General features: G+C 42.3%; 2 protein-coding genes and 1 non-coding gene across 20 annotated transcripts; 1 reads left to right on the plus strand and 2 right to left on the minus strand.

Annotated features, from left to right (window-relative positions):
* The first annotated feature begins 28,899 nt into the window (after positions 1 to 28,899).
* Positions 28,900 to 93,313, plus strand: picalma (phosphatidylinositol binding clathrin assembly protein a). 18 transcript variants are annotated; one of them, XM_030437135.1, is made up of 24 exons: positions 28,900 to 29,009; positions 29,185 to 29,417; positions 50,066 to 50,131; positions 61,687 to 61,829; positions 62,974 to 63,049; positions 63,167 to 63,269; positions 66,251 to 66,344; positions 66,486 to 66,597; positions 67,397 to 67,503; positions 67,620 to 67,661; positions 72,914 to 72,925; positions 73,100 to 73,185; positions 73,312 to 73,435; positions 73,799 to 73,932; positions 74,534 to 74,619; positions 75,920 to 76,072; positions 80,731 to 80,811; positions 81,801 to 81,911; positions 83,435 to 83,563; positions 83,690 to 83,720; positions 83,805 to 83,904; positions 87,396 to 87,455; positions 90,438 to 90,539; positions 91,883 to 93,313. In XM_030437135.1, exons 2-24 carry the CDS (start codon positions 29,288 to 29,290, stop codon positions 91,895 to 91,897), a joined length of 2,097 nt encoding a protein of 698 aa, XP_030292995.1. In that variant the 5' UTR covers positions 28,900 to 29,009; positions 29,185 to 29,287; the 3' UTR covers positions 91,898 to 93,313. The 18 variants fall into 18 exon arrangements, with proteins under 18 accessions (XP_030292995.1, XP_030292992.1, XP_030292994.1 ...); XM_030437132.1 differs by lacking the exon at positions 91,883 to 93,313 and having other exon boundaries at positions 83,444 to 83,563; positions 90,438 to 91,630; XM_030437134.1 differs by lacking the exon at positions 91,883 to 93,313 and having other exon boundaries at positions 83,465 to 83,563; positions 90,438 to 91,630.
* A 17,683-nt stretch (positions 93,314 to 110,996) lies between these two features.
* Positions 110,997 to 111,156, minus strand: LOC115594878 (U1 spliceosomal RNA). The gene has a single exon (XR_003986580.1). It is a non-coding gene; the product is annotated as a U1 spliceosomal RNA (small nuclear RNA).
* Positions 111,157 to 117,305: 6,149 nt separating this feature from the next.
* On the minus strand, positions 117,306 to 124,742 carry LOC115594481 (uncharacterized). Its single transcript, XM_030438582.1, has 13 exons — positions 124,358 to 124,742; positions 123,984 to 124,085; positions 123,502 to 123,734; positions 123,217 to 123,395; positions 122,604 to 122,697; positions 122,340 to 122,411; positions 121,734 to 121,851; positions 120,745 to 120,836; positions 120,480 to 120,594; positions 120,295 to 120,396; positions 119,821 to 119,988; positions 119,192 to 119,368; positions 117,306 to 117,762 (listed from the first exon to the last, which is right to left on the minus strand). Exons 1-13 carry the CDS (start codon positions 124,605 to 124,607, stop codon positions 117,560 to 117,562), a joined length of 1,905 nt encoding a protein of 634 aa, XP_030294442.1. The 5' UTR covers positions 124,608 to 124,742; the 3' UTR covers positions 117,306 to 117,559.
* Positions 124,743 to 144,179: the final 19,437 nt, after the last annotated feature.

Here is a 144,179-nt window from a genome sequence, read left to right on the forward strand (position 1 = left end):
ATTCCTTCTCTGCCTTTCACCGCAGTCAACACAGCCTCGATAAACAAGTGTTACGATGGCCTGTGCTGACTGTTCTGCAGTTACTGATAGGGTGTCTCTATTAGAGAGACGTGTCCGTGAGCTAGAGCAGCTTCTTTTAGCTAGAAACACGGGCACTGCAGATAGTGTTAGCCCCGGGCCTGATAGCAGGCCTGCTAGCCTTAGCACCAGCTCAGTCTCGTCGGCAGCTGCTGTGGAGTTTGTTCCTGCTCGGCCGAGGCGTAGGAGAGGGCGCAGGAGCAGGTCACCAGTTGCGTGGGGTGGTCAGCAGTCACCCCTCCTGACTGCTTACCAGTTTTCTGTCCTTGCTAGCCCAGTTGCTAGCACGGCTGGCTCGCGTGCCTCCCCAGCCCCGGCCGACGGGGCTAAACTCCACACGCTAGTGATAGGGGACTCCATTACCCGCCACGTTAAGCTAGCGTCGTCAGCCACTGTTTATTGTTTACCTGGGGCCAGAGCTTCCGACATAGAGGCTAATCTTAGGGTGCTGGCATCACGCAGGGCTAAACAGGGAACTCAGGCACACAGCACCACAAGCTACAGCAACATTGTAATTCATGCTGGCGCCAATAATATTCGTCAGAAGCAGTCTGAGATTACAAAAGATAGCCTAGCCAGGACTTTTCAGGCTGCAAGAAAGATGTGTCGGCATCGATTAATTGTCTCTGGTCCCTTACCCCAGCGGGGTAATGATGAGACGTACAGTAGGCTTACAGCTATGAACCGCTGGCTGGCGCGTCACTGTAGGGAGCAGGGATACAGGTTTGTGGATAACTGGCCCTCTTTCTGGGGTCGCCCCCACCTGCTGAGAGCAGACGGCCTTCATCCTACTGGAGTCGGCGCTGCTGTTTTGTCTAGCAATATAGACAGGTGTTTGAAGCAGGTTTGACACAAGGGATGTAACACTCAGCAGGTCGCAGGTCTCTAGAGAGCCTGCTAGTGTTATTGTTAGTGCTGGTATGGAGTCCACTAGCCTAGTTAACATGGTTGGTCAGGGACATAGCACAGAGTACCAGACTGATAGCTTAGTTCATAACTTTGAGACTGTCACCTTCCCTCGCCACTTTTCCATTGAATCATCCTTTAAATGTGTAAATCATAATAATCTAATCTTGATCTCCACCTCTGACAGTGGGGAAATGTCTCAGCAAGCACCTTACACAGTCTTACATAATAAAATACCAAAGCTAATCACTACTGCATCCCGTCATCCCTTCCTGCACAGGCAGCCAAAACCTACTACTACAAAAAGGTACCTTGTTCCAATTCCTAAATTATCTACCATAAGCTCCACCAAACGGCCGGTCACTGGAAACTGCTCCAATGAGCTTAGAACACTCAAATTTGGTTTTATCAATATTAGATCACTGTCAACCAAAGCCTTACTGATTAATAATTTGATCACTGAGCATAAGCTGGACATGATTGGTTTATGTGAAACATGGCTGAAACCTAATACCTTTCTGCCATTAAATGAAGCCTCTCCTCTTGACTATAACTACGCCCATGTTGCTCGGGCCTCTAAACAGGGGGGAGGTGTTGCTCTAATCTACAAATCTATTCTCAGCCTAAGCTCCAACCAGGATATTAAATTTACTTCATTTGAGGCTCTGGTTTTAAAACCATCCTCATCAAATAGTAACAGCCTTGTCCAGGGAACAGGCTTTCACCTGGTTGTACTGTACAGACCTCCAGGGCCTTACTCCCAGTTCCTAGAAGAATTTGGTGAATTTATTGCAGATCTTGTGACTCGTTCAGATAAAATCCTAATCATTGGGGATTTCAATATTCACTTAAATAAGCCCTCTGACCCTCTAGGGAAAGCTTTTTTGAGACTTCTTGATATTTCCAACTTTATTCAGCTTGTCCATGAACCCACTCATTTCAGTGGAAACACTCTGGATTTGATAATTTCCCATGGAATAGATGTGTCAGCCCTGAATGTCGCTTCTGTCTCCTCTGCTGTGTTGGACCACTATCTCATTACATTTGAAGCGTCATTAGCCTGTCCCTATGTCCATGACACAAATGTTGTTACTTCTCGTCGTATCAGCCCGGCAATCACAGCGACGCTCAGTGATAAAGTGCCCGGGGTCCTGGCTCCCTTTGCGACTGTGACAAAACCTGTGGAAAGCCTCACGAATGAAGTGAATTCCATACTTGTTTCGCTCCTCGATTCTGTGGCACCGGTCTCTACCAGGACAAGACGACCAAAGAAATCTACTCCCTGGTTTACTGACGAAACCCGAGATCTCAAGCAGGCCTGCAGAAAAATGGAATGAGCGTGGCGTAAATCCAAACTGGAGGTTTTTCATCTTGCCTGGCATGATAGTGTACTAAACTATAAGCGTGCTCTAAATACTGCTAGAACTGCATATTTCTCCAGCCTAATAAACAATAATAAACACAATCCTAGATTTCTCTTTAACACTGTGGCTAAACTTACTCAAAAACCACAGTCGGTGAGCTGTGCACCCTTTAATGCAAATGATTTCTTAGATTTCTTTTGCAATAAAATTGATGAGATCAGAATTAAAATTAACTCATCATCTCTGGCTTCCTCGTCAAACCTTGTCAAAAATTGTCCTGCTGCCGATTCTGAGTTAGTCTCAGCTCTAAACACTTTTGAAAATATCTCCCTTCAGATACTGTCTAAAATTGTCTCATCCTCTAAACCAACTACCTGCGTCCTGGACCCCTTTCCGGCAAAACTGTGTAAAGAACTATGGCCAGCACTGGGACCTACAATGTTAAATATTGTTAACTCATCTCTCATGACTGGTGTTGTCCCTTCTAGTTTTAAGTCTGCTGTGGTTAAGCCTCTACTTAAGAAACCACACCTCGACCCAGGATCACTAAACAACTATCGACCAGTATCCAACCTTCCCTTCTTCTCGAAAGTCTTAGAAAGAGTCGTGTCCCAACAACTTTCAGGCTACCTACTCAATAATAATCTCCTGGAACCTTTTCAGTCAGCGTTCAGAGCCTGTCACTCCACTGAAACCGCCCTTACTAAAGTGGTAAATGACATTCTACTTACCTTAGACTCTTAACTCGACCTCAGTGCTCATGTTACTGGATCTCAGCGCTGCATTTGATACTATAGATCATGGCATACTGTCAGACAGACTTGAAAGTCAATTTGGCATCTCTGGCCTGGCCCTAGCCTGGCTAAAATCGTACCTGTCCGAAAGAACACAATGTGTTTCCTACAATGGTACGTCATCAATTTTTACTGCTGTGAAGTATGGAGTTCCCCAGGGCTCTGTCTTGGGCCCTTTGCTCTTCTCTTTATATATTTCACCTCTCGGCCAAATTATTCGGAGCTATGGAATACATTTCCACTGCTATGCGGACGACACTCAGCTGTATGTGCCCTTAAAAGCTGATGACAAATCGCAAATCACGAAGCTAGAGGCCTGCCTATATGCAGTGAAGAAGTGGATGTCAGAAAACTTCCTGCTCCTAAATTCGGAACAAACTGAGATGCTGGTCATCGCCCCCGCCAGACAGAGACACCATGTTGACCAGGTGACCGTAACTCTCGACAACTGTGTTATTTCTCAAAGCTCAACCGTCAAGAATCTAGGTCTTACTTTTGATTCTACACTCTCCTTAGATCTGCACATCAAAGTAATTACCAAGATCGCCTTCTACCACCTGCGCAATATAGCTAAAATTAGGTCCTTCCTGTCCACCGCGGATGCAGAGATCCTGATTCATGCCTTTGTTTCGTCTAGGCTTGATTACTGCAATGCCTTATTTTCAGGTCTTCCACGCGAGAGCACCAAAAGTCTTCAAATGGTTCAGAATGCTGCAGCCAGAGTCTTAACACGTACAAGAAAATTTGATCATATTACACCAATCTTAGCATCTCTGCACTGGCTCCCAGTGCATCTAAGATCCGACTTTAAGGTGCTGCTGATGACATACAAAACTGTACACGGCCTTGCCCCGTTGTACATGTCAGATCTCATTAAACCATATATTCCAACTCGGGCATTACGCTCTCAAAATTCAGGGCTGCTGATGGTTCCCAGGATCAAAAAGAAGTCAGCTGGCTGCAGGGCTTTTTCCTATCAGGCTCCTTTCCTCTGACATCAGACAATCTGTCTCTGTTGACGCCTTTAAATCTAAACTCAAAACTCACTTCTTCGATTTAGCCTTTAATTAGCCCTGATATCAACTGTAAGCTTCTTCAGTGGGTCGGTGTCAGTCTCAATGAGTTCCTATACTACTAGAGTTACACTGTGCTGCCGACGAGAAACAATCTGTTTATTCTGATAAATACTGCATTTCTCTAACCTTTGTTTTTGTTTTCTGTTCCCACAAGCTGCAAGCTGTGTCACTCTCTATAGCTTTCTCCTCCCCTCCTCTTCTCTCTCCTCCTTCTCTTTCTCCTCCTCCCCTCTTTCTTTCAGGCTCCCTTCTGATGGACCACGGCCCCCTGGGACCATCCACCATTTCCGGGCTCCTGCTGCCTTGGAATACTGACTGATCTGGATCGTCACACCCCGGGCTCTGCTGGATCATTGCTCTCCTCTGCTTCACTATCTCCTCATATCTTTATTTCTGTAAATCTTGATGCCTCTCTCTGTCTATTACTAATTATGTTGTGTGGCCTGCCCTCTTCCAGGTCAACATGGTGGACAGGAGGTCGTCTGGCTCGGGCTTCACTTGGTGATGCCTCGTCCTGCTCAGTCGTCTCCTGGTTCCACTAACATTGCATAACTTGTATCAGATCTTCTGTTGATGTACCTTGTAAACTGTGAATTGTTGCTCTTTTCTGTACACGCAACATCTATTGCATGTCTGTCCGTCCTGGAAGAGGGATCCCTCCTCTGTGGCTCTTCCTGAGGTTTCTTCCATTGTTTTTTTTACCCTGTTAAAAGGTTTTTTTTTCCATCAACATGTGAAGTTTTTCCTCACTCTAATCAAGGGTCTAAGGACAGAGGATGTTGTTCACTGTACAGATTGTAAAGCCCACTGAGGCAATGTGATTGTGATTTTGGGCTATATAGATAAAATTGATTTGATTTGATTTGAAGTCTGGACTTCCCCATGACGAATCCAACGTGAACTTCTCCATCTTCTTGTACAGCCTTCAGGTATGCCACAGCACCAATGGCTTTGGTAGATGCATCAGCAAACACACAGAGCTCTACATGCACTGCCTTGGCTAAAGAAGCTGCTGTGTATGCACGTGGTACATGAAGGTGTCTCAGGTCCTGAAGTGAGTCTTGCCAGGCTTCCCACTTACCGAGCTTGTCTTCTGGTAGTGGCGTGTCCCAGTCAGACAGCTCAGCTGTGAGTTCCCGGAGGAGGGCTCTCCCTTGGATTGTGACTGGGGCCAGAAAACCCAAGGGGTTGAAAACACTATTCACTGTGGAGAAGACACCACGACGAGTAAATGGCTTGATGTCATTTGCCACGGAGAAGGTGAACGTGTCACTTGCTATCTCCCACAGGAGACCTAGGCTGCGTTGAATAGGTGCAGCCTCTCCACTGAAGTCCACATCCTTCACAAATGACGCACAGTCTTCGGGTGAGAAAGCTTCCAAGACTTCTTGGCTGTTGGAAGCAAACTTGTGAAGCCTGAGGTTCGATTCAGCAAGTGAAGTCTGCGTTCTGCGTAACAAATCAATGGCTTCAGCATTAGTTGGCACTGAACAGAGGCCATCGTCCACATAGAAGTGGCGCTCCGCAAAGTTGACTGTGTCAGTTCCATGTTCTTGTGCTCCCTCTCTGATAGCTCTTCTGAGTCCATGGATAGCTACAGCAGGGGAAGGGCTGTTGCCAAAAACATGAACCTTCATCCTGTAGTCTATGATTTCTTTTGTCCCATCATTGTCTTTGTACCATAGGAATCTTAGATAGTTCCTGTGGTCCCTTCGCACCAAGAAGCAGTGAAACATCTGCTGTATATCTGCCAGGATAGCAACCTTTTCCTTCCGGAACCGCATCAGAACTCCAAGAAGCGTATTATTGAGATCAGTGCCTGTGAGTAGCACATCATTGAGAGAAACCCCGAGGTATTTAGCACTTGAGTCGAACACCACCCTGATTTGGTCTGGTTTTTGTGGGTGAAACACCCCAAAAGTTGGTAGGTACCAGCATTCTTCACTCTCCCCTAACGATGGTGCTACCTCCGCATGGTCGTTCTCCAATATTTTTCCCATGAAGGCCACATATTGCTGTTGCAACTCTGGTCTCTTATTTAAACTATGTTGGAGTGATGCAAAGCGTTTGACTGCTTGTTCTCGGTTATTAGGCAAGTGTTGTCTTGGTTGCCTAAATGGGAGTGGGGCAACCCAACTATTAGACTCGATTCTGTAGACTTCTTCGTCCATCAGTTTCAAAAAGATGCCATCTTCAATTGAAGATGCCAGCTTGTTGTCTTGATCAGTGTGATTGAAAACAGTTTGTCCCAACAATTCTTCTGCAGCTTTACTAGTCTCTGAGAACCCACCTCTTGTCCCTGTGCCATGATTAATCTTTTCTTTGATGTGCAAGAAGTTTGCGCAGGGTTGGAGGAGTGAGGGTCGGCCATTGTCAAGCACGGTCGTTTTAAAGGTGTTGACTATTGGCTTGTGTGCACTCCCTAAGCAGACTTCTCCAACTAGCACCCATCCTAGGTCCAGGCATTGCGCAAAAGGGGCATTGTGAGGCCCGTTGACTTGTTCCCTAACTTTGTGCACTCTTATTATATCTCTGCCAAGCAACAGGAGGATCTCAGCAGTAGGGTCGACCTCTGGAATATGCTCAGCTACCTTGAAAAGATGAGAATGATGTCGAGCTGCATTTGGAGTTGGGATTTCGGACCAACTGTCCAGTATATCGTTGCACTCAATGAGTGGTGGGAGAGGGATTGTGGCCCTTCCATCGAGTGACTCGACCACAAAGTCTTCAGCTCTACGCCCAGATGTTTCCACTGTCCCAGAACATGTCTTTAGATAGTATGGGTAGGGTTTGCACTCTATGTTAAATAACTCGAACAAACTGGACCTTGCTAGCGACCGATTGCTTTGGTCATCCAGGATGATGTAGGCCTTGATAGCTTTGTCTGTTTGACCTTTGGGATATACTTTTGCAAGGCAAATCTTGGAGCATGACCGGCCGACTTGTCCTGTGCCACAAACCTCAGTGCAATTTGAGTTAACAACCGCTTTGAGGCTGTTACTCTCTTCTTCCTCCCCACCATTATGTGGTGAAGTTGAAGACACCTTAACTTGAGGTGCATGGCCAGGATGCATGGCAGAGTCATGATAGGTGCTATCACACTCCATACACTTGACTGCATTTGGACAGACCTTAGCAAGGTGAGTAGTTGAGGCACAACACTTAAAGCAGATTCCTCTTTCTTTGAGAAAGGTCTTTCTTTCCTCCAGATTCTTGGCTCTAAAAGCTTTGCACTGTTTGAGAGGATGTGGCTTCCCATGTATTGGACAGCTTTTGTTATGGTCACTGACACCTTTCACAAGACTGTTTGCACTTGAGCCAGTTGAGGTGACATCCATCTTGTGGACCGAAATAGGGTTCTTCGTGCCTCTAAAGGCTTTTTCGAGCTTTGTAGATGAGCTGCTAGCACTTGGGACAGCAAAGCTCAGGTCATTTCTCTTTCGTGCCTCATAGCATATGAAACTGCTGAAGAACTCAAATGGTGGAAATCATCCTCCATTTTCTTCCTTGTGTTTCGAACCAGCTGAAATCTATTTTTCTTGAAGCCCATAGGGCAATTTTGCAACTATGGGTTCAATGCCGCGTGCAGTGTCCAGGTAGGAGAGAGCTGGGAGGTAGCCGTCCTCCTTGGCACACTGTACCTCCATTAGCAAGTCTGCTAGTTCCCGGAGCTTTGTGTGTTCTTTGCCTGAAACTCTTGGGAAATTGTCAAGCCGGTCGAAAAGAGACTTTTCGATTATTTCAGGTGCTGCATAACATTCCTGGAGACGTTCCCAGGCCTTTCTGAGTGCTAGGACTGGGTTTGTGTTCTTAGCATATGGTGTTTCTTCTGGAATAACAGGAGTGTGAAATCCTGGAATAAAAGGATTGCGAGGGCTAAATAATGTCTCATTTGCTGGGGGCTGATTTGTTGACAGGCGAGCTTTAATGGCCGCTTGAGCTGGGAAGTCAGTTGACGGATGCCTCTTATGTGCGTGTGGGTCAAAGTGAGAAGTAATGTTATCACTTGTCCGCTCCATTTTATCTTCCTCTGATGGGCCTGCTTCATCCAATAGCAAACAATTTTCCATAGCATCAGCTGCTTCCCACTCAGCTGCTTCAGCTTCTGCCGCTGCTGCCTCTCCACGTATAGCAAGCGCTTCTATCTCAGCATCCCTTTTTGCTTTTTCCAGGTGGTATACGGCGTCTCTATCAGCCTTCACTTTTTGGTATTCAGCTTCTCTGTCAGCTTTCTCTTTCTGCTGCTCAGCCTCCTTAGCTGCTCTCTCTATTTTAGCTTTAGCTTCTTGTTCAGCAAATGCAAGGCGTGCTTTAGAATAGAATAGAATAGAATAGAATAGAATTACTTTAATGATCCCAGACTGGGAAATTATTTTGTTACAGCAGTAGTGGGTCAGCAAATAAAACACTTAAAACACATAAATAGAATCTAATATATACATAGTGTATATATACAGTGCACAGTGTGCTATAAACAATAATAATATATCCAACAAAACAAAATATGCAAAATATACTATAACAATAATAATATATACAACAAAACAGTAGAGAGACCAGAGTTCTCTGTCAGGCAGAGGTGAGAGAGTTATTATATAAAGTGATGGATTGTGGCAGGAAAGATTTCCTGTATCTGTTGCTTCGACAGCGAAGCTGAAGCAGTCTTCCGGAGAAGGTGCTCCGCTGTCTGACCAGTGTGAGTTGGAGAGGGTGGAGAGGATTATCCATGATGGATAACAGTTTTTTCAGTGTCCTCCTCTCCACCACAGCCTCCAGAGTGTCCTGTTTGCAGCCAATCACAGAGCCAGCCTTCCTGATCAGTTTGTTGAGTCTGTTGGTGTCGCTGGCTCCAATGCTGCTTCCCCAACAAACCACAGCAAAGAAAAGTACACTGGCCACCACAGACTGATAAAAGATCTCCAACATCTTGCTGCACACGTTGAAGGATCTCAGCTTCCTCAGGAAGTAAAGTCTGCTCATCCCCTTCTTGTAAACAGCTTCAGTGTTAGATCTCCAGTCCAGTCTGTGGTTGATGGTAACACCCAGGTACTTGTAATCCTCCACCGCCTCCACATCCTTTCCCAGAATGCACAGAGGTTGGAAAGCCGTCTTCCTCTTCTTCCTGAAATCTATCACCATCTCTCTGGTCTTGCTGATGTTCAGCCGCAGGTGATTCTGTCCAGTCCACTCCACAAAGTTGTCTACCAGTGCTCTGTACTCCTCCTCCTGTCCCTCACTTATACACCCAACAACAGCCGAGTCGTCAGATTACTTTTGCAGGTGACACGACCCGGTGTTGTACTGAAAGTCAGTGGTGTATAAGGTGAACAGGAAAGGAGACAGTACAGTCCCCTGTGGAGCTCCTGTATCACTAACCACCGCATCAGACAGAACACTGCCCATACGGACAAACTGTGGCCTGCCTGTCAGGTAGTCAGTAATCCAGGAGATCATTGTGTCGTCTACACCCATCAGCCGCGTCCGCTTTAGCACGTGCGTGTATTAATGAGCCACATGACAATGGAGATGACCGTGAACTTCTTCGACTAGCCACTGAAATCTTGTCACTTTGTTTTGCTTCCATCTTACTGTAGTGGTATGAGGCACCACTGCCTTATTAGACTTAGTTTGGCTGCACCACGGCCCCTCTGGCTTATTAGCCAATCACTGCTCTTCCCAAGGGGGTAAAAGTAGGCCGTGTCCCCCCTCCTGACCTCTCGCTTCCTGCCTTTTCGGCCCGCCTACTTCCGGGTCGTCGTATGTGCCGCTAGCGCCCGAGCACAGGTAAGCGCACATTGCCGTGCTGTTTTGTGTATATTCGTCCGTGTTTCATTTAATAAAAACCGTCGTTCCCTAATAGACTTGGCGTCTTCACCGTGGTCGAGCCAACCGGTCAGGGGCTGTTTATTGCTGCAACCAGAGCATTGGTGAGTGATGACATGCTTCTGCCATTTATTGCTGTAGCCAGGTGCTAAGCCCCTCTTCCGCTCCTCTCCCTCTAACAGTCTGCTGGTTGTGTGCTGCATGGTGGCTGTCTTCCCTGCTACGTTTGGTTTCTTCACCCCTCTCCCTCTTTGGAAGGGATGCCAATGCACTCTGACTTATAGCTGGAACTGTAACGCTAACGCTAAAGCTAATGCTAACATTAGCTGCGAGCACAGCTGATCAATCACGGCTTTTACCGCTGCTACCTTGGGCTCCCTTCTTCTTTCTGTTGCTTCGTGTGTGTGTGTGTGTGTGTGTGTGTGGCTGTCACTCGTACTGGATGCGACGAGTTTGCCAGAACTCTCAGCCACTGACTAAAACTGTTAATTCTGCGTGCGTTTATGTGTGTGTGTTTTAAGTGCAATCTGGCAAGGTTTGGTTTAATTGTTTATTTATTTATTCTCTGTTTAATGGTTGAATTTCTGTTGTTAATTTGATCAATTTGAGTTAAAACTGGTTAATTGTTGAGTTGATATCTCTGGCCAGAGACTCGTTTCTTTTGTTTGTTTGGTTGATTTATTAATCTAATTTAACACTTTTCAGTTTATTAATTGATCATTTACATTTGTGGGCACGCATTATAAAAGATTGTTTGGTCCTTAAATTTGAGCCCTTTTAATCGTGTTTTCCTCTCCCCTTTAGTACTGAAGGCTGACGGAGGTGGTGGTGGTTCTCCTGGGTGGTGGTGGTCCCCTGTGTGCTGTGTGATCCCTTTTCAAGATTTTCTTTGTTTACACGTCACTTTTTGCTGTGTGCATGGGGTGTTCTCCTTTTTTCTTTTGGATGTCACTTCCCCTACCAAACCCCTCTTCCAGCCGGTAAGCCTCAGCCTATGTCCCCCTTTTTGGTTGGGCTCCCTTCTTCTTTCTGTTGCATTGCCAATCTTGTGCTTATCTTTTAATAATAAAGTATTGTATATGATCATTGAACGCCGTCTCTCTCCCTCCCTGAGTGAACGAACCTGAGTGTCCTTTTCGTTTTGAAGGTAATAATTGACCTGTAGTACGGGTCCTTGGGCCCTAACCCAAGGTGGCGTTGTTGGTATCTGGTGTATAACGTAGTAATAGCCCTCGTGTCGCCACAAACCTGGCGTTGTTGGCAGGATACACTCAGTGGAGGTAGAGACGTGTGTTCCATGTTTTCTTTTTGCCTGTTGATTTTCAGATTGCCTTGTGTGTGTGAATGAATGGCAGCTTGACGAACCAGCGGTGAGTCTATCGTTTTTCTTTTTGTAGCCGTGGCTCTAGCGTTCAGTTTAGCTATAACTCTATCAAAATGGAGGGAGAGCTACAAGAGTTGAGGGATTTGGTGGCACAGTTGAGGGCGGAGAATGACAGATTGCAGCAGGAGCAGGCTGCGCCCGTGCCTGGTCCTAGTGCTGCACCTGCCATTCCTGCTGAACCTCTCCCCACACCGTCCACTTCTATCGCTCCTGTAACAGAGCGACTGGTCCTTGTACCCAGAGATAGAAAGTGCCCAGCGTTTCGGGGTAGATCAGATATAGGGCTAGAGGAGTGGATTGAGGAAGCTCAGGCTTGCATGAGGGCTCGCCACCTGTCCACATTTGATCAAGCGTTCTTTCTTTTTGACCATCTAGAGGGAGAGGCGCGTGAAGAAATAAAATATCGCTCGACCGCTGATAGAAGTGACCCAGCCCAAATTATCGCGGTATTGCGAGAGCTGTATGGTTGTGCCGACTTGTACGTTGCCTTACAGGAGGCGTTTTTCTCGAGGCGACAAAAAGATTGGGAGACTCTGCAAGAGTTCTCCCTCGCGTTAATGAGTTTGATGTCTGCGGTGAAACAAAGTGCTCCAAGCGAGATGCTAAATGCAGATGTTTTGCTGCGCGATCAGTTTATAGAAAATGTCATTGATGGTTCCCTTCGTCGAGAATTAAAACAATTAGTACGCAGGTAGCCTACCGTCTCTCTGCTGGATGCTAGGGCAGAGGCAATTAGGTGGGAGCGAGAGGGATTGCCAGGGGGTGTGCGCGGCCGAAGCCACTCAGTTCCTTCGTTGATGGGCTTGCAGTGTGGCGTCCAGACTGCTTCTTCAGTGGCTAGTCCACCCCAGGCTTCAGAGCTGCAGGAGGTGAAACAAATGTTGAAGCTCCAACAGGAACAGCTTAAACATCTCACAGAAACTCTTGCTCAGCTGCAGATCAATCAGCAGCGTAACCATTCTTACCGTGGTCCGGTCATCTGCCGGCGATGTCAGCAGCCAGGCCACTTTGCCAGGGAGTGCAGAGGAGAGCGTGCCCCTCCTCAACAGTCAGTGTCTGCTTCCTCGCGGCCAGTCTCCCAGCTGGATCCAGCTCAGCCTTCGGGAAACTAGCGCCCGTCGAACTGCGGAGCCAAAGTTCGAGGGGAGTTGCTGCTGGCTCACCTGTCATGTGGGGGGATCGGAGAGAAGCTAAGCTAATCAGCACTTGTCCACACATGGATGTGGTTATGGGGGGAGTAACAGTTCCTTGTTTAGTGGACACTGGGTCCATGGTGTCCACAGTCAGAGAAAGCTTCTTCCGGCAACACTTTGAGACTTGGGACCAAGAGAAACTTAAGTCTTGCCATTGGCTTCAGCTTCAAGCCGCCAATGGACTGCCTATCCCATACCTTGGCTACTTGGAACTCGAAGTCAAGCTCTGTGGTCGGACTTTGCCAGGGTGTGGGCTACTGGTGGTCAAGGACCCTCCAGCTGATGCATCTCTTCCTGCCCCGGGTGTCTTGGGGATGAACATTTTACGAAGGTGCTACAGCACCTTGTTTGGGCAACATGGCTCTGCCCTGTTTAAGCTACCCACCGTCACTGAAGCACCAAAGTCTGTGGTGCAGGCATTGCAGAGATGCCATCAAGCCTCTCTGACTTCCTCTTTGGATGCCGTTGGTAAGGTTAAGCTGCGAGGCAAGAAAGCTTGCCGTATCTTTGGTGGCACTATGCAGCTTGTTCCAGCTACCTGTTCTGCACAGCATTCTGGGACTACTGTGCTCTTTGAGCCCTTGGATCGGGGTCTCCCTGCTGGACTGCTTGCGTCTCCAGCACTGGTTCGAGTTGAGGGAGGTACTGTGTATATACCTGTCGTGAATGTTGGAACATCTGACCCTAACCCTACCCTCGTACAGAGGTCGGTGCATTGCGTGAGGTTTGTGTGGTGAGCTTACCCTCCAGTGTTAAAGAGGTTCCATCTTATCTGGCCACCATTGCATCCCAGGCTGTGGTTCCTACGCTGCAAGACCAAATAGATGTGGTTGATCTATCTGCTTTGTCAGCTGAAGAACAGAAGGAAGCCAGACTCCTTCTTTGGAAATATGCTTCTGTCTTTTCCACTCACGACAGCGACCTGGGGTGCACCAACCTGATCGCACATGAAATCCCGCTTCTTGACGACACTCCCATCCGTCAACGCTATCGACGTATTCCTGCTTTAGAATACGAAGTAGTCAAGGAGCACATTAACCAGCTGCTGGGTGCACAGGTCATCAGGGAAAGCTGCAGTCCGTTTGCTTCACCGATCGTGCTGGTTAAAAAGAAGGATGGTAGTCTGCGCTTGTGCGTAGACTATCGGCAGCTTAACCACAGGACCCGAAAAGACGCATTTCCTCTTCCTCGGATTGAGGAGTCGCTGGATGCACTCACCGGAGCCCGCTGGTTTTCCACTATGGATTTAGCCAGTGGGTACAATCAGGTCCCGGTGGCGGAGGCCGACCGACCCAAGACGGCGTTTTGCACTCCTTTCGGACTTTTTGAGTGGAATCGCATGCCCTTCGGGTTGTGTAATGCACCCAGCACTTTCCAGCGACTTATGCAGCGTGTTTTTGGAGATCAGCAATGTCAGTCGCTGCTCTTGTACCTGGATGACATTGTGGTTTTTTCATCTACCTTTCAACAACATCTTGAGAGACTGGAAGTGGTACTGCAGCGATTACAACACGAGGGCCTGAAGGCCAAGTTGTCAAAGTGCTCCTTTTTTCAACAGGAGGTGCGTTACTTGGGCCACATTATTTCAGCCGAAGGCGTTTCCACCGACCCGAGCAAGCTTGAGGTGGTAGCCAACTGGCAGCCTCCCACCACCATCTTGGCGCTGCGGTCCTTTCTCGGATTCGCAAGCTACTATCGTCGCTTTGTGGAAGGCTTTGCCAAGTTGGCTGCCCCTCTACATCGCCTTGTAGCTGAACTTGTGGGGTCCAAGTCCAGACGGTCTGAACCAGTTGTGGGAAAATGGACAGGAGAACATCAGCGGAGCGTTGAGGCTCAAAAATCTAAGCTTACCACCGCACCCGTGCTGGCATACGCTGACTTCTCCCTTCCTTTCATCTTGGAGGTCGACGCAAGTCACGGGGGCCTGGGCACAGTGCTCTCCCAAGAGCAAGAAGGAAAAGTGCGGCCCATTGCCTTCGCCAGTCGTAGCTTAAGGCCGACTGAACGCAACCCTGTCAATTATAGCTCTATGAAGCTGGAGTTTCTGGCGCTAAAATGGGCTATGACTGATAAATTTCGTGAATACTTGCTTGGCCACAAATGTCTTGTCTTCACAGACAATAATCCGCTTAGCCATCTATCATCAGCTAAGCTTGGAGCCCTGGAGCAGCGTTGGGCAGCCCAACTTGCGTCATTTGACTTTGAGATCCGTTACCGCTCTGGCAAGAGTAACACAAATGCGGATGCTCTGTCGCGCTTGCATCCTCCCAGAACCACGGACCTTGAGATCATTGTCTCCGGCACATCACTTCCTCAGCCCTTGCAACAGGCTCTCCAGGCCAGTGGGCCTACAGCCTGTCAGGCTGCTGTTCAGGCCCTGCCTCAGCATCTGCCTGCAGACATTGGAGAACTTCAGCGAGCTGATCCTGTGACCCAGGAAGTCCTTGTGTTTTGGCAGCAGAAACAATACCCGAATCATGACGATCGTAAGCGGTTATCTCCACCAGCCTTGGTGCTTCTCAAGCAATGGGAGCGATTGATTGAACGGGCCGGAGTGGTGTACCGGCAAGTCTCTCGCTCTGACGGGGGAGAACTAGTTCTCCAGGTGCTTTTGCCAGCTGCTCTGAGGGACAAAGTCCTTATGGAGGTCAATCAAAACCATGGGCACCAGGGGGTGGGCAGGACTCTCCAAGTTTGGTGTTCCAGCGCGCATTCATTCTGACCAGGGTCGCAACTTTGAAAGTGCACTCATTCGACAGCTGTGCGGTCTCTATAACATCGAAAAATCCCGCACCACACCGTACCATCCGGCAGGTAATGGTCAGTGTGAGCGTTTTAATCGCACTCTTCATGACTTGCTGCGCACTTTGCCTCCCTCTAGGAAGCGTGACTGGCACTCCTGTCTACCTCAGATACTGTACGCCTATAACACCACACCGCATCAGTCCAATGGGGAATCGCCGTTTTTCCTCATGTTTGGTCGTGAGGCAAGGCTCCCGGTTGACTTCTTGCTGGGAAGAGTGCAGGATCCTGTTGATGGGACGGTGAATGACTGGGTCTGGGAGCATCAGACTCGGTTAAATGTGGCTTTTGACGGCGTCCGAGACCGACTGAAGGAGGCAGCCCAACGCCGGAAGGAAAACCATAACCAGTCTGTCCAGTCAGAACCACTGGTGGTGGGCCAGTCAGTGATTTTAAAGGAGTTTGGTTGGAAGGGTCGTCATAAGATCCAGGATAAGTGGAATCCTGTGGTGCATCGAGTGATCAAAGCTCCCCCTGGCAATGGGGCGGTGTATACAGTTGCACCAGAGGACGACCCTGCCAAAGTCAAACGGGTACACCGAACACTGCTTAAAGCCATAGTTGGGATGGCTGCTTCAGGCGACAACCCTGCTCCTCTTCCCATCACACTTGGCCGGCGGGCAGTGTCTGAGAGCTCATCTGACGATGAGGACTTGATGGCTGTGGTAAGGGACCCCCTTTTCCCACCAGCTGATCACTCTGCTGGAGAAGCCCAACTGGCTCCTGCATCAGCGACACCCGTTGCTTCGACAGTCCCATTGCACCCTGCTCTTTTGGCCTCTTCGGTCTCTCCCTCTTCTGGGAGCAGCGACACCGCTGCGCTACGTGCAGTAACCTTACCCTCAGCACTTCCTGTCCACTCGACGGCACGGTCCCCTTCTCTAAGCACCGCCCCCTTGGCAGTCCCTCAATCAGGGAATGATGAAGCTGTCAGGCGACGCACAACCCAATCTACCGCTGGACACCACTCAAACCTTCATCGCTTACCCAGGCCTGCCAGTGAGGTTGCTCAGGCGGGGCCCTCAGCCGTTCAGTCAAGTGCTGTGTCTGCTTTCTTTAGACCATGGTCTTAGAGTTGAGCTCCTTAAGTGCATCGTCGGGTCGACGATGAAAATGGGGGTGGTGGATTGTAGTGGTATGAGGCACCACTGCCTTATTAGACTTAGTTTGGCTGCACCACGGCCCCTCTGGCTTATTAGCCAATCACTGCTCTTCCCAAGGGGATAAAAGTAGGCCGTGTCCCCCCTCCTGACCTCTCGCTTTCTGCCTTTTCGGCCCGTCTACTTCCGGGTCGTCGTATGTGCCGCTAGCGCCCGAGCACAGGTAAGCGCACATTGCCGTGCTGTTTTGTGTATATTCGTCCGTGTTTCATTTAATTAAAACCGTCGTTCCCTAATAGACTTGGCGTCTTCACCGCGGTCGAGCCAACCAGTCAGGGGCTGTTTATTTCTGCAACCAGAGCATTGGTGAGTGATGACATGCTTCTGCCATTTATTGCTGTAGCCAGGTGCTAAGCCCCTCTTCCGCTCCTCTCCCTCTAACAGTCTGCTGGTTGTGTGCTGCATGGTGGCTGTCTTCCCTGCTACGTTACGTTTCTTCACCCCTCTCCCTCTTTGGAAGGGATGCCAATGCACCCTGACTTATAGCTGGAACTGTAACGCTAACGCTAAAGCTAATGCTAACGTTAGCTGCAAGCACAGCTGATCAATCACGGCTTTTACCGCTGCTACCTTGCTACCGCTGCTTCGCCGCTGTCTGCCGCTGTCCTGCTGCTTCGCCGCTGTTCTGCTGCTGCTGCTTTGCTGCTGCTGCTGCTGCTGCTGCTGCTGCTGCTGCTGCGACGGCCTGGCTCTGGTCCGGTCAGCCGCCAGTGGTCAGCCTGTTTCCTGCTGCTAAGTGCGGTGCTGCTTCGTGTGTGTGTGTGTGTGTGTGTGTGGCTGTCATTCGTACTGGATGCGACGAGTTTGCCAGAACTCTCAGCCACTCACTAAAACTGTTAATTCTGCGTGCGTTTATGTGTGTGTGTTTTAAGTGCAATCTGGCAAGGTTTGGTTTAATTGTTTATTTATTTATTCTCTGTTTAATGGTTGAATTTCTGTTGTTAATTTGATCAATTTGAGTTAAAACTGTTAAAACTGGTTAATTGTTGAGTTGATATCTCTGGCCAGAGACTCGTTTCTTTTGTTTGTTTGGTTGATTTATTAATCTAATTTAACACTTTTCAGTTTATTAATTGATCATTTACATTTGTGGGCACGCATTATAAAAGATTGTTTGGTCCTTAAATTTGAGCCCTTTTAATCGTGTTCTCCTCTCCCCTTTAGTGCTGAAGGCTGACGGTGGTGGTGGTGGTTCTCCTGGGTGGTGGTGGTCCCCTGTGTGCTGTGTGATCCCTTTTCAAGATTTTCTTTGTTTACACGTCACTTTTCGCTGTGTGCGTGGGGTGTTCTCCTTTTTTCTTTTGGATGTCACTTCCCCTACCAAACCCCTCTTCCAGCCGGTAAGCCTCAGCCTATGTCCCCCTTTTTGGTTGGGCTCCCTTCTTCTTTCTGTTGCATTGCCAATCTTGTGCTTATCTTTTAATAATAAAGTATTGTATATGATCATTGAACGCCGTCTCTCTCCCTCCCTGAGTGAACGAACCTGAGTGTCCTTTTCGTTTTGAAGGTAATAATTGACCTGTAGTACGGGTCCTTGGGCCCTAACCCAAGGTGACGTTGTTGGTATCTGGTGTATAACGTAGTAATAGCCCTCGTGTCGCCACATTACCACGATGTACAACACCAGCCTTTCACTGTCTTTTCACTATGTTGTCCTCACTGCAGTGTAGGAACTGCAGCTATGCAACTAGCTAAACTCTTCCATGCAAATGATGACTTGAGTCGTAGTGAGCTTTTGTTGCTATTTACTGTGGCTCTTCTACATCAATTTACACAGACAGAGTGAAAACTGTAACGAGTAAATACAAAAATCACCATTTCACTCTGCAAAATGTGCCTTTCCTCAATGTAAATAGATATAAATGAAATATTTTTAATATTTTTAAACACATCAAATCCCTTTTCATGCAAATAATATTTTCTAACATTAATTTATGCATCAAACTATTAAATGATTTACTTACGACATTGCCTCTGTGGCGTTTACAGTGTAGATTACACGAGATGAACACAGAAAACACAGGCGTGCAGATTTAGCTGGTTCCCTGAACTACTAACAGGAAATAAACTGTGAGCCTGTAACTTCTTATGCAAGATTAACCCATTTCAAAATAAAAGATATTTCAAAATAAAAGCACATTCAAATGTATGCCTTAAAGGCAACACATATGGCACTGAGAGACTGCTGTACCATCCCCTGATGCAAATACAGTGCCACTGGGCTGGTTTGACGAGAATCTGTATGTCAGTCTGGGGATCGGTATATACCACTCCGAGAATCTGTATGTCAGTCTGGGGATCGGTATATACCACTCAGAGACTGTATGTCAGTCTGGGGATCGGTATATACCACTCAGAGAATCTGTATGTCAGTCTGGGGATCGGTATATGCCGCTGAGCAGCAATCGACATACCTTCAGCTACTTTTGGATCTTGGCGTCCCTCGAAATAAAAAATGTAGGTAATAAATGAAGAAAGTTGTTTGTGGTCCTTTTGTTGTCTTACAGTCAGACCGACACATTTTAAGTCACTGCTGAATCAGAAAACAAACTAGATGTAAAACTTGATGGTGACACACAACCGTTGTCTTAATTTGTATGAAACTCTGGTCTGTTGTGACCTATCAGATCAGTCTGATCCTGCAGCATCCAATCAATAACTAAGGGGGCATTCTCAAAGTGAGAGCATTGGGTCAGCCTACAAGATAGCGGAGAGGAACAACTTCCGGTTCAAGCGAAGAGTGAGGAAATTACCAATAAGAGAAATAGGCGCAAGTTGAACTCCTGCTGACTGCCTGCAGCAGCGAGATCTGCTGGTGACTTGCCAGAAGTGCCACTGTTTGCCGGAAGTGCCAGTGCTTGTGCCACTGTTTGCAGAGAGGTGCCAGTGCTTGTGCCGCTACCGGTGACATCTGCCGGGAGGTGCCACTGTTTGTGCCACTGTTTGCCGGGAGGTGCCAGTGCTTGTGCCACTGCTTGTGCTGCTACCCGTGACATCTGCCGTGGCATCTAGGAGTGCCAGCAGGGATGTCGCGGCACATGCCGCTGTTTGGGTGAGATGTCGCGGCAGATGCCGCTGTTTGGTGGAGGTGCCACTGCTTGTGCCGCTACCCGTGACATCTGCCGTGGCATCTAGGAGTGCCAGCAGGGATGTCGTGGCAGATGCCGCTGTTGGGGGGGGATGTCACTGCTTATGCCGCTGTTTAGGCGAGACAAGAGGGTCTGGCAGCAGGCCTCCAGCGTGGGGCCGCTTCCCGTACAGACTCCGCTCTTGGACCGCATCCATGTCAGGACGCTCAGAACAGGAAACTATGCGCAAAAAACTTTATAAAAAGTTTATTTTTATTTTCATTAATTTCTTAAATATGTTGGGTGGATTATCACCTGCAACTTAATTGACTAAAACTATAGAACAATTTGCAACTTATTTTGCTGTGTACTTTCTTGTATGATTATCACAGCCTTTATCAAGAGTGGGTTACAACTGCCAGAGATGCCAAGGCAGATGTAGCAAACCACTTTTTGGTTTTATGTATTGCTGTTACTCATTTTGGCCACAAGAGGGCAGCCTTGTATTGCTAAAATGGTTAAATAAGTTAAAATCTTTAAAAACTAATAGTTAAGTTACTTTAAATGCATTGTGACATGATTTTGTTACATATGTATATTGTCCGTTTTGAAGTTTATATTTGTAATGAGCTTTTATTTTGAAGAGATCGCTAACATACCTTGCTACTTCCTGGCGGTATTGTGTCTTCCGGTATAAACAAAGGAACGGTATGAGTGAGCTGACGGTAAAAGTAAAAGGTTTTAAGGCAAACTAAGGAAAATAAGGCGATAAAGCAACGGTAACTCAAGAATAAAACACCAAAGACTGTATTAGCTACCCCCCGAGGAGGCATAAGGTCAGTGTGTGTGTTACGGTCATATTTACAATTTACGTTACTATGCTAAAGCTAAGCTAATTCTCGCTCACCTGCAATGAAGCTACGGTGTATTGTACAGTGCGGAGTGGAAACATGAATGTAATTGTACTTTTTGTGTTTCTTCAGTTCTCACGTTGGTTTTCTACAAGTTGGTTTTCATGGAGCTGGTTTATGGAGCTGTTTGTGAAAATAAAGACAGTTTTGAGAAAATCATCAGTCGGGTCCACAATGTGTCGGAGGGCATGCTACAGCAGATGTCACTGTTTGGGAAGTCTGCTATTGAGATGCTGAGGTTTAGTTTATGAATGTTAACAATTGTCAAAGTTGAATTAGACTAGCTACAGGTAGCATTTCCATGACACATATTTTGCATTAACTTGATTAATCTCTCAATATTTCGGATTGATTCATATCACCGTTTGTTCATTCATTTCATTGCCAATTATGATTTTATTTCGAACATGTAAATAAGATTACATGAACAAAAGTAGGCCTTCATAAATAATATGTTATGTTGCAATGCTGGTAAAAGAAAGAAAATGAATAGCTTACATTTAGGTTATTATCTTTCTTTATATTAAAAATGCTGTGTTACAGGTTTTCCATCTTCACATTGTTTTTTTTTCCAAAGGAATACGAAGTCTTTACTGCTTCCACTGTCTGACTATACTGTATATTTTCTTGTACTGTTTATCTTAAATATCTTTCAGTTATGCACTTGCACACCCCAGACTTTGATATGCTGACAGAATATCTTGAAGACGTAGGCTACTTCTCATAATGTCAATACATCGGACCAACTTGGAACCCACCTTCTGTGTTTTTTTGGAAACTGATTAATACAGGATATTCCCTCTGGATCTGAAGACAGAAACATATGAAGCTTTTAATCACTGGTTTGCAACTCAACAGATTAAGACTTTTAACCTATATTTTATTTGTTGCCTCTGCACACTTCCAATTGGCATTTTCGTTCAAGTTTTAATGGACAAAGTAAGAAGAAAAAAAACCCATCACCTTTCAAACAACACAAAACAATGTAGCCTATGTTTTAGTCACTGATGAGGATTCAAATACCCAAAGTGACAGGAAAAACCTGTCCCTTTGCATGTAGTTTCCTGTTCTGAGCGCCCTGACACTGGATGCGGTCCGAGAGCGGAGTCTGTACGGGAAGCAGCCCCACGCTGGAGGCCTGCAGCCAGACCCTCTTGTCTCGCCTAAACAGCGGCACAAGCAGTGGCACCTCCACCAAACAGCGGCATCTGCCGCAACATCTCGCCCAAACAGCACCATTTGCCGCAACATGTGCCGCGACATCCCTGCTGGCACTCCTAGATGCCACGGCAGATGTCACGGGTAGCGGCACAAGCAGTGGCACAAGCACTGGCACCTCCCAGCAGATGTCACGGGTAGCGGCACAAGCAGTGGCACCTCCCGGCAGATGTCACCGGTAGTGGCACAAGCACTGGTACCTCTCGGCAAACAGTGGCACAAGCACTGGCATTTCCGGCAAACAGTGGCACAAACAGTGGCACTTCCGGCAAACAGCGGCACAAGCACTGGCACTTCCGGCAAACAGCGGCATCTGCCACGACTGCTAGCGGCACCTAGCTGCGGCATCTGGGGGTGCCACCAGAGATGCCGCAGCTAGGTGCCACTGCCACAAATTGAGCTTGCTGTCTCTCCTGCTATGAAGTCGGACACTCTCTCTTCCTGTAGACATGACAAGACTTGGCTGAGCTTGCGGTGTTTGCCTTCTTCGTCTGTGAAGAAGTGGAGGAAATTGAAATTCCATTCATGTTTAAGGAAAATCAACAACGACGGCGATCAGTTTTCTTACCTGATGCTATGGGAACTTTGCTGGCCTTTTTCTCATATTAGTCCCCTTCGGAAATAATTCAATCTGAGACGTTCAAAATAGTAGGCCATCAAAACTTGTGGGCTGAGGGAATAGAGCAGTGGAACTGCTGCCGTGTTGCACACAGACGACCAGGCATCAAGACCCGTATCAACTGTGTCTTTTGCAGAGGGTGTATTTATCTGATTAGTTATATATATATATTAGGGCTGTCAAAGTTAACGCGTTAATAACGAGTTAACGCAACATCCTCTTTTTTTTAAAAAAAGAAATGCGCATTGTATGATTTACGGCCGTCGGTAGTCTTGATCCAGACGTGGCAGAAGAAAAAGAAAGGGAATCAGAAGAAGAAGCAGGGTTGGTGGTTCGGGAAAAACACGGTGGACTGAAAAGCGAAAGCAAAAGGAAATGGAGAAAGGACTTATGAACGGCAAATTCACTTTCAAAACACTGCCAGATGGTTCAGTCGATAGGACAAAACTTATCTGCACGTACTGCCGACATGAAGTGAGTTACCATTGAAGTACGTCAAGTCTCAAATATCATTTGCAAGCCAACGTAAGCTCATCCCTACATGAGACCAAAGTCACCATGCCAACAACAGATAAGCTGAAGAGGTTGGCGACAGTCCTGGAGAGAGAGAGGGTGATTGTGTGTGTGTGACAGAGAGTGTGTGTGTGTGTGTGTGTGTGTGTGTGTGTGTGTGTGAGAGAGAGAGAGAGAGAGAGAGACAGACAGACAGAATCAGGTTCCTAACTGAAGTACTTTTTCACTTGTATTACAGGTACATAAGTAAACTTCTGGGAGGAGAGAAGTTTCTTAAAAGTATTAAGAACATGAAAAAAATACATTAATATATTTAGAACAGAAAAAAGTGTGCCAAAAAATTGCGATTAATCACAAGTTAACTATGGACAAAATGTGATTAATCGCGATTAAAACAATTAATCGTTTGACAGCCCTAATAAATATATATGTATGTATATATATATATATATATATATATATATATATATATATATATATATATATATATATATATATATATATATATATATATATATATATATATATATATATATAATATACATATATATATATAGAGAGATATATATATATATATATATAGATATATACACAGTTCATATTTAGAGACAACAGAAAGTGACAGCTTTGTCACAATAACAACTTCAAATTTGGATATTTTGTAACTGCTTCACTTCAAAACGGTCACACAGTGGCACATTAATGGTCCAGGTTTTCCTTGTAATGTCACCATTAAATAAATTTGTCTAACTTTGTCTATCTGGTACATTATAGTGATTATTATAATTATAATTATTATGATGACAACAGTGCTTAGGTGCATGATTATATCACAGCTGAGGGGAATTTGCTGACTACATTTAACCAATATGCATAACTATAGACACATAAGATGATGCATTTTCTTTTAGCAACATTATTCACAATGACTGAAATACATTTGATGGTACAGATAACACTTGACACAGCAGTTAACCACTTCTCCATCATTACCACAAGTAGGGTGACAGAACTGAGCAATTTATTGACCACATCTTTTAGGGTTGTTGCGTTACATGAAGGATTTTATAGGTATATTCATGGTGACTGTCCCATAGGTGCAGCCACACGGCTGCGACTTATCTGAAAGCAGTGGCGTCGCTAGGAGTGCAAAACATCCGGGGCTTTAGCCCCGCGCAGTGTTGCCTCAGTTACCTTGAAAAAGTAATCTGATTACTGATTACTGATTACTCCTTAAAACTCATTCAAAGCTTGATAGTATTTTGTCGCCAGCAGAGTGAACAACGAACCTTAATATTCTCATCTTAAGCTGAGAGGAACTCAAAATAATGACTGTATTTCCAGCTAGAAAACGCGCATCTCTCTCCTCCCTCCAATGTGACTTGTCGCAAACGATCACTCCCAGAGACAAGAAGAAAGCAAAAATATACATTTTTACTAAGGAAAATGACAAAAACAATGATAAGTAACTTTAATCTGATTACTGGTTTGTAAATATTGACGTGTTAGATTACTCGTTACTGAAAAAAGTGGTCAGATACCGGCATCACTGCGCAGATAGTCTTTTTTCAACGGGGTCCGGGGAAATTTCGAAAATTTCGAAAATTGGGCTGTTTAAAGATGCAATTTCAACATAGTTTGAGAAGGAAAGGAAGGCCAATCGCTGGGGTCCTCATCGTCATGTTTTAATCACAAATAGAGCTAATTTTCCCTCACTAGGCCTATATTTACATTAAAGATATTATAGCCTATAATAAGACCTGTGCTGTGTGCATAGGCTGTAAGAGCAGGCAGAACATTCCCTAATTTCTTGACTTTATTGTCTATCTGCATCAGGCCTACAGGAGGATTTGTAGGGTATTAAGAGAAAAACGTCGTCATTTAACATTGTCAATAAACCCAAAAATGTAATGCAAATCTGCAGCATTTAATGTAATAAACCTACAAATGTAATCCATTTTCCACAAGAGCCGCTGCCTAACTACAAACGTAACAAACGATTTCCCACACATGTAATAACTATTACGTTTGCAGGGATTTCTTTGTGGGGACGTGAACATCTTTATTGTAATAACTTCCCACAAATGTAATAATACAATGAATAATGGTCATGGTGGTTGTTGTTTGTTTCCTTGCCCATACACCTACTAATACTACTGACCGTGGGTGCAAAATCCAGCTGCTGACTCTCCGCTGTCACACAACGGATCCCCCGTGACCAAAGTGTCAGCTGGACTTCAGAAGAGCCGGAATTCAACACTACTAGAACTGCCATAAGCGGTCATTTGGACCGCTAGATTTAAACTCTATAATCTGTCATGTAAATAACCGACTGAGTGATGAATGCATTCATTGTCATATTTAAAAAAAAAAAAAATAACGAAATAACGAATTAACACCAAAGTGTACATTTAAATAAGTTAAATTATAATTAAAATTATTAAAATGTACACTTTGGTGTTATTTCGTTTTTTAAATGTATATATTTATCAATATTCATATCATCGCACATATAGTAAACTGTAATTATTGTAGTATATTTACACACGATTTTAATAGAGAAAACTCAGAACAAGAAAATTAACTATTGAATGTAACTTATTTGATAATGAAACATTTTATTTTAACACTTAATAATATATCATAAATTAATAATAATAATCGAAAAAGCTGGAAACGAAGTGATCTAAAACAAAGACAAACAAAGAGTCGTTGTGATCACTGGTCACAGTCTACAGATTACCTCCGCTCTCCTCACAGTAACCAAACACTGGCTTGTGGCATTTCAAGTGTCCGACGTTTGCAGCTCTTTTGGACCGGCACTGCCTCGGTGTCTGTGTCAGCGAAGATGTCCAGTGGTGGTCTTCTATAACATCCTCGACCTGGCTAGGATCAATGCCTGCATCTTATTCAAGAAGCACCAGCAGCAGGAGAGCCTGGAGGAAAGTCCTGCAGCAGCTGGCAGAGGAGCTGAGGGCAGAATACATGGAGGGCAAAGCGGCCGCGGCAGTCGACACATGGTGGGCAGAAGCGGAAACAACCACCGCAGCAGCAGCAGCAGCAGACACGGAGACGGAGGCAGTGCTGGTCCAGAGAGCGGCAAACAGAACCAAACCTCGGACACTTGAAATGCCACAAGCCCGTGCGTGATAACTGCAAGGAGGGCGGAGGTAATCTGTGAACAGTGATCACAACGGCTTTTTTTTGTTTTAGATCAGCTCGTTTCCAGCTTTTTCGATTATTATTATTATTATTATATTATATATTATTAAGTGCTAAAATAAAATGTTTCATAATCAAAAAAGTTACTTTTAATAGTTAATTGTCTTGTTCTGAGTTTTCTCTATTAAAATCGTGTGTAAATATGCAATAATTACGGTTTACTATGTGCGATGATATGAATATTGATAAATGTATAATTAAACTTATTAAAATGTACACTTTGGTGTTATTTCGTTTTTGTTTTTTTTAAATATCATGACACAATTAATGCATTCATCGCTCAGTTGGGTATTTACATGAGAGATTATAGAGTTTAAATCCAGCGGTCCAAATGACCGCTTACGGCAGTTCTATGTTGAATTCCGGCTCCTCTGAAGTCCAACTGACACTTTGGTCCAATCAAAAACATATAATTTGTCCGGATCTAACTCTAGGGTTGTGGAAAGCGCGTTGTTATGCCCTAACCAAGATATCGATCATTAAGATTAATTGAATCAGATCTGACTGAACCCGCCACAGTGGTAAACTGATTTAGTTCACCCGCCAGCACACAAACTCACCCGCATTTGGCGGGTGGCGGGTTTAATTTCCATCCCTGTTATAAACACTGCAGTATTACTGAACAGTAGGCTAATAGACGGCTATGGTCATATCAGTGGCGCATGGAGGGGGAAAGAATAACACTGATGTTGAATTTGCAACAATTATTCGGACTCTGGTAACAATGTTGCATTTGAGGCTGCTGGCTGTTCGACATGCAGCCACATAAAAACCTTTCACTATTAGACAATTATATTTGATTTTTTCTTTTTTTTTTTTTCAAAGCATGAGATCCGGGGCTATTCCCAAAACATCCGGGGCTATAGCTCCGAATGCCCAGGTCTAACGACGCGCCTGTCTGAAAGTATGTGATACTTGAGTAGAAAAGAGGCACAGAAGCTTATGGATATGGAAATTCATCGAAACACACGTCATATACGTCAGCGTAGATGAGAGCCAATTAGGGCAAAGTCCTGACGTCATGAAGGTGGGTCTAGGCTCGCGCAGTACCTGGAGAGCAACTGCGCAACTGCTCTGCAGCCGCCTAGCTCCCGCGATAAATTAAGGTCATGTGACATCGAATGCGGAGCAGAAACCACTCCCATCCAGGTCATCGTGGACACATTTTAACCACCATGCATCACGATTTAGGCAGCGCTGCGTGATCTTGAACTCGCCTATTTTAACCAGCATGCATCACGAATTAGGCAGCGCAGCGCTGCGTGATCTTGAACTCGCCTAATAAGATGCACCTTTGATCGGTAATCTGACTGGATCGAGGGGGCTGCAGGATTTGGAGCCAGGAGCTGTAGTTGCTCTACACGACTGCAAACACCTCGCTGTCACCTGATCTAACAGCTGGTTTAGATGTTGTCTTAACAACATGTTGTTTTCTAGAAACTTTGTATTTTGCTGAGAGATTTGGATCTTATTTGTCTTATTTTGAAGGTTCTGTTAACAGAAGTCATGCTGTGTGGCCGGTTTGGAGATAAAATAGCCCACATGCATATTATAAACTGCACACAATAAATAATTGTTAACATTTCATTTGTTCCAATCGGCCTGTAAAATATTTAACAATACTTAACCCTGTGATAAGTGGGGTGTGAGCATTTAGATCAATCATTTCATAAATAAATAAATAAATAAATATTGTCTTCTACTTCTTTTCTTTGCCCATGAATGTTTTCCATTTGTTAATCTAGGGGAACAGGTCTGCTCAGATAATTTATAAACAGCACCAAACTGACATGAAGCTGATTTACATGAAAATGTATACATTGAGGTTGATCTATGAACAGAAACCACAGAGTTTTAATATGCTGCAATGTCATAATTAAGAACTAAAGACTGTGCAAACTAATACATTTGTCTGATAATATTTAACTCCATCGGTCTCAGAACGGGATGTGGGTGTTTCTGTAAAGTGTAAACTTCTGTCAAGACTGAAGTCTGATGGAAAACTGCCTTTGGATTTGAAATGACCACTCATTACATCATCAAACTTAACCACAATCATCTGTCACTGAAGTCAATAAGTATTCAGCAGGCTATCTTGTCAAAGGCACACGTTATTTGAGTCTAGGAATAGGTAAATGGGAGATGTGGTCCATAACAAACCTCACAGCAGGGATATGGTCCGTATGCACTTATGGTGCATTATGTGCTAAACTTATGAGTAGTCAGGACTGGCCAAGAAACAGGCCCGCCATTTTCCTTCAAAACACTCGGTCCATTTAAGCGACCATTTAAACCCAGCGGGGGGAGGCGCTGTAGAAAAGAAATTGGACGGAGTTCAGCGTAGGAGCCAAAGAAAGCGAGACCGAGCCGTTAAAGTTAAACACAATCAAACACGATAATACCGGAAGTGATTTAATAGACTCCAAAATAAAGGGTCGATCATAATTATCCCACAGTTACTCGTTGATAGGTGTTAAAACCAAATAAGATGACAAGATGGAAAACACAAATGAAGGGTTGACCATCTTGAAGCGTTTCTGGAGACTCTGAATTTGTAGCAGCCTAACAACATCATGCTTGTGAAAACAAACCTAATACAGCGGTGTTTACTCATTGTAGCACTTTCTAAAAGTGAAATGTACCTGACCTTTAATATATGAAAATAACAAAGTCGGGTTGACTGGGAAGGGGCGTCCATGTTAATATTTCACTGTCAGTTCTTGCTTCTCTTAAATGTCACGCAAGTGTAGCTTTTATTGTGAAAAATTGTTTCCGGAAGCAACATGTATTTTTGACGTTGTGTAGCCACGGTATGTGAGAAAGACTTACGGGAGGAGGAGAAGATATTGTAGACGTGAGGGATCGATTCAAAGACCAGGTTCGTAATGTTACAGTCTCGAAATGTAGATGGTTCGTGTTGCTGGTCCAGTTGGTGTCTTTTACCGAAGTTGTGTGGGTGACTTTATCTCCATTGGTTACAAGCTAGCAGACTACAAACGCTTGCCGTCGTGTCATTATTTATTGTGTCTCTGTCTTGTCTCCACTATTGCCAGGTGGCACAGAGCCTTTGAAGACACCGTCCACTTACCCACAGGCTGTTCCGCTGGATTTGGAAACGTTTCCCAGAGTGTAACCGCATATTTGACCCGATACAGGATGTCTGGGCAGAGCATTACAGACAGGATAACCGCCGCTCAGCACAGTGTCACCGGGTCGGCGATTTCGAAAACTGTGTGCAAGGCGACCACGCATGAAATAATGGGGCCAAAAAAGAAACACTTGGATTGTAAGTATCACATTTATTGGTGATTGATATAGCTGTATATTTGAACTTATCTCGGCTTCTTCGTTAACATAGGAATCCGAATACTGTGGTTTAGGCTACGAGGCCTGCACCTATATCTATCATTAACGTTATGGTATCTTGGACAAACTGGGGTATAGCCCTCTGTTACAACCAATATACGCGTTTCAATAGGAATTCAATCGCCCATTTCGCTCAGAAGCCTAACCCTTCTTACAACTGACAAGCATTGTGCCAACTGCATGGGCTCAGGTACAACGTCTCTGAATCGTTTTTACATGTTGGCTTTAACACTTTTCTCCTATTAAGATGTTTAATTACTTTCTCTATACATCTTCATTAATTACTTGGACATTTACATCCTTAAATAGTTTAATCAGAGTAGGAAACAAGAAAGCACTGGAGAGAGTGGCTCCATTTGCAGCTATTAGTTAAAGCAGCTGTGAGTGAAAAATACATCTATGTGTTCCAACAGTAATCACTGTTAAAGAATGTTTGGTCAGTTACCCATGTTTCGGCTCATTCAGTAAAAAAGCAAAGACGTTAATTAGGACAGAACATTTTATAAAGTGGTGGTCCCGTCTGTTTGTGAATGTGCAGAAAGCAGGATCCTCCTGTTTGCTGTTAAATCTGGCAATAACCGCTCTGCAGTCATGTGGTGAGCAACTGCTAAAGAGACAAGATGCTAGCTACAATGGCAAAAACACATATAGCAGCTTTAATTTGGATAGCTGGAATGGCTGACTTGTATAGCCTGTGAAATTATTAGGTAGCTATTTAAAGTTAGGTTCCAACAAAAATACAATAGCCAGTATTGCCCGGATATTATTCTGCTACAGTTGATCAGGTAACCATGATTCCAAAACTAGGCTGTGATTGCCAGAATTGAACTACATTTATTTTAAAATAAGTATTAACTATAGCTCTAGCTTATTTGAGCCATCTGCCTTTGACTCCAAATGATATAGCCTATTTAAATTGTTTTAATGACACATACTGAGGCTACACATAATTGAGCTGTGTTTGTATTAGAAGGTGTATGATACAAAAGTACACAACATAAAGCTAAGGTCAATGTTCTGTCTGGGCCAGCATTTTTAGTGCCTGTTGAGTCTGCTCTTATTTCAGGAAGTGGATGTGGTTTTGTGGACTCTGTCATAACGTTTTATCAGGAGCACACAAGAAAATTAGTATTCAGCAGGGTCGCAATGTTGCCACCTGTCAGAATATAGTTATTTCTTTATTGGACTGTTGTTAATATAGGTATCTATCAAGCTACATTGACTTTAACAGTCAGTCAGTGCGTTTACATGCACAGCTTAGTCGGACTGCGGGAGAGTAGACACAACCTTGCTGACCCTTGAGTCATGTTTGAGTTTCTGAGTCTATCCTATACCTCCATGGTGCTGTCAGGTCAGTAAAGAATCACCATAAGATGGTGAGGAACAGTATGTGGCAGTGGAAGAGGGGTGACATACTGTTTCCAGGTCCCATATGCTGGTCCAACTGAAGCCACACACCACTGATAGAAGTGGCATTCCAGTAGGATCAACCTATGTGACCAGTGACGTTTCGATCTCAGCACTTGAAAATGTGTAGAACCCCTGAGTATAATGTGTTGATAATTACCCAATTGCTGAATACAATTTGAACATTAAAAAAACTAGTGCGCTTTTATAGAATATTGAAGTTATATTATTGTATACACAACTACATTTTCTCCTTGGCGGGAAAAAAGCAAGAATCAAGCCCTGCACTAACCAAAAATAGTGCTGCTGAATGCAGTCACAGTTTTGGTAAAGTGGGTTTATCTGGTCTTTGCTGATTTGACTTTGAAAGGACTCATCTACCTGTGTTTTTACAGGTAGAGGAAATGCCACATAAAATGACTGCATGATCCAGTCACAGACTTTACAGATATAAATTTATAGAGCACAATAAAGGACAAGTTCAAGGATGGATGTGTGGACCGAGCAAGGGCGGTGGAAGTAGTGGGCTAAGAAGTTGAGAAGAGTCCAACTTCCCCACTTTAAACCCATGACCCTGACCATATTTATTTAAAGTCCCAGTTTCAATCATTGCTGTCCACTCTAAGACAGCAGGTAGAACTAGAGACCTTTGACACACCAGCTGTGACACCAAGTCAGTGTGTATGGTGCAGGTGACCATTCTAAAGTTCTCCCTATTTTAACCCTGTGATCCAATAACATTTGTGCGAGCTCATTAGCCAGATGTACCTATCAGTTGACTATTAAAAATTATATGTGCATGGTTTTTCTTTATTGAAAAGAGAAAACAAGATACCAAGATGGTTAAAAGATGTTGCCGGGCAACCTTTAAAAGTCTCAAAGACATTTTATAATTCTTTTTCCATGCAGTTGTTTTTCGTCATGCAGTGGTGTACTGGCTATCTGGTACACCAGGACAAATCCCAGTGGGCTGTGCATTATTGGACCTATCAGACGCTCTTGCTTACACCGGCCCGTCTTTTCTCTTCACCAGACCTACCTTTCTATCATTCATTAACATTAACAGACTGGGTTGCATGTTCCAAATGTATCAACCTCTAGCATGAACGTCAACCTACCAGCTTTATATAACACTTTCCCTGGTCGGTGTTAATCTGTTACTTCACTATTAAGGTTGGTTTTGAGTTGCAACCTATTGTTTTTAAATCTATTTTTATTTTTTTCCTTAGGCAATAGGAATGTGCAAAAACTTTTATTACAAAAAAAAACAAAAAAAATGATGTATAGGCTTAAATCCATGTATCATTCATTATTTTAATATTCAATTGTGTTTATTTTGTCATTTGATTATAAATCTGATGCCAAAAACAAATCACAGGTTGTTTTTTCATGCCTCTATTTTATGCTCAGATAAAATAAAGGGAAACAGAACAACGGGCCGCTGGCCACTTGAAGATCATGATGGCGGACCTGTTTTTTTTTTGTATTTGGAAACCTGAGCCTCTGATGCCTGCTTCCTTTTCTTTTTAAGCTTTTCAGCTCCTCTCTTTACTTTTTGACATTTTCATTTGATCTCACTTTCATCTTGATCTAGGGCTGCTCGATTATGGCAAAAATCATAATCACGATTATTTTGATTGATATTGTAATCACGATTATTAAAGACGATTATTCATTGATTTGAGAACAAGCACTTATTGAACTTTGAACTCTGGTATTTCTTTTAACACAATAAGTTTGACCTGAAAAACAAGAAAAATGCAAATAAATAAGAGAAAAATAAATCAATAAAATTAATTAAATAATATGTAAAAATAAAAAATAAACACTATCCCGGTGCGGCTCGACCATAGGTCCGTTGTGGTGGCAAAATATAATGCTGTTGACACTTCTCTTGCAACTTTTCTGCGACATTCGTCATAAAGGGCAGGCAGCGCAATTCTGCTGATATGGTGACGTGATGGTAGCACATACTGCTTGTCCAATGTGTTAATCAGTTTATTGAACACCGGGTCGCTAACGGTGTTGATAGGGCACGTGTCTTTGGCAATCATGTATGTGACGGCATCCGTTATTTCTTTATGCCTGTGGGAGCTGGGTGGATATGCGGTGGTATTGTAAAGTGTGTCCTTAATTGAGGACTGTGTGGCGCTGGCAGGAGTCGAGGAGCTTTTAATTTTTTTGTTTTTTCGTTCCTTCACTATTTTTGTCATGTATTACTCTGTGTGTGGACTTTAAATGGTTAATAAATTGGTTGTGTTCCCTTGAGGTGCAGACACGGTCATGTGACATATCTTGCACAATATCTTTGTTCCGAGTCAGACTCCTCGAAACCGAAGTGTTTCCACATCACAGAATTCGCTTTACCTTTCTTCCCGACCAAAGGCTGCATTTCTGCCATCTTCTACCGTCTTCTTCTACACGTATTTTTCAAAACACGCACTGGCAATACGCACCGGCATGGCTGAAAGCGAAAATTTTCAGGTGGGGCGGAGTGCACAGTTGGAGATGGAAGGGTTCGCTGCATTTACCACACAAGACACGGCGTGCAGCAGAATGATCGTTTTATTACGTTTATCTTGTTTTCATGATCGAAGGAAGCCGAAATCGAAATTGAAATTCAATTAATTGCCCAGCCCTATCTTGATCTGTAGATTGTTAACGCAACAGGGGGCAAGCAAGGTCATTGGTCAAACAAATTTCCCAGCAAGCCTCTATTCGTAAGTTTTGGGAAGAAGACAACCAGATTACGTAAATGTTGGATAGCCTATGTCAATCTCAGAAAATTATTTTTGATATTTAGTTTAGTTTGGCCGATTTTGTTACCTATGGAATTAAGACGAACCACCATGTAATTCACACAGAAAGCTGCGCTGCCGCGCCTAAACAGACCTGATGGTACACGTCATGATGTTGACGTCAGGGTGTTTCCCATGTGTCCCCCCAGTCAATCTAAACCTGCGGACTGTTTATAATATGGAGTGATTGAGAACCCGGCCCCCTGAACATCCTGTAGGATGAAAGAGTTACGTTTTTCGCGCTAAATTACATTATTACATAATCGCCATCAGTAAACAGGTCGCTGCGTGACTCTGTCACTTGCGGGGACAGAGGCTGTTTTCTGGGGGAAAGTTCACTGAATTCTCGGTCGGGAGGGCTGACCATCTCGGTGATTTCTATCAACCCAACTACTTGAGTGAGTTAAAGGTTTTTGCCGTTGACAGACGCTGTTTTTCGGGCAGAAATGTGACGAAGAGTTGGTAGGAAAGGCGGGAGGACAGACGCTGCTCCGCCTACAACTGCGGTATTTTTTTCCTCATAAGTTACCAACGACAGTTACAGTTACTACGTTACTTTTGTTTGGTCATGTAACGTTAAATTAATCGTTAGATTAGTCGACTAATTGAAAAAATAATCGTTTGGGACAGCTCTAATATCTATATCTATCTCTCTATCTATCTATCTAGATATATCATCAACATGATAATAAACTGTGGTTCTACATTAAATCATATCAATTTTGATTCATATAGCCCACAATCACATTGCATTAGTGGGTAGTGAAACAATATCCTCTGTCCTTTGACCCTCGATTCAAGTGAGGAAAAACTTGCCATATTCAGATGCATTGTAATGTTAAATAGAATAAACAGGTTGATTCTCGTAGGCAGGACAGAGTGAATTCTTATACTACAGGTACCTCATTGAGACTGAGCGCGACCCACTGACCCACATTAAATGTTGTATGTTGTAAATCTATAATGAGTACATCTGTAGTCTGCCTATATTATTCTTGTTTAGTACATGATAAGACAGGGTTAGGACATCTTTAGGATTAATGGGATCTGTAATTTTACAACCATAATTTGTCAGTGTTATTTACCTAAAGATAACTTTCAGATTTTGAGATGCCTCTGTCTGATTTGCATATGAAATAACACACAGCCTTTTCTGTGTAGAATCCACATTTATATACTTTGTATTAGAGGTGGGAAAAAAAATCGATAATGCAATATATTGTTGTGCTCTCTGTCGCAATAAATAATTGATACACTGGCGGCAAATATCAATATTTTATTACAACACACATTGTGGATTTACCCCGTTGTCAGCGTCAGTACTTAATCTCTCCTGTCCTTTTTGTGGGGGCGCTAATCACGTAAATGAGGGTAGGTAGGCGTAAGCAGCGGCCGGTGAAGAAGACGAGTTAACAACAAAAGAAGAACAGATTCAAGAATGGTGGAAAATACGAACAACGAAAAACAAATCAAAGACCCACCCGCAAGTTTCCACTCTAAAGTGTGGACCCACTTTGGCTTTTATGAGACAGATGACGGGAGAACACTGGCAAAAGAATATGCAATATGCAAGAACTGTTTTGTGAAGGTAAAAGAGAGACGCTCATCACCGTCAGCCGGAGGACGGACGGACGGACGCTCGTCACCATCAGCCGGGGGGCGCTTCTTTAACGAGAAGAACGCGGCAGCCCACAAACACCCGCTATAAAGCAGCTAACATTGAAAATGAGTATAGTGGCGCTGAGCTAGCAGTATAGCGGCGCAGCGGCGCTGTTCCACCGTCTGGGGAGAACCCTGCCATGTCTTATGTAAACCAGGACAGTGCTTTCTGATACTGAAAAGTCAGTAGCAACTTGTTTTATGTAAACTTGGGCCCGTTTTAGTTTAACAATAGCTAAACAAGATAAGAATTACATAAAAATTAAATGAAATATTGGGCACATTTCAGTATGCAACCAATTATGTGCAGAGTTATGTTCACCCATCCAGTACCTGGGAAGTAGGAACATTAACCTGTTCACACCCACCCATTTTCAGTAATTTCGCCTATTTAGCATACCCAAATGGAAAAGCTGATAACACAAGAACTACAAGTCCGAGATGGATGTATGATACGCCATTTGAAAGCTGACAACCTCTAGTTTCTGTGAATTTCTGTTTATTTAGCATTTACCATACACACAACCAAAATGACATCAGTTCAAACATGGCTCTAAAACATTTTTTTTGTCTTCGAAAATAATAGGTCATATTTGAATAACAATAACTAGGATGTGCTTTATGTAAGGCATATGGCAATATAGCACATACCTTCCTCATCTTGTCAACTACACCTGGGTTTAGACTTCTAGGCCTACCCTTATGGGAGTTATGGAGGTTTTAGTTTGTGGTGTCACTGGCGTCCACGAACCTCTCCAAAACGTCTCCAAATGGCCAAATTGTGCCAAATGCTTTTACTCACTTCTGTGACACTGGAAACATTACTGAAGCATTTTGGTGACTATAAAACCTTTCTCCATGATTCAAAACATAATTTATTCACACATTCATTTGATGGGTGGTTGGAGGGGTTTCCACACGCTTCTAGGTGGCCATATTGAGATATTGTCATGTGACAAGACACTACAGAATAGTTACCATTATACAAAAATGACAGACTATACTGAACTGAATTTCAAACAAGGATTGTATTATCTATCAATACACTATTACTGTATGTATAACTGTGCCAATATCAACAAACGCTTGTCAACGTCAGTCCGGGGGGAAGACACGGACGGACGGACAGACGGTCATCAACTCCGTCAGCCGGGGGACGGACGGACGCTCATCGGCGTCAACCGGGGGACGGACGGACGGACGGACGGACGGACGGACGGACGCTCGGACGCTCGTCACCGTCACGCGCGGAGTATAGCGGCGCAGCGCCGCTGTTCCACCGTCTGGGGAGAACCCTGCAAAAGTAGTGGAAAATGTATAAAAAAACAAAATAATCTACAAAAATGAAGTATATACAACTGTACATGGGCATAACTGACGTAAGTGGACATTGTGGGCCATTCTACATCCCATGTTTTGTGTGCCACTCATTGTAACAGTCCCTTGTGGCAACAAAACACAAGGGAACACCACATGTAGAACAGCCAACGGGTGTTTTTTTGTGGCAGAGCGTGCAAAGGCGTCTGCCGACACTGCCTGCATCCCGCATCCCGCTTAGCCACATTTTGCCTCTCTTTGAAATAATGCGGCTTGTGGGATGCTGCTGGGTTTGGGGGTGCAGTGTAACTTGAGGTGGATGGCTGGGACGTTGACGCAGGTCCTTGGTCTGCAAGCTCCTCAATAAGGGCCTGGCGGAACTCTTTCTGCGTCATGGACTGCCCCCTCTGACACTGCTGGTACAGGATGTGAGCGTTCACAACCGCAATGTCCAAAAAGTGATAGAACAATGTCTTGTACCATTTCATTGTCTTGTGTGTGGCGCTGTAGTACCCAATGAGTGCATCCGACAGGTCAACCCCCCCCATGTGCTGGTTATAGTCCTTGACTGGTGCTGGAATGGGGACATCGATCGCCGCCCACTGTCCAGCTGTCTTCACTCTCCTTCGGGTTGTATCACCAGTGAATGCCTTGTGAATGGTGGAACACATGACAACCTCTCTAGTGTCCATCCATTTCACAAAAAGGAGTTCGCTGTCCCTGATCCACTTGATTGTCCCCCGAGGAGTGCCCCTGGTGAAGTCATTGATGGTGGTCTTGGGGAAACCAACCCGGTTTGTGCGGATGATACCACAAGCCCCTGTCTTCTTCGTTAGCAGGTCCAGAAAAAGTTGGGAGCTTGTGTAAAAGTTATCAACATAAAGCTGATAACCTGTACCAAAGGAATCGAAGACCATGAGGTACATGACAGAGTCATAGCTCAGTCCCTTTCCAGTGCTAGGTGACTTCCCCTCATAAACAAAAAAATTCCACGTGTAGCCAGTGCCAGAATCTGCCAAAACAAACAGTTTGTATCCCCACTTAGTGGGCTTGTTCCTGATGTACTGCTTTATGGAGATTCTGGCCTTTGATGCAACCATCCTTTCATCAATTGCGATGTGTTGCTCTGGCTGGAAGTGGGCTTTGCAGGCTTTGACAATCTGGCTGTAAAGGGGCTTGATCTTGCCCAGGTGGTCATAAGCTGGTGTCCCCCTCTTAGCTGTATTCTCCTCATCTGCTGTGATGTCACTCATGTGGAGAGCACGAGAAATCCTGAGGAATTTATTTCGGGACATCACAGAGGGGGGGAATGGAAGGCTATAGAGGCGGGACCCTTTCCAGTAATCCACCAGCGTAGGGCACTTGACCATCCCCATGTATATTACCATGGCAAGGTAAGAAAAAATGTCATCTACGCCAATGTTATGCCAGACCTCTTTTTTCCCTTCATGCCTCTTTGCTCCATAGGCATTAGTGTTTGCCATCAAAGTCCCAAGCACTGCGTCGGTGAAAAACAGTCTGAAAAACTGCAGTGGACTGGTTGCCACTCTGGTCTCCTGCTGTGGTCCGGGCTGTCTCACCGGCATGAAGGCAACTTGAGCAGGCTCAACGTCGTCATCCCCCACATCATGCCACTGTTGTTCCTCCGTGTGGGAGCTAGGTGCTCTGGAGGATCCTCCTCTTCTGCCCCTCCCCCGGGCACGTCTGGCAGCACGGGAACGTCCAGCAGTTGGTGTAGAAGCTGCAGCGCCCCCTGAGCCAGAGGGGGCAGTGAAAGATGCAGCGGGGGAGGTAGCACTGGTGGATGCAGAGGAGGATCGTTGCCGCTTCTGCCGACCACCTTCAACAGGAGATGGGGTTTGGCGTCTGAGTGTCCTACTTTGAGGCTCCCAATCCACGTCACTGTCAGACTGTGACCTACAAAACACAATGCAATGCACAAATGTTACCAAATATAATGAAAAAATATATAAATTCATTTCAATGGGGTGTTATTTACATAGGAAACAAATAAACACGGATATGATATTATATATTACACAAAAACATCATGGAAATAACTGTACATAAACAGAATAATTGAATTGGGGGAATATTCCCAGTGTCTGGTCAGTGAAAAAGATCTAGTTCAATTTGTTTACAAGCTTGATAAAAAAAAAATCTAAATAAAAGGGAATTAGAGGCTCAAAATGAATTACATTCAGGGTTCTCCCCAGAAATTTTTAGTGTTGCGGCGAACCGTCTGTCCGGGGGGGGGGGAGGGGTGCGCGAACGCTCGTCAACGTCAGTCCGGGGGGGAGACACGGACAGACGGTCACCAACTCCGTCAGCCGGGGGACGGACGGACGGACGGACGGACGGACGGACGGACGCACGCACGCACGCACGCTCGCTCGCTCGCTCGCTCGTCACCGTCACGCGCGGAGTATAGCGCCGCTGACCTAGCGGTATAGCGGCGTAGCGCCGCTGTTCCACCGTCTGGGGAGAACCCTGCTTAGGCGGGAGGCAAAAACGCTTGGGCGCCGCGCCTAAGCCGTATAATGGCAGGGAAAACCCTGCCATTATAGAATAGGATTACAAGGATTACATAACTGTAGTTGAGTAGCTAGCTAGCTAGCTAGGCTTAACAAGGTTAATTAGGCCCTGGGGCACTAACCATTTAGCATCATTTATGACATGCTAATGTATACTGTACTGTTCACTGTAATCATAAAAAAAAACCCCACCCACTAACTTTCATTCAAATTTCACTCATGGCTAAATAAATAAATAAAACATGATCAAAGATAACGTTACTCACCGATCTAAGATGTCGTCAAGTCCCTGAGCGAACATCTCCTCTCTCTCAGAGTCATACTGACTGTCTTGACTCTCATCAGATGATGCTATAGTCCATTCCTGGTCATCTTCTCGGATATATTTGGATTTCTTCCTGGCTTTCGCCATTGTAAACTATGAAAATGCCTACGAAGAAATGTAAATGTTTGCTGCGTCTCTTCACCATGCGACTGGCGACTTGTGGGCGGACTTTACGCAGCAGACGCATGGTGAAGAGACGCAGCAAACATTTACATTTCTACGGAAACCCCTCGGCGCATAAATACCTGACCTGGGCACGCCTGCCCTCATTAGAAAGGTAAAATAATTGGCTAGAAGCCTGAGTGATTGACATGTCGATAGCCAATACGCTATTCCTATACTAAGGCAGCGAAAAACAGTAAACAAAGTCTATTGGTCTTTCAATCAGGCAGCGCTCGATCTAATTCAGGGGCTCTGCTGGGGTGAAAACTGAACAGAAAAAGATGGGGACACTTTTATTTTATAGCCAGCAAAGTGATGAAAACAAGCATACCCAACATCACCATACAGGAACTAGAAAACATTTCGGTGCGGCCGGTAAAGTATGGACTTTATTTGCCGGACAAAGTTGGCAGACGGTAAACAAATGGACTTTACAGGACGATATTCACAAGCTGGAATAATTTTATGAAAAACCATTTTGATGCTTTTGATCAGTGGATTCTTACGGACAACTGGAATATAGATAATTGAGGAATGGACACATATTACGGCTTTATGGCCGCTTCAAAGGTAGGGAGTCGCCGTGTGTTTCTTGTGTCTCACGTTTACCATGCTGGTGAATATCAATGATTTATGGTTTGGTGCTCATGATTTCTGCAAAATCAACTGGATGAATGAATTGCGGAGATTCTCCCCTTTCTAACGACGTATAGTATGTCCATATTGATGAAAGTTGAAGCGGGATACGTCACTGCGCAGTGTAGACATACAGTCATTTATCTGAAATCGCCCGTCGGCGGGCGGGTGGGTGCGGAGAGGTTAAGGTGCTTTGGGTCAACCTGGACACATCAAGGCATATTAAATTTATAGGAAAGAAAATGAAATAAATAGAATAAATGCATAAGACGTTTTCCTTTTAATGGGTATTTTTTTCTTTTTCAGTCACATATTGAATGAAAATTGAATGATGAAATTTCTTGCAATATATCGAATATTGCAGATATCGTGTATCGTGATATTGTCATTATCGTCGGCCAAATATCGTCACAGTATCGAATCGTGAGTTACCCGTATCGTCCCACCCCTACTTTGTATTTGTGGATCCAGTTGAGCAAAGACCTCTTTGTTTGGGGTTGTAACATGTAAGGTTTGGAAAAACCACACCTTCCAGCTGATGGAGCATGTAGTAGTGAGGTCATGTCCCAGTGACCTCCCTGAATCAAGACAATTGGGTGATATGTGGCTCCACTGTGGAGCTGCTGAACTGAAGCCTCTTTCTGAAGTTATCTAGAGACCCACTGCCCAGCAAGAATCTTGCTTAGGTTTGAGATAAGTAAAGAGTGCTGATGGGTGCACTAGATATAGCCAAAGTGTATCAAGCAGCCTTGTATCTTTGTCCCTCCTGCCTGAACTGCAAGTAAGATATAGCCCTCTGTCCTCTCCGTTCAGTTTGGGCTGCAGTTAACATTCTCTCACATTGGCATGCCAGATTAACTCCCATTATATAGCTTTAAAGAGACTCCACCAGCCAGTGTGAACAAATCAACTTCTGCTACAAGCTCCACCTAATTTACTTGTGTTTTTTTTTTTAAGCAGTGGCTATCTACCTTTTTTGGCCCCCTATCTATTATCATTATCCCTTACCATCACTAATTAATTACAGTGAAGTAATGAATGATGATAATAATTTTGTTAAAATGTCATTATTACTCTTGCTATTGTTGATATTATTTATTCTATTCAAAGTATTTTTTCATTATTATATTTAGTTTTTATTTAATTCCATTTGTACATAGTTATGTTAAATAACATACGTGTTATTTCATCAGAAAGCATTACAAAGCATGTAATGGAATGCCAAAAAAAAGATTTGATTTAACAGGACATATGGAATATTATTTATATTAGTTTCCATGGAGTAAAAGCGCAAGGGGAATATAAATTATATTTGTGAGTGTTTACCAAATGTATCAGTTAGAATTTTATTAGGCATCCAGAACAGCAGGCAATCAGATATGCTGAATCAGAAGCATTCTTATAAATTGTTCCAATGGAAAACAAAACCTTAGACGCTAGATGTCAAGTTGCTTTCAGTCCGTCAGCGGAATATTTCACTTGTTAATTTGTAGCTACAGTGATTAGTGTCGACAGTGTATCACCTGGAAAAAATCTCGTAATTTTCTCGACAGCGAATCCCATGGAAGAATTAACTCTCTTAAGTCCATATTGGTGAAATGTAATTGTTGATCCTGTGACGTCTTGTTCCTGTGAAGGCAGCAAGAAGCTACATTGCAGGAAACACTGAAGTAAAGAGTTGCTTTGTTATGAAAGGATACACTGTCTCCTCTCATCACAGCGGTGTTAAGTTGTATGCTTTATAAATGTTACCACATTCTTGCAACTCTATGCAAGTTTCAACTGGTCATGTGGTAGGTTTTGGGGAAAAATTGTCCCCCGAGTAAGCGTGGACATCTGGGAAATTTTGCACACCAAGTTGGTTTAGTGCAGTTTACAGTGCAGAGCATTGTGTGTCAAACTACAGATTTTTGATCATGTGGTCTTTGTAGCTCCACAGTTATGTAATGTATGGTATTTCCTCGACTGTGAATTGCTGTTGAATTGTAGCAGGCCCACGTGCATGGCAGCAATCTTTTTGTCCAGTTTAATTGCCATTATGTAAAGTTCATTATGCACTGCTCTTAAACTGCTCCAAGGTCTCTCAGGACGTGATGAATACATGAAATCAGCAGTTGACCTTTGGCATTTGCACATCTTGCAACAACATCTTGACTCAAGGATATTTTCTTATAAATGGGCCCTATGATGTCCTTTGGTCTGTTACATTATATAAGAAGCTGTAGGTACCCATTTATCTGGGTTCTATCTAAGTTGTGGGATTGGAGAAACTGCCTCCATTTGTTTTGTTTTTTTTCCCCCAGTGGCTGGTGTGTTATCGTCACAGAGTTTAGATTGTCTTTCACTCCTGCCTCCCATCCTAGTCCAGTCCAAATATTCAGTCATTTGTTATCAGTTTTTAAAAAAAATTATTTTTTCCAACAGGAAAGTGAGGGTAAAACTGTGTGCTGGTTTACTGATTAATAATGTTATTCTTGATCCCACTTTTTTTCTTGGCAAGACACGCCCTACTCTGCCTGAATGCCTTACCCCGGTATCTTAGGGCATGGCCACACATATGTGAATAGGGAAAATTACCATGGCCTGCCGGTGCTGAATGTGGGCAGTGCGGGATGTGAGACACATGGAACTCTGTGTGCGGGGTTTAAGAACTTTGGCAATTTAATTGCGTTTAAGTAACTATATCAAGTAATGCCTTATCACCCGACCTTGTCACCTGGGATTGTGTTGTCTCATCAAAATATGTCATAGGATATACTAAATAGCTCCAATTGGCTGTGATGAGAACACAACACCCTGGTGAACATGCTCTTTTTCTTGGGCTGAAGTAAAATCTGCTTGCTCTTAAATACTTTTCCATTCATCTATGTTCAAACAGCGCTCAGTTTGAAAGAGAGGGGTTCATGATGGGAGGTTTTTTACTGGTTGTACACCTCCAGCAAGATATTTGCACCACTTCCTGTTACAGAGTGCAGAGGGCTGGCAAGCATTGTGCTCTGCTGATATATTTTTTAAGGACATTATTTATTATTGGGGTTAGGGTTATTGTATAGCTATTGAATACATTGTATGCATTCAAAATAAGGGGGATGTTAATGATTGAGACGACAATCAAGTAAGTAAAGGGCGAAGTATGTCACCTAAACAGATCTGTTTCTGTGCAAAAACTTCCATACATTGACTGGCTGAACTTAACATAGGAAAGAGAACTTGTTAAAAGCAATAAGTATTGTGAAAGCCTCCCCACCTCTGTGGTTGATGGATTTCTTTGCTGTTTTCTCACCCACCTAAATGCATGAACCTAAATGCAAATCGGTATGGAATGAAACTGTAACTGTTTGAAAGATCTCACTCACCTGGCTGGGTTGTCGTTTGGCTTTACATGGTTCTCCGTTAACACCATGTAACTCTTGCAGACGGAAATTGTATGGCTTGTGTTTACATACAGGTTTAGTATGGGGTGGGGACTGTTCAAAATTTTCACCCCCAACAAATCTCCCTCGTCTTCTATTTTGGCCTTACAACATAGGTGAAGGTGTATTTTTCTCCCTTCCTTCTTTTAACTTTTTTTTTTTTTGCCACTTTTTTGGGCGTTTTCTAGAATATGGAGTGTTCTTCTAATATTATCGTGTGTTTGGCGACCTTTAATAAAACCGGTTTGATCTTCGTCGATCACATCTGGTATGAAGGCCTCAAGTCTTTTGCAAATAATTGATGTAAATAATTTGTAGTCTACATTTAAAAGGGAAATCGGCCTACAGTTTTTGCAGTCTTCTTTATCTTTGCCTTCTTTAGGTAGAACGGTAATAATCGCTTCCTTCCACGATGCCCCCCATTAAGGGTCCAGTTAAAACAGGACAGAAGCAAAGGTGTTAGCTCCTTCTGAAAGGTCTTATACAATTCCGAAGAGTACCCATCACTACCTGGTGATTTGCTAGTCTTTTACCTACTAATTGCAGCTTCTAGCTCCTTAGCAGTGAATTGTGACACAATAGTGTCATTCTGTGTCTCACCAATAGATGGCATGTCAAGCGTGTCAAGAAAACTTCTTATTGTTTTTTCATCAGCTGATAATGGTTTAGAATAGAGTTTCTTGTAGTATTCTTCAAATATTCTTCCTATTTTATCTGGTTCGTGTGATAATTTGTTGGTTTGAGGATTCCTTAGTTAATGAATTGTGTTAATGGCCTGCTGTTTCCGCAGTCGTCTAGCTAAGAGCCTTGTTGCTTTTGGGCCTGATTCATAATATGTCTGCTTTAGAAATCTTGCCCTCTTTTCTTTTATATCTGTCCTGAGTATTTCATTTATCTCTTCCCTTGCCTTCTTTATTTGTTGTAATACGGACTGATTTCTTCTTTTAACTTTTTAGCTGTGTACACAGTTAATCTGAAACATAATGGCATGCCTACTAATATTCATTCATACATTTGGGCCCTCCCAGAGGCCCCACCCCATCGCCTCACTCACACCACGATGCAGTTCTGCAACAAGGAGCATGTGACTGCAGTGGCATCAAGTGACTGCCCTTAAAAGGATTGCTGATGCCCTGTCCGCCAGCTGAGCTGATGGAAGCCCACTGTGACTCTGAAAGGCCTGAGGGATTCAATAGAACAACTCAAACTAGCTACCATGACATGCTTGTTCCTTTAATCCACCAGAGACCACAGTAATGTGGTAGACAAGTCTTTTCAACAAGTAACACTGGGTTGTCACCTGCTTCTTGGCAATCTGTGTTAAATTTAGCTATTTTGTACAGTATGTCTCTTGACAAAATCATTACCAGAAAGTACTATCACTACATGTCAGGAAAACAATGCAAAGGTAATCCTTGCCTTATTGCAGACACCTCTAGCCTGTCTCCTGCCAGCTCTCCAATCGATAATCACAAAATTCTTTCAATTTTGCACTGATGTGGGTAAAGATTCAGGGGCACCTCAACCCGCATCAGACATTTCCTGAAGCAGGAAGTGTTCTTCTTGTTCATAAGCTTTCCAGAGAGGAAACAGCCAACAGGAAGTCATTACATAAACCCACCCCTTCCCTGAGCACAGGGGAGTCAAACTGATCTAATGTGAGATTGGCTGAGATGGATTTCCTGGCAATTATACCTCTGATTACAAGAATGCATCCAGCGACAATATTTGGCCAATGGAATGCCCACAGCACCTCAGACATGTTATCATTTTGAACCAATTTTATTTGATGTTTTTATTTAATAAAGAAGACGGACATGAGACACAGAACAACATATTGTATTTGACTCTTAATGCTTTTATTGGATGTTAACAATTCATACAATAAAATGTAACTATAGAAATGTATTTGATAAAAAAGGCATAGAATCTTTTGTTTTGTCCTGCCACAAGAGATCAAAATCGCAAAAAAATGGAAAATTCAGCCGTTTATTGAGATGGAGAGGACATAATTGACTTATTTAATCTATTCATTCACTTCATAGCTCCTTCACCCACACCTGTTTGCCTCCAGTGGCTATTGTATTGTAGCACAGTATTTTATTTTTGAGACTGTTTCTAAGACTTTTATGACCTCTGCCAAGAAGGTTATGTTTCAACCCGCATCCATTTGTTGGTGGGTTTGTTTGTCAGCAGTATTTTTTAAAATATGTTTATATTTATTTTTTTTGCAGTGCGTTTTTCCATTATCATGTCAGACAGCTGTGTCATTTTTTATCATAGGCTTGCTAGAACTTATGTTGCCACAGCTGAATTACTGAATTACTGCCCCACAGAAACCCAAGTCAAATCCATTATAATGTGTCATGCAGAAACTCAGAACTGATGTACAGCTGAAACAAAGACAAGTGTTTCTGCAGTGTGAGTTAATTTACCCTATGATTACAGTTAAACCAGTGCACAGTAGCACTTCCCTTCTAAATCCATCTTGTTAAAGAGTGTACTTATCACCTCCTTTCTCATGTTCTGAGTAAACTGTCAGTCATGCTGTCAGTCAGCCATCCTTGACACTTGAGAAGCCTCCCCTTTTTGAAAATCCTCCATGGGCATGAACCTTCCCTGAAACTGTAAAACCAGCATCTTACAACTTGCATGTCGTTTTACGTTGTTTGACTTACTCAGTGCGTTTACATGACACTCAAGAAAACCGAATTACTGCGTTAGTCTGACTATGAACGGATTTTTAAGATGCATGTATACACCTTTGTCTGACTAAAATCGGACCGGATCGGATTTCTCATAGTCGAATTACACTACGTAGATTATTCGATTGAAAGTCGCATTACTCCTGCATGTATACATTTCCAGCGGATCGGATCGGATTTTGCGATCTGCGCAGGCGCAAGATTTTTCCCCGGGGCCGTGAGCCGGAAGTAGACGGACGGCGGCGGCGGTGGCTTTCCTCCGAAATCACGGCAAGAAAGAGCGCCAGAGTGCCCCTAGTTTGTGTAATTATCATGTACACCATATACGAAGTGTACAAAGATGTAGCTTCGTCTCGCTCTTCATACGCCATCTTTCTTGAATGCCGAGGCAGCTGGTGACGTAAAGAGGTCAGCCGGAGGTGCGCCGTTAACACTAGTTGAAATGGGTACAGCGCCACCTAGCGTACCGGGGTATGACGTGCTTTCGGCCAGTAATTCGATTTTCTCACTGGCATGTATACTCGGATAATTGCAGTTGTCCGACTGAGCAGCATAGTCGAACTATGGCTGTAATCTGACTAAGCTGTGCATGTAAACGCACTGACTGTTTCTACTTACCACTCCAAATGCAGCTTACATTAAGCTTTTCTTGCCATAAGGTGCTGCATTAAATGTGCTTGCACACAATTGTCATGATGTGTTTACTTCTCTGTGGTTTAAAGTCACCATTTTCATCACTCTATATTGAACTGTGAGCTGGATTGGGGTAAAAACATGAAGCCCAAATTTTGCATTCTGACAGTAAATTCACGTAGTAAGTGTATCTCCAATATATCTGTATATGGTATGATTGATATATTATTAATAATATTAATATTATGTATTAATATTTTTTATGGTTCAAACTTTGAAGGGGTGTAACCTGTGGAGTGGAGTGGGGGTAGATGCATAAAGCCCAATAGTTGAAAATAATGCAATAGTGCTTCTGAAAAAATATCAACCCAAATGGCCTTAACAAAATTTTGTGCCACTCTCCCCACACAGTTAGTCGCCTTCACTTGAAATTAGACACGCAAATCCGGCTCAGCGTGCTCTTAGATCATAAAACTCCACTGTGATGGATTTTTTTTTTTACTACACAAGTAAAAACTGTTGAACTACACATCAGTAACATGCATAGAACTTTTTGTATTTTGGCTTTATCAACACCAACATCAGGAATCACTTCCTGCCCTTAATCTGCAGTTTATACCATACACTGACATGTTTAAAGGGGAGACAGAGCGAGAGAGAGAGAAAAATGAGCCTGCTGGCTAGATAAATTGTATGCAAGCCATTTCAACTCACAGATTGTGTGTCTGTGAGCTACTTGTTACAATGCATTTAGTGACATTTTGTTATGTGGATATAGTGCCAAAACCAACATATAAAAAGACCATGAAATTATGTCCCTTAGTCTTATCCGGCACTGCGTGTCTCAAGAATTTTGCTGACAGAAGACTTAATGTAATATTTGCTAGGAGCCCTGACATTTTGCTTACTTTAAGTAGTTTTACTTCTGTTTCCGTAACAATACATTTTAGGGAAGTCAGTGGGGTTCTACCCAGTCAGCAACATTTAGTAGCAAACACAATTATGAGAGACGGGGGCAGAGGTAGAAGAGAAAAGCCACTGGTCTTAACACTTCAGTCACTGATGCAAAGTCGAGCTCTTCCTATGGGGAGTTGACTCTTGTTGAACTTGTGAATAACATGATAAAAAAATCTGCTTGTTTTGCTAAACATGTGTTTCAGTCATCAGACTTATGATTGAAACTAATTTGTTATGCTTGTTTTCACATACATTCAGTGGCTACTTATTTGGCACCTATACACTGTAATGCAGTCAAGTTATAATAAATCAACAGCTCTACCATAAACTTTTTTGAGCATAACGTGTTTGTTATTGACATTGTAGTATGCAGAGGTGTTCAACTGAATTCTGTTATGATGAGAGGTGTTTCTGATGTTTAATCCTGCCCCGAGTGGCAGATTATTAGGAACATCCCAGTACAGCACCAACACCTGTTATGGCTTTATAATAAACGTAACATAGAATTTTTACCTTTTGACAATGTTAACAAAAAGATGGTTTGTGAATGCTCTAAAAGTAGAATTTTTGGCAACACTGTTCCATTGGACTGCATTTCATTGTACAGCATTTAAATGTGCATTATGTGGAGGCCGGTAAGTGTACTGTATATTTCACTCAAGTGTTCTGTTTTAGATTATACAACAAGTAGTTCCGACCAAGCAATCTGATTGGTCAACAAAACATGTCATCAGCATGACAGCACGCCTGACTCATTACTCAAAATATTACTCTGCCAAGTCTGTGGCAATAGTGTATCCATCTCCATGGCAACATAGTAACTGTCAGAGCTGGAGTAAAAATAAAAAAAGTACGGCTTGAAATTAAAACTTTCTGTCGTAAAATATGCAGAGGAAAAGTCGGTAGAAGCAGCCGCTAGACGTTTCTCTGTCGACCCCAAGAGAGTGAGTATGGAGCCAGAACGGTGACTTTAAAATTTGGCATCCAAAAAAAAAAATTTAATTGCATTGAAAACAAAACCAGTACTGAAAAAAGAAACATTGTCATTGAAACAGTTGTATTGAAAACAGTTGTATTGGCATTGAAACAAGTATTGGCACTGTAAAAAGAAAGTAATTCAAATAATTCAAATCCGAAATTCTTATCATTTTATTTTATTGGGATTTTTTTGTATTTTTCAATGACAATCTTCAGATTTTTTCTTCATGTCACTTTTTTTTCACTGACAGAATTTTTTTACAATGTCAGTTTTTTTTACATATGTATATGTATATGTGTGTATATATATGTGTGTATATATATACACTACTCACAATAAGTTAGGGATATTGTTATTTACATGAGTGCTTTTCCTATTTGGTCTGAATTTTAATGAAATAAATAAAAGTTCCCTTTGATATTACTAATAATGAATGAGAGGAAACACCATTTTCATTAGTTTAACGCTTAACGCTGTGTGTATGTATGTGTGTGTGTATATATATATATATATATATATATATATATATATATATATATATATATATAGATATAGATATATATAGATATAGATATAGATATATATATAGATATATATATAGATATATATATATATATATAGATATATATATATATATAGATATATATATATAGATATAGATATATATATATATATAGATATATATATATATATAATATATATATATAGATATATATATATATATATATATATATATATATATATAGATATATATATATATATATATATATATATATATATATATATATATATAGATATATATATATATATAGATATATATATATATATATATATAGATATATATATAGATATATATATATAGATATATATATAGATATATATATATATAGATAGATATATATATATATAGATATATATATAGATATATAGATATATATATAGATATATAGATATATAGATATATATATAGATATATAGATATATATATATATAGATATATATTTATTCTCGGTGAATTCTCTGGCATCCTCCTGTAAGTGAAGTTGTTGCGGCGGAGGAAACGATTCAGCCAACCAGCACTCTCTGGAGGAGCATGAGTGAAGTTGGTGGTAAGTATGTACTCCCCACAGCCACTTCAGTTGCATCTGAAAAGGCTTTTGTTGTCACATGTGCATGTAAAAAGCAAAAAGCCTTTTGTGTGGGTTTAAACAATCGCTTAGGAGGATTCATGGACCTTAATGTATAACACAGCCACCTTCAACACAAAAGTGAATGTAAAATCCAATTTTCCAAATATGTGGTTAATTTGATTGATGTGGCTTCGTAAACTTCGTATGGTTGGAAATATTTTGTTGGTTATATTACTTAACAGCACATGATGTATTCAGAAAATCCTGTTTCAACTTTTACCTTTTTTATCTTTTAATTTTAATCTACAGTAAATTCCACTTGTGGAATCCAAAGGTTCTGGAAAGAATCTTTCAACCCCCCTCAAATATAACATTCACTTAAATATTTATATAGCCTATAAGCCTCTTGGCATCTGATTTGTATGAATATTGGATAACTGGGTTTGTCACATGATTTTCTGGAAGATGACAAAAAAAAGATGATCCTTTTGTGCCTCATCCAAATTTGATGATTTCAGATTACATTGTGCAACAACTGTCAGAATTTACTTCTAAGGACTTTTCGGGTTCATGTCTCTTAGTTTTGTTTGTTTGCCAAATGAACACGGCAGTCAGTTAAGCTCCCTATCCTTCCACTCCCACTAGCTGTATCCATGGCAATTTAAATAACCCAAAGTCTGAATACCTCATCCTAATCTAGAATATCAAACCATATACTTTATAAAACTACCAGGCATCCAAATGGTAGATATTTTCCTAGAAGAAGATGAATAATGTTCAAGTGCGAGATCTGCAGTCAAAAATGAGCACACAGCACTGAGAGATTGCTCTGTTTGTGTCAAGATATATGGGCTGTCTGATGAGTTCTGGTATTACTGATCAGTCCCATTACCTTCATGAAGGGAGCAACGCAGCCATGTTAAAGATGTATGCCCTGTCAGTCCACAAATCAGATGCACAGATGTCTGTAAGTAACATGCAATCAGTGTTTCCCACAGGATTTCATGAGGCTGTAGCCCTTTTCACACAGAGATTCTGCAGTATCGGGCACCGAAGGCTCGCAAACAGCGCTGCATAAAGCAGCTCCAGTGTGTAATTTCATACAGCATGCCAGCATTGCAGAATTAAATTGGCTTGATGGTACACATCATAACCATTTTTTATGTGTTTCCCCGCATTTTCCCCTGTAACTCTAAAAATGTCTCAATGCTCTAAATTACATCACATAATCACCATTAGTAGATAGAGGACCCTGTCTGGCTCTCACTTAAGAGGGATGCTGTTTTCCAGGGGAACATTTAATGAAGACTCAGTTGGGAGGGCAGAGCATCACGATCCCTTTTTCCTCATTAGTAGATTTTTTCTATAGAAATTGCCAGAGACAGTAACTACGACAAAACAATGACAAACACATTGTGAGTTAGTTTTTTTGTTGGTAGGACACACATGATGACAGGGACTTTTTTACTTCTGTCCCGTGCTGCTGGCTTATCCTTTCACACAAACCTCCCTCTTCTCACCTCTGTCGCTGCTGTGTTACTGCTTCCGCTGGCGGATCACAGTCCTCACAATTTACTCTACTACTAAGGCTCTAGCTGTACACTGTTAACACATGCCTATAATCTATAGTCAGTCAATATCAATCTAAAGCTTTTAATCTTGTAGTCTGTTAGTCCTGAAATGTATCTAAACCTTGACTGAGAGACCAGATAATCATGTCTTGTTTCAAAATTATAAGTGCCCATGAGTGCCATCTTAACTATATATTGTCTGGCCTGTGTGGTTAAGTGCCATCTTGGATATATACAGGGTTCCTGCGGGATCTTAAAAAGTCTAAATTTGACACACTCAATTTTAGGGCTTAAAAAGTCTTATACGTCCATATTTTGCATATAGGTCATACATTACATTTAGTTAGGTCTTAGAAATTTATGTTCATTTACCGCTTCCGTAGTCACCTTTTTTTTGTTTTGTTTTGGGGAAATGTGTTGGTGAGATTCAGTTAGTTCCGTGTGGTGTACTTTTTTCTGAAGTAACCAGGAACACAACAGCTTGGTGGGAATTTATCACCGCACACCGGAAAGACTTAGACTGCGGAATCTGCTACAACTATGGGAAAGTGTAAATTTAACAAGTGTTGGCTTGAACAACCAGAATTCAGTTGGTTAAAAGCCGTACCTAATAATGAATTTGAAGCGCAGTGTACACTCTGCAAGAGGACCCTCAACTTGGGCACACTCAGACGACGTTGAAAACGGAGGTGCTTTGGATTTTGAACACCGTTGCTAAACATTTTGGCAACAGATTTGGATGTAAAAAGTTGGTTATTTATGTAAGTAAGTAATGGGACCGCACTTTTCTTTACTTTTTCATACTTTGTAATGATCTTAAAGTTAGTACAAAATGGTCTTAAAAAGGTCTCAAACCTGCAGAAACCCTGTTTATATTTTCTGGTCTGTATGGTTGAGGTTGCTGCTGGAAAATGCGAGTGTCATTTTGTGTGTGCGCATGCAAACGTGTACACATTGCAACGCGTTTATCTTTCCCAGCTGCTGTTCATTAACGTTGCTGCCCTTTTGCATTTCTCAAACGTGATAAATAACATTCAGCAACAGATTCACAGAACAGTGATGGAAGTGACTGCTAAATAAAACACAGTTTTAAAGGAAGCCAAACTTATTTTTATTTTTTTTATATTTTATTTTTTGGCGGGGGGGTAGGACCGGCGGACCACCGGACCGCCATTAACCACCAATAGGTTTTAACAGACCAGGTGTTTATTTGGGACAGGCATTTCCCTCCTCACAAAAATCCGGGATGAAAATGTCACAGCTTCTCGGTGAAATCTCTGGCATCCTTCTGGGCAATAGTTGTCTTTTGCCAGTGAAGTTGGCGCGGCGGAGGAAACTATTCAGCCAACCAGCACTCGCTGCAAACTCCTCATCTCTGCTGTCACTCACGGTGGCGGACATTTGTTTCTCCATCACCCTGGTCATTTTGCAGGACTCTCTCGAGGTGTGCCCGTTTGCTGATAACTAATTCCCGCATGTTTATCTGAAGCTCCTCGCCAGCCGTCTTCCTCCCTCCAGCAGGCAGCCTGGCCCTGTTGCTGTCCCCCTCGGACAGATGCTGAAGCTCTGTTTTATTTTTTCGCCAATCTCTCACTCTCTTGGGGTCGACAGAGAAACATCTAGCAGCTGCTTCTCCCGAGTTTTCCTCTGCATATTTTAAGACAGAAAGTTTGCTGCACCGGAGTCATGGCTATCATCAGTGTGATGACTGACAGAAAGCAAGCACGATACGTGAAAAAGGCGAAGAAAAAAAATGTGCAGTGTCAGTGGTCACATGCAGTGTGAGGGGACCACATTGATGTGATTTATTATGTTTTTATGTGTTTACAGCTGCTAATGTATGTAACGCTGTTACTGTGATGACACATGACAGTTAAATATTGAATCTAACCACATCCTGACATGCAACTGTGATTTTTGATAATCTAAGTACTATTAATAGCAATCATGACAAAAAATTAACAAAGACTGCAGATCAAGATAAGAAGCTGCAACTGGCAGTGAGCTGCTTTCTTTTCTTTTAGCAGTTAAGTGATGTACTCCATGACAGAACATTATAAAATATGATAATGTATAAAATAACATTTAATGGTAAAAAAAAAGTACAGTTGCAGTAGACTTCTATTATAAATATGCAGCATATATATAGTTTTTTAATTATTATTATTATTATCAATTTTATTACGACTACTATTTTTCTGCATATTCTTGACTTTGAATGGGAGCTGCTGTAAAGCACTTCTGTTTCTGATTCAAATGTTGTGCAGTCAGTTGTCCAAATTTTAAGTTAAATTAAATGAACCAAGACAGATGTCAGGGTGTAGTTATTATAGACACAGATTCAATATTTAAGTGTCATTTATCATCACAGTAACAGCGTCACATACCACATAAAGAATTAACGTGCTAATACCACGTTTCAAATGGTGGACTGCTGTCCTCAGCAAGCCACCCCTTGCTGATCTGTCCTCAATTTCTCCATGCACACATGAGGAAGCTGACCCTCGTATGTCGTGACATGTGGCCCATGCAGTACAAAATGGTCATCAGAAAATTGTGATCCAAATTGTTGATATTGATGTTGTGGTTCTAGCTGTGGCAGCAGCTCAAGCTCTAAAGGCAGGGGATGAGCTTTGGTTGGCATTTGGTACTGGAAAGAGTTTACGATACCTAGCAGCCCATGACACCAGATCGTAAACGAAAGGTGCGCTTATGCCATGTGAACCTGTTGAAACCTTACTGCAAGAGGAACAAGCCCATGCTCTCGGATGTGAAAATTGTTGTTGTGTTGAACACTTCAATTCATGTAGGTGAAGACACTGTCGTTGTTTCGGAGGACAGTGATGTTGTTCCAGTGGATCTTGATGTAACTCTTATTCCAGAATTTTCTCTGAGTAGGTTGCCAAATTCAAAAATTTTGACTAACTTGGATGTCCATCTTTCTTATTTGGATTCTCCAAAATGTTCTGACAGCGCTGAGCTGATTGATAAGCATCCTGCCCTGTTCGATGCTGAAGAACGTTTGTGCGTGTCGGCACATCAGAGATGTAGGTGATGCTGCTCCTATTAAGCAGCATCCTTACAGAGTGAATCCTGTTAAGCGACACCTTTTGCGTAAGGAATTAGATTATATGCTACAACATGGTATTGCTGAACCTAGTGCTAGCTCATGGAGCTCTCCATGCCTGCTTGTTGTTTAGTCAGATCATACACTCCGTTTCTGCACTGACCTTCGCAAGGTTAATTCTGTTACCAAGCCTGATTGTTTCCTCTTTTCCCGACTGGATGATTATATTGACAGGGTGGGATCTGCAGTTTTTGTTACCAAGCTAGACCTTCTAAAAGCTTACTGGCAAATCCCTCTAACTGACAGAACTTGTGAAATCTCTGCTTTTGTGACACCAGACGATTTCTGTCAGTATACTGTCATGCCTTTTGGGATGCGGAATGCACCAGCTACATTTCAGTGTCTGGTAAATAAAGTATTGAAGGGAGTTGCAGATTGTGAAGCCTATCTTGATGATGTGGTGATCTACAGCTCTTCCTGGTCTCGGCATGTAGCTCAGCTTGAGGAGGTGTTCGACAGGCTAGCTGTTGCCAATTTGACCATGAACTTAGCCAAGTGTGAATTTGGACAGGCCACCGTAACATATTTGGGAAAAGTGGTTGGTCATGGAAAGGTTTGTCCCATTGAGGCCAAAGTGGAGGCCATTGTGAATTTTGGTGTGCCCAGTTCCAGGCGTGACTTGAAACATTTTCTTGGCATGGCAGGTTATTATCGAGTTTCTGCAAGAATTTTGCCACTGTTGCGTCCCCCTTTGACCCTTTGACTAATCTGCTTAGTTCTAAGGTTCCTTTTGTTTGGACAGAGATGTCTCAGTTTGAGAGCCAGAAAGCACTGTTGGCTAGTGGTCCTGTTCTTGGTGCACCTGACTTTAGCAGGCCTTTCAAACACTGAGAGTCTTCCACGATTGACCCCATGTTTGGACAGTTACTATTGTCAGTTAGGCCTATCGTGCATTGTGAGCTTCCAAATAGGCTAAATACTAAAGTTGCCACCTGAATTCCTAATCATAAAAATGTGTGATTTGATCCTAATATCATTCATATCACAGGAATGCATGCAACTTTGAAGCAGTAACGATTTTCAAACCAATCATGGTGGCCATCTTGAAATTTATTTGTATCATTCATGTACAAACTCCAAAGAGGTAAATAAATGTAGCTAACTGTATGATCAATATCATATTATAATCAACACAAAAGAAAATTTACATGGAAATAGTAGTCAATGGCGGCCATTTTGAAAAATGGCTGCCACGGCCGCCATATAGAAAATTTGAGATGGCCCAATATCTAATTTTTTGGGGGCTGTGTTTGGCTATAAGTGTACCGAATTTCACGCTTTTATCACAAAGTGCACGATTCTTTGGTATTATGCTGTTAAGCCACCCCACTACTTAAGCTTAGCCACAAACTGAGAAATTTAATTTGAATAGGAGTCTGGGTTCCTTGGGTATTGTCAGGCCAAGATATGTAAAGTGATCTTTAACCAACCTAAAAGAGATGTCTTCTAGGAAACCAGGCGTGTAGGTGTTGGAAAGGGGCATAAATTCGCTCTTTGCCCAGTTAACTGTATACCTAGACAGCTTTCCAAAAGAGGTAATCAGTTCTAGCAGAAGGGGAACAGATTTTTCTGGCTTTTTTAGGCCCAATATGACATCGTCTGCGTACAAACTAATGAGCATTTCGGTACCTCCCACCTCCAGACCCACAATTCCCGGATGGGCTCTTATTGTTAAGGCAAGGGGCTCCAGTGCGACAGCAAATAGGGCAGGCGAGAGAGGGCAGCCCTGCTGTACCGAGCGACACAAAGGAAATGGTGTCGATCTATTACCATTAGTTAAAATGGAGCACATCTCACCCAAGATATAAAAGAGTCACCGAACCCGAATCTGCGCAGGGATTCTAACATATAGGGCCACTCGACCTGGTCGAAAGCCTTGTGTGTGTCTAGAGACAAAGTTGCTGCCCCACTGGTTTCTATGTGATCAACATACATAATATTAAGAAGGCGTCTGACGTTGGAAAAAGAAAATCTACCGGGGATTAACCCTGTCTGGTCAGGATGAATTATGGACGACAAATACCTATTTAACCGACCAGCTAATATTTTGGTTATTATCTTCCTGGAGTGCAATAGGTCTGTAGCTGCCTGGGTCTGTTTCCTCCCTGCCCTTCTTCAGAATGAGGGAGATATTGGCCTCATAAAGCGTTTTTGGTAAGATTTTGTCTCTCTTAGAACTCACCATCATCCTGAGCAAAAGTGGAGCATGAATGCCACCGAACTTCTTATAGAATTCGCAGCCGAAGCCGTCAGGCCCGGACGCTTTGCCTGATGGGAAGGACTTAACGGCAGAGACTATTTCTTCCAGTGTAAAATCGGAGTCTAGGTCTTCCCTGGCCGCATCACTAAGTTTAGGTGTTTCAAGAGAGTCAAAAAAGTTGGCCAGGTCAGAGTGGGTGGCATCACATTTAGAAGAGTATAGCTTACTGTAAAATTCTTTGAAACGATCATTTATCTCTATAGGGTCAGTCAGCAGGGTGCCTGCCTAAGATTTAATATTGTGAATCGTCCTGGAAGCCTGCACACCCCTCAGCTGCCGCAACAGAAGCCCCACAGGTTTTTCCCCCAGTTCAAAATGTTTTTGCCTCAGTTTCAGAAGAATGCTGTTGGTTTGTCCTCCTAGAATGCAGTTATACTCATATTTGAGCTTAAGAATCTTATGGTTGTCTTCAGAAGACATTGAGGTTCGAAATGTCGCTTCATAGGTGGGAAGAGTATTCCTGATTTCTAACAAACGCTTCTCTCTCTCTTTTTTAATGGCAGATTCATAGGAAATTATGTCTCCACGAATTTAATGAGTAGTCCCTGTCCGTAGGATGCTGAATCCTCCAAATATCCACTGCATTCCTAGACTTAATCAAATTGTTCAGGACCTGCACTGACGTAATGTTTGGAGGTGGACGTGACAACATTCTGTCCAAATAAGGATCTAAATAACAATTCAGATCACCTCAAATTATTATATTAGAGTTGGTGGCATCTGGCAACAAATCAAAAACCTTTTTGAAAAAATTAGGATCGTCTACATCGTCTACATACATAGATATTCAAAAATATTAATGGAAATGAATTAATAGTCCCAGAAACCATAATGTACCTGCCGTTGGGATCTGTATTGAGGGAGGTGAGTTGAAACAGAATATTTTTCTTGAAAAGAATAGCCACCCCACGAGTGTGAGAGGTAAACGACGACAGATAAACCTGGGATATCCAGCTGCACCGCAATCTACGTTGCTCAGTTGCTCTTATATGAGTCTCTTGCAGGAAAATTACATCTGCAGATAAAGATTTAAGATGTCGGAAAACCTTGTCCCTCTTAGTTACATGACCCAGCCCCTTAACATTCTACAAAACCACGTGACATCCCTGCCTCCTACTGTAACTCTATCTTGGGCTCCATGCATACATGAGTAATGAAAGAGATGACATAAATGAGCAAAAGCATATTAACCATTGTAACTTGACTGGCAGAATTAGAGAAAAATCACACAGAAAAACAACTAACACTGACATGTCTGAGCCATATACAAAAACATATCCCCCCCACCCCCTACCCGCCTCGTGCCTACCTGAACCTGGCACGTAGCATCCTACCTTCATCCTAAAGGCCCCCACACACCGGCCAGACGTCCAACTGCCTTATCCGACCACTCTCCGACCACTCTTTTGCCTCTTGTCTGACCCGTTCGGCACAAAAGTCACATTGAACACACCGCTTCGATGTTCTGCCAGCTCCACAGTAGCGTGTACGTTCTGCGCTTGCACGAGATGCAATAAGCAGGTGGCTCTAGTGTTGCAGATGCTGGACTAGAGGTTTATGCACGCAACTCTCTTTACTTTCGATCAAAACGAAACTTAACTATTTCAGACAAAAACAGCTGCATACTAAACACGCAGCGAAACCAAACGAACACAGATTAATTCGTCCTGAACGGACACAATAACAGATAGTCTCATGCCAGTACTCCTAAACATGAAAACAGGGAATGACGGAACAGAGTGCGTAGAAAACCAGTGCGCACACAGTATTCCGCCCCTCCCACACACCACGCTGATTTGCTAGCACACCGCCAATCAGAGAATCCAATGGCTCAGACGTCCGACGGCCCACCTCCTCAGACTTCGCATGCTCAGTCGGATCCGACAACATCCGCGCGGCTCCGAAAGATTCCGACGCAGCTGAACACACCAAACATATTTGTTACCGACCTCGTCCGAGTCTCTCCAAATGCTTCAGACGTCCAACGGTTGGGCCAGTGTGTGGGGGCCTTAACGGGAGCTGCTGGGCGAGTACAGTAGTCACTACTAACTGTGTTACCGCCATCTCCCCTCTCCGTGACATTATATAAACAAAACAACTGTATAATACCGCAATAATTAAGTTATTAGAACAAGGAATATGACTAAAACTAGCACCCCAGAGTGAGAGAACATGACATCACTTTAAATGGGCCTTCATAATGGCAGATATATGCCAGTGTTGTGAGCGGTTAATCAGCCGCTTTGAAGAAACAGTTGCCTCACCCCGGTGCGGCCTTGAGTTGAGTGAAAGGTGTTATAGCCAATTTCCACTGGATACGTCTCCGCTGCGTTGCGTCTCCGCCAAGCCAGCGGCGCAGATACGTTTCACTTTAGTCAATGTGTCAATCCCCACCAGGTCCACTGCGCTACGTAACTGCTCCGTCCCAGCTCCGGCAGTCCGGAGCCCTCCGGCACAGATACGCAGGACTCCTATATCTGGCGGATGCCGGGGCACGACGCAGCAATTCAGCTGAATTAGCACAGAGCAGACAGGAAGTCAAGCGCTAAAATAACAAACAGCATCCGGTTACCTTTCAAAATAAAACACTCCGTGTTGACACCAGCACACAAATCTCACAAAAGAGGCGGAGCAAAACCGGATCGGAGCCACAACGCAGCGGACACGTATCCAGTGGAAATTGGGGGTTAGTGTATGGGCTCACTCCCCCTAGCCTGGGTTATTCCTTCCCAGGGACCGCGCTGCCTCGTCCGGGTCCGCGAAGATCGTGGGCGCCTCACAATCCCGGGAGTAAACGAAGAGCTTGGCCGGGTACCGCAGGGTGTGTTTCACACCTCCGTCATGCAGAGCCTGCATCACATCTCGGAAGGCGCGACGCTGGGCCATCACCTCGCTGGTATAATCTGGAAAGATCAGCACCTTACATCCTTTATACTCCAGTGGCTGCTGTCTGCCATGGCAGAGGATTAGTTCTTTATCCTGAAAGTGATGGATACGTGCCAGGATGGTGCGCGATTTAGCTCTGGTGGCCGGCTTCGGTTGAAGGGAGCGGTGCGCCCGGTCAACTTTAACTGGGTGCGGGAGGTGATCAGTGCCAAGCAGCTTGGGGATTAGTCTGGAGACGAACTTAGTGGGTTTACCCTCTTCTTCGCCCTCTTGTATCCCCATGATTTTGATGTTATGTCTCAGAGAGCGGGCCTCCAGATCCTGCACTTTAGCGTGAAGCTGAGTGTTACACTTCACCAGCTCAGAGTGTTTGGCCTCAAGTGTTAGCATACGTGCGTCAAGCTCAATAACAGCCTGCTCCTGACTAGCCACGCGAGCTTGTAGCTCCACCTGTGAGGCTGCGAGTGCATGGAACTTGGTCTCGAAAGAATCGAAACGCTCATTAATGTAGCGCAGGACCGATTCGGACATCTCCTTACACATAGCATAAGTCTTGTCTGGTGGTGTGTCCGGCTGGATGGGGGAGTCTTTGTCGGTCCCGATGTTAGCACTAGCACTAGCACTAGCTCTCGTTGCGGCGGTTTGTCCCTCCGTGGTTTTGGGTCTGCTGGGAATGCTCGGTTTCGGCATGTTGCGTTTTCAGCTCAATAAAGTTCTTAGGGAAACATATATATTCACTTTCACAGCTTGTAAGCAAAAAGATGCGGTATTAAAATAGTTTTTCAAAGTAGCGGAGAGGAGCACATGCGAAACACGTCTACATCCTCCACATGCGCACTAGCGCCCCCCAGACTTATTTTTTAATGATGTGGTTTGCACTGACTGACACTCAGCACTTTACATTTTATTATTTTTATGTTTATGATTGCTAACAGGGATACATCTCTGTGTAGATGTTGGTCTGGGTGTGTGTATTGTGTGAATGGTTTGCATTGAATGAAGTGTGGAATGAGTTTTTTATGAAACTGGAGCAGCTCTCCAATTTCGTTGTACTTTAATGCAATGACAATAAAAGCATTCTATTCTACAGAGACATATAGGCATTGTACTGCCGGACAAGACAGACAAAGAGAGTAGAGAGAGATTGACTACAAGCTAGCACATCAGCTTAACGTTAATGTTATTAGAGAGCACAAATTGACCTGACAGCTGTTCCTTAGAGTATTTTTTTTTCTTTTTTCCATCACCAGAAGATATAGCTAGTTCCAGCTCACTGTGGTTAAAGACACTTTGCTAAAGCTACAACGTGAAACGTCTTTAGTGGTGTTATTTGAGGGGGAAAAAAAATCTTGGGATCAATATGAGACTATGGTGCAGCAAATTAGACAATGATGGGCCGCCAGAGTCTTTTCAATTACTGGGAGACAGCAAGCAATTGATCAGGGGTGATGATTACTTCCAGACAGTTTGTCAGGTATTCTTGTACCTTAGCTTTCTAGAACAGTTTGTTTGTCCTGAGAGTTTTGTTAACTTGAACTGTGACTCACAAGCATTCAGTTGTCTTCAAGTATTCAATCGATTGTGGTCAGGCAACATTGTGTTAAAAAAGAAACAACAGTGAAAATCCCTGTTGTGCTGTTCATTGATTACCCCCCTCCCCTCCTTCCTTTTCTCTCTTTCTCCCCCTCAGACTTGATTCAGTGCACAAATGAGATGAATGTGAACATCCCTCAGCTGGCTGACACACTGTTTGAGAGGACCACCAACACCAGCTGGGTGGTTGTCTTCAAGTCCCTCACAACCACACACCATCTGATGGTCTATGGCAATGAGGTCAGAACCTAATAACTGCTCACTAACTTTGCTGATAAAGCATTTTTGGGGAATAACCAAACTGATAATGGTTTCACGCCTGTGCACTGACAACATAATGTACTTTGACACAGGTTATGTGATATTGGGTTCTTAGGACTCCATAAAAACTTGGTATTGTGTTTGGGCGTGCTGCCTTACATTCTGCATCATGTTGTTTTGTGTTGCTGTTGTGCTGTCTTGTTGACTGGCATTGGTTTCTTGTCACTTCAAACAAAGATGATTTTTAGGGGGCCAAGCCTGAGGGGCCTAGGACCAGCGGTGCTAGGAACCCTATTGTAATTGTAAAGATTTTTATTTTTATTTTTCTCCGGCTAAAAGTGGTGCTGCAGGCTAAACCCAAAAACTCCCAAACCGTATGTCGTACATTCAAAAACCTTGTATACCCAGATTCCCTGAATGGAGTGGAATCACTTTGCGATTGGCCACGCCCACTTCCGCATAGAAAGTTTTTTTGCTAAATCGCAAAAACTGGAAAACCTACTTTTTCGAACTCCTCCTTGGGATTTTGTCCGATCTGCGTGAAACTTGGCACGTACACTCTTCAGCTCGATCTGATCTAAAGTTATCAAAAGAATTTTGCTTGGTCAAAAAATGCACAAATTATTCACGAACAAATTTCTGTAGCTAGCTATAAAAATGTAAACTGTTTGATATCTCGGTCAAACTAAATGCTGTGAACACCAAATTTGAGCTCCTTGGTTGCCATGACACTGGGAAGGGATGAGCCGAATTTGGCGAATTTTGGCCACTAGGGGGCGCTAAAAATATGGGAAGTTTATATCTCTTCAACGGCTACACCGATTTTGACGAACTTTGGCGGTATGATGTAGGGCCAATCCTGAGGCCATATCTTGAAGGTGGTCATGACTGGTCAATGTGGGCGTGGCTTATTACAACAAATCCAAATCGGCACACATTCAGCCTTTTGCACTTCCAGTGCACTTCCCATTACCGTGAATACCACGGCTCAGACGTTGGCCTTTGTCCTCACTTTTGCCCCGAGCCTGTCATCCTGTGGGGCCAACTTCCGTGGGGGGGGGGCTTGGCCCCCGTTCATAACTGCTTGCAGTTCTAGTTCCTCATACATTTTGTTTTCTTGCAGAGATTTATACAGTATCTGGCTTCGAGGAACACACTCTTCAACCTAAGCAATTTTTTGGACAAAAGTGGCCTACAAGGTATGTACATTACCAATTCTACACATTGCACAACACAATCATATTATACCATATTTTCATCCGTGTCATGACATGTATTACGACCTTCTCACGTCCCTTCTTTTGTTTGTAATGTAGGCTATGATATGTCAACATTTATTAGGAGGTATAGCCGCTACCTGAACGAGAAGGCTGTGTCCTACAGACAAGTTGCGTTTGACTTCACTAAAGTGAAAAGAGGGTAAGGGGTGTTCACTTAAACTTCTCATTGAAAAACTTAATGTTCTTGTTTCAGAAATGTGTCTTGTTTGACACCCTACTTAATAGAGATGTGAATTATCACTGCCCTAATTTGATTCGATTACAATTCACCTGGCATCTATTCAAATGCACGAGGATTCTTGATGCATCTCAATGTATGGTATCCATGTTTTTTCTGAATTACTGCACATGGCTACTTTTTCATCATTTCATACAGGCATTCAGATAAATGTATTGTCTCATTTTAATGGAAGTCCTTTTGAATAATCACGACACCGGTCTGCAATATGAAAAGATGCATCTGGCCCAACTTGTTATATACACATTATAAAAACAAAACATTTGTTGTCCGTTTGCATTTAATTACACCCGTGCTGTAATCTACAAAAACATAATTTTCAACAAAGCAGATCTAAGAGAGGGCACTTATTTAATGCATCGAACATCACAACCATGACTCTGCTACACACACTCCTCTGAGTTCAGTGATAAAAGAATGCAGCGACAGGACAACGTCTCCTTAATTTTAGGCTGATCTGGCTGAAAGTGGTTAGTAACTGTTTTAAGGGAGAAAGTTACACACAGCATGCATCTTATACTGCTTGTGTTTCCCAGGGAGTTCATAACATCCAACATTTGCCCTGAGATGTTCCTTTTCAAAATACCGGGTGCATTTTTTGTCAACTGCTGCCGATCTCCACCTCCCTCTTACATACAGTACCAATCAAAAGTTTGGACACACCTTCTCATTCAATGTTTTTTCTTCATTTGTATTATTTACTACAATACTGAAGACATCAAAACTATGAAGGAACACATATGGAATTATGCAGTGAACAAAAAAGTTTTCAACAAAGCAGAATATGTTTTATATTCTTCCAAGAAGCCACCTTTTACTTTCATGACAGCTTTGCACACTTGGCATTCTCTCAATCAGATTCATGAGGTAGTCACCTGGAGTGGTTTTCCAACAGTCTTACAGGAGTTCCCAAAGGTGATTAGCACTTGTTTGCTGCTTTACTTTCACTTCGAAGTCCAACTCATCCCAAACCATCTCAATTCGGTTTAGGTTGGGTGATGGGAGTGGCCAGGTCAACTGACGCAGCACTCCACCACTCTCCGTCTTGGTCAGATAGCTGTTACAAAGCTGGGGGTGTTTGGGGTCATTGTCCTGTTGAAAACAAATGATGGTCCCACTAAGTGCAAATCAGATCAGATGGCATGTCGCTGCAGAATGCTATGGCAGCCATGCTGGTTCAGTGTGCCTTGAATTTTTAATAAATCACCAACAGTGGCACCAGCAAAGCACCCCCACACCATCACGCCTCCTCCTTCATGCTTCACGGTCAGAGCCACACATGTTGAAACCATCCACTCACCTTTTCTGTGTCTAACAAAAGACACAGCGAGTGGAACTAAAAATCTCAAATTTTGACTGATCAGACCAAAGTACAGATTTCCACTGATCTAATGTCCATTCATTGTTTTTCTTGGCCCAAGCACTTCTCTTTTTCTTGTTGTTCTTCCTCAGTAGTGGCTTCATTGCAGCAATTCGACCACGTAGGCCTGATTCACGCAGTATCCTCTGAACGGTTGATTTTGAGATGTGTCTGCTACTTGAACTCTGTGAAGCATTTATGTGGGCTCTAATCTGAGCTGCTGTTAATTTGCGGTCTCTGAGGTTGGTACTGCTAATGAATTTATCCTCTGTAGCATAGTTATCTTTTGGTCTTCTTCTGCCACCGGTTCTATAACAGTCAGTTTCGTCATGTGTTTGATGGTTTTCGTGACTGCACTTGAGGACACATTAAAGTTCTTGAAATCTTATGGATTGACTGACCTTCATGTCTTAAAGTAATGATGGACTGTTGTTTCTCTTTACTTAGCTAAGTGGTTCTTGCCATAATATGGATTAGAACAGTAGTTGTATAGGGCTACTGACTATATAGAACTGGGTAGCAATCCTACCTCTGCACAAAACAACGGATTGTCTCATTGTTTTAAGAAGGCCAGAAATTTCAAAAATTTACTCTTGACAAGGCATATGTTACTTGAAAACTATTCCAGATGTCTACCTCATGACTCTGATTCAACTCTCATCAAATCAAAGGGTGGCTACTTTGAAGAATATAACATATAACGTATTTTCTGGTTTGTTTAACACTTTTTAGTTTACTTCATAACTCCATATGTGTTTAGATGTCTTCAGTATTGATCTACAATGTAGAAAATAGTAAAAACAAACAAAACCACTGATAGAAAAGGTGTGTCCGAAATTTTGACTGGTAGTGTATTTTAATTTAAAACATGACATGTCCAGGCGTTGTACACAAAGTCAATCAGGAGTTTCTGCTGTGACATTTTCAGTGGCAAAAATATTCACAGTGGGAAAAAGATGACAGAAGTTACAGTGCACATCAGCAGCTTTGGATAAACCTTCGCCTACATGCTGCAGTCATCACATGCTCCAGAAGTGTCCCGTGTCAGGTTCACAGTAATAAATCTGGATGCCTATTTCTGCCAGTTAAAGAAAAGGATAGGATGGAAACTAAGCTTAATGGAAAAATATTCCCATTGTAAGTCAATGTCAACATTAAACTTATATCATATCAGAGTATAAAAAAGTCATGTATGCGTAAGAGAGATGTCAGTCAGTCTTGTGCTTTGAGAGATTATTTTAATAACAAGATTGTCTAATGCCTTTTTCAAACTACAGCCCTGCTTACAAGAAAATGTTCTACCTTTTAAGTTACTGGAAGTCTTTTGTGAATAAAATTGTTGTAGTTTAATTATAGTTACTAGTCCAATGGGACTGTCCTCGATGTTTAAATGCAGTGTTTAATATGACATTGATACATACTCATACTTGTGATCAAGACAAAAAAGCCCATTATTGTCAGCAGGCGCAAAGATATAATAGATTAGGTTTATCAAAGCACTCTTTCCTTTTTCTCTCTACAGGTCTGATGGAGTGATGAGAACCATGAACACAGAGAAACTCCTCAAGACCATCCCAATCATCCAAAACCAGATGGATGTGTTACTCGATTTCAATGTGAGTCCTCAGTATTGGTTACATTAGTTTTCTACATCAGTCTTGTGTTTGTGATTTCAAAACCATAGTCTCGGATGAAGTTAAAACTGATTTTAACTTCAGTTGACTGCTGACAGTTTTCAAAATATCCACCTCTCACAGGTCAATGCCAATGAACTGACAAATGGTGTGATCAACGCAGCTTTCATGCTTCTGTTCAAAGACGCAATCCGACTGTTTGCCGCATACAATGAAGGCATTATCAACCTCCTGGGTAAAAACAAGCTTTTGTGTTGGCATAGCTTTGCAAATTACTATTTAGTCTGTAGGCTTTGTCCTACTGTACCTGTGTGTTGTGTTGGCCAGTGGGTGAAAGACAAAGTGAAATACTGCAGACATCCTTGCAGTTATTTAAAACTTTAATTAAAGCTTTCAGCTTTGAAAACAATGATGTGCTTATGGGATGTTTGTTAGCATTTCCTCACAGTTCATGTACGTTTTTACAGAATAAGGCAGGACTAGAAAACTGATGGCTTCCTGGAACTGCAGACCTCATACAAGTGTATTTTAAAGAAAGTTTATGGGGTTTAAGCTTTCCTCTTCTGCTTTAGCATGATGAGCATGTACTGCTCTGCGTTTACTGGGCAAGGCTGCCCTCCTTGGTGTCAACTTCTTGAAAAAAAAAATTCTTAGAAGGAACTGTCTGCAAACAGTGAAACAGGAAACAGGCCTGATCACAGGCCTGAGTGTAGATTAAATAGGAGCTATAGTTTTAGCCAATAATCATGATTATTACCCGGTTAGTACTTACTATGCAAGTCTCACAAATATTAGTGTGATTCAGGATGTGTCTCATTGTTCTTATTTACTGCCTGAGTCCTAAGATTTCAAAGAAGGCATCAGGCCTTGAATTTTACCACTGTACATCAATATCTGCTGTGACTGACAATTGGGTGTATATACAGGATATACTGTATATATGAAACTAAAATTTAAAAACTTCAAAGTAGCAGACAAAACTGGTATCTAATGGTTATCTTTTACTTTTGTTTATTTTCCTGTTCTGTTAACAGAGAAGTACTTTGACATGAAGAAAGTTCAGTGCAAAGAAGGACTTGACATCTACAAGAAGTTCCTTACACGAATGACAAGAATCTCTGAGTTCCTCAAAGTTGCAGAGGTAAGGCAGGACCCCATATTGACCTTTCAGTAATTATAAAGGGGCCTAGGGTCATTTAGATGGGTTGGCTATTTTTACCCATCCAAATGCTGATAGTCTGTCTTCTGTTCCTGCAGCAAGTGGGAATTGATCGAGGGGACATCCCAGATCTGTCTCAGGTAAGTCCAAATGCAGATTCTAAAGATAACCGTTTTGCATCTTTGCAAGTCCTTTATCCCTCACCTCTTTGCTTTTATGGGAATGTCAATATAATGTGAATCTGTCAGTGGTTTGCAGAAACAGTTACTTCCAACATTTTATCCTGGTGACTGGGCTGTTACCAAAAGCATTTTTGCATCTGAGATGTTATAGCAAAATTTAACTGCAACAGCCAGGGATCAACCTGTAGAGGGCAGTTGCTATGCGTGTTCACATGTTTTATGGTTTTGGGGTTATGGTCCTCTATAATAACATGCTGAGTCTCCTTAGATCACATAAGATCTGATTTAAATGAGCTGTTGTGTAAGCAGACCTCGGGTATTAAGGGAGCTTTTTCCACAAGTACGAGGGATTAAAATTTGCTTCACCTTATTTGGTAGTGCATTAGGGCACATTCAGACCAAATCCGGTGATGCAGCGTATTGCTGCAGGCTTGTGTGAGAGTGTCACTCTGTGGCCCAATCCCATTTCTCTTCTCTACCCCTACCCCTTGTCCCTACCCCTTGCCCCTTGCCCCTTGAAACGGAGTGCCAAGGGGTAGGGCTGAAAGTCAACCCCTCCGAATTGGGACACCCCTTCGACAATCGCGTACATCATCAGTAGTCACTCGCAATTTGTTCACAACTTCAAATTCATGCATACACTGCACAGGCTAATATTAACGTTACATCCGATTTGTGCATGACATTCCTGCGTATCCCATAACGCTATCAATGTAACTGAATACCAGCAGCGAGGTTGCCAAAGTTTTTATTGATAACGTTATCACTGTAGATTATCAGTGCTGCCCACAGAGCACCGCTAGTAGCGTTCAGCCTGGTAACGTTAACCTGAAGCCTCAACTACTAGCGATTTTTTTTTCGTGTGCATTCTATGAAGAAAATGACCATTACACATTGAAACAACGTTAAACTAGACAATACAACAGTTTTCGTAAATTTTAAAACTTTATTAATGGAGAAAATACTTATATTTGTGAACTTCTTTCACGGTAGCAGCCATCTTGCCGGTGATTCGCAGTGCATTCTGGGAAATCTGTCGTAGCCCTCCGTTTGGAGTGTGCCTCTGGAAAATCTCTGTTTGAAGGGGTATATAGCCCTACCACTTCCCCCTAACCCTCCGTCCTAACGGGAATTGGGACACCCCTACACGTGAACGCGCAAAACGAAGGGGTAGGGCCAAGTGGTAGGGCCAAGGGGTGAAATGGGATTCAGCCTGTGAGTGTCTGTGTGTGACTTGTTGGGAACCTCAGTTGGTCAGTTTGCCGAAAGGCGAAGGTGCTATGTTGTTATGTTACTAGCAGTGTTGGGGCTCATTACTCAAAAAAGTAATATATTGCACATTACACATTACTCTATAGAAATAGTAATGCCTTACATTACATGATTACTCCCTGAAGAAGTAATTAGTTACATTACTAGTTACATTACTCGTTACATTCTTTCTACTTGCTCTATAAAATTGCCTGAGATGCATAAGATGGAAGGAGAACATACAAAGAAGGAGTGTTCTTTAGGCCCTTTATTACTTTATTATTTTCTTTATTAAGTCGCATGCAGCAGCATGTTCTGCTCGTGTTGTCGACGCTGCCATTGTTATCCCATCTCCCCTTGCGGGTGGCAACTAACCAATCGGTAATGGTGAAAGATACCTTGTGCCAAACACCAACCAACCACTGTTCCATTACTGACGTGGTGTCCCCTTCCATCTAAAAATAGACGCGGTGTGTATTCTCCACAAAGCAGGGCGGAGAGCTGCTTCTCGGACGCTGCCGAGATGCAGCAAGTAGAAACATGAGCATTGTGTGTAAAAAGGCCGCAATCAACGCCGGCAACCAGTGGAATCTGGGGGTAAAGACCCAAAAAAGTTGTAGGATTCTGGATGGTGCCTGTGTTAGCTAGCATTTCTGGCATATTTCTCACATACAAACAACACTGACACCTCGTCCTCGTCTGATCCATGTCTGCTCTGTGAAACTTTCTCAAACAGCTGATTAGAAAGCAGTGGGCCGATTCTCTCGACCTACAGTGTCATATGACACTAAAGAGAATCCATGTGATGTGATTGCAGAGCCTAGCGATCTAGTGTATAGTGAAAACTGAAGTCATCCTAATACTGAGCCTTGAGGGACACAAGTTTCCAGAAAGCAGGGTTTGGACAAGGAGCCATTCCATGTGACCTGAAAGGTGCAATTTGTCAGGTATGATGTGAACCAGGTTAGAGCAGCGTCAGCAATGCCAAGTTCAGCCAGAGTGGAGACGAGGATTTGGCGGTCAACTGTGTCAAATGCAGAAGATAAGTCGAGGAGAATGAGGACTGATGAGTGGGACGAGTCTCTGTTGGTACAGAGTGACTCAGTCACACTGAGGAGGGCCGTCTCAGTGGAGTGAGCAATCCTGAAGTCTGACTGAATAGGGTCAAGGAGGTCGTTTTGTAAAAAATAGGACAGTTGGTTGCAGACAGCGTATTCCAGGGTTTTGGAGAGGAATGAAAGAAGAGATACAGGTCTGTAGTTTCCCCAGTTAGCAGTTAAAACATCTGCTGCCTGCCCCCTATGTAATGTGCTAGCTAAAGTCAAATATGTCTATCATTACCAATGGCACAAGTATATTAAAGGGTCAGTCCAACAAATCACAGAGAAAAAGAACTGTAAGTTGCACTACAGTGTCACGTTTTTGAGGTACAGAGTCACGATCAGTGGGTGATCATCAACATGAGACTATGGTGCAGCAAATCCACCTGTGGACCTGTGGCGACTGCCAGAATCTTGATGATTAATGGGAAATAATGCAACTGGTATCCAGCAATGTCGGCATGTGCTGTGGTTTTTAGATATCCGAAACTAATAATGTATTTACCATGTCAATACATTGTACATTGGAGGGGAGTAGGGTTGTTTTTTAACAATAGAAAAAATATTGAATTTTATTATTTCCAGTGATTTGGGCACCACAACCACAATTCCAGTCGCCTCCATTGCGCTGGGGTAAGACCGTATATAGTAACATCTCACAACTCTGGAAAATAAAAATGATTTTGTGCGAAATGACCCTTTAAATGTATGCACAATTAAACAGTGTATTTTTTTGCTGCAAAATACAAATGTTTTGCCAGGTAGTAAGATTTATACATCACTGTAGAGTTCACACCGATCAGCCAAAACTTTAAAACCACTGACATGTCTAGTGATTAATATTGAACATTTTGGTACAATGTATTGTTCTGCTGGAAAATGTTTGGCCCTTGCGTTCATGTGGACTAGTGCAGTGCCCATAAGAAAAATGTATTCCTATAGAAAAGTGGGAGGTTAAGTAGCTTTTTCATGGAGGCTGTGTTTGAAGGTGGGACGTCAGGGATATTTAGGTTTGTTGTGAAATCCGATATTCCAGGGTATAATTGGCCGTTTTTGACTATTTTTGATTTTGCCATTATATTTCACCTTAAAAACTATTTATTTGGTGTCATTATTTTCAGCACAACCTCACATGTGTGACTGTACAGTTATCTTTTCATTTTGACATACTGTATTAACACAATGGACCTAAAATCACAAAAAAACATAAAATCCAAGTAGAAAAAGTTAGATTTTTTTACTGTGAAAACCACAAATATGTTTAACAAACCATTTTTTATTACTTATTTAATGCAAATATAAATTGTTTGCTAAATATGTGCATACATTTTAACAATTTACAAAGTTATATGTTACTACCGTATTTACACTTAAATGCAGGCAATGCTCATTCAGCAGTCTCCTCATTGTTTTGACTCATTAAACAAAAAACCGACTCCACTACACAATAAACACACTACACCAAACACTACATAACACACTAACTATACACTCCAAACACGCTAAATGTCACAAATCTCTCAACTCTCAATATAGCTGTCTCTATCGCTGTCTATACACCGACTGTCGTTGCCTGTCATTCATCCGCCTACGTCCCTCCCACAACTTCCTGTTCCTCAACAACCAAACTTGCTGCTTGGACACTTTCATGACAAAAGCCCGTTTTTACTGTTTCTTCCTGCACCAGACACAAAGCAAACGTGACAGCAATGTTCGCGAAAAAGCGTGGCGGACATTATTTACCCTAAGTCCGGTTTTGGACGTGCCAGTGCGTCCGGTTTGTCGTCTCGGGAGGTGGGCCGTGTGGGCTAGCGGCTAGCAGCTAGCTTCACACGAACATCCACAGATTCCGATTCCACTTTGTTGTCCGCGCGTCTCCGGATCTCCTCAGACCCGAACAGACTCGGTCCGGACTCTTTTAGTCTGATTAATACACAACAGTTAGTTTAGATGCAACGGACCGAACCGCCGGCAAAATCCCGGTCCAGCTCGCGCAGCTGCAGGAATAAATCTGCTTGTTTCTTAAGGTGGGGGGTCACGGTGGGCTCTGCAGTGATTGGCTCTGGTGCGCATGTGACTGTGGTGGCTCCGGTGGACAATGCTGGCTGAATTGGTAAAGCATTTCTGAAATAATTTATTCACGGTATCATTGCAGTCCAAACAAATGCAACGTTGCACACCCTTGAACCAAGCAGCAGCCATGTTGAAACTCTCAGGTCAGTTTGATCCTGATCCGCAGAGATATTTGAGGCACACAGACAGACAGACAGACAGACAGAGATTCCTTGCTTTTATAGAGAGATGTCACCAACCCAAACACAGTTGCAGGCCAAGTAGACCCTCATGGCAACTTAACTCCCTACTGACAGTCCACTGGTTGGCTATTGCCATTAAGGAGAGCAGTTACCATGAGGGTGTGGTTTGTAGTAGTATTTGGGTAGGTGTTACATGCCAAGAACATTTACATCATCGCCAGAACGCACCTGGTTTTAATGTCTTATCACCAAGCACAGTGCTAGGCGGGTAATGCATGTTGCCACTATAGAACTAATAAACACCTTTCCACTCACACTTACCCCTGACATTTGCACGTCATACAGCAAATAAAGGTGTGAAACAAGAGTTTCAATATAGGATATGGAAGGTCTTGCGTAAACAGCTGCCACCTGAGTTGGTGGATTATGGTATAAAATACATTAATTTGGAGGCTCTCTTGTTAGTTACAGAATTGGTAGAACTTGTAACTACAGCAAGTAAACCAGAATTAGACAGCTTTATCCCAAAGGTTTTCACAATATCTTGACTGTTACCACCTTTATTTTCTGTATTTTTCCCTTCTTTCTATCTTTCCATTTTCAGTTCACAGTTTGTGTAAGTATCTGATCCTTTGCTCTATCTGCCTCCGTTTTTGAAAGTAGCTGTGTTTGTGGATTCTTGGCAATAACTTGGCATGCCTCAGTGTTTTTTTTCTTCTTCAGAGGACATCTTGTATTAGGCTATCCTCAGTCTTTAAAACTTAATGTCTATCAATTACATTCATGCTAGGCCCCAAGCAGCCTGCTGGATGCCCTGGAGCAGCACTTGGCCTCTTTAGAGGGAAAGAAAGTCAAAGACTCAACTGCAGCCAGCAGGTAGGTCTGCGTCATATCACTGAAAAAAATCACAAATTTGAATTATTAATTTTTATGTTGCAATTCAGCACAATCTGAAATGATTCTTGGTTAGACACTGTTTTCTGTGTCTGTCCTTTGATTCAGGGCTACTACCCTCTCCAATGCTGTGTCCTCCCTGGCCAACACCGGCATATCTTTCACCAAAGTGGATGAGAGGGAAAAACAGGCGGCCCTGGAAGAAGAGCAGGCTCGCTTAAAGGCACTTAAAGTAAATTTTCTCTCCACTCATCTACATGACTTTCAGCCTAGTGCACTTCAGGTCTACAGGCATTTTCTTACACCTTGAAGTTTTATGAGGCAGGAGTCCCCTGCAGCTATAATGTCAAATGTATATTGAGATACAGTATAAACAATGTAATTCCAACATCCTGGTTTGATTCAGAGTGAAGACCTTTGCTGTATGGCACACCCTTTCCCCATATAACCTGTCAATCTCTGTGTTGAACTGACGAATAAAAAAACAACTAAAACAACTTGAAAGAAAAGATTTTTGTGCTTAATACAATAGTACAGAGTAGTTCAATACAAGTTAGCCTCTGTGTTGCTCACGGTAGCCTCCTAATTATTGTAGGAGCAGCGTCTGAAAGAGCTCCAGAAGAATCCTACAATAGCAACCACAGACTCCTCCCCTGTCTCCACAACAGGCGGTACCATCAACTCAGCCCCGACTATTGATCTCTTCTCCACCACTAGCTCCACTAACAGGTGAGGCCCAGGACGCACACCCTGTCACTCATCCTAAAATACCCCCTTTAACTTTGATTGTTCGCCAGATGTCCTGACAAGATGCCACTGCATACTGATGCTTGTACATTAGGATGCAGATGAGCATTTATTTTGATGCACACTTTTTTGTGATTATTTAATTCATAAAGTCTAAGACCTGACATTGTTTTACAGATGTTTCAGAAATGGCGACGAAAGCTTCAATTTGTTAAGCAGAATAAATGAAAGTTTTTAAATTTGAATACTGATTCAAACTGATTGAATTGACATGGAGGCTCTATTTGTAAGATACATTGATTTTTAGTCTGATTCTCAACTCGTTAAATACTGACATGGGCTAATTTTTCCCAAGAAGTACATAAAAAAAATGTAGGTGCACAATGAATATGTATCAAGTTATGTGTTTTTCCTTCATTAAATAATGTGAGGAAATATTTATTGTTGTTTTTCTCATTTTTAAATTGTATTCAGTAATTTTAATTTTGTACCAACCTTGAAACTGAGGACACACCCCTAATGTTTTGCCAATGAGTGACTGATTTATCGTCTGTGCCCATTTTTTCTTGCTCATTCCTTCTAGCAACTCCAAGGCGGCCAATGACCTTCTGGACCTACAGCCAGCTTTCCAGCAGCCACTGCCTGTCTCCAGCTCAAACACGTGGGGAGGTGAGAGCTCCCGTGCAACATTTACAAACGGACTTGTACATCTGTCATTCCACACAGTGCTCACAGCTAATTTGTTTACAGTTTTATTATTCAGATTCAATTGTATATACATGAATACAGAAGAAGAGAATTAAAGAGAATATGAGATTGCAAAACAGAAGTATTATTAATGGCACCTACTTATAGTATTGATGTCCTTTTAGTCAGGTGTGGCCATATATTTTGACCTGTACTCAGTGTTGTATTTTTTTTTCTGTTAAACAGCCCTACCCGCCCTATAAACACAATGTCTCCCATACTCATGCACCAGATTTACATTCTCAGGTCATGTTTTCGTGACTGTGTTTTGACCATTTTTATTTCTCAGCACAAGCCGAAACAACAAGTTTGCATGTCAGATTTTTATATGAGTATCAAGGCTGGATTTGGGGACTTTAATCCATAAATGAATGTCAGTTATGTTCATGCCCTTGACAAACAAGTTTTCACAATGCTGATTTAGGCCATCACCACCAGGTAAATATCTCTGTATTCAACAGTATAGCAGAGTTGTCAAATTTGGTGTCTGTGGCGATTTTCCACTCTGGTGCATCAGTAGTGAGGAGTTACATCATCCAGCAATGACTGTTTTGCCAGGGCTGAAGTGGGGCACAACCATAGCCATGGAGTAGGTATAGCAATATTGACTTGCATAGAGCTCAGTTGCAGGTGTAACCTTATCTCATATCTTATTATAATGTGTGCTTTTCACTTTCAGAATGTATGTACATAATGCGGTTGACACACATGACAGTGTTTGTGTATAATTTAAGATATTACAAGGCAGACTAAAGTGTAGGTTTGGATGAGTCCACACAGTCCACGCTCATTCATTTTAACTAACTTTTATTAATTCATATGATATCCAATCTGACACACAGTCCGAACACAAACATCATACCCAGCTGTTTTAATGTAAGCACTTTGGATATAAGTCGCTGTGCTGGACTCTGACCATTCTAATAATGAAGACCCTTAACCTGTGGACAGCTTAAAAGCAGTTGTGATAAAGTCGGTCATCAGGCCTGAAATTCAGGCCGATAACAACTAAACTGTGCCATAAAGTGCACAACAGAAGCCTTCAGCTGTATCTCCAACACTGTTTTAATCCTTCTCACCTGCATCACCGACATTTTCCCCCCGCAGGTCATCTTGCATGCACTTATTTAAATTCTCTTTTTAACTTTCCTCACCCTCCTGTCCACCGAAATTTCTGTTTCTTCTTTTTCTCGTCCTTTTTTCTCCCCTTCTGCACACTTAGGTCTTTTCACCTCTGCTGCTGAAGCTGTGGAGGAATCCATTCCTAACTTTAACTCTTTGCTCAAACGACCTGTTGTCGATGCTGTTCACCCGTCCACAGCATCCTCGGACTCTGGCACCCTGTCCTCTCGGACGCCTAGCCATGAAGTGCTTGGTGGGATGGTTTTCTGCATCCTGTCTTTTCTTTTACAGTCTACATTCCATTGTTTCGCTACAAAACATTTTACAGTAATGTGGCATACTGATGTAACTAGAAACATTTGCATTTCCTACGAAAATACAGTGTGAATGCTGAAGAGTGAAGCGAAATCTGCTGAACGTACTGCAGGAAATGCATAAAACTATAGGCTGAATGCTCGGGATTTTGCAGAAAAAGCAGAATTTTCCAATAGCTGGTAAGGCGGAAAGGCTTAAAAGCAATAGGTTTAATGGGCTAACGAAGTTGAACATTTTGATAGCTGAACAGTTTCTCTAGCTGAACATGAAGTTGTATGTTTGAAGGAGTTGAAAAGGCAGGAACATGAATATCTAAAAAGGCTAAAAACCTGTAGAGTAACAGGGCTGAAAGAGCTTAAAAAGGTGAAAGAAGGTGAAAGAAGGCAAATAATTCAAAAAGTTAAAGGCTGATGAGGACCGAAAAAGTTTAAAAAGGTGAAAAAGGATGAAAAGTTGTAGAGTAAAAGGGCTAGAAGAGGTTCAAAAGGTGAAAACATATGAAAACATGTAAAGTAAGAGGGCTGGAAGAGGTTAAAGAGGTGAATAAAGGATAAAAAGCTGTAGAGTAAGAGGGCTGGAAGAGGTTAAAAAGGTGAACAGAGGATGAAAAGCTGTAGAGTAAGAGGGCTGGAAGAGGTTAAAAAGGTGAAAACATATGAAAAGCTGTAGAGTAAGAGAGCTGGAAGAAGTTAAAAAGGTGAAAACATATGAAAAGCTGTAGAGTAAGAGGGCTGGAAGAGGTTAAAAAGGTGAAAAAAGAATGAAAAGCTGTAGAGTAAGAGGGCTGGAAGAGGTTAAAAAGGTGAAAAAAAGGATGAAAAGGTGAAAAGGTTTAAGGGTGTAAGAGCTCAAATAGGTGAGAAAAGGATGAAATGGTAAAAAGATGTAGAGTAAGAGGGTTGGAAGAGGTTAAAAAGGTGAAAAGAATATGAAAATATGTAGAGTAAGAGGGCTGGAAGAGGTTAAAATGGTGATAACATGTGAAAAGCTGTGGAGTAAGAGGGCTGGAAGAGGTTAAAAGGTGAAAGAAGGATGAAAAGGTAAAGAAGTTTAAGGGTGCATGAGCTCAAATAGGTGAGAAAAGGATGAAAAGGTAAAAATCTGTAGAGTAAGAGGCCTGGAAGAGGTTAAAATGGTGATAACATATGAAAGGCTGTGGAGTAAGAGGGCGGAATGAGCTTAACAAGGTGAAAAAAAGACTGAAAAGGCCAAAAACTTGTAGAGTAAGAGGGCAGAAAGAGGTTAAAAAGGTGAAAAAAGGCTGACAGGTGAGAAGTTAAAGGCAGAAAGAGGTTAAAATGGCTGCAGACATGCTGCAGCAGGAGCAGAAACACAGACGAAAATGTCCCCATAAGGAATGAATGGGAGAATGCCTGCCAAACTCATGCGATTCTTGAGAAAACTGTAATAGTTATCGCCAAAACATGCTATATGTTGAGTAACAGGAGACATTGCTGAACGCACCCATGTTATTTTTATTTCTGTAGAGTGCATAATGAGGGCACAGGAGCGGGAGACAAAACATGTCCCGTCTGCGATCCTCCAGCAATTTGGGCTCAAAATTAACATTGCCGCTTATGGGGAACATTCAGGTGTGCTTGTCGCTCTCGGGCTTCTAAATCCAGAACCGTAAGTGCTACAGCTGAAATGAGACCATCAGCTGAAACCCAACAAGATTTCCTACATTTATATGCCTATATTGTCTATGTCAAGTACAAGATGTGGGATCCAAATCAAGCTGAAGCAAAAAAAAAATCCCATTTTCGGAGCTGCTCCTCACTCTGGGGTGCGGCAGTTGATGATGTCACGCACTCTAGCTCACGCAATACACACCCATTATAAACTCAGAAGACGGGTTTAAAATCCTTCAAACTAAAACTGCGACCATTTCAAAACCGTACAAGATTTTTAATAACTGAATACAAGGTCAATAGTTCAAGGTTTTGTGATTCATTTAAAGTTTGAATGGTGTCTCTCGCTCAATGTATGAGGACCAAGAAGAGGCTGAAAGTCGATGAGTTTTGAAGAGGATTTGAAGCTTTTCCCATCTGCTGCAATGTTAAATTTTTTTTGGAAAAAGCTGAATAGCTGAAAAAGTTGAAAAGTTGAAAAGAAGAGGATTGCAAGAGCTGAAAAAGGTGAACATTTGAATATTTGAATGGTTTGAATAGCTGAACGTATGCTGAAGTTATAGCAGAATGAAATTTGAAAAAATCCCCAAAAGAATGAATGGGCAAAATTTTGCAGAAAAAGCTCAATATTTCCAAAAGTATAAAAGGTAGAAACGAGAAAAATAGACCCCGTAATGTCCTAAAAAGGCTGAACATTTTGATATTTGAATGGTTGAATGGTTTGAAGATTTGAAGGAGGAGTAGCGTGCCAAAAAACGTACGGAAGAAGAATAATTATAAACTTCGGAATAACAATAGTGTGAATGCTTGCAGCATTCACACTAACAAGTCTGATAACATCATCCTTCATTTCACTTTATAATTTAGATTGTGTATTGATTGAATTCATAGAAGAATATGTCAGAGCAGCAAGGAAACAAATGGGGGAAATGCCTGTCGTGTTTTAGAGTCACTTGTAGGAGCATACTGTTTCTGCACACTCTGGCATGCTGCCCCACTGCAAATATTTGTTTCCTTCCGCAGTCAGGCTAAGTTCCCAAATGTTTATTTTATCAGCTCTTAACATTCTTTGATTAGGCTGTTTTAATCTTTTATTTGCTTTTTGTCTTTGTCTTAGGCCAAACCTCTGTCATTAATTAATGTCCGCTAATGCAGTGCCCGTAAGAAAAATGTATTCCTATAGAAAAGTGGGAGGTTAAGTAGCTTTTTCATGGATGGCCAAATGAGGCTGTGTTTGAAGGTGGGATGTCAGGGATATTTAGGTTTGTTGTGAAATCCGATATTCCAGGGTATAATTGGCCGTTTTTGACTATTTTTGATTTTGCCATTATATTTCACCTTAAAAACTATTTACTTGGTGTCATTATTTTCAGCACAACCTCACATGTGTGACTGTACAGTTATTTTTTTTTATTTTGACATACTGTATTAACACAATGGACCTAAAATCACAAAAAAACATAAAATCCGAGTAGTAAAAGTTAGATTTTTTTACTGTGAAAACCACAAATGTTTAACAAATCATTTTTATTACTTATAATGCAAATATGAATTGTTGTTTGCTAAATATGTGCATACATTTTAAGAATTTACAAAGTTATATGTAACTATTTATATTTGAATGCAGGCAATGCTCATTCAGCAGTCTCCTCATTGCTTTGACTCATTAAACAAAAAACTAACTCCACTAAACACTAAACACACTACACCAAACACTACATAACACACTAACTATACACTCCAAACATGCTAAATGTCACAAATCTCTCAACTCTCAATATCGCTGTCTATACACCGACTGTCATTGCCTGTCATTCATCTGCCTCCGTCCCTCCCACAACTTCCTGTTCCTCAACAACCAAACTTGCTGCTTGGACACTTTCGTGACAAAAGCCTGTTTTCGGTTTTGGACGGTTTTGGATGTGCCGGTGCGTCCGGTCCGTCGCCTTGAGAGGTGGGCCATGTGAATGAGCTAGCGGCTAGCCTACACACAAACATCCACAGATTCCGATTCCACTTTGTTGTCTGCGCAAAATCCCGGTCCAGCTCGCGCCGCTGCAGGTATAAATCCGCTTGTTTCTTAAGGTGGGGGGGTGGCAGTGGGCTCTGCAGTGATTGGCTCTGGTGCACACGTGACTGTGGTGGCTCCGGTGGACAATGCTCGTGGAATTTGTAAAGCATTTATGAAATAATTTATTAACAGTATCATTGCAGTCCAAACAAATGCGAAGTCGCACACCCTTGAACCACGCAGCAGCCATGTTGAAAGTCTCAGGTCAGTCTGATCCTGATCCGCAGAGATATTTGAGGCACACACACACACACACACACACACACACACACACACACACACACACACACACACACAGACAGACAGAGATTCCTTGCTTTTATAGAGAGATTTAAATGAGCAGCTTTTTTGTTTTTGTCTAGATCATTACAATCCCTTTCTTGATTCAAGCTTTTCCCTGGCATCTGATTTTGATACTGTTGCACAGATAGAGACTTTAATTACAGGTACTATGGTGGATAAATGTCTTGCTACTAGTGAGAGCTGTTATGAGAGTAGTGAGATGTTTTTGTAACATTTGACGCCATGTCAGACCAGTTCTACTCACATTATTGCACAGTGAAAACCTGTGAAAACACCGCCTCCCCTGTTTCCTATAAACCGGTGTGTGAACCTGTATTGTTTTGTGGTTAGCCACTAGTTGTGAGCTTCGCTGAATTTTGCCCTGTATTTAGTCTAGCCATGTGATGATTGCTGGCTTCCTCTGCTTTTGTCCCTGCAAATCCCGAACTTTGTTTCCCTTAGTTAAAAAGCAATTCCCACAGTTACTTGGCCTCCGTCATGCTCTTTAACTACACTTTTTTCTGGTCTCATATCTGCATAATCTTCCCCCTTCTTCTTTCTCCTTTCTCTTTCTGTCTGGTTTTTTGCCTGTCTGCTGTTGCTGTGTGTCAGACTCATTCTCTGGGCCAAGCCCTTACAACACTGCTCCTCTCTTCCAATCTGAGCCCGCTGCTATAGCTGGTCTGTTCAGAGGTAGGTACACCGAGATTGATCAAGGTGTTACCTGTCCCAGGTTTTTTACACTTTGCACCACCTATGAAAACATTTTGCTCTCTAGGTACCACCTTTATGACCAACATTACTAAACAGTTCAAAGAACTATTCTATTGAGCTTACTGTTTTGCAGTCTTTCTATCCTAACATTATCAGGCTCTATAAACGCTTCAGTGGTGCAGCTTAGATGGCCTCTAACACTCTCGCTCAGTTCGCTGTCATCACTTCAGTTTCAAAATATTCTCCTACTGCTTCACTTCTTGTCTTGTCAATTCCCATCTGGAGCCTGTGTTTGTAGTATGTTATGTGTATGGGAAAACATAACCTCCTCGGCGAAGGTAATGTACATGAACTGAAGTATACAGTACTTATTCATAAAAGAAGAAATATATAGACGTTAAGGAGAGGGAAATTGAGTTTTTACAGATTATAATGCAGAAAAAGATGCTTGAGAAAAATTTAAATTATAAAATTCTCAGTGAAGCGTTGGTAATAGGGAAAGTAAGAAAAGTATCCTGATGCATCAAACCTGTGTTGAGACACTACCAGTGTTTGGGCTTCTAAAGAAATTGGGTGTGTTGCACCCTAATAAATGAGTTTCCTTGAAAGGTAAAGGCTACTGTACACTGTATGTGGTACGGTCCGCCCTAACCAGTGATCTTGAAAAGAACAGTATCAAGAACAGAAGCAAGTATCCTGCTACTGAATTACTGCAGTGGTCAGGATGGGTGCCGTAATAATAGTCTGTGGAAGAGCATGATATAATGGTGTAGTTAGGCACGAGAGAAAGAGACAGTATGACATGTCACCAGACTTATTTATACACTAAATACACAACCACATCATTATTTTTAAGGTGAAGTAGCTTTGTCTGGTACAAAGCATCTAGCCTTGTCATATATATTTAGACAGAAAAACATGTGGCTTGTAAGTATGTGAATGATTGACAGTTTCTTTTGCCTCATTAGGGTTTACAGCCTCCCCGACACCCCAGCAGCCACAGAATTCTAGAGGCCTTAACATTGATTTTGACTCAGTATTTGGAAACAACACCAATGCCAACAACCTCGATTCTACAGGTAAGTGGTGAACTCCTACACACTCTGACGTTTCCTTTCCCATTGCTCTTTGAGATGTAGCACATCTCATGTACACTGCCGCCATCTGAAGGTTTGGAGACAGATTGCACATTCACGGGATCACGTCGATGTTATGCACAGTCAAAGTTCCAGATTTAGATTTGTTTGTGAGCGGGTTTGGTTTATTTGGACTATTAATAAGAAATGATTCTAATATACTTGGCCGATTTACGAATTTTGTGTGACCTGCTGTTTTTTTTTTTCTTTTTTTCCCCTAATAACTATTATTGACGGCATACGCAATTTGTATGTTCATAATGAAACACTGCGTATCAAACAGGCCTAATTCTTACATTATCTCAAAAACAGCACCAGGGTACAGGACCTCTTAAAAAAGTCTTAAAGTAAAAAAATAAAATTGAACAAACATTGAACTGAAAATGAATTACCCTATACCATATTTATTGAACATTTCAAAGATTTTTTATTGAGTGACCTGTATAAAATGGTCCCCCGTTCCCCCGATAAGCATTTCTGCAGCGTAAACTGGTATATCTGTTACTCTTATTGTGAAAGGTAAAAACGGAAGGAGTAGGTCTCTAGTGAACTGCAGATAAAAGTTCGATGCCCCAGTTCAGAGAAGGGAGCCTCTGTGTTTGTTTTTTTTAATTTTGTATTCATAATCCTCAACTACAATGTTTAACCAAAGGAAAAACCAATGCAACAGATCTAACAACACACCTTGTCGTCAACGGTCATCGGCTGGTCATGTCTGGCTCTCCTTTTACAATGATTAATTACGTATAGTCAGTAAGGCAAATTCAGTTAAATATGTAATTATTAAGATCAGTGTATATGATTTGAATAACACCATTAGTATTCGCTTGTAACCACCAAATTGGGACTCATATGGCAGGGTCCATGTCCAGACCCCCTTAACTGGCTATTCTTTTTCCACTGGCTGGCTGTTCCATGTCCTTATGGAAAGCAAAGTTTATGATTATGTTTTAATCTGTAGATGTGGACAAAAAAACACTCATAAGACCTGCATTCTAATAGATTTGACTTCTCTGTTGCTATTACAATATAACAGCATTCATTTTGGAAAGAATAAATTAATGTTTCCAACTATATATAGTACCTCTAATGGTCCTATGCTGCTCACAATCTCAGAGCATTTTTTTTTTTCTCTTTTCTATTGTCCTGGGGTTGAACACACTCCATGGGGCCTTGGCTTTTTGCATGGCATATGCATGACTGGGTGAGTTGACTGGACACATACTCTTCTCTCACGGTCTTGGCTTGATGAGTATTGTTCTGTGAGCCCTGCTTCCTGCCTCTTTCAAACTCAACATCCTCTCTCTGTCCGTGTGTGCATTTTTTGTACTGCCTTGTGTCTGTCTTTATGTGTTGCTGTGTTACTTGTCTGTTGTATTGCATCTTTACCTGTTATGGGCCCCTCAACCTCTCACCCTACCGTCCCTTTCCTTCCTCTCCCTTCGTTTTGCCCCCTTCTGATTAAGATGTTTTAGGTGGCATCCTTAAACCCGAAGTGGCATCCTCACCCAATCAGGGCATGACCCCACATGGCCAACAGCCCCAAAAACTGGTGTCCCATGACTTGGACTCATCACTGGCTAATCTTGTCGGCAGTAAGTTCATTTATTAAATAAAACTAATTGGAAAATTGTCATTGTCTATTCTATAATTTAATGTTGTGTGTAAATTAGTGTTGTGTTTGTGGCTGTGCCTTCATCACTTTCCCCTGTCCTCTTTAGATCTGGCAATTGGTAATGGCACAGCAAAGAAGTGAGTGTACTTAATTGATATTTGAAGTCATCTACCTGAGACTGCATACCAAACATGACTAAAATTCTTACTTGATCTCTGTAGTGATCTTCACTGGAATCAGCCTGGTGAGAAGAAACTAACAGGTGGAACCAACTGGCAACCCAAGACTGCCCCTTCTACCACCTGGAACCCTACAGCCATGGTAGGCCATCACCTCTCTGTGCCTATCTGGTTTTGCTCCCCAACCTGTAAACACCAAAGAAGTACATCAGTTGGGTTGAAAGCCCCCTTTCATGGTAAAGGCTCTTCTCCATAGTCTCTTACTCTATAGTGGGAATATGGGTGCTTCAGTTCAAGCTTGACTAACTGATGAAAGCTATATTAAACAAATTACCATCATCTTGAATCTCATAATGACCTTAAAGAGCCTTTACATATAGGAAGTTAACACCTGGTGACCCTAGGCTTCCCAAAACTTGAACTTTCAAGAACCTGCAAGACAGTGGGGATAGGGGTCTGCCTTGCTCTTATACCTTTTTTATATACCAGGAAGTTGTAGATATGTGACATTATATGTGAAAACAGCCCTTGATAACTTTATGGGATGTGAAACTCACTGTAACAACTCTTGTGACCTTATCAAATGTAGCCATGGTTTGTCATGTCACATATAATTGTGCAGTTTCTCTTGCCATATTGGGTTATAGCATTGTAATTATAATTGTAGTTAGTCGGATCAGAATGTCATGGCAAAGGATACGTGTGTGGACAGAGATGTTGTGGTGTGATTAAGTTCACCACATAAGCTCATGATATCTATGTTCAAATTGCCACACAGGTAAGATACAAAGGCTTGCATCTGTTATTACTCTCTTGTACTTTCACTACAGTAATTTTAGTAAAATAAAATATTGACAATATCCCATTCATTTTGATGTAGACAGATTGTAAAACTTGTATTAAAGGTCTTATCAAATTGTGACTTGCAAACTCAACAATATTCTTTATCAAGAGCTCCCAAAGAAACCTTTCATTTCAAGTTGTTTTGCTGCAGCATTTTTGTAATAATTAATTACTAAAGAAATACATGACATGATGTGACAGTAATGAATTGATTGTATGAATTTTGTTTTTGGTAATTGTTCTATGTGAAGAATAATTGAACTGTGATGTTTAAAACAATCAAAGAATGGACTACAATGACTAAGGCACTTTTAATACTGCTACAGGCAGGCCTATATGGAGAGCAATGTACTCTATCACTCTAAAAAGTCAGTAAAGTCAGAACTATCGTTGAGTATTTCCATTTTCTGCTACTAAAGACCTCCAAATTTATTTTAGAACTTAAATTACTTGTCACTCAGCAGATTCAGATTATTCAATGTTGATAGGCTATTACTTTTAACATGTAAATGTCAGGAATAGTTACATCAGATAGTGTTGACGGTGGGGCATTGAGTGTGATCAGATTGGTCACTTATGATATAGAAAGGTAGCTGCATCAGAGCCAAAGTTGCTTGCCTTTATCAGCAATCAGACAAAGAACACCAATACAGATAATAAGAAAATGCTGAATATTGGCCAGGCCGATAATTGGTCCAGCTCTAGTTTTTATATTAAATATTCAATCTGTAGTCAAACTTTGGTATAGTGCTCAAAAAGACCATCTGACAGCAATCCTGCAACAGACCACCTTTTTTACTGTTATCTCAATGCTTGTGGTCAGCAATTATTTTATCAGTTTTAACACTGAAACTGCAGGTCTCCGACAATATACTGCAAAACCAGGTTGTCCAGCTGCAGCTGGGAGATGAAGACAGCGGAGCCGCTACTGTACGTTGTTAATGTGATTTGAGTGGTAGAGGATCTGTGTTGGCTCGCCGTTGCTGTGTCTTTTGATTTTTTATTCACTCGCACATACCTTGAAAGGCTAGCCGGGTGCTTTAGTTCAATGTGCCGTTTCAGGTTTGCTGTTGACATTGATGTACGGAGTTGCATCTTGAAACCCAGTGGGCAAAGTTTACACAAAATGGTCAGATTTTTCTCACCTCGATCATCACTGACCTTTTCATAAAATTATTTAAAGTAATCATCCATAAAGCCATATTAATGGTGGAGGCAGAGCCTGAGGTAGTGCTGCTGCCTTCATTTATTTTTGCCTCCATGCTTCCCATTTTTTATGACGCATGTGGCGGTGCGACTCTGTGGTGGCTGGTGTTGCCAGAGCCGGGTTTTCACCTGGAAGGCTCTATGGAAATCTGGCACTCTCTTGATGAAGTTAAACTGTGAGAGAGCGCCATACATAAACGCCAGAATGAATGTGTTCACAATAACGTTCATCAGGCAGAAATACAGTGCGTTTAGTTCACGTTCACCAAAAATATGAATGAGTTCATGAACGATCGATCACTGAACGCGTTCAGGCACAACACTGCAAACCAAACACTGTCAGGAAGGAGGAATTCTGAAGGGGAGCTCTCAGTGCAATGACACAAGCACTGTTTGTGATAAAAGCAGCAATTTTGGCACCGGCTTCACCTCTGACTCACTTGTGACTCTCTCGCCAATGACTGAATAGTTAATGAAACTTATCCTTCCTGAGAGGGCTGGGCTTCAGACAAATCTGGGTTTGTTATCACTGCAGGGGCTGTTGGAGAAGCAAGGAGTGCTAAGAGATGGGGGTCTGTACTTTTCTATCTAATCTTTCCTCAAGGGCTGCTGCACCTGCCTTCCAACCAATTCCTACCCCAGGACTCAACACCATCTCCTTTTTATTCTCCTTTTCCACTGCCTGTCATTTCCCTGTTTTAATGCAGTCTTTTGGTAACATCTGACACATTTACAGTCAGAACTTTCTTTATCTATCTCCACATGCTAATTTGGATTTGACTGGAAAACCTCTCACGACCCCAGGGTGCTGTGGCCACAAAGGAGATGTCACTCATCTCTAGGTGGTGCAACAATACAAATTTGGCTGACTTTGATAGAAATTTTCTATGCACACAGAATATTGTGACAAATATACCACTGACAGGACATCAATTACAATACGCATTGCTCAGTGCGAGTGACGGCAGCAGATTACCACAGATTTTCTTTACAAAGTGCAATTACTCTGGTTAGCTAAAGGCAGTCAGTTGCTGCAGCTGAAGAGGATAGTGTGCAACAATTAGTACGGTTGGGGGATAATGCTGAATCCTGGGCATTTGATAGTAGCAGTGGTATCCCTTTCATTGCCATCATGAAAAGATTCTGCTGCACAATGTGTTCATGCATATAATAAATGCCTTCGGAGTGTGTGCCCAGAATCATCACTGTTTGAAAATGAATGTGATGACAGAATTCTTTGTACATAATGTGATTTGTATAATGTATATACACATTTTATAGTTATTGTTCTAGCAATCATTCTTGGTGTGTTGGGCTCTTTATGGGTTACACCTTTTAAATAAAAAACAATTCCTATGAATATGAGAAGTTGAATATGACATGAATTAAATTTGGTAATTGATCAATCCTTTCTGAAGCCTTCATCTTGACATATCTGTATAAACGTTTAAGGTAAATTTTAGTCACAGTTATGCAGTGTTCGCTAAATTCCAGCTTAAATGTTATGATCTAATAATAAACTAAAATGTGAGCTGTGTCCTGATTTTGTAGAAGAAATCATCTTGGTTTTTTGTGTCACCTCAGGCACCATCTGTCATGACCTTCCCGGCAACCACACCAACGGGCATGATGGCATATGCAATGGTGAGTCAGCTGTGACTGTGTTCAGCAGATTTCATTTCCACTCACAAACATACAGACTCTGCAAGCATGCAGAAAATAAGGTTTTCTCATTAAGTCTGTAGCATCTTGTGCATTAACTTCTTTTATTCTTGAAGCAGAACAGATGACATCCATCAATGTGCACAGTAGTTCCTTCGTCATGATAGATGTTCAAAATTTTATATATAATCTAAAACACAAATCCTTATTTGGAAGAGTCCATTCACTGAAACAAATCAAATCAAATCAATTTTATGTATATAACCCAAAATCACAATCACATTGCCTCAATGGGCTTCACAATCTGTACAGTGAACGACATCCTCTGTCCTTAGACCCTTGATTCGAGTGAGGAATAACTTGCCATGTTGATGGAAAACAGACCCTTTTATTCTTTAATTATAAAGAAACCATAAGGATAGAATTTGCACTTTCATTTTATAAACAGAAAGCGAATCTCCCCTCACTATGGCTAATTTGAAACCGCTGTGACTCTGTTTTAAATTCCGCTATAGCGCCGGTAACATCAGGTTTTAAAGCTTTTTCATGTGAGAAAGTAGCCGTTTAGTTTCCTGTTGTGCCGCCAATTTATCCAAATAATGCTTGTTTGCACATTTGCTCCGACGTGGTGGGAGAAGTCCAGACCAGCCGCACCTGTAGCGGAGCGGCGGAGCAGCCCAGCCCGGGTCTGCTGAGGTGATCTGCGGTCAAAACTTCACCGTCATACCATTAGAAGAACACGAGCCGATTAGTTTATCTGCAGCTTTTTGGAGATTAAAACACGGGCTGGATAGCTTCATTTCGGAAGATAAATGTAGGTCTCATAGATGAAAATAAACATTTTTTGGCAGCTACGTTAGCTTATTTGAATGCAAAGTGTAAAATGTAAATAGCATCCGACAGTGTGCAGAGAAACAGACAACAAGCGCGCACATCAATGTCAAGATTTTCACGTTTTTCAAGGGGGGCGGCCCGCCTCGCCAACAGAATGGTAGGGGAAACACTGAGTTAGCAGACCGCTAATTTACGGAGTTTTATCAACCTCAGAAACGACTGCACGACAACAATACACTGCAGTAAATGGATCTAAATATTAACCACCACCAAAAAGCCACAAATAATGCTCAGAACAGCACCAAACTTCAGCAACAGTACAAATAGGGTCTCAGCACATAGTCTGGGGCATCTAACCTCCGCTAGCTTAGCTGGATTTCTATTGGGAAGCTAAAAACAGATTTAAACTCTCCTCAATCAGCTTCCGGGTCGGGGAAGTCCCAATGCGACGATAACCGAGTGCGGTTAGAAATGCTCAATTCCGTTCTTTTCCCTGACCGCTCTTGATAATAACTGTTATAAACTGGCAGGTAAGACATATATAAACTTTGATTGCTTTTCCATGGAGTCATAACCATACATTTTCATCCATGAACCGCGGAACTCTACTGCACTCGGTAATCGAGTCGACGGGACTTCCCGTCAACAGGAAGCTGCTGCAGAAGAGTGGTAAATGTTGTCAGCTTTTCAGTAGAAATCCAGCTAAGCTAGCGGAGGGTTAGATGCCCCGGACTATGTGCTGAGACCCTATTTGTACTGTTGCTGAAGTTTGGTGCTGTTCTGAGCATTATTTGTGGCTTTTTGGTGGCGGTTTATATTTGGATCCATTTACTGCAGTGTATTGTTGTCATGCGGTCTTTTCTGAGGTTGTTAAAACTCCGTAAATTAGCGGTCTGCTAACTTGATCTCTCGAGAGGGAGTTAACAGTTTCACGGTGTGTTAGACCATGGATTAAACTTAGACCGGAATATCCCTTTAAGATGAGCAACTGGACAGGCAGTGAGATCCAGGAGATGCTAGCGTCTCCTCGGTCTCTGTAGCTGTCTTTGTTGTCCGCTTGTTGTTGTAGCGGCAAGCTAGGAACGGTCACTACTTTCAAATTAAAAGCCCCCCACTAAGAACCCACTTCTAGAGAGTGAAACAGTGGATGGGGGGAGTGTAGAGAGTGAAACAGCTTGTGGGAGCAGAAAACAAAAACAAACGTCAGATAAATGCGATGTTGATCAGAATAAACAGATTGTTTCTCGTCGGCAGTACAATGTAAAATCTAATACTATGGGAACTCATTGAGACTGACACGACCCACTGAAGAAGCTAACAGTCAACATTAGTTAAAGAGGACACACCTCTTGCTAAGACTTTGGAGAAGAAGGGAAGATTGGATACTGGTCCATAATTATTTAGAGATCCTGGGTCGAGGTGTGGTTTCTTAAGTAGAGGCTTAACCACAGCAGACTTAAAACTAGCAGGGACAACACCTGTCATGAGTGATAAGTTAACAATATTGTACATTGTAGGTCCCAGTGCTGGCCATAGGTCTTTAAACTGTTTTGCCGGAAAGGGGTCCAGGACGCAAGTAGTTGGTTTTGAGGATGAGACAATTTTAGACAATATCTCAAGGGAGATATTTTCAAAAGTGTTTAGAGCTGAGACGAACTGTGAATCAGCAGAAGGATGTTTTATAACGAACTTTGACAAGGAAGCCAGAGATGAAGAGTTAATTTTGATTTTGATCTCATCAGTTTTATCGCAAAAGAAATCTAAAATCTTTTGCACAAATGCTCACACAGCTCACAGACTGTGGTTTTTGAGTAAGTTTAGCCATGGTGTTGAGGAGAAATCTAGGATTGTGTTCATTATTGTTTATTAAGCTGGAAAAATATGCTGTTCTAGCAGTGTTAAGAGCATGCTTATAATTAAGTACACTGTCACGCCAAATGCAGCAAATGCATCACTTAAAGACCTCATATTTTTTGGTTACTATCAATGAACAGTCTAGTTCTCCTACTGCCACATAGTTGCTGTTAGAGTAGATGGAAATGGCAGCAATGACCCCTGAAACCTTATTTTCTTTAGGGTGGCGGGGGCAAGCATATTAATCATGTCATGCTTTCCTTTCTCTTCCATCAGCCTCCCCACATGAGCTCCATGATGATGACACAGCCAACTATGATGTACACCCAGCCTGTGATGAAGCCCACCAACCCCTTTGGCCCCAATCCAGGTGCACAGGTAATGGATGACTACATCCCACTCCTTGCATGTCTTGACTCAGTGACCCAGTCTGTCCTAACCAGATAAATGTTGTGTACACTTCTTCCATAATACATGATAGTCACCTCAGCTCTAACCAGCCGAAGAATGTCTTTGTATTGGGTTGAAGAAAAATCAAGCAATTGCCTTTGATTTTGAGTGTACCAAGTTTACCAGCAATTTCTTTTAGGTGGGAGTTTTTGTGAGATTGTGCACAAATGTGTTTAGTCAAAACAACTGAAACCTGTTGGGTTTTAGTCATTTTTCTCAACAACGAATCAAGTGGGCCCCGCAGGTAAAGATTTTGTGTATTTGTGTAAGTTTTTAAATTTAAATTTAAATTTGAATTGATCTTATTAGAGCTATGAATATGCTTCATTACTATTAGCCTTTCTTACTCGAAGGTGTATAGACCACAGGTTAAATGTCTTTTTGAAGGACAGAAATGTCAAATTATTAGTTGTCTTATCAGCTGAAAATAATCCATATTGTGTCCCTAATTTATCTCTTACCTTGTTTGCACTTCATATGCCAATCACAGCACTTACCTGCAAGATGCTGACACAATTGACTCCCCAGCTGGCTGCTTTGCACACAAAGTAAATGTCTCATCCCCTACTGAATAAGGATTGGATGTGGGAGTTTGAGAACTACACTTGTAGTTTCATGCAGGCATGTGTTTTGACATGTCTTTAACACTACAATTGTGAACAAAAGTTTTGTACTAACATTATACCAAATGTTTCCAAAATGTTCAAACCAAGACAAATCCCAATATGATTTTATGTTTCATTTGGTCGCCTGTAACTGTGATTTGCGAGTCGAAATATGTGACTAAACATACTGTGAACAAGCTTTATAACATATCCTCCTCCGTAAACATTTCTGCCTGAGTCACATACTGTACGTACACGGCTCAAAAAAATTAAGGGAACACTTAATGGTCACAGTATAACACAACCATCCTACCATTTGGGTAGCACAAGTGATGGTGATCTTGGATCTTTATTTTCAGTTTATATTATTTAAACTTGCTTAACCATTACCATTATAAAGGCACCAGGATATTTTTTTTTCTTTTTTAAAAAGGACATGAAAATGACAGTTGTCAGGGCATAAAGCCAATGATCTTGTGATCTTTATAAGTCTTGATGTCATAAGCTAACAATGGCAATGCTGTCAGAATTGAGAAAAAAATATTTAAATTGAATCTTGACATCATATGTCAGAAGTCTGGAGGCTGGTCTTGAAAAACTGGGTCTACAGTTCTGTTATCTAAAACAAGAGTTGATACTGTTGTTTTTCTTTTCCTTTCTTAACAGATGCAGTTTATGTGACCTGGGGGGGGGGGGGGGGGGCTTCCCGTTTAAAGATAATTCATGACAAACTTACCGATCCAAGCAAACTTGCAGTTTGCTTCTAATGAAGTCGCCTCTCTCTGAGAATTAAAGGCCCAAATAAAACTTGAATAAAATTATGGTGACTGGGAGCCACTCTGGCCATCTCAGAGAGGCATCGTAGTGGACGACGACGACGACGACGAAGAAGAAGAAGCGTGCGTGCTGCCATCCAAAACCATTTGGACATGGATCAGCCCCTACTGTATCCTGGACTCAGAGAAACAACACCCAATGGAAGAGCTTTCTGACATCACAGTTGATGTGCCTTGAAAAGACAAACACATCTAGTGGGGTTGCTGTTGCACTGTTTGGGTCGCCGTTTTTTGTTACTCTTTCTCCAGGTGAGGCTTGAAGTAACTTTTTTGATTATTAATCATGATTACCTGCTTAAAGTTTCCCCAGATTAGGAAAACAATTGCAACTCCTTGTCATAGCACATATTTTTGTTTTCTTTCTTATTTTTTTATGTATTGTTTGGAGTAGACATTCCTTGTGTATTGTTTGTATTTATTTATGATTATCTACAGAGAGGATGACATTAAAAAAATGTTTTTTAAAAATGTAAATGTAACTAGTCACAGACCTCCTGCTTGTGGAAGGTCTTCAGGTTTATACATTGGTATGATTGATTGTAAATTTGGATTTTGAATGTTTGAGATGATTTTTCTTTTTCTTTTTTTTCTAAAGTTAATATAAAGTTTGAAGAGATGACACATTTTGCTGTTGGGGCACTAAATATTCTCTGTGCTCAGAATGATGCCTTGTGCAGTTATTTGTGGCTCAATGGGTCATACTGAGGATGTGTATGGACATAATTCATTAACTGTCAAATTAGTGGGGTCAATTTCTATGAATTTGGGGACATTTTTCACATCAGCAAAAGCACTACATTTTGTGATTGAGGCAACACTGCATTCGAAAGGAATCTGCATTTATGCTTATGACGCTTTTCGCATGCCATTTATTCTTACATTTAACTAAGCTGCTGGCTGCCCTTTTCCAACTTAAATGTGCAGGGTCTCTTTCATGCTCATATCATGTTCCCATAGGCCAGCACTGTTTGGACAATCTGTGGGCTTTGGGAGGATTTGGCTGTACGTTCAGGACAGACTGGTAACAGAGGGGTGGTGATGTGGATGGGGTCGTGGGCATGCTAGTTGTGCAAGAGAATAGAGCACTGTTGATCGGTGCTTTGCGTAAATAAACATCCTGCCTATCACATGAATGGGCGAGTAAAAAAAGATGGTCTGGACATAAACGTGACCCTTACTACATTAACCCAGCATAATTTCTGCGTTGTCCCTGCAGACTATATTTTTGTTCGATTTTTCCAATAAAGTGCGAGCTTCAACATTTTGGCTCCTTACTTTTTATTATCAATATTTATTGCTTTCAACAGATTTTCTCAAAGTTGCCTATTAAAAAGTAAATTTTACCACACCCTTAGGAAAAACAAAAACCTGAACCGGTTCATTTTCATACTGTCAGAAGCTAATGTTGAGACACAACACACTGGTATTCCTCTGCATTACCCACCATTGTAGTGGTGAAGCCAATCATGAAATATGTCTGGTCATATTTTTATTAGTCTTCATTTGGGTAGTCGTCACATTTTATGTAGATTTATCATCTGCTTTATGTTTGCGTGAATGTCCTGTCACAGACTTGTCCGTCTTTTGCTAGTGGTGCAGAACCATGCTTCAATTATTGAGTTTCTAGTGTGTACCAGAGAATTTTCTAAGCACACGCAATACTTTTTCTGTTGCACAGTGTATGACTATTTATTGAGATTGGCAACAGAACAAGGCTACAGCGATTAGACTTGAGAGATGTGAAGCCTCTTCATGAAGTGTAGGCCCATAAACTGGGTTGGGACAGGATCCCAGAGGGTCTAGTGGTGGCGTAAAGCCAGCGAGTGGTTGAAAATCCTTTCAACCTGAAAGGAAGGTCATGCTCATGACTGGAATCTTTTCCATCATTTCTCTTATTGTGTAATAAGTGTGTTTGTCTCTCAATTGTATCTATACATAATCAGGAATATAGACTGCCATCTTCAACCAAGAAATAAATGCAGTAGGCCTAAGCAATATCAAGGAATGTCATCTTTATTAAGACACCAGATTATTGGAAATGTATGTCTGAAGACATGGTTTTGTAATGTCCAATCTAACTTTATATTTGGTACTATTCAACAAAGTTTTATCAATAATTCATTAATAATTAACATTGCTTCAGGACCATCATCTCAACATATCAAAAAGCAACAAAGTCTGCATTTTTTGCAAGCTTTTGTGGCTTCATGGGTTGAGTACCTGACTCACTCAGGAGACTGAGGTCTGTATCCAGATTAAACTTATTGTTATAATGGTTACTTATCATTTTACAAGTTTTTTTCAGTCTTCTGTTTCTGTTGGTTATGTTTAGGGAACTTAAATACTTTTTTAGTTTTTGGAAAACCTAGTGTCACTTAAAATGGACCCTTTCTCATTTTATCACATATTTACTCGGTTTAACTTTTAGGAGCGCACAAGTATCTCAGTTGGTACAGCATGTGCCTACCTGTACATGTCCTTTTCAGAGGATGGCCTCTAAAAGCCTATTACAATGATAGAATTGTGCTTCCATACTTCCATAACGTTGCGTAAGTTGAGCTTGAGTTGAAACAGATTCTTTTAAAAGAAACATTTAGTTCAGATAACTCAGGTGACATCTGCAGTTGTTTAAGAATTTGTGGTGCTACCTGGCAAGTAAAATTTGCAGGTTTCTTTATGGCAACATTTAGGAACTACTGGAGTGGTATTTCTTTATGGCAACATTCAGGAGCTACTGGAGTGGTATTTGTGGAAAGGGAGAAATTATCTTAGTGGTGAGGGGTCCTTGGCCCTTGGGTTGCATAGTCCCAGCCTTCATCATTTGGGAGGCTTCTGCTGCTGAGCCCACAGGTGCAGTAGCTCATCCATGTGCAGCATACATATGCAGACACACATGCACAGAAAGACCTTGATATAAAAGCAACATCCTGCTTGGCAAAGCCTCCCAACCAGCAATAAGTAGGTTCTTTGTTGAGCTGCCGCTTCCCCTTATTTTGGATGCAGCAGTAGAAAGATGCAAGTGTGAAATTGAGAGTGAGATGCAGACTTTCATGATAGAATTAATTGGTGACTTAATAAAAGCCTTACTGTTGAACTGAGGCCTTCCTTTTCACAGCTATCTTCAGACAGTTAACCCCATTTGACTATTCCTGTCCTGAAAAAATAAGATGTCATTCATTGGTTCAAAGCCACTTTGGACTGTGTCCTCTAGATAAAGATTCTCAGGAAAAAAAATGTATGGTAAAAAAATCTTTCAACAGAAGTATGCAGATATTTTTTAACTGGTATTTAACATTGAGTGTGATTCACTGATATGCTCTTAAACAGAGTTATGAAAAAATTTAACTCACAAATTTCCATTTTGATCACTGAAGAGGAAGACAATCTCTGTCCTCCACCATCTGCCAAGCAGTAACTAAAGGTCTTACAGGTACACGGTAGAGAGTTGAAACCTCAGTCTGTTTCATTCCCTTTCAGATTCTCTTTGGCGTCCCTCTAAGCCATCCAGGAGCATCCATAGCAGGAGGTTTGTTTGGCTGTCAGTGCTAACAACAAACACTGTGACGGAAGGCAGGATGCACATCATAATTATGTTGCAATACAGTAGACTGACTGTTCTGGCGCTCATCAATGGGCAGTTAGACGCTGGATAAACTAAAGCAGAGATGGTGGCTACTTGCAAAGGAAAATGTGAGATGCATTCCATTTGCAAAAGATTGTCAGGTTGGTTTAACACCAAACTAGCAGGCAAACAGGAAACTTGCAAAATACTCAGTTGAGAAAAAAGATATTACTTTTTACTTGAAAAACAATGTCAGTGCAGCAGTGAGCGCAAAGAAATGTATGAATTATTTTTAATGTTACTCCTCTGGTACCAGTACAGTTGCTTAATAATATGTTTCCAGAGTTCCAGATTCTCCCTGCCCATGAAGCTACAATAGGTCTTTGTCTAATATATGATGTTTATATCATTCATTGTTTTATTGTAATAGATTGATGGATTTTTTGATAAATTCTGCAAAATGCCATGTATTATGACTTAAAATCTGACTTTCAGAAATGTGAATAGCTTCAATGGTCAAACAGTGGACTAGTAAAAGATAGCGCTTTTCTGCCACCTTGTGGTCTACATGTACAACTGTTAGAAGAACTATGATTGGTGCTTTAATGATGTGTGCTACTGAGTTTATGTTATATGTCTGTTCTTATGCTGCATTGCAGACAACTCAGAATTCTGATATTTCCAACCTCCTACTAGAGATCCAGCTGAATTCAGAATTCTTACTTGTATACTTTGGGCACTAACTCCATAAGGAGTAGCTGTCTGACATGACACAACATTTGTAGACTGCAGTATTGGTATAAGGCAAAGGAATATTTAGATATATTTCTAAGTATCAAAGTGCAGTTAAATAATGCAGTATAGTGGTGTCTGTAACCTCGTGTGCCGTTTCCCTCCACCATTTCTTTTATATGTGCAAGGATGCTGCACTGCTAAGTGTGCAATTGTGTTTACACTTACCAAAGAGACATCATTTTGTTACTGTCAACCAAGTTTTTGTTAACTTCTGGCATTTGGCATCTGGAATGCTCTGAGGTCAAACGCTGGAAATTTCAACCACACATTTCCAACCTGTTACTTTGACCGGAATGCAGTGTTAGTGCCCATGTTGTTACTTTATGCTGCTTATTCACTGACTGATTGAAATCATTTTTTTGTTTGCCGTATGGAGGCAGTTGTGAACACAACGTTGATATATCATCAACTATTAGGTAAACATTGTGAACATTGTGGCTATAAAAAGTATTCACCCCCTTAAAGTGAAACTCTTGCCAGAAACCAATGATTGAATCAGTGATTGAATATGAGTCAGACCTTCGTGTGAAAGCATAATTACGACGAAAGAGGCACTTTTAAGATTTACCGTAGTTTCGTTTTCGGGCAAGCTAATTTTCAATGGAGTGCAGGGGCACTTCTACGCTAGCATCAAAATCGCTAATTTTAATGACGGTGGCGTGCCGGAGATGCTACTGCTAATGCGAGTTGTCCAAAAACCTTCTTTTCAGTAAACTCTGTGTACACTAACAATATTCTCAATGCTCGTGTTCATGTGTAGAGACCCTGGTGATACTACGAGCAAAGTTTCATGTTGTGTCGAGCCTTCTTAGTGTTTTAAAAATAGCGATTTTGATGCGTAGAAGTGCCCCTGCACTCCATTGAAAATGGCGAAAAATGCCCAAAAGTGAAACTACGGTAAATCTTAAAAGTGCTTCTTTCGTTGCAGTTATGCTTTTACACTAAGGTTTGACAATCACAAATAAAGCCTTGGTTGCTTTTTACCTGGTAAGAGCAGGCACTGCACCTGTGCGGGGGAGGGGCACTGCCCAGTAAGCCCTGTGAGAGGGAGGGGGGCTGCCAGCAGTGTATGCACGAGAGTGATTGACACTTCTCAGACACTCTCCTTGGCTCTGATTAGTTGTATTGAGCCGGGAGCAGTGGATTTTTACACAGCTGACCTGTATCTTACTCTACTATCAGATCATAATGACAATTTTACCAAATATAACCAAAAAATACTTACGGACTACAGCTAACTGTTTTTGCTTTTTAATGCCTTTATAAATGTATTCATGACCAATATAATTTGGCTGTTTTGAAAAGAAAAAAAAAAAGGTCAAAGTGAAAATAATTCTGTAATTTGTACATTCTGTAATGTCAATTAATTAAAAAAATATACAATTTAAAATAGGTCACTGAAGTATTCACCCCCTTTAGTAGAGTAGAAGCCGACTGGTGCTAGTAGTCTCACAATTAGTAAAATGGAGATCACCTGAGTGAAGTGAATTTATCTCAAGTTATTGTAGTATAATGACACCTGTGTCTGAAGGTCCAGTCACTGTTAATCATTACGCCTGGTTACAATTAAACCATGAAAACAAAAGAAAACTTGAACTCTGTGAAAAGCAGGCTTCAACATATGCACTGGGACCGGAATAATAGTCATCCCCATCCCACGCATCAAAATACACTCACCCGAGTTGGATTTCAAGGAAAAAGGGAGAACAGATTAACGGACAAAAGAATGTAATGTGCCAGTGTCTCAGGTAGAGACACAACACCATCTGAAATAAATGCAGAATGATCACCTTTTTCTATGAGGGGCCGTCAGGGACATTATTTAGAATTACCTCTCACACACACGTGAAATGCTCTTACATACACTACTGAAACACTCTCACATAAACAACTGAAAAGTTATTCACTCACACACATTTCTAAAACGCTCTCACACATAGAAGTGAAATGCTCTTATATACTGTTGTGGAAATTCTCCTTTGTGAGGTAGAGAGTTGCTAAGTCTCCGAAGAACTTCAGACTTCAGCGTATGAATCAGATCTCTTTAATGACACAACAGTGTGGAGAGAAGTCAAAAGCGTTCTCTCTCGAACTCTAAATTGTTATCCCTTATGTACAGAATCAAAGAGGATACCTTCATTTACAACAGTCATAAAACATTTTCTTTACATAATAATGACTCTTTGATGTTTGGGTGTATCCTGTCTTTCCAAGGACAGTGACACTTTGATGTCACAGATGGGACAGCAAATGTCATCTTATCTACACTTCTGTATCTTCCCATGTGGGGGATGTGCCCCCACCTGCCGTTATTACATTATTAGTTGCTACACACCTCAAGCAACATGACATTCTCCCTTACTCCTCCTGTCCTTACAGCACATGTGATCACTAACAGGAAGACTATGTAATTTCTTACATTCCCTCCTTTTGACACAAAGTGTCAACACAACATTTTGGGAAATTACATTGAAAGTTTCAAAATAAAAGATCCTTTAACAATTTTCAACACAAAAAAACAAAAATCAATTAATTTGACTGTGTGTTAGAGTAATTAAAATACAATGTTATTTTCAAAGAAACAAAAATAAAAATAGACAAAACTAATTTTGTTGTAACAGTACTCATGCTCTGTGGCAAGGTTTAGTCCATGTCCTTTTAGGATCTTTTGATCCTGCGTTGGTTCTTCTGTGTTTTCCATTTTTTACCCTTCTGTAAGAGATGGGGTGTCTGAGTATTCAGTATAAATGTCATCAGTGTAATTGATGAGTGCAAGTAAATCAGTTAGTTGTGTGAAAGGTATGAATATATGACAACGTTTGGAGTCCAAATTTCGCTTAGTTGAAAAACAGAATTGGGCAACGGCCATTGTAGTGGCCAACTCAACGATGAAGATCCAGTCATAATCGTCTGAACGGCGTCCCCTCTCAGCACTTCGCAGGTTAGGTTGTTGTCCTTCCTTTAGTGGAATGGCTCGAAAAAGTCTTACACTCGGATGTATGGATCCAGGTGTCCCTCTCAGCTATCCGAACGGCAGTGGGCATTGTCAGCAGCACCTGATATGGTCCAGTCCACCGTGGTTGACGCCAGTGCTTTCTTCTCCGGTCCTTTACCACTACCCAATCTCCAGGCTGGATGTTGTGGAGTTTGCACCAATGTAGGCTCTGGAAGGGCAGCTTTCACCTTATGGAAGATTAGCTTCAAAAACATGGTTAAATGCACAACAATAGTATATATCAGCATCCAGTCCGGTGATCCAGTCCGGCAAATTTTGTTTCTGCCATTAATCTAATCAGTTTTGATTTTTAGGGTCTGGTTAGCTCGTTCCACTGCAGGCCGTTTACACCAATGCAGAGGTCAGATGGGAGTTCAATAAACTTTTTCCTTTTCCCATAGAGTTTTTCTACAGCATCAGCTTCTGTTTGAAGCAGAGAGACTTTATTAAGGGACCGATAAAAGCATTTGTAGAGTGGGGGAGACAGGTGAGAGAGCAGTTGGACCACAGGAAGTAATTTCTGCCTGTGGTCATTAAAACTGTACCACTCCTCCCTCTGATGACCGGAATCATATGGCTATTTATAAAAACAGAGCAAACAAACTATAATTACTTATTCTCATTTTAATTTGTAACGCTAACTATTTCACTGTATATTGTATATATTCCCAGATTGTCTACTTTACTATTGTATATTTTATTTTATTTCATTTTATTGTCTATTTTACTGTTTTATTTATATCTTTATCTTAGCACTTGTTTCCACTCATGCTGTATTTCTATTTTACTTTGCATGGAGTATCTGAAACTAAAAACAATTTCCATTTGGGGATTAATACAGTATTTTGATTTTTGATTCTGATGAGCTGTCTTAGCAGCTGTATTTCCCAGTGACACTGGGTCATTAGCACTTGTATGAGCTTTACATTTTGCATACTGCTACTGACGCAGGTAGAAGTAATGCAGACAAAAGGTTAATGATTAGACTTCTATGAGCAGTAGGTTTTCCTGTAGAAGTAAGGAACTTGATTTGTCATAATGCGTGGAAATCGTGACATACATTAAATGTATACTGAGAGTCAATATATACTGTGATATTATTCCCGTTCCCTAGAATGAAAAACGGCCACCTGAGCAGACAGGTTATTTGGAAGTTTAGCACTTTCAACTATATCATGGTTAGTACATATTTGATATGAGACACAAGGGGATCATCTGTTGGACTTACATGGGGTGGGGTTCTCCATCTAGAGCTGTAAAACATTACATGAGCCATTTTCAGCCAAAACATTTTTTGCCAGAGTAACAGCCTAGCTGGGGTTAGGTGGGCGGTTTTTCCTGTAAGATAAGAGAGTGGACAGCATGTGGTTCATGTACAGATAGAGGGCACATAGCAACGATGTCAACTGTGGTCAGAACTGCTTCAGTAGCAACCTCTACAGACCTGAGACATGCAACCATACCTCTCTTTGTTGTGGAATTCCTTTTTGAAAAGTAGTCCACAGGTCGTTTGTCACCATGTGACTGAGTTAGAATTTTCTGTTATAAAACTCATTACATTCAGAAACAAAAAAGATTAAAAAAATGTGGTAGTGTCTGGTAGCCCTAGGCAAGGGGAATTCGATAAAGCTTGTTTTAAGTCAGTTAAAGCTTTCTCTGCGTCAGGAGTCCAAGTCAAAAAGTCAGTCATGGCCAAATGTCTACCCCTATATGTGATGTCATATAGGGGTTGGGAGATCTCCACAACTGTATCAAATCCATGGACAACAATAGCCTGCTAAATTCAATCAGGCAATCGTTTTTTGTTTTTGCTATTTTCATTTGCAGTTTTTTGAACATCCAAGATTGTGGATGTCATCGGGACCTAATTCACAACCTTTCGGAGTAAAATAACGCATTACATTTTCAAAATAATTTGCAACTTGTCCTTTAAAACATTAGGACCATTTTGTTTTGTTTTTCACAAACAAAAATGGAAACACTGTCTGTGTGTATGAGCGTTTCATTAGTGTGTGTGAGAGCTTTTCAGTAGTGTGTGTGAGAGTGTTTCACTTGTTTGTATGAGAGCATTTCAGTAGTGTATATAAGAGCGTTTCACTTGTATGTGTGAGAGCGTTTTAGTAGTGTGTGTGAGAGCATTTCAGTAGTGTATATAAGAGCGTTTCACTTGTATGTGTGAGAGCGTTTTAGTAGTGTGTGTGAGTGAATAATTTTTCAGTTGTTTATGTGAGAGTGTTTCAGAAGAGTATGTAAGAGCATTTCACTTGTGTTTGTGAGAGGTAATTCTGAATAATGTCCCTGACGGCCCCTCATATTTTCTCTCCAATTCACTTACAGCAGGACCCAAGCTATCAGGGTGACACTCAGTTTTAAAAAAAACTGTGATGCAGAAGTCACAGGGGCAGACAATGCAGCAGGTTTGTGCCCTACCTGAGAACCTAGCTTTTGCTTTAAGAGCAGGACACTCCTTTTTCCAGTGCCCCGGCTGCTAGCAGTTACATGTCTGACTGGACTCCCTCCACTTCCAAGCACTTTATTCAGGTCTGTAAGAAATGGATTCACTATGTGCCGCAAGAGTTTCATCTGTCTATTCAGAAAATCTATGCTGAGGCTTAACAGAGTTTCCAAATGTGTTTTTATATGTGAGAATATATTCATAGGCCAACACTGCAGCAGCTTGGGGAGTGTAGCACCCTATAATGTAATAATTTCCTGAAAATGTAATAACGCCTGAAAATGTAATAAAATGTGCACTTAACTCGATCGAAAATGTAATAAAACCCAATAATGTAATAACTTCACCAGTAATGTAATAAAATATCCTGACTGATATTGTAATAACATTTTTACCGATAATGTAATACCTTATTACCTTATTGGGAATTTATTACATTTTCAGGTGGGTCTTTTTTTTTCAAAACTGATAATGTAATACTTGACAGATAATGTAATATATATGTTAATTTTCAGTCCAGAGTTCTACATTTTGTGTTATGAGAATCTAAGAATGTTATATACACTGGATTTGAAACAATAGAATGACTATTGAGTTAAATTGTAGACCTTGAGAACCATCCAGCCATATGCACATGTGCAAATAATCAGGGACATGCAACTACATCCTGGTCCTACTGAGTGGGTGATGGACTTACCTCCTTGGGAGACCAGAATTCCTGCTCAGATATAAGCTTCTGAGCAGCACTGGAGACCCCAGGTAACTCTTCCCTAAACGTACCTCTTCCCTTCACAGATTTCCAACAAATCATTACCTCACGAAAACAACCACAAACCAACAAAACAACTTTCAGTAACACTTCATTCATAACACCTGCATACACATTACATGACACCTGACACAAACATAGGCCTACATATCTAATCATAAATGGTTATTATATCACTTTCAGTGTCAAATTGACATCTTTACTCTATGTCAAGTGACATTGTGTTCAGCTGACATACTGTCATACTGATAGTATATTATGAGATTTAGCTGTATAAATAAAGGTTAAACAAAAATGTCAGCATCAAAATGACAAAACTTGATGACAACTGACATGGTTATTTTTCAAACTCCTTTTTGGGGTTTATACAGGGTTTCTGAAGTTGTATGTTGTTTCTATGATATTACAATTTTTTAGTGGTGAAAGTAATTATCTAAAGGTCTTACATCCATTTAAATACCGTTTTATTGACATGACATCATTTCTGCAATGCTATCTGCTGGTAATGTCAGTAACATGTTTAAATCGGATTTTCCATTATACAGTCACTAGTTTTGTTATAAAAATGATGCTTTTGATATGTTAATTAATCTCGGACGCCGGCATCCTGGCCACTAGAGGGCCTGCAAGGGAGAACATGATCAGGGTCTCTTTCAGTCAGTGCGTTTACATGACACTTAAGAAAACCGAATTACTGTGTTAGTCCGACTATGATCGGATTTTTAAGATGCATGTATACACCTTAGTTTGACTAAAATCGGACCGGATTGGATTTCTCATAGTCGAATTAAATCACCCAGGTTGATTGATAGTCGCATTACTCCTGCATGAATACGTTTTATCAGATCGGCTCGGATTTTGCGTTCTGCACATGCGCAAGATTTTTTCCCCGGGGCCGTGAGCCAGAAGTAGACGGACGGCGGCGGCAGCGTCTTTCCTCCGAAATCACCGCCAGAAAGAGCGCCATTGTGCATCTAGTTTGTGTAATTATCATGTACACCATTGAAAAATGTACAAAGATGTAGCTTCGTCTCGCTCTTTGTCCGCCATCTTTCTTGAATGCCGAGGCAGCTGGTGACGCAATGAGGTCAGCCGGAGGTGGCTCTGTTACCACTAGTTGAAATGGGTACAGCGCCACCTAGCGTACCGGGGTATGACATGCTCCGGCCCAATAATCCGATTTTCTCACTGGCATGTATACTCGGATAATTGCAGTTGTCTGGTTGAGTAGCATAGTTGAACTATGGCTGTAATCTGAGTAAGCTGTGCATGTAAACGCACTGAGTGGTGGCTAGCTGAAAATATGTCCAGCAGCATTGAAGCTTTGTCCCTTTATATGATCACTTAAGTAAGTAAGTAACTGCAGTATGCAATGTCTCTGCATCAATACCTTCAGATTTGTGTAGGATACCAGAAAAAGTTTGATAATGGTAGGATAATGGTAGGCTTTAGAGTAGTTTTTATTGACCATGTGGCTACATGCTAGTTTTTACTGATGCTAACTTTTTGACACTTTAGCCAAGGCTTGGCTACTTCTTTAAATAGCTTAATAAACTTAAAATAGTTGGATAGAATATGATGATAAAGTGGTAGGCTACAGGCTTTTTGTTATTGGCCACATGTTACATGCTGATAAGAAGTTAATTAAAGGTTGAATTATGGAGAATGTTTATTAACCCTTAGGAGTCTGGGGTATAAATGGCCGTTTTTGACTACTTTTGATTTTACCATTATATATTTCACCTTAAAAACTATTGACCTTGCCTTGTTTGATGTAATTATTTTCAGCACAACCTCACATGTGTGATTGAATAGTTATTTTTTCATTTTGACACACTGTATTAACACAATGGACCTAAAATCACAAAAAAAAACATAAAATCTGAGTAGGAAAAAGTTGGATTTTTTCACTGTGAAAACCACAAATATGTTTAACGAACCATTTTTATTACTTATAATGCAAATATAAATTGTTGTTTGCTAAAATTGTGCATAAGTTATTAAAATTTACAAAGTTATATGTAACTATTTACATTTAAATGCAGGCAATGCCTCAGGCTCCGGTCTCCCTCAGCTCTCCTGCCTGCTCCACATTCAGCTGTCTCCTCATTGTTTTGACTCACAAAACAAAACAAACAACTCCACTACACACTAAACACACTACACTAAACACTACAGAACAGACTAACAATACACTCCAAACACGCTAAATGTCACAATTCTCTCAACTCTCAAAACCCGCCATCTCTATCACTCTCTATCACCGTCACTGCTGCTGTCACTATTTTGCCGCCGTCCCTCCCGAAACTTCCCCCTGTTCCTCAGCAATCAAATCACGTGTTTTGCCATTTCATTTTGTGATTGGTTGGTATGGTGCCTTTTTCCACCAATAGGAACATGTTTTTTGCATGCAAACACTTCCTGCTTGCAGACACTTTCGTGAGAAAAGCCCGTTTTTACCCTTTCTTTCTGCACCAAATGCACAGCAAACGTGACGATAATGTTAGCAAAAAAGTGCGGCGGACATTATTTATCGTATCTCCGCTTTTACTTGGCCTATCAACACAATTTAAAAGCTGGTATATAGTTTGAAGGCTGCTCCAACACATACGCCAGAACCGAGACCCACTGAGGCTGCCTCAGGCTGCTACATCATCATCAGTCATGTGATTTGATCACGCCAGCGTGATCGTCAACTCCTTAGGGTTAAAAGCTATATTTTTTAGGTAAATCTCATAATATACTATCAGTATGACAGTATGTCAACTGACGTAAGTAAGATGGCAATTTGACATTGAAAGTGATATAATAGCCACTTATGAGTGGATATGTAGGCCTATAATATTATGTCAGGTGTCATGTAATGTGTATGTAGGTGTTATGAATGCTTATGTATACTCTCTTCAAATGAAGTGTTACTAAAAGTTTTTGTTGGTTTGTGGTTGTTTTCATGAGGTAGTGATTTGTTGGATTCTGTGAAGTGAACAGGTATGTTTAGGAAAGAGTTACCTGGGGTCTCGAGTGCAACACAGAAGCTTAACTGAGCTGGAATTCTGAAAGTCCATCACCCACTCAGTAAGACCAGGATGTAGTCACATGTCCCTGAGTATCTGCACATGTGCATATGGTTGTATGCAGTAGGCGATATGAGGGGGGATGCCGTCCCTCTTGTTAGCAAAATTACCAAAAAGCATCCCCCTTGTCAACCTGCCATCACTCTCCATCCGCAAGCAGCAGATAGTGTGTGACAAATTACAAGCGGTCGCAATCAGCTCTGGTGCACTGTGGAGTCAAGCCGGGCACGGCTGCTTTGCGATCCGGCTGCCTGGTCTATTTTTGACGAAAGCTGCAACAAGCTGCACAGTTATGGTTAGGTGTCCTGCAACAATGTCCTTTGGGAGGTGTACATAGGTGTGTCGGGGCAGGGTGGTGCTCCCACTGAACCATCCCCCCTGTTAAAAATTAACAAATCACCTACTGGTTGTATGGTACTCAAGATCTGCAATTTAACCGAATAGTCATTCTGTTGTTTCAAATCCAGTGTATATAACATTCTTAGATTCTCATAACACAAAATGTAGAACTCTGGACTGAAAATTAACATATATACTACATTATCTGTCAAGTATTACATCATCAGTTTTGAAAAAAAAAGACCCACCTGAAAATGTAATAAATTCCCAATAATGTAATAAGGTATTACATTATCGGTAAAAATGTTATTACAATATCAGTCAGGATATTTTATTACATTATTGGTGAAGTTATTACATTATTGGGTTTTATTACATTTTCGATCGAGTTAAGTGCAAATTTTATTACATTTTCAGGCCTTATTACATTTTCAGGAAATTATTACATTATAGGGTGCTACAGAAACCCTTCACTTTTCGTTCATTTAATAATAATAATAATAATAATAACTAGAAATGCAAGCAGTTATGAACGGGGGCCAAGACCCCCCGCCCGACTCGGACCCCGCGCACCGCAGAGCCCACCAAAGTTGGCTCCAAAGGATGCCGGGCTCGGGGCAAAGGTGAAGACACAGTCTGAGCCATGGTATTCGCTGTAATGGGAAGTGCAAAAGGCTGAATGTGTGCCTATTTGGATTTATTTAATAAGCCACGCCCACATTGACCAGTCATGACCACCTTCAAGATATGGCCTCAGGATTGGCCCTACATCATACCGACCAAATTTCGTAAAAATCTGCGTAGCCGTTCAGGAGATATAAACTTCTTATCCTTTTAGCGCCCCCTAGTGGCCAAAATTCGCCAAATTCAGCTCATGGCAACCAAAAATCTCAAATTTGGTGTTAATAGCATTTAGTTTGACCGAGATATCAAACAGTTTACATTTTTATAGCTAGCTATAGAAATTTGTTCTTTAATAATTTGTGAACTTTTTGGCCCAGCAAAATTCTTTTGATAAATTTAGATCAGGTCCAGCTGAAGAGTGTACATGCCAAGTTTCATGCAGATCGGACAAAATCTCAAGGAGAAGTTTGAAAAAGTAGGTTTTGCATATGTGGCGATTTAGCGAACGAAATGTGCAGCAGAAGTGGGCATGTCCTATGTCAGAAAACCCAGCTCTATTTAGGGAACATATGGATATAAGGTTTGCAAATGTTTTATTTAAAATGTGGGAGTTAAAGGCAAAAATGCGATTGCATCCATTATAGCGCCACCTATATTCCAATTTGCACCAAATTTGGCACAGAGCCTCTGGATGACTTCAGGGATAATTGACATAAGTTTGATGTTGAAAGCATTTAGTTTGACCGAAGTATGAAACAATACGTGTTTTTTAGCTAGCAAAAAAGATTGTTTTGTTATAACTAGCAGATTTTTTGGAGTGCCAAAATTCTTTTGATAACTTTTCTTCACACACATCTGGAGATTCTATGTGCAAAGTTTCAGGCAGATGGCGCTTAAATTGTAGGAGGAGTTCGAAAAAGTAGTTTTTGCATATGTGGCGCTTTAGCGAACGGAATGTGCAGCAGAAGTGGGCATGTCCTATGTCAGAAAACCCAGCCCTGTCCAGGGAACATATGGATATAAGTTTTGCAAATGTGTTATTCAAAATGTGGAAGTTACAGGCAAAAACGTGATTGCATCCATTTTAGCACCACCTAGTGGAGTACAAGTGCAATTTTTGGTATGGAAGAACTGTGTCTTATTCTATCTGTACCATATAAATTTCCAAGCTCTCAGCATAATAGTTTGGCTGAAATTAATGTTTGTTGTTTATCTTGTAATAAGCCACGCCCACATTGACCAGTCATGACCACCTTCATCATATGGCCTCAGGATTGGCCCTACTTCATACCAACTAAATTTCGTAAAAATCGGTATGGCCATTCAAGAGATATAAACTTCCCATATTTTTAGCGCCCCCTAGTGGCCAAACTTTGCCAAATTCAGCTCATCCTTTCCCAGTCTCATGGCAACCAAGGATCTCAAATTTGGTGTCAATAGCATTTAGTTTGACCGAGATATCAAACAGTTTACATTTTTATAGCTAGCTACAGAAATTTGTTGGTGAATAATTTTTTGACCGAGGAAAATTCTTTTGATAACTTTAGATCAGGTCCAGCTGAAGAGTGTACGTGCCAAGTTTCATGCAGATCGAACAAAATCCCAAGGAGGAGTTCGAAAAGTAGGTTTTCCAGTTTTTGCGATTTTGCGAAAAAACTTTCTAACCGAAAGTGGGCGTGGCCAATCGCAAAGTGACTCAGCTCAGACATATACGGTTTGGGAGTTATAGGCAAAAATGTGTTTACCTAGGTTATAGCGCCCCCTGCAGGCGGATATATGTAGTTTTTTGTGTCTGAGATATTCGCAGGAGTCTGGACCAACCCTCCAAATTGCACCGCCCTCCCTTGCGCGGTTTAGCCTGTAGCACCACTTTTAGCCGGAGAAAAATAAAAATAAAAATCTTAACGATTACAATAGGGTCCACGCATACGCGTTCCCTTGGCCCCTCGGCCCCCTCGAGCTTGGCCTCCTAAACGTTCTCATTCCCAACGCGTCAAAAACTGCAGCTTGGTCAGTGGCCCTACGCGACCGGCTGGACTAAACTGGGGGAATAAATAAGACATAACATCCGGTTACACTTTCAAAATAAAGCCAGAAGAGAAACGCAAACGTATTAGAAATTAACGTTTCCTATTTTATGAGCAAGAGTATTACTACCACTAAAGACTCTAGTGGTTTCTTCCTATTTAATAAATAGAAATCATGTTGCAACATTATTAGGATAAAAAATCATAAAGTTAGTTAGTTGCACAATTAGACTCGGCACTGTCAAGTTAGGAACAACACATTTCCAGCGAGCGGCTGGACTAAACTGGGGGCATAAATAAGTAACGTCCGGTTACAATTTCAAAATAAAGCCAGAAGAGAAACGCAAACGTATTATAAATTAATATTCTGTATCGATGAATGCATATTTTATTCATCAAATCACGTGATTTTACAAGCGCAATCATGCTTCAATAAATGTGTTTAATTTTTGTTCCTTGGACGAGAGTCATTGGAGTCATTTCCTGTATCTGTGACACATTGGTTTAGCCACTGCAAGTGCCGTTAAACTATATAATTAAATATGAAATATGAATATGTTAATAGTAATATTAATATGAAAATTTTAACATTCATATTAATATGAATATGTTTATATTAATATTTAACCTCACTAAACTCCCCTTTAGGAGACCTGTAGCAGGTCCTGATTGTGTTGACTCTATGGGAGAAGTGAACGTGAGCTCAGATTATGAGCGATTTTTTTTCATCAGTCACATAAGTAATTATTGGACACAAATCTTTTTAACATTCGGGCTCTGAAACTATGTTTTTCAGACAAATCAAGCAGAGAGCAGAAACTTGCGAGATTTGACAGTGCTGAACTGTCTATGGTGCTGAATTGTCGGTCTGTTTCACCAAATATGATCACTAAGAACTGAACTAAAACTTAAATCAGTTTTTGAACTCGTCTCTGGTACAACACACTCTGCTTTCATTCATCTATATGATGTTCACAACACTTTAATGAGGTTTGGAGATCGGGAGCGAGGAGATCACGCCCCTTTGGGAAACAGAAAGTGTCTAACGTTTCATATAACGTAGTAACATTTCATATAATTGGCGCAGATTGTAATGATTTTTTTTGTCAGAAAATCTTTGTGGACGATAAGACAGCTCCCCAAAAGTTAAGTGGCTGCCTACAGTATAAGTCAACAATTCGAGAAATAGTCTAATGTTGAAATCAGGTTTAATTAACGTGGCACGTCACGGACAGTAACTGCAACGGTGGTGTAATTTGAGTTGATGCTACATCAACATATTTATTAGTCTTTTAACTCACCTGACTGCATATACTCCTGCATACATGTCCGTGATTCTGTACATACTAATGTTTTTACACAACCCATGTTTATTTTTTCATTGCTTATGGTATATATGACACACACACACACACACACACACACACACACATATATGGCATAATTAAAACATTAAAGGACTGTGACCGTGACTGTTTGTGTGAAGGAAACATTCAAACTGTAATGAAAACATCTTTCAAATCTTTATTTTTACTCATGCATACTGAGTAACCTGACAGTAAACATGAGAAAAGAACAACATTCAAAATACAGGTGTCTTAAAGACACACAAACAGACACATTAAATAGTGGAATTAAACTAGTGGAAGTTGCTGGCAGGCTCCCAGGTGTCCTCCCAAGTTTTGCCACTGAAAAAAAGACCACACATGCAAACAGGTGTAAGATCATTGCATATACCACAATATTATTTTACATCATTGGGGTACCATAAAACAACAAATGACTTTTTCAGAAGCCTGGTACTGAACGTACTATGTATGGAACTAAGTCCATATATTTATAAAGCATACTGTAAACAAGCTAACAGCTTTAAAATCAGTGAATGTGGATTAAAGTTCTGAGCTCTTACCATGAGGAACAAGGCAGCCAGCTCACCTTTACCTCTTCTCTTCCCTGCACACACACACACACACACGAACACAGACAAAAAGAAGTGTTAGCCATTTCAGCAACCACTGGTAAATGAACTGTTGAATGAACTGTAACTCAATTACAATGTCTTACCTCCTTTAGTCGTTTTTCTTTTATTTCATTGTATTGAAATATTTTCTGTTTGGAACATTTTCGGCAGCCTAAAATGATGCAAAAAATACAAAAGAAGAAGAAGGAGATGAAATTTAGAAACAGACTTCGACATCCCCCAGGTGAATAGAGTTGCATTTCCATTGCATGGTATGGCTAGATTCGATAAATATATAGATTGAATTAAATGAATTAAACTCAATTGATTCGGAGGGAAATTCAAGAAGAACAAAAAAAAAAAGCAGACCCCCACTACCAGAAATCTTGCAGTCGAGTTTCCCACATTTGGGGAATTCACAGGGCTCAGCACAGTCAGAGTGCAATGGCCGAGCCTCACCCTGGGTGAACTACCTTCTTGATCATGTAGGTGACCTTCTATCATCACTGGAAAAAAAAATCAAAGAACAGTAAATAGGTGATACTTACTGTTCTTTAATTTTTTTCCAAGCGAGCTGAGCTGATGCTAAAAGGTGGTGTGAGAGAGAGAGAGGCAAATGAGTGGAGGAGTGAAGTTGTCAATGTGGCTGTAAATGTACAGTATAGCTTCGAGTTTGTCAGTAAATAAAGGCTGCAGCTTCTCAAGACCAAAGCAAAACTATCTGTTGTTTCTAACTTCATTAGAACTAAATCTGAATCACCTCTGCCTACATTGAGGGAGTACTATCCACAGTGGAAAAAGAATTAGAGGAGCTAAAAGTGAGAAGACAAGAGTAGAGTTGAGCTGTATCTTGTCCTATTTGTGTTCAAATTAGTTTTTGTTTTATCTCATGAATAATTTCTTTTATACATGTAGATAATGACAAGTTAGTGAGTAATCCTTTATAATTTTATTGTTACTGATAATAAGAAGGAACAGAAGAAAATAATCTGTTCTCCAACGAGCCTTTTGTTTGCATCGCTCTTTGAATGTATCTGGTTCATTGTGTCTACATGCCTATATGCACATGCCAAAATAATATCATGCTGCTATCAAGGAGTGGCACTGCACATTTAATTTGAAGAGTAGTCTGTACCACAAAAACAAAACATACCCGTCTTCCTCTTCAGTTTCCTCCCTTCACCTGTGCCACTGGTCAGAGGGATAGTAGGTCCGGGAGAGGGAGAGCACTGTGCAGACACACCTGTGACAGAGGTGGATGACGTTAGACACATTACTTAAAATATGGCAAAACGTGATTAATGCTAATACTAAATTTCATTCATATTTTCCTGAGAGGAAGATGGAGCCTCGACAGGGATCAGGGTCAAGGTATAAGTCTCCTCCTCAGAGTCTATTTGGGGATGTGAAACAGATGGAGGGAGAAAGGTGGAAGGGTCTGGGGGATGAGGAGAAGAACAGGGTTGGGAGGTTGTGGGCAGTGGAGTTGTGTGGCTGGAATCCTCTGGAGACTGAGATGTTTGAGAATCTGAAATAATATATGTCAGCATATCAGTCACAATGACAGCACATCCCAAAGCATAAATCAGATGATAAGAACAGATGTTTGCCTTACTTTTCACAAGGTACTCATATGCCCTACTCATTTTTTCAAGAAATGGCTTTGCGGGCCCGTCCCCTCCAGGGCACATGTGGGTTATCACCTCAGCAGTGACTGAGCTCGCCCCCTGCTTCTTCTTCCCAATGAATAAAATTGGGTTGTACCCCAAGGCAGCAAGCTTGCTCACCTGAAATGTACACAATAAATTACACAAAATGTTAACATGGCTACCATTGCACACTGACATGTTACATTTTTTCACTTTATTTGAATGTTATGTCTACACCAGTGTTTGCTAATGTCTACAATCTTTTTCAAGGGTTTGAAAGTGTGTGTCCATATGGCATTTTTTTCTACCAGAAAAGTGTGCACAGGGGTCTGTGGAGCACTGGGATGAAGCACTTGTGCGTTGAGAGACACAAATGCTATAATAGTTTCTGTCTGAAATATCAATTAAGCTCAGGACATTGGCAGAACAAGTTTTCCCTCCATTTCTTTTTAGTTACCAGGGTGATGTCCTGCCCACAAAAACTTATGTCGCTGAAAGAACAAAAAGCTTTATCACACATACACTTTGTCCAGGCAAATTTGTTCAGTTCAAATTTGCATATTAAATAACAAGTATAAGGGGGTCTGACACATGGACTGGTGCATGGCATGACATCTTCATGCTTACCAGCAACTCAATGTGCAAAAGAATTGGATGAGGATTGTGGTGATTGTTAAATACTCTCCCAGCCAGTCACATCACTGGTCTCATAGCTCTGAAACAGCTGTGCTAATCACAGTTAAACATTATCATGTGCAACAGCTCAACAAACAGAAATCTTCATCTCAGGAAATGTCTGGATGGTTCAGGATGGTTCAGAGTGTCACAGCATGAACGCACATCACCTTTTCCATTAAATAGTTACTATAATAATAGAAGTAGAAATATAAAGGAGATACATTGATTGATTATATGATTATTTCAGACAAACACTGTTTTATTCAGAATTCTTATGTATCCCACCTCATACATGGTCACAGAGTTTAGTAATTAATGATATACAACAGTGTTTGCATTACACTGGTTATAGTATTTAGCAATGATTCCTCTGACGACTGGAGTTTGAGGGTATGGGTGTCCTTCTGATTCATAAAGCACACTGTTGCTGAAAATGAATGACACCCTGTTTTAACGTACTACTGTTTGAAACTTTTTTCTTCTGTGTTCCAGCATAATTCATAAGATGTTCATCTGGGACCACACTCTGGATCATGATACACTACTGTAATTGCTGTTGGCAGCTCACACTGTAGCTAGTGTATCACCACTAATTTCAGATGAACCTGAAGTCACTTGGCCTGGCTCTCTCCTCATTGGTAAAAACTGAAAAAGGATGCTGTTGATCAGAAAAAAATGCTATATGGACCAAGCCCGAATGTCACTAATTAGGCAACACATTTTGAATCATTAGCTAAATTTAAGGTTAGGGGTGGTTCATATGTGTGTGGCGGCATTATGTTCAATAACCTTTCACGAATACTATGGACTGCAAATCTGATGCAATTTTAACAACTGCACACACATCAAAGTCAATAATATTGATCATTTTCAGTGGATCTACACTGCACCTGACAACCTACAGCCACTCATGTGGCTATCAGCACACAGCACTCAGCACCTGAAAACCCACTCCCGCGGACACACCCCCAGGACCTCAGTGCCGCTCGATGGGCTGCCCAAACTCATGCCTGGCATAAAACAATGCCAACATTTATTCAAATGTTACACGGTGTGTGTGTGTGTGTGTGTGCGTGTGTGTGTGTGTGTGTGTGTGTGTTTAATATAGATCGTCCAGATGCAGTGTAATTACTAGTTTGGCTATACTAGATATTTTATATATTTATCAGAAATATCTTTTTAAGACCCTATTCACGACCATACTTTGCAAACTGGAAGACTACGACCACGTTGTTGCATTGTATAAAGCGGCTGTAAAAAAAGATCTGAAATAAACATCTTTGCTTTTTCTAAACATCAATCATTTAGATGAAGTGTAATCACTAGCTCAGCTTTGCCAAATGTTTGATGCATTCAGTAGATGTATGCTATTGCGACCCTATTTACAACCCTACTTTGCAAACCGGAAGAATTAGCTAACCCAAACCCACATTTGTAGAATAACAGTTAGAATATCTGAAATAGACCAACATCTGTACTTTTTTGTTACATCAATCAACTAGATGAAGTGTAATCACCAGTTCGGCAGCACTTAATATTTGATATATTTATTAGATATATCTTTTTACAACCCTATTCTCAACAGTACTTTGCAAACCAGAAGAACTACAAACATGGTGCTGATTTGTATCAAGCTGCATGGCGCAGCACAAGGGAATTGTAGTTTATTTTTAAAAATTGGATATTTCCTAGAAATCGAAGTTTTAAATACTAAATTAAGAGTACACTGACAGATTTAAAGGGGTGGGAAATACATTTGTGTGATCAGATTTTAAATATTCAATTGTTAAATTGGTGAAAATTAATTTTTATCATAATTGACAGTGCCCCCACTTGGTGACTATACCCATATGGGTATAGTCACATAGGTGAAGTCAAGAGCCCTCTAAAATAGTTGGTCCCATGTCTGTAGCCTGTTCTGTTGCTGAATGACAAGCCTTCCAATATGCACTAAGGTCAAGGTTCAGAGGTCAATATCTTACGGCAGGAGCCACTTAGAATCTTCACACTGACATATGTTACTCACCAGGTCAAGGCCTTTCCAAAAATGTCTTTAATTTTGTCCCACGACCAAGTTTATTTTTCACCCCTGTTTGGTGACAGCCTCTTTCAGGTGTAGTTTCTGAGACCATTTGAGTCTCCAGCCTGGGTGCACTCAAGTCTTTGAAATTTTCAATTATACACTACTCACAATAAGTTAGGGATATTGTGAGAGACTCAGTGGATTTCATACATACGGTGTTTGTTTCACTTCAGAGAGTTTTGGGATAGGGAGGCAATCGTATTGAGGTGATAGACACACCTAATTTTTTGTTTTCCACGTAATGGTCTCACTGTGTACAGTGTGCCTTACATATTGGGTCCAATACCAAAAAAATAAAAGACAACCCTTTTCAATGTGGCATCAATTTCAACATGTTGTGGGTATAAAAAGCTGGTATTGTCAGTAAGTCATTCCAAGTTCATCATTCAAACAGCCATGAACACACGACGTCACTTAACGGACGAGCAGCGCCACCTGGCCATAGCGCGCCTTCGGGTCGGTGGCAGGCAGTCAGATGTTGCTCGTGAACTTGGTGTGTCTCAAAGTGTCATCAGCAGACTTGCATCAAGACACAGAACTACTGGCAGAGTTCATGACAGACCCATAGTGGAGCCCCACGAGTGACAGACCGCAACGATGACCAGTATCTAAGGACCTATGCACTCAGACATCGTTATGCAACTGCCACACAGCTGCAGGCCCAGTTACGAGATTTGAGGGGTACTAGGGTTTCCAGACAAACCATTCGACGACTGTTGCAGGTGACTCCACTGACACCAAGACACCGCCGTGAACGTTTGCAGTGGGCACAAGACCATGTGACCTGGAAAATGCAGCAGTGGTCTACCGTCCTGTTCACTAATGAGTGTCGGGTCACCTTGCACAGAAATGATGGACGTCAGCGTTGCTGGAGAAGGCGAGGTGAGCGATACGCCGAGGTCAACATGGTCCCCAGGGTTCCCTTTGGTGGAGGAGGTGCAACAGTCTGGGCAGGCATCACCAGTCAGCACAAAACAGATTTGGTTATTGTAGATGGCTCTGTCACTGCACGTTCTTACCTCAGAGACATCATAGAACCCATCATCATCCTCCCATTCCGCCAGCACACCCCCAACTTTCTGTTCATGGCTGATAATGCTCCACCACATTGTGCCAGAATTGTCACAGCTCGACTTCAGGAAGTCGGAGTGCCTCATATGGTATGGCCAGCAATGTCCCCTGACCTGAACCCCATAGAGCACGTCTGGGACCAGCTGAAGCAGAGACTGGATGATCGTACCCCACCCCCACGTGACCTGGCAGAACTGCGTGTAGCACTTGTGGAGGAGTGGAACACATTGCCTCAGAACAACATCATGAGGCTAGTGAGGAGCATGAGACGTCGCTGTCAAGCTGTCATTGCGGCAAATGGTGGAAACACCCGCTACTGACATTGTCAATTTTTGTTATTTGGGGCTATCCTTGTTATTGTCTAAATTTTTGGGGTAATAAATATTAAACTAATGAAAATGGTGTTTCTTCTCATTCATTATTAGTAATATCAAAGGGAACTTTTTCTTATTTTATTAAAATTCAGACCAAATACGTGTGTCAATGTGTGGAATGTAATTAAGAACTTTAGTACTGTAATTGAGTACAGTAGTTGTAGTTGTACTTTACTTAAATCTTTTCTTCATGTCACTTCATGCTTTTACACCATTACACTTCAGAGGAAATATTGTCATTTTTATTCCACTACAATCTGCCATCCACTATATTTACTAGTATATACTACTTGCTTAAGCCTACATAACCTTCGATGTACATGTTTGTCTGTCTGGTTTAATGGAAGAAGTCAGGCTGATTAATAGATGCGATGAAAGAGTTCATATATGATGCTGAAATGTGGTTTGCTAACACAGTCAACCCTTGTCCAGTTTGACGTTATACTATATAATTACATCAAAACACTGTTAATGTAATGAAAATCCTATGTACGTGTCCTTCCTCTGAATCTCTCCTCTTGCCATATACTGAATTCATGTACTCTGAAAACATGTGGGAATTGCTCAAATATACACTTAATAAAAACTAAGTCCAACCTCAAACAGCAGTAACATTCAAGGACTCAATCAGAAATGTAGCTTCATTGTGCTTTTCTTTAATTATACAATAGTTATTAATCAAACAATAAAGATCAACCGGAAACAAAATCCCCTAAAAAGATGCTGAACATCAAAGATAAGACAGTACAGGACAGTGGTTTGTGTAGTAAAGCTTTAATACAACTTCCCACAATCCAGTACAACAATCAAAACTTATGAGCGATAAGACACTTCAAAACCAAGCAGCAAGTTCAGTTTCTTTTGACTATCGACTACTAAAATGACAACAACAAAATACAAAAAAGTACAACTGTCATGTCCAACTTAAACCTGACAAAGAACGCACAAGTTATTTTAATTGATAGTCAATCAAACATTCAGTCAAATATTTACAGTACAGGTGCACTTAGAGCTAAGAGCATGGGGGCATTGAGCATGAGCATTACAATTAATTACAATGCATCCACGTCCGACTCTGAATCTTCAGAGCAAATTTCAAGCTCATCTGAACTCTCAATTGTGTCCATTATGTCATCTGCTGACGACAGCACATGCAGGTAGTGTTTTCTTGTTTGCCGCTGCAGTTCTCTCATTTCCACCTGCCTTCTGCGGATGAGGCAGGTGTGACCCTTTGATGCCTTCTCTGTTAGAAGTCCTTAAGAAGGGATAAAACATGTCACTACTCAGGTAAACAACAAGTCTTTCACAGTATAAACATAACTTGGTGAAACATAGGAAATAATCAGTTGATCAGGCCAACATTAAAGCGCAATTTGCAGCAAGAGCCGGTTTCCCTAATGTAATCAGAGCTATGACTGCACGCATGTTGCTATAAAAGCGCCATCGCAGGATGGATTTGTTTTTGTCAACAGGAAACATTTTAATTCAATTAATGTTCAAATAATATGTGATGCGCAAATGCAGCTCACCAACATCGTGGCAAGTTGGCCTGGTTCAACGCATGACTCGTTCATTCTTACCAATATTGGTAACACGATGGAGGCTGGCACGGTGCGTGATGGGTGGCTTCTCAGTGAGAGAATAATTTATCCGTTTAATTGCGCCCCGAATGTAAAACAGCACAATGCCCATTTGGGCACGTGCATTCCAATATGTGTATTTGTTTTTCCCTGTTGAAAATACAGCAGCAGAGCTATCTAACAAGCCCTTTATTGTCTCCTTGTGTTCAGTATTTGTGTCAATAAACGCGTGTGTAAAGTTGGAAATGTCACACTGCAGTAGTCACGGCGCACTTCTGCAGTCATTAATATAAGTGTGTCAGTCAGTCTTGTCAATCCTTATAATGAAGTTGTTTTGTCCTTCTGTTTGTTTCCCACTAAGTAGCACTTATTATTATTATTATTATTATTATTATCATATATTTCTTTTTTTTAAAAGCAATAGTGATTCAATCAAGTGGTGCATGAACAAAGGAAACTAAACTTATTTCACATGTGACATCGGCAGTGAGCCAAAATCCTCCGCTTCACCTTCACGTCGGACCATTTTTTTATTTTTTTTATTTGAGTGTGCGCTGCTCCGACCCCACAGCGTTCACTGCCTCACACACACGCTCCCACTTACATTTCTTTTTTGGGTGTTTATCCCTGACGAGAGGCTACCAAATAATACAGATCTTCGCATCTCGACTTCATTTAATAAAGTTTCGAGCTCAGACTCGGTGAAGCTGCGCTTCTTCCCTTTATTCATGGTGTGAATCTGATGGTGCAGAGAGGGGAATCCCCGGTGCAGGCCCTATTTAAATGAATTTGCATATTTAAAAGAGGCGTGGACAGGGACAAAGGAAAAGCGCTTGGATCCATGCGTACGCACACTTTGATACATCTGAATTTTTTTGTGCGTACGACAGTTTCTGGATTCTAGCGTACGCCATGTTTCAGTAGGAAATCCACGCAAGTCTTAGTACATGAGGCCCCAGGTCTGTTAAAACCTATTGGTGGAAAAAAGCGGATTTGCATGATTCACGAGGGTCGCATTTTCAGTTAGAAAAATCCGGATTTCTGGAAAAACCCAGAAAAATCACATGCCTGAATAAAAAAATTCAAGTACAAGGCCGCATTTACTTTGCATGGTGTCTTCGCTCTGATGGTGAGACAACTCACACAAGACCCTGGCATGGGCTTTGAGAGACTCCCAGTGCTGCTTCATTTCTTTCACAAGGATCTTCTTCTCCTCTTGAAGCCTTCGAACACCCATGACCCTGTCGAAGACTTCCTTCTTTGTGCTGAAATCAGCAGAGCCTGTAATTGACATAGCATGTAGCTTCAGAGATCATTTCTGTCATACATATGCATACTTTGTCAGTATGCAAATATGTCCACTGGAACACCTACATGTAAGAATACTAGTGATGAAATGTGTATTCACTAAAGTACCGTACTTATAGTAAGTATAAATTTGAAATGGCACTTCTCTCTGTATGCTACTTTCTTCTTCTACTCCACTACGACTCAGAGGAAAATATTTTACTTTTTACTTCACTTCAATTATTGGACTTCACCTTTTAATACTTTAAGTTTATTTCACTGATTATAATTATATACTTTTACTGAAGTAATATTTAACTTGTGATCAGAGTATATTTACTGTGTAGTATTAGTATTTTGACTTTGTATATAGTTCATCCTTTTAAGTAAAGGATATGATACTTCTTCCACCACTGAAGAATATGCACAGTACATGAAATGCATACCACTCTGTGTAATTTGCCAAGGCCAGGGATGTTCTGTGTCCAGAATGCTATCCATGCACACCGCTTGCTTGGGTGGAACAAGACTGTTATACTCTGCTACCATGGCCTTCAAAGTGCTCTTCTGTTGCCTTATTTTTCTGCGAATCCTATTTCGACCTTTGTTGCTGTCTGAAAACCACAGAATAAATCCATATTAAATCTTTTAAATACAAAGTCCATGACCTTGTTTAAGTTACAGCTGTCACAACAGAATGACAATACATTTGCCAAACAGATTAATCATAACAGATAAACTCATAATAACTGAATGCAACTCAATTTATTCTGATATTGGAGAATTCACTTTTTGAGGGGGGAGGTGGGGGTCCACTACATGAAACACTACTTTATAGAACTGTATAAACATTGTTATTGTAAAGTGAGTATGGAGACATTTCAGACTGTGATCTGAAAAGGCCTAAAATGTTAACATACCATTTTTCCGGTACAGGAGTTGAGATCTCGTCTTGATGCTGGTTGTGAGAGCCTCAATCTTCTTACACAAAGCCTGTGGTGTGCCTTGATGGTCAGTTTCTCCTGACGAAAGTGATTGCAGGCGGTGTCAACTTCACAAACGACACAAATGTTTCTCCATGTCAGATAATGTTTCACTTTCTTACCATCTGCCCATTCTTTCACTTCTTGCACAAATTCTTCCACAGTTTGTTCATCCAGATGATGCTGGGCTTTCAGGGTTTCCAGGTCCCCCATCTGAATATGTAGAGTGTTAGAAGTCTAAAATGACAAGCAAAGGTCATTACAACATGTACAGTGCATGAATGCAACTCAAGTCATGCAAATATAACTATCTTGTGTGGCAAGCCCATGTGCATTTCATTTAGCTACACTAGGCCATTGCTGGAAAATAATATTGTTTCTGTTTACCTTATGGTATCTCTGGGAAAGTGCAGTAGCCAGGTTTTGACATTTCTGCTGGTTCCATCTTATGGCCAGAAGTGTCAGCATGTCATTGCGTCCTGCAGGATAAGATAAGTTCTGTAAAAATTCACTTGTCATAATATGAATGTCTTTTATTCTATATACAGAGTAGGGCTGGGCGATATGGCCTAAAAACTGAATCCATATTGGTATTGATAAAGTGTTAATATAACTTTCATTAAATCCTTTATTTTGGTGCCTTTGTTTACAAAAAAGTATTTTATATCCCTGAAGATATGTAATCCAAAATCAAACATCTGCATGCACTGCATAGTAAACATGCCATGTTATTAGATTTTACAAATTTTTGGCCAGGAAGACGAGCCTGTCTGCTTCCTCTGGCTTGAGACATCATGCCCTGTTGTGGCTTCCTAACACAAGTCTGAGGTCGAACATTTTCAGCATGTGGATGAACCTCCGGCGTTTCCACTGTAAATACGAGCAGCATATCTTTAGCGATATGCAACGTGACTGCATCTGTTACAGCTGTCCACCGGGACCCTTTCTTCTCATACGGGACACAATGATTAAATGATTTCGCTAATGTTGGCTGCTTTATAGCGGATACGTGTGGGCTGCCGCGGTCTGTACATCTTGTAGTGAACAAGTGTCCCACTGTGATCCTGGCGTCTGTTTGAGATGCTGAAATAAATGGTTCGGTCCGCTGCCTTTAGTTGCAACAGCCTTTGAACAAACTTTGCAGCGGGCGGTGGTTTGTTCGAGGTCTGACGCTACAGAACCAAGCTACTAACGAGACAGTGACTTTTTATGAACGAACCCCTTGCTCGCGGCATGTTGTGTTTGTTTCTCTGTGGAAAGTCAATGTAGGGAGGGCAGAGCCCACTATGAACTATGGGAGCCCACGAGGAGCAGCGGCGGAGCAAGTTAAATAAAAAAATCGACTTTCAATTTTAAAAATCGTTTAAATATCACACCTGCTTTTGACATATGCTTTGTGGTGCCTGCTATCCTGGAGAGGAAAGCATTGCACTGCTCTACTTCCTCCCCCAGTGTTTTGCCAGCACCTTCTTGATTTGCGCCACTCCATTTCACCTGGACAGAAGGACACAAACATAGGCATCAAGGATATTTAGTACAGCAAATACAAGCAATGCCCAACAGTCATTTTTAATTAAATTAAACATTATTTAACTATAATGATAAAAATGTTACATAATCTGTTATATTATAGTTAAACATAATTTATATGCATCATTTATAGGATTGCAAGTCATTTGTTAACATTACAATACATGTATTGTATTATACCAACCTCACATTTGAAGTCATGCGCATGTACAACAGACAGGAAGCGCCTCATATTCTGAAGGGGCTTGAGCTCAGGACAGTTGGTGCTTACTCTTTGTAAGTATGGCCAATATTTGCACACAACATCCAAACAAAAAAAGGTGATGTCATGTCTGGGTGCCAGCAGCTGCTGCAAAAACATTGGGTATGCATATATTTCACATAAACATATTAAGGGCAGCCAGCAAGACCCCGTGCCTGCACACTGCCAGCTCCAGTCCTTCCTCATCTACCTTGCTGCTCGATCTTTGCGAGGTCTCTCTGGCAGCCGACCACTCCCCACCACAACTGCTCCGTCCAGTGACCTACATCACAGAAAATCATAATTGACAAATAATTTCATCAAGAGTAATTACAGGGAACAATTATACATTTTTTTTAGGAGACAAGGAACAGATTAGGTATACAGGTAGATATCACAATACATCGGAGTACTGACAGACTACAAATTATAATGTTATTATAATATTCAGATAGAAATGCAAGTCTGCTATTACATGTTTAGATTTGCTGTGAATGTGATTCACAAATTTGGTCACATCGTCATCCTTCGCAATGAAGACATCTTCAAAGATGGCTCGCTCCTGAGATCTAAAAAAACAACAACAAATAAAAAGACTTCAACGTTTCAAAGGGATAGGTGATGAGGCACTTATCTATAGTCAGTGTGTGACCTACAGTACACAGTGTTCAGACAGCCCTTTTCCTTGGCACTACATAGCCTCAACCGTAGAACTTGCATATTCCTTCATCTAACCCTAACTGTTGCCACGCACAACGCATAATGCTGCAGATCTGATAGCAAGGTAAAGTGGTTAGAATATGCTTGCTATAGCATACACTTAAATACTGGATATTGGGTTTTTTTCAGGTGGGCCTTTTGTATGTGGCTAAAACACATTTTTCTGCTTCTCCAAAGTACAGGCAGGGGATGGGCTGACCATTGTCTGCTGTAGGTAAAAGACTGATCATGGATAAGTGCCTCATACAACCCCACTTCAAAACACTTGAACTATCCTTTTAACATGTCATACAGTGAAAGGTTAGTTGTACAAAACATAACTGACTATTTTCCATTTAAACAGTGTGGGTGTGTAGATTATTGTATACCTTGCTGTACTTTTGAAGCGGTAATGCTTGCGGTTTCCATCCACCGAGACAGCAAGCATTGCTGGGGTACAGGCGGGACAGATGAATTTCTCCTCTTTGCAGGTGGAGTCAACCTCATACTGTACAGCAGCCCATTCAAAAAAGCTTTTTTGGAAGCTGTCTGACGAGATCTTACCAGTCTATGTTAAAAGGAAAAAGCACAAAACCTTTTTTTAAACAAATACCTTTCCATTTCAAAACACCAGCATATTTATTATCTTGCAGAATGAAGAAAGAAATACTGACGCGGCCAAAGCGAACAGTCCGCTTCTCAAGCATTCTTAGATAGGCCTGAAAGGACATCCCTGGCGACGCCATCTTCATGCCTTCAAATGTATAAAACAGGTCTGTCTCATAAATTGTTGAGAAATGAAGGGTGGCAGGCCAGTATCCACTATTTATCAGGTCATCAAGTCCTGCAGTCCAACGTGCCTGGCATCCCTCACAGGTCAGCTCAGGCCTGTTGAGATCATACCGTCCTACAAAGTAACATTTACATCCACTGTAATGTTAAAGTTGCCAAGGTTAGAATGTTCTGCAGCATGTGATATATACTGTAAATCCAAATGGTTCAGTAAAGCCTGCTGACTTGATGGGCACTATCGTGAATAAGTCATTTGTAAACTATAATGTGCTAATTTTTTGAGACATTAAGTTCTTGTGGGAGTTGTATAAAGATACAGAGTTTTCTTGAAACTGGACAAAGGAAATCTTAATGGTATAATTACCATTTATTGTGACCAAAGCAACTGCCTTCCCTTGGATCATCCTCAGTGCTTCTGGGGGACAGCCACAGATGCTGACAGGCATCTCAATAGGTAAAAATCGGACTGAAAGACATTACACGTAGGTTAGACTAATTCATAATTACTGACACACACACAAAATCACTCAGAAAAAGCAGTGCGCAACCTACTACAGTTTGTAAGTGCCTTATCAACAACACAAGCGGTTGGAGGCAATGGTTGGAAGAAGCCAGCACACATGGCATCTCTGTTATGAAAGACTAAGGCCTTGCTGTGTCTGCTGTTATCACATTCAGCACATAGAAAGGGACATGGGAGGCAATCTCTGTATCTAATAGCCATGCAGTTGTTCCCACATTGGCTGCAGATATTTGTTGCCACGTTCTCCTTGGCTCCTTGGTTCTTTTCCCTCCATCTCTCAGAAAAGAGAGCATTGCGAATGCTCCAATCCTGAGAAGCCAGAGGAGCCCTTTGGTCTGCTGCTGCTTCAGTAAGCTCTTCATCAGAGGAGTTCAGGGAGTGTTGCAGATCTTGCAGAAGACATTCTTTTGCAATTGAGAAATACATGATGTAGTTATAAGTGGCCCAAGGTTGTTTTTGGATCATATGAATACAACTAGCAAAAAAACATGGACCTCATTGTTACAAAGATAACAAAAATAGATTATTGTATGACAGATATAAGGGCTGGGCGATATGGCCTCAAATCAATATCACGATATATTGAGCAACTCACCTCGATAACCATAAATGAACGATAAGTAACCCCCCCCCCCCCCCCCACACACACACACACCTAAAAAAAAGGGAAAAAAATCCTGTGTATTTACAGAAATGCCACTTTAAAGGACTGTAAAAGTACATTGTAGTTAAGATTTATGTTATTTATCTAGTAGTTAAGAACAACAGATAAGCACACGATTGAACAGCTGAAAAGCACAGATTACTTGAAATGACAACAACTGAACAAGTTTAAAAGTATAAAATATACAGTCCCTTATAAACAAATTCTAAGCTTCTCGCTTTTTTATTTCTTCGAATTGAATCACATGGTTGTACTGCAGGTGGTGGAAGAGGCTGGATGTAAATAAATAAACATTTTGAGGACTTCAGAATCAGAATCTAAGACATGAGACAAAATAGTAGAGAAGTTGAGATTGCTGCTTAATAATATGTTAACCTCTTGAGCATTAGAGAACTTTTTTTACCATTATTTTCTTTATCATTATATATTTTTGATAGACACAGAATCTGTTTCAGAAGTCAGTGGGTCACATGACATGGAAGCTATTGAGAAAAAAAATCTAGATTTCTGCCTATTAATATTCATATAAAATAGAGGAAGCACTAAAGTACAATAAACATAGCTGTGTCTCATACGTCCAGTTTACTAATACAATCTGCTGCTGGAGTCACTGGGCCTCATGACATGGAAGATATTGAAAGAACTGCAATTATTTTGTATTAAAATATTTATGCTAAGTAATTTGATGACAGTCCCTAAATCAGTTTCCAGCGATTCAGTGCCATGTTCTGGGAGGTGAGCTAACCATCCTCCTGCTGCTCACACTGGGTGAACCTCAGTAAAGTAGCGGCTGGACCCGAGTAGAGCTTAGAATCAAGCCCGACCCGAGCCCCTGCACGTTGTGTCCGAGCCCGGCCCGACACATTAATTGAAGCTTAATTGGCGAAGTTTCAGGAGCAGGACCACACCTCAACAGCGCCAACTTCCGCATTTCTATAAATAACCACCTGACCCTCTCATCTGCTTCGCTCTCGTATTCTGCGCTCTCGCACCCAGAAACCAGATCACGCGACATCGCCTTGCCCGAGCACATCCAAACTTTTGTACGAGCAACATCAGGCTCTACTCACCTCATCATGGACTTCATATCACTATTCCCGTCGGACAATCTTTCAGACGAGATGAGGATCACCATTCATCTGAAGCCGACTACTCTCCCGTCACCTCCGTACCCGAGGACCCGATTCCAGTGGCCCAACAGCCGGCTAGGACGCGAGCGGGTCCGAAGAGCACCAACTTCGTCTCATCCATGGTTCGTCTCCCGCCTGGTTCATCTCTCCTCAACATCCAAGATTATCATAGTTCGCCCGACGACTCTCCCGTGTCTCCCAGCCCACCTCCTTCCGCAGCAAAGAGAGGACGAGGAATTTTCGGAACAGAAAGTCACCGTCGCTGCAGTTCGCCACAGTTCGCCGACTCCTTCACCTCCAAGAAGCGAAGCCTCCCGCCATCGTTCCGCCAACACCGGCCGAACAACTCGCCGGTCACAACGTCTCCACGCTCCGGTGAGTTCCCCCGACCGGCTTTCATCTTCTACAGTCACCGATTGGACAGTAGCCGCTCCCCAGAAAACTTTAAACGACAAATGAATTCTGTTTAACCGAATGGACTATAAAGCCAAACTTTCTCCACACGCATGTGTGCTTCTTCCGTCAACACCAGCTCTCTTCCGGGTGACGTCATCACGCGCACGCAACACACCGCGACGTCGACGCTCCTGTTAAAAGGGACAGTACAATTAAATACTACAGCCCAAAGACAGCAGAAAGCTCATAGACAACAGAAAGTGCAGCAGCAAAAGTGGAGACAGAGATCCTCAGCCAGATCAAATGACTCTAGAGTTTCTGCTACCACCTCTCGTCATCACTCCACTCCAAAGGGAGTGCCCAGATGGATTTCAGGACCCTCCAATCCCCATCAGGATTTTCATCATCGACACTAGCAACCTACAACATCTAGGGCAACGTCATGGTGCCCACTGCCATCCAGTTCTAGCCACCACAACAGCCAATCTTCGAAAAATAAATAAATAAACTCATGGCTGTTCGTTCCGTTAACACCAGATCGCTTCCAGGTGAAGTCATCACGCACAGCCCTACAGGCGGTGACGTCTACGCTCTTGTTAAAGGGACAGTACAATCAAATGACAAAGCCCAAAGAAAACAAAGAGCAGCAGCAAAAGCAGAGACAGAGATCCTCTGCCAGATCAAACAACTCCAGAGTTTCCGCCACCACTTCTCGCATCACTACACTCCAGAGGGAGCGCCCAGATAGATTCCAGGACCCTCCAACTTCTATCAGGATTATCATCATCAGCTACAGCAACCTACAACCTCAAGGGCAAACGCCACAGTGCCCACCGCCATCCAGTTCCGGCCATCACCGCAGCTAAACTTTGCGGAGGCTCCTGGCACAGGGATGCCAGTGCCCCCTACAGCCCACTGCTAACAACCACAGCAGCCTGTTTCAGCGGAGGCTCTTGGCACCGGGATGCCAGCGCCCTCTGCTTCCTGTGTCCAGCAACCACAGCAGCTCGCTTCAACCGGGGCTCCTGGCACCGAGATGCCAGCGCCCCCTGCTTCCTGTTTCCAGCAACCACAGCAGCTCACTTCAACCAGGGCTCCTGGCACCGAGATGCCAGCGCCCTCCGCTTCCTGTGTCCAGCAACCACAGCAGCTTGCTTCAACTGGGGCCCCTGGCACTGAGACGCCAGTGCCCTCTGCTTCCTGTTTCCAGCAACCACAGCAGCTCGCTTCAACCGGGGGCTCCGGATTCTGATTCAGATTTTGACCCTGGCACCGAGATGCCAGCGCTCTCTGCTCCTGTTTCGAGCAACCACAGCAGCTCGCTTCAACCGGGGCTCCTGGCACCGAGATGCCAGCGCCGTGTGCTTCCTGTTTCCAGCAACCACAGCAGCTCGCTTCAACCGCTCCGGTCTGTATATTAAAAATTACTGTCCATTCTTGCACTACATCATGTAAATATGTATATATGTCGATTCGATTCCGTTTTCTTCCCCTTTTTAATTATAGTGTCTATTCTATTATCTATTTTTGCTATTGCTCTATTCTCTTAATATTCTGCTGCTGCGAGAAACAAATTCCCCCGTCTGCGGGACATTAAAGGATTCTGATTCTGATTCTGATCCTGGCACCGAGATGCCAGAGCCCTCTGCTTCCTGTTTCCAGCAACCACAGCAGCTCGCTTCAACCGGGGCTCCTGGCACCGAGATGCCAGCGCCCCCCTGCTTCCCGTTTCAAGCAACCACAGCAGCTTGATCAACCGGGGCTCCCAGCACCGAGATGACAGCACCCCCTGCTTCCCATTTCAAGCAACCACAGCAGCTTGATCAACCGGGGCTACCGGCACCGAGATGTCAGCACCCCCTGCTTCCCGTTTCAAGCAACCACAGCAGCTCGCTTCAACTGGGGCTCCTGGCACCGAGATGCCAGCACCCCCTGCTTCCCGTTTCAAGCAACCACAGCTGCTCGCTTCAACCGGGGCTCCTGGCACCGAGATGCCAGCGCCCTCTGGCGCCTATTTCCAGCAACCACAGCAGATTGCTTCAACCAGGGCTCCTGCCACTGGGATGCCAGCGCCCTCTGCTTCCTGTTTCCATCAACAACAGCACCTCGCTTCAACCAAGTCTCCTGGCACCAAGATGCCAGTGCCCTCTGCCGCCTAATTCCAGCAACCACAGCACCTCGCTTCAACCAAGTCTCCTGGCACCAAGATGCCAGTGCCCTCTGCCGCCTAATTCCAGCAACCACAGCACCTCGCTTCAACCGGGGCTCCTGGCACCGGGTGCCAGCACCCTATGCCGGGATGCAGGGAGCTTCCATCTCCCAGCTCCATCAGTCCCAGCAGCTCATGTCGGCTGGGGTCGTCAGCACCGGGATGCCGGCACCCGTTCTTCCCCCTCAACAGGCAACCACTAATTTCACTTTATACACAGCTACCCACACTGGGCCGCACAAAAAACCAAACGAGAGCTTCAGCCTTCTCTCGCCTGTTGTCGGCAGCTCCACCAGCACCCATACCTCCAGAACAGATGTCATCTACCCCTTCTGTCATCTTCCCGTAATCAACGGCGTATATAAGAAAGGCAGGCCCGTCATGCACCAAGGAGGTTTTTCGATTTGCAACGGCTTCAACAGTACCGGATGCACCGTGTCCCAGTGCCGCTTCCTCCACGTTTACTCCTTCTGCAGCGGGGGCCACGCCCACCCCGAATGCCTGTACAACCTACCTCGCCAAAGCTAGTTTCTCATAAAGGACTTGAAGAAGGTCTTCACCCCGGACTCCACACAATCATCTATCTCTTTTGAAATCAAAAATCTTCAGTCGACCATAACCGAGCCAGATTCAGTTGACCGCACGCTCGCTAAGGAAGTTAAGGAAGGTCCAGGAACAGACCAGTGCTCTTAAAGTCCTCCCTATTCACCCCGACTTCTGCCGTTTCTTCAGCATCCATTGGCGTGGTATATATTACTTCGCCGTTAGGCTCACCTTTGGTCGCAAAGCAGCCTAAACTCTTCGACACCCCACCTGAAGCCCTCAGCTGGATCCAGTCTAACAATTTCCCCCCACCACATCGCCACCCACTTCCGGCCTGATTACCCTGACTTCAGTCTTCTCCAACCTCTGGGTCCCATCGTCGCAGAGAAAACAGAGGGCCCCTCCACATCCCTTGAGTTTCTCGGAATCATTCTTGACACTAACAAGTTTTAGACTTCATTCCCGGTCGGAAAGCTCAGCGGAACCTTCTTCTGCGCCCAGCGCCCCACCAAACGTCAACTTCTGTCCCTTCCGTCCCATCACTCTTGACCTCCATCTCCCTGGATAGCTCGAGCCTTGCTGAAATCTGTCCGTGACTCAACCCTATCACCAATTGGAACGGAATCACTTTCTTTTACGATGACCAACCAACTAACCCACATGACATCCATCTGTACAGCGATGCTGCTCCTTAGGCCGGTTTTGGGGGTTTCTACAAAGGAAGATGGCTTGTGGCAGAATCGCCCCCGAAGCTCGCTAATGAATGCCAGAAGTTCAGAAGCTTGGCACCTCACGCAGATACCTTCCCTACGCCAGTTGGGCGTCGACATTCAACTCGTAAATCCTGCGCTTATACCCCTGATAAGCGACTACCAGAGCTCCACCATCAACAACCTATCACCCTCGACCCTCTCTTCCTACTGGACAGCTTGGAAAGCTTCCATTACTTTCACGACCAATACAACACAACCTTTCCGTCATTAGATCTCATCACCACGACTTCTTTCAGTACTTACGCCCATTCCTCATGACAAATCACGCACCACCAAGCTTACCTTAGCAGTATCAGCTTCTTTCCAAGACAATAACCGGCTGTTCGTTAACAGTTCGTTAAGCCCTCGCCGTCTTCCTCTTAATGCCAACTTGCCGTTAATCTGCCTCCACACAATCCGTTCCGGGTACGGCACTCCTCAAGTCGCCCAAACCCTGGAAGCCATGTTCTTGCTTGCCTTTTGGCTTCCTCAGATGCTCCAAATTCACCTCCTCAACCATTCACTTCGACTCAAGCTGTCATGCTTGCATTTCTGACTTGTCTCGCTTTTCAGACGACACTATGGTGTTCCACTTAAAGCAAACCAAAACCAATCAATTTGGTCCGCCTACACCCGTCTTCTTCTTCAAGGTCCAATCACCACTGAATCCCTTCGAAACCCTCGCAAATTTCTTGCAATTCCGTAAATCTCACAACAACGACAGATCCTCTTTTCATCTCAAAGATCTCAGATCCGCTCAATCTCTTCTCAAGTAATTGGAGGTTTTTGGGGGTCCGTCGCTGCCCGGGAGCGGCGGCGGATTCTCTACAAGAATCCCCACAACGCACTCGAAGAACTCAAAAGAACCAAGATCTTCGACACTTCGTTTTCCTTTGTCACTAATAAATCCTGTGAATTGAAGCTTAATTAGCGAAGTTTCAGGAGCAGGACCACACCTCAACAGCGCCAACTTCCGCATTTCTATAAATAACCACCTGACCCTCTCATCTGCTTCGCTCTCGTATTCTGCACCCCTCCCCCCCACCCCATTTCTCTCTGTCTGTTTCTTCTTTCTCTCCTCTCCTTCGTAGGTCCATGAGGGGGTCCGTCGCTGCCCGGGAGCGGCGGCGGATTCTCTACAAGAATCCCCACAACGCACTCGAAGAACTCAAAAGAACCAAGATCTTCGACACTTCGTTTTCCTTTGTCACTAATAAATCCTTAAACGCATCTCGTTGATGGTGTGGTCCTTGCTAGTGAAATGTAATAATGAGCCCGAGACCGATTTAAACCCGACAACTGTTTAATACGTGGGCTGTTATAACTGCCATTCTCGACTACAATTGCGAGTTGTTTGAACTACAGAAATCTTAATGAATAATGGAACAAGTGCCGCACTTAATGCACTTGACAAAGCCGAGAAATGTTATTATCACGGCCCACGACTTGTTTAACATGGGTCCACAACTCCGACTTTCCTCCAAACTTGCTCAAAGTTAATTCTACTGTTTTTATTTTTTTCTTTACATCTTCATGCTCCATGTTGCACTTAAGCTACACAATCAGTGATGCCGGTAACGCGTTACTAGTTTTGTCATTTTCCTTAGTAAAAAATATATATTTTTGCTTTCTTCTTGCGTCTCGGGGAGTGACGTCACGTACGCGAGAAGTCATGTTTTCCAGCATGAGGACACTCACGTGTCAAACCACGCAGAGACACAAATGCAAACAACAATGGAGGGAGGAGAGAGATGCGCGTTTTCTAGCTGGAAATACAGTCATTATTTTGAGTGAATAAAAAACAAAACACAAATGTTTGATCAATGGACCGGCCCGGCCGAAGACAGTGGCCTGTTGCAGCCTTTACACAAACTGTCCGCGACTCACAGCAAGTACTAACGGCTGCGGCCGGCTGCAATACTAAAGTCTGCGGCTGGAGGCGGGGCTTGACCGGCTGGACATCAAGCCCCGCCCATGACACGCACGTCACACGCCAAGCTCTGCCTAGAGTGCACTACGTAATCGTGGTTGGTTCAGGGACAGTCGGGGTTTCGGAAACTCGGTAGAAACAGCGCCTGGATGGAGGATTTTTCCCTACTGCTGTACATTTACTAAACGACTATTTGACTGAGGATTGATCTAAAATTTTAATAAAACTTTAGTGAACATAAAAACTATGCAGTGACATATTGTGTTTTTGCTATTAACAAATATGTTTGTCATTGTTTATGTCATTAACAGAAACCTGAGAACAGCAAAATGCAGAGAAGTGAGTGATTATTTTATAGGCAACATAAATGATCATGTAGGCATCATCAATCAGCAGATTGTACAACAATCAAAGAAAGCATTATGTAATTGTCCTATCTTCTAATGATGTAGGTATGCATCAGTCTAAAAAAACATACCTTGGAAAACTTTTTTTAACCACTTCTCACCTATACAGCGTCATGTCCTGTATTGATGTGTCATAGCCTTTGTTACTGTATGTGCCCGTTTGTGTGGAGTGTATTTTGGGACTTGTTCAGCTAATCAAGGGCAGTGGTTCTCAGCTGACTGGTTAAGTAAGTAAAAAAGTGCTACCCTTTTCATGGAATATCATGATGATAGATGATTGAAAAAACGCCAGTGATAGAAAATAATGCAAATCATTACCATAGGAATGTTTCTATTATTTCGCAAAAAATGAATAGAAACTTCAGATCAAACTATGAAATCTGTTAGCAGTAGGTCAGGCAGAATATATATATATATATATATATATATATATATGTGTGTATATATATATATATATATATATATATATATATACACACATATATATAATATGGGTGCAGCATTCAAGCAGACCAAGCTATTTCCCTGTAAAAAAAAAAAGAAAAAAAGTACAATTATTATCGATCCTGCAGTGAAGAAAGGGGAGATGTCCACCACTGCCTTTTTTTCATGATCCATGAAGATGTTATGAAGTGGATGATCCTGGTGGTTGTTCTGAATGGCCTCCCACATCTTCAGTGTTCATCTCTCCACCACCAAGTAGTTTACCCTGCTGCCTTGCATGCTTGTGTCTGATGCCACCTCGCCAGCAGAATGGAAAAAAAAAACGACAATCTTGCCACCACAGACTGATAAATCATCTGCAGCATCTTACTACAGATAAATTGAATCAAGGACTCAAGAAAATAGTTTTCATTTATTAACCTTTCTCTTGTGTTCCACATATAGCTTCTTTTGCACACATGCCCATAACTTTCACACATCCCCCCAAATCCTTCTTCTCATTAGCATGAACACATCACATTCAGGGGTTGTTCCTTGTGCTGGGACATTCTGAAAAAATAAAAATAAAAAAAAAATATATATATATATATATATACATACAATAATTTGATTACATACAAATTACATTATTTAAATAAATTAAATAGTAAAATTTAAATACATAGCACATTTCACAGGGCATATCAAATTTAAAAACAGCCCTGACTTTTTTATTAACAAATGCCCATGGTCCAGGTAGTAGTTGTGCTGCAACTGATCTACGAAAAAACATAAAGCAACACACAACACACCATGAAATAAAAAAACTAGGAAACACTATTCAAGGCCTTATGTTAGGATGTGACATGATATTTGTGGGCAATATTTTAAACACAGGACTCCAAACTTGGTCTTCCATTTCTTAATTTTGGAACAAGATAAGATAACAGTGATAACAGAAATTCAATTGTCTTGCAGCTCATCTACCATTTGCAAGGGAATTAAAAAGCCTGATGGCTTTGGGTATGACGGAAGTATGAATCTCTGTGTCATGCAACAAAGAAAGAGGAGCCACCCACAGCTGTTTTTTTTTGTCAATCAAGATGTTTGTTATGAAATGGTTGATCTAAGATGTAAGAGTAGCTTCTCCCAGCCTCAGTGTACATCTCCACTGCATTACCAGTGAATCCATCACAGACAATTGATGGAATGCTCCAGTTATTATTGTAAGTGCCTCAGGATTTTTGTCTGTATCCTAGCAATAACTTAATAGAGTACATGGAACCTCAGCATTACATATGGATAGATATTTACAGGTTTTGAATAAATTAGCATCTGCAATGACTATTGAAAAACATATGGCCTCTACCTGTTTAAAACATCACGTTTCATATCGAGAAATCAGCAGTTTGTCGTAAAGCAGCAACGGAAGAATGTATTTTGTGTGAAGACCGCTCTACGGACTACAAATCGGGTGTCCCACAAAAAATACGCCACCAACTGACATGGGAAAGGGCGGCATTTGGTGTGTGACGTCACCTACGCGACTTGTAGTCTTTCTGGTTACGGATTCTTCTAAATTTTATTTTACAATAGTTTTACAACAAACTGTTGATTTCTCGGCATGAAACATCATGTTTTAAACAGGTAGAGGTCATATTTTTTTCTCATGGCACAATTCAATCGGATCATGAAATAAAACTTTGACTCCCGTTCACTTACATGGAGCCTTTTTCCGAGTTAAGGTCCCATAGTGACCGTAACTTCCTGCCTCTGCTTAGGCTAAAATGCTAACGCTACCGTCACGTAGGATCTCTCTCTCTCTCTCTCTCTCTCTCACACACACACACACACACACACACAGCTATATAAATTACAACAACACTAATGCTAATGCTCCCGTGGCGTAGGATATCACACGTGCTGAATGCTGACCATTAAAATGCCAAAATACCCAAACGTTTAACAACAATATACACCAACAAATGCGCTGTGAGATGTGAATAAAGTTGTTCATTCATTGTATTAATTGTAGCAACGTAATTTCACTCACCGACATCACTTTCCAACAGAATTTCTCCTTTCTCCAGTTTCGCCGGGGTGGACTAACTTTGAGGGTGATTCCGTGAGGGCAGGGCTTGACCGTCCCGCCGCAGACGTTGGTATTGCAGCCGGCCGCAGCTGTTATCAACTCACTCACAGCGAGAGTGGGTTCACTTGATTACCAACCTGGCATAGCTGGTGTTGCATCAGCGGGTGGAGTTTGCCATCAAATTAATGTAAAATAAGCACATCGGTATACGCCGGGGTAGATTAATCAAGTGGACCTAACATGTCCCCTGTCCGTAGTGGATGTTATGCCTATGACACCGAATATACCGACATGGCCAAAATGACGTCGGTTATCGTCGTAAATTTCGGTATCGATAAGTTTTTCGGTTTATCGCCCAGGCCTAACAGATATAACATTGTGAATGGTGCTTGGCAATTGCTTCTCAACAGCGAGATACCTTCTCATAAAGCTTGTTTTGGAGAATTTGTTTTGTTCAAGAGTTCATTTTGCATATACATGACACAAGACATTATGCACAGAACATATGTAATGAAATACATACCAGCTGAGACTGTCTGTGAAGCAGTCTCTGGAGCAAAGGTCACCTCTGGATTAGGGTGCGAAATCTTACGACGGCGTTCAGCTGTTATGCAGAAAACAACAAACATCTCTTAAAGCAGCATATTTGTCTAACACTTTTATTTGTTTTCAAAGTACCTGTACACAATCTACATTTATACTATCTATATTACACTATTAGTTGATAAATAGAGAACCTTACTGTACAACTTTTCTATTTTATTTTTTGGGTGGGGTTCTTTTGGAAAAGTAACTCATGTGAGCCAAATCATGCGTTTCTTTTTTCAGGATTTGAGATCTATCAGCGATGGCACATTGATCTGACCTGGTGTCATTTCGCTTAAAATTTTGATAATGAATTGAAAATGCTGGTGTACTTAACATAGCTATGGGCAAGTGATATTGCTGTGATCAGTTAGAAACCAAACCTGTAGATCATCATGAGGACTTTTAAACAGAAATAAATGCTTGCGCTTTTCAGGTACACAAAGATACTTTACAGGTCAAAACAGAAATATTAAAACAACACACGAAAAATATAAAGAAAGAGACAAGTTATAAAAGCGAGTTTGAGTGTTTTGAAGGTATTGAGGTCTCTACAGTCTCTGCTGTTTTTGGGGAGGGTGTTCCACTGCGAACCACGGCTGGCTTGACCGCAGTGGAGTACCAGACTGACAAGGCTCTGTCGCCCCAGGTTGGGTGCTTGGTTCTGTGTGGTGGAGTAGGGAAGTTTGCGCCAGAGAAACAGAGGGTACAGGACAGGTTGTGACGGTGGAGCAGATCGGTAAGGTAGGGGGGCGCCTGGTTGTGGAGGGCTTTGTGAGTATTTTGAACTGAATCCGTTGAGGGATGGGGAGCAGTGTTGGGGCTTGTTACTCAAAAAAGTAATATATTACACATTACTCTCAAAAATAGTAATGACTTACATTACATGATTACTCCCTGAAGAAAGTAATTAGTTACATTACTCGTTACATTCATGTTGCTCCACGGTTCCTTAGCAACAAGCTTTGTGTGTGTGCGTGCTGTCTCTGTAGGTGCTTCGTTAAGTTTGAGGTAGAGAGCAGCGGTGGAGAGAAGTTTCCAACACGGACAAAGTGTGCACCTTACAGTCAAGTTATTTTCCTTACCTTCAACAAATTCAAAGTAATGTTTGTATCTCCAACTGTCAAAAGTGGCTTTACGCAGCGGGGGGACTTCAGGCAAGTCGCATGCAGCAGCATGTTCTGCTCGTGTTGTTGACGCTGCCATTGTTATCCCATCTCCCCTTGCGGGTGGCAACTAACCAATCGGTGATGCTTCGTGCCAAACCCCAACCAATCACTGTTCCATTATCGACAGCCCCCGCCCCTTGTGTGTGATGCGTGCAACTAGCAATGTAACGTAAGGAACAAGCTTGGCGAACTGTAATGTGATTACTACATTCAGAACAGTAATGCCTTACACTACGCGTTACTGAAAAAAGTAATGTGATTACAGTAACAGTTACACCAAAGTCCTTCTAGGCAAGTCATGCCACTCGGCGGCCATCTTGGCGACACCTCAAAAAGCCCAAAGAGACCAGACCCCTATCTAAATGAATGGAGGCATGGTCAAATCCACCCTTTAACGTGATAGCAGGACGGAAAAAACATACAGACATGCTCGCCAGTGAAATAAGATACACATAAAAACCAAAAAACATCGACTTTACCGAAGAAATTATGTTTAAAACGCTCTTTTCCTACAGGGAGAACTCCACTGCCCATGCGCGCGGATTTACGACACCGACGTCAATCGTACGGCTGAATCTGTGCCGGCTGCTGTGCTCTGGGGCTGTGTCCGAAATCACCCACTCATTCCCTACTCCCTAGTCACTACATAGTGAGTCCAACAACGGCAGAAAGAAAAACGGACTTTTGGACACTACTCCAGTGCCGTTAATGACTCTACCAGAGACGTTCTCGCTGTCGTAAAAACTACTTGTGCACATGCGCTGGTGAAACAACATGATTGGGCTATAATTTTCCCGGTTCGGCTGTGACAACGCAGGTGATTGGCTGTTGGTGAAAGGGGCGGGATATGCGCCATCTTTGGCGTCGCAGATTTCCCCATTCAAAATGATCAGAGTGATCTGTCTCTTGTCAGAAGAGTTGAGATCCATCTACTCCTGGCTGAGAGAAATCAGTATGCACACACACACACAGCTGCAGCCACCCACACACACACACACACACACACACACTCACAACATACAATCCTGCCAGACACCAGACATCAATATATAATCCTGAAATGATTCTATGATATGTTAAAGCTTGGCCTGCTGCATTATGTTTGCCATATATTCATTTGATAAAAAGAATATTATTATAGTCATCTTTAAAAAATCATCATGAATGAAATGTTGAATAAGGAAGTAAGAGAGGGAGGGGTACATGTTGCCTGTGTAAAATAGGGAACTGCACTCAGTTTGTCACTCTGTCTCTGATGATCAGAGTGAGAGTTAAATACTGAATTTGCAAAGTAAAAGAAATGTGTAAGGTGTGATTATGGCTTTAATTTGGTATTAATTAATTAATCAAATGTATTAAGAATGTTAGCAAAGTAATGAAGGGAATGCTGAAGCATTAAAAGTAAAGTAAGGAAGGGCAAAGGTGGTTGCTAGCGAGAATGAGGAAGTGGTACAATTTGTGGTTAGGGAAAGCACTCACTTGCACTGATCACAGTATGAATGACCTGATAAACTGGAACATGTAAAACTGTTTAACTTGCTTGTGATTGTGGTGGAAAAGTGTGTAATGTGATTAAAACCAATGTGTTAAAGTTTAGAAAGCTAATGATAAATCAGTAAAAAGATGTTGAGCTGAGGTCATGATGAAATGTTAAAAAACTGGTTGGGCTGACATAAGGCCGAGAGGATGCGTCAGAACCTGATCACGCGTGGGTCACGGGCACAGATCGTGACCAGCGCATGTTAAGGTATTACGAAATCTTAATCAAGACGTGATCAGCCAGTGGATGGAGAGATGTTGATAAATTGCCCAAATATGGGCAAGTCTAAGCCAACCTCTGAAGTGAAGGGGTATAAGACCAACGGAGCGTGGACAAAAGTCCGTTCTTCCACTCGCTCCAGCCTTGAGACAACACCTGAGACGGATTACGTGAACACGCCTGGACATCGCAAAAAGGATTACAAGAAATCTTCAGCAGCAACACACCAAGGGAATAATTACACGGATTAACCATTTTCGTCAACCAGCTGTGGAGTATAATTTGGAGCACAACGGATTACCCTTTTTTTACCAACAAGCTGTGGATTATAATTTGGAGCACAACGGATTAACCATTTTTGCCAACAAGCTGTGGATTACAATTTGATTTTGGAATACTTTTATTTATTATTTACAAGGTTTAGATTTTAGAAATATTTTTGGATAATGATTGATTGTAATTGAAATGAGTATTGAGCTGTATGCTTTGCCCTTGCTAAAGTCTATGCAATAAAACCAACATAATATAGTTAAAGTTAAAGTAGTGGACATTGATTTTATGTCTCTTTGATGGAAGTAAAAGTCAGGTGTTAAGTGTGCATAACATATTAAGGGTTCTTAAAGGTTACTCTAGCCAGCCAAATTGAAACAATCCCTTAGGGTTTACCAAAAGCCCTTAAAATCAAACCTAGCACCATACCAAGAGCCCAGATCATTTAGAGGAGAGCTGTCATTAACGGGCCTGGCTGGTGGCTGTATCTGACTCAAGGGCTATTCATGTCAGGTGCCAGACCAGAGGAAGCAGGGTAGACGTTCGGATTCAGGCAGTTAGAAGCTAGGCGAGTCTCCTCATTACCAGCTTAAAATCCCTATTTAAAATTCCCACTTTTTAGCAACCTTTTATAGGTTATAGGGATCTAACCCTTTATAACGGAGAGCTGGTCGAGTACCTCCTGGACAGGGGTAAAGCTCGGGATCTAACAGGTGGCGCCCAACGTGAATAAAGAACTCCAGCGGAGAGACAGCCGCTGCTCTGAGAGACGCCCCGAGACAGGCGTGCAACGCAGAAAGTTTCTGCCGAACGCCGGTGACAGGGGGATCCGCCATTGAAGGGGGATTTCCAGGCAACCAGCCAGAGAGAGCTGAGTCACCAGACCAACAAAAGCCTGCAGGAAGCGGGCGTGGTAGCTGACGCAGGTCGAAGGACACAGAGCCAGGTCCGGTCGACGGTGCAGAATAGCCCAGCAGTCTGCCGATCATCCCGGACTCAGTGCGCAAAGAGAGGCTTTGGGAGGCAGACGACTCAAGACGACAAAGACACGACATGGCTGAGGCAAGGCAGCCAAGTGAGATGCCGGACCCGGGGACCCTGGACTCGGTCGAGGAGAGGGTCGAGGGTGCCGGGGCAGCAGGAGCAACCCACAGGCTCCCCTGCAGCGTGATCCTCAGGGGAGGCGGAGTCAGCACCTGGGAGCCAACAGTCCTCCGCTATCTCAAGGGAGGTAATCCGAGCGAGGACGAAGACACCCTTGAGAGAGAGGTGGAGCAAGCTCACGAGCGGAATGAGGTGTACTACTCGGAGCAGCTCGTGAGTGACCAGGTGGTAACAGTTCTGGGGAATCCTGAGCAGCCAAAGACAAAGAAGGACGCACAAGACTGGGTGCGGTGGTGGCTCGAGGTGCTGAGAGAATGGCCACATGGCAGGATAACTACAGTAGTGAGCCCATCTGAAGAATATGATCCCATAATAAAAATATTGACTGGTGAAGTGGGGATAGACCCAGTGCTGGTGATCCCTGAAGCCAGAGCTGCCAAACGGTATAAAGAACTTTTGCCCCTGCTAGGACAGCTACAAGCCTTCAAGCAGGGATCCCTGGAGACAAGTCTGGGGAGGACGAGGAACACAGCGTCGCCGAGAGTCTGCGGACGGGCATCGGATCGGCCACAGACAGTGGTTCAGCCTCCGATGACGGCGATGGCAACGGAGGCGATCAGGAGCAGGTGGCAGGGGAGGTGGCATCAAGCACTAACTCAAGGTCTGCCACTCCAGAACCCCTGGCGCTTCCAGAGGCCCTGAGGACAGTGGTGACACCTGCTGTCCAGCGGCTGACCTCGCAGTTTGAGAAACTGAGCGAGATGGAGCCAGAGGGGAGCCGACAGAGAGGGAAGTGCCTGGAGGACGGGAACGGGTTCCTGAAGGTGGATTGTATCGGAGCTGAATCAGGGGCAAGAAAGAAACATCTGAACCAGCAGTCTCCGCGCTTTAAAAGCGGGCTGCTGAAAGACGAACTGAATAAGCTTCCGCTTAAAATTAACCCTAACCTGCTTAAAGTTGAAGCTGGGGGTTACCTGGTTGAGGGGAGGCGAACGCCTGAGGCCAGGGGACATAAGCGGAAAGAAATGACCAACGAGCACCCGGGGCACTTTCCGCCTGGATTAGAGGAACTAGCCCCTAAGCTGCGGCCTATCCCTGAGGGGGCTCGTAGAATCTCCGACATGTCAGGGCTGGGGGTTTACCACTGGATAGGTAGCCCCTGGGAGATTAGCGGGGATGGATTGATGGGTTTTACTAACCAAAACCTAAAGATTCGGAACAATAAGTTCCGGAAAGAACTGATGGAAAAAGCTGGGGTGGAGTACTGGGAAGAGACCAGAGACCAGCTGAGTCTCCGCCGGAACGAGCCATGGGCCCCGGGGAAGATAGTGGTAACGAGTGGAGCACAGCTGTGCTACTATGCGGTGATACACCTGCCGATTGATCAGTACCCAGGGCCAGCAGACCTGCAAGGATACCAAGCAGAGATGCTGACCACACTGGAGAGGGGACTAGCAAAGGCAGGCGGCCTGGGCTGCTGCAGGGTGGTCATTTGTGTCGATGGACTGAGATCTAATGATTTGCCGTGGGAGGAGGCGGAAAAAGCGGCCACGGCAGTCCTGAGGCTGCAAATGCTGATGCCTACTCTACACCTCGCCCGCATGTAGATTGTGGTCACCACTTCCTCTACGCAGCACCAGGACCGCAAAACCAGGGTCTTGGCGACAATGAGGAAAGAAGAAGGGTTGAGAGGTGAGGACAAAAGCAGACGAGCGAGGGAACCATCGACTGAAGGCGAGAAGCAGGTGAGTCTGCAATCCACGCCACAGGCAGAGAGAAATACACCGCCGGAAAGAACTGACAGCGACACCCAGACCATCCACTCCCTCCCAGGAGAGGGAGTGGCTGGAGGCCAGCCATCTACAGGACGAGGAGCGACGTCAATCCAGCACATCGAGCTCAAAACCTGAGGAAAAGAGGCCTCCGCGGTCCCAGGGAGGGACCCCAGCAGCTCCAGGAGACGATGGTGGCAGTTCAGGGGTAGAGGAGGACCACGCCGATGACAACGTGAGTGTTCTGTCCTTTGCGGGGCAGCGCCCGACGGTGCTGAAGGACCTGAAAGTAGACAGACGCAGGGGAGAGAAGAAGGAGGTGGAGATCGTCAACATGCGCTGCACCACTGAAAAGATGGCCAGGGACCGGAGCTGGGGGATGGTGACGACCAGAGATGGGAGACAGGCCTATGCTCCAGAAATCGGGCAGACAAACTACGATCTCCCGGAGATATGGCTCGGCAGGCTGGATGAGATGCAGACCCTGAAGGTGAAAGCTACAGTGGGAGAGTGGGCTAACATACTGATGACGCCAACCTACCCGTAGTTGGCCGCCTGCAGAGTCTTGACAAGCAAGTTCAGAACCGCGTATCTTGCCATCACTCATGATGTCATGCTGAGAAGGATGAAGAAAGCGGCCTACAAGTTTGCGCAGCTGACCTTCCAGGAGATGGGGCAAGATGTCTCAGATGACCCGGAGGAAGGGGCCCAGCTGCCCCAACCACTCCAGCAACAGCAGGCGCCTGTAGTCCAAAAGGCCGGTCCAGACCCGGACCTGGTTAAGGTCAGAACGGATGGACAGGACTTTGCAGAGTTTAAAAAACTGAAGGCGCTGGTACTTGGAAAAAGGCCGGAGGAAGGCTTAAGGGCATATATGAAGGACGTGTGGAAACTGGTGGAAAGCAGCACTGAGAACGAGGATGCACAAAGGTTATGGATAACACACGTAACCAGCCATCCAGTGGACAGAAAGGAGCCACCACGGAGCCACTACGAGCGGCTGGTCCTCGAGGACATTAATGACGAAGACGCTTACTTGGCAAAAGCACGAACTGGGATACATCAGGGTAAGACGCTGTCCCAGATTTGGCATGAGATGAAGCAGGTGGTGGTTCCAGCGAGGTACGTGAAGGCCCTGAGGATGGTGACGGAAGGGAGGCGGGGCGAAGTGAACTTTATAAAGATGCCAGCTGACACTACAGTCCCACAAATAGACCATGCAGTGAGGAGTTGGGACCTAGAGCATCAGCACTAGGAGAAAAAGAGGAAGAAGGAAGTTAAGCCATCAGCCAAAACCACAGAGAGGCCAAACCAGGCCATCCCCCACCCCCGCAGTATAAAGCACCATCTTCACAGCTGAGTAAGCAGGAGACAGAGAGGGCAGCGGCCAGCCAACCGAGTCAGCCGCAGCAGAGGTCTAAGCCAACACCCGTGCAGAGGGAGGGCTACATACCCGCAGAGGAATACAGGAAGCTGACGCCGGAAGGAAGAAAGGCCCTCTATGAGTCCCGCAACGCAGCAGCGATGGGGCCGAGGAAGTAATGGCCAGAAAGGTGCGGGTCACCCTTGAAAATGCCTACTGGGTGGGGGATGAAATCTACGCGACGGTGGAGGCCACCCCCTACCTGGTTGACACAGGGGCAGAGGTGTCAATGACCCGCAGAAGCCTTGAGACAGCAGGGCACCTTGCAGTCCAGCTTGCCAACAGGGCTGTTGATAAAATGCCATATGGCATATGGCATATGGAAGGAGATTATATGGCGTATAATCTCATTACAATAAAAGATTTGGAAGAATTGAGCAAAGTAAGTAGAGTTCGAGGCTCGTGGAGGAGGAAGCTGGACAAATTGCGGACTAGGCTGATCCACGTTGGACCAACTGGAGGTGATGGATTACCTGAGAGCTGGTACAAAGAGGTGGACATCCCTGTGGAGACTGAGCAGAGGGTGCAAGAAAGCGACTTCTCTCCGGCTGGGAAGGAGAAGCTGCGGTGGATGATTTCACATGCTAGCGTTGCTCGATTCAAGAACGATTGTGGGGATTTAGGAAGTAACTATGTTCACACCATTGAAGGGGGAGTCCACCCACCAGTACGACAATATCCTTTGAATCCTGAGGCTGTCGCAGAGATGGATATGATCGTGAGGGAATTAAACATCCTTGGGATTATCAGAGAGGAACCAAATCCAGTCACCAACAGCCCGATCCAGGCAGTAAAAAAGCCTGAGGCGACAGGAGGGGGTTGGAGACCTGTGATCAATTTCAAGGCTCTCAATCGACGAACTGTTGCAAACAGAGCAAGTCTGATCAATCCTCAGGGTGCTTTGAAAACTCTGCAGGTAAAGAAGTTCAAGTCTTGCATAGATCTAGCAAACGGATTCTTTTCCCTGAGACTATCCAAACAATCACAAGGGAAGACAGCCTTCACCCACAGAGGAAGGGCGTACGTGTGGCAAAGGTTGCCGCAGGGGTATAAGAACTCCCCAAACGTCTTTCAGTCAGCGGTGATGGACGTTCTGAGCGGCCTGGAGATGACAATCTACATCGATGATGTGTTCATCGCCGACGACACCGAGGACGAACACCTGGAGAAGCTGCAAAAGGTGATGGAAAGGATAACGACCTCAGGACTGAAGCTGAACCTAAAGAAATGCCAGTTTGGACAATTCCAAGTGACCTATCTGGGGTTCCAGGTCTCGATGGACTTGGGGCTCTCAGAAGCTTATCGAGAAAAGGTGGGACAGATCAGCCCACCTACATCAGAAAATGACTTACAGAAAATATTGGGATTATGTAACTATGTGAGAGACCACGTCCCCAGCTACCAGAAGT

Source organism: Sparus aurata, chromosome 13 (genome assembly GCF_900880675.1).
Source record: "Sparus aurata chromosome 13, fSpaAur1.1, whole genome shotgun sequence".
Lineage (NCBI taxonomy): Eukaryota > Metazoa > Chordata > Actinopteri > Spariformes > Sparidae > Sparus > Sparus aurata.

Bases quoted from the DNA above. Each gene is read 5' to 3' on its own strand.
- picalma (XM_030437132.1), top strand. From the start codon at position 29,288: ATGTCTGGGCAGAGCATTACAGACAGGATAACCGCCGCTCAGCACAGT. The intron at 63,270-66,250 runs GTAAGGGGTGTT...TTCTCTCTACAG, and splicing joins TTCACTAAAGTGAAAAGAGG to GTCTGATGGAGTGATGAGAA. The intron at 67,504-67,619 runs GTAAGGCAGGAC...CTGTTCCTGCAG, and splicing joins AGTTCCTCAAAGTTGCAGAG to CAAGTGGGAATTGATCGAGG.
- LOC115594481 (XM_030438582.1), bottom strand. From the start codon at position 124,607: ATGATCCAAAAACAACCTTGGGCCACTTATAACTACATCATGTATTTC. The intron at 123,735-123,983 runs GTAATTATACCA...GTTACTTTGTAG, and splicing joins TGCTTTGGTCACAATAAATG to GACGGTATGATCTCAACAGG. The intron at 121,852-122,339 runs GTAGATGAGGAA...CCTTCTGTCCAG, and splicing joins CGCAAAGATCGAGCAGCAAG to GTGAAATGGAGTGGCGCAAA.